The 143,399-nt window shown below is 47.5% G+C and overlaps 1 protein-coding gene and 1 pseudogene across 1 annotated transcript; both read left to right on the top strand.

Annotated features, from left to right (window-relative positions):
• The first annotated feature begins 25,919 nt into the window (after positions 1-25,919).
• On the top strand, positions 25,920-103,452 carry LOC142012815 (uncharacterized). The gene is given in 14 exon segments (XM_074993740.1): positions 25,920-26,026; positions 26,504-26,827; positions 69,752-69,787; positions 77,153-77,479; positions 77,902-77,919; positions 79,356-79,462; positions 82,159-82,181; positions 85,850-85,895; positions 87,743-87,988; positions 91,380-91,413; positions 99,452-99,784; positions 100,214-100,231; positions 101,553-101,659; positions 103,317-103,452. Coding segments are annotated over 14 exon segments (1,677 nt in total). The 5' UTR covers positions 25,920-25,980; the 3' UTR covers positions 103,329-103,452.
• On the top strand, positions 59,249-63,744 carry LOC142003914 (anionic trypsin-like; annotated as a pseudogene).
• Positions 103,453-143,399: the final 39,947 nt, after the last annotated feature.

Genomic DNA, 143,399 nt, shown 5'->3' with positions numbered 1-143,399 from the left:
TACTTCTGATGCCTGGTAAGAACCTAAAAACACTGCCCCAAACTGGGTGTGCTGACAAAGCAAAACTTCCCTTAAGATACTCACAGCCTAGGAGACTAATGAGGATGTTTGCAGAACTCGGAGAACCTGTAGAAAGAGAAATGACAACAAACTGGAGAGTTGAAAGTATATCAGTGGAAGTGTTGGGAGCACACAGGGACTAAATATAGAGGAAGGAGTTAGTGGAATTCAGTCTGTTCAGCTCAGGGGAACTGGTATTGAGATAAGAAGTAGGTACTGTGATACAACTATTATATGTCAAGGAGGAAGAAGAAGTATTTTGGGTGGGAAAAGCTGATGTGATTAGGTGTAAATAGGCTGAGAAGTGGAAAGTGTCAGTCTAAAACCCAGTAAAGCCTTTCTAACATTAAGGCTGTGCCAGACTCTTCCCTAGGGAAGAAGAAGAAGAAAAATAAACATGGATTTGGGACTTAAAAATAGAATTGATGTTTCCATGGAGATGATGCTCTGGGGAGCAATGCTACACTGCCTGAGGGATGCGGAAACATTTAGATCATGACTTATGAATATTTACACACATCTAATTTTAGTGTCTCTTCAACTGCTTCTCTCACACAGGCTCTGGGATGGGAAACTCCATCTCTCAGTTCCCAAGAACAGCAACCCAGAGTCCTGGAGAAACCATGAATATAACCTGTGTCCAGACTAACACCACTCACACTTACATGTACTGGTACTAGCAGCTCAAGGCAGAAGGTCCAATGTTAATAGCCTGGAGTGCATATGAGTCAAAGGCTTCTCATGAGGAGGGGTATAATAACACCAAATTTCCAGTCACTAGACCCAATACCACAACCTCTTCCATGAGTATTGTGGAAGTGAGAACTCAGGATTCAGCCGTCTACTTCTGTGCTGCCAGTGACTACACAGTGCTGTGAGGAGATCAACAACTCATTCAAAAACTTGCCCTGTACATGAGAGAGAGCTGATATTAAGCGGTGGGTATGAGAGAGGGGGAACTGGTATTGAGATGAGAGATGGAGAGAGATGCTGACAGGCTAACGCACTCGTGGTATCAAACACAAAGGCATTGTTTGCAGCCCAGGGAAATTCACATGTTGCAGTTGGGAAAGGCCTGCCAAATGAAAGGTCTCCTGTCGCCTGCATTGTTCAGGGGAATAACTCAGTTTTGTTTTGTACTGAGAGTTTTCTTATTGAATTACTAAACTCTGTCCTGAGGGAAAGATCTGAAAGAGATTCAGATGTTAGCCCCCTACTAGATTTCCAGGCCAACAATTCTACACATCAGTAGAAAACTGCTGAGTGATTCTAGGGGTAAACCACTGGAGGCTGAGACTGGGGTACAGTTGTCTCCTCTTTCTTTGTGTGTGTGTGTGTGTGTGTGTGTGTGCAATTAGTTTTCACTTTTGCCATGTTCACGTGACTGTATATATATCAGTTTATGTTAACAATAGATTAGTTGAAAGAGTTGTTGCTCAAGATGTTGAAAATTCTTCTCCACCTGATGACGGGTTAGAGCCCAGAACTAGCTGACTATAATGAGAGAACAGCAGCATGGCCAGGCACAGACAGGGATGGTGCTGTGCAGAGGCCCCTTAGCTGCCTGGCCAATGTTATTTCCCTCTTGCTTACACAGGGTGCCTTGGCTGGCAAAGACATCTCACAGAGTCAAGAGCAGCAATCCAGAAACCTGCTATGACCATGAGCTCTTACCAGAATGAAACTTCCCACACAAACATGCTCTGCTACCAGCAACCCCATGGAGAAGTCCTGAAAGTAATAGCCACCGCTTACATTGACAGCAACATCCTCATCATCAGGAGCTGCCTGCCATGACTGTGAAGATTGTGACAGCCAAGGATGCAGCCACCTATTTCTGTGCTACCAGCGGGCACACACTGCTGTGAGTGGGTGAGCAACTCAAGCAAAAACTGGCCTGTCCCTTAATGAGAGGGTCCATGGAGATGGGGTGAAGAGAGGAACCCACACCTGCCAGCATAGGTTCTTGGCCTCCAAAACTACAAGCAACGTGAGTGCAAAACTCTCCACAGATTTGAATCAGAGCACTCAGATTTCAGTCAGAATGTCTAGACAGAGAGTAAGCAGTACCGGGATATCAGTCTTTCTGCTTGATGGCATAAACTGTTCAGGACGTGGACACAAAAAAAGTGTTGTTTTTTAACAAATGGTTGACCCTCCACACACATGCATGTCACCTTCATGTACTGTCTGGTGCAAAGAGGTTAGTCATGTGGAACTTTCCTTCCTTTAACCACTGGCCACTCTCACAGACAGTCCAGCTTGTCTGTGCTCGTGCTGCTGGAATTTAACATTGCTACAGTCCTTTAGATCCCAGAGAAGGAGAAAAAAGTAGCTAGATCATGGAATCCCAACCTATGAGTTGAGACCCAAACATCGGTCTCCGTTAGATTTTCTAATAGTCACCTGCTGGGCAGCTCCAAGCTGCATGTGGCTCTTTGAGGAGCCATTTGCAAATCCCGCCACTGCCGCCTCTCACTCCTTCGGCTCACAGTCCTTTCCCTACTGTTCTGAAATGGAACTCAATTTAATTGTTTTAGTGGCCAGCAGGAGGGATCCAATTCTTAAACCAATTCAACTGAGTCCCATTTCGGCATTGCAGAATAGGGAAGTGCCTGTGCTGTAGGTGTGGAACAGGAGAAGGAGGGCTGCAGAGAGCTGTGTGGAGGAGGCAGAAGGAGCCTGGTGAAGAAGCAGGGGAGAGTGGCACCGGCACTCGTGTTAAGTAGGTAGAGGGGTGTGATGGGGCTGCAAGCGGTTTAAGCCTGAAGGCAGCGTGGAGAAGCAAGATTTACAAAAAAATTTCCCAAGGGAGAACCTCCGGCACCTCCGGTTTTGAATTGCCTCGTGTCACAAAGTCTTACTGAACTGAGTTGGTAAAATGGGTCACCACCTCAAAAGGGTTTGCAACTGCTGAGCTAGATTATTGGAACGGTCTAAAATGAGCCTGTCCTGCTATGGCCACTGGAGGGCATTGCGGTGCTAAAAAAACAAAGTCGGGAAGACCTAAACCAGAAAAAGAGTCAACAGGCTTCCTGGCCCATGTCTGTATCTTCACCCCTGTAATGTACTGTTCCCAGGTGTGGAAGAGAATATGTGGATCCAGGAAAGATGGGAAGAGTCAGAGATTAAGTCCTTGTCTTCCTGGAAACCCAGGGAGTTTTCAGATGGAGATTATTAAAAGCACCTCAGGGATCAGTCCTGGGGCCAGTTTCCTTAAACATCCTCATTCATGATGTGGAAGAAGAGATGGACTGAAGCCTCTGGAAGTTCATGGGTGTCTGTGAACTGAGGGGAGAGATAGCTATACTAGTGGAGAGGGACAGAGTTCAGAGTGACCGAGATAAATTGCAGGATTGGGGCAAAAGAAATCTGATGATGTTCAACAAGGACAAGTGCAGAGTCCTGCACCTCGGATGGAAGAATCTCAAGCATTGTCACATGCTGAGGAGAGACTGGCAAAGTGGCAATTCTCCAAAAAAACAAAGACTTGGGTTTTACAGTAAATAAGAAGCTACATATGAATCAACAGTGTGGTCTGGTACCCAAGAAGGCTGATGGCATGTTGTGCTGCATTAGTAGGAGCATTGGTAGCAGACAGAGGAGAGTGATTATGCCTCTATATTTGCCACTGGTGCTGCTACATCTAGAGTATTACATGCATGTACCCCCGCCTGCCTCCACAACAGAAAGAATAAGGTCAAACTGAAGAGAGTCCAGTGGAGGGCGAGAGAAATAATGGTTTGGGGGTGGGGGAAGGCAGATGACTTATGAAGTGAAGCTAAGGGAAAAGAGTTCTTATTTAGTCTGTGGAAGACAAGAGTTAGCAGGGATTCAATGGCAGCCTGCAACGATCTGAAGGGAGACTGAAAGAGGACGGAGCCAGGCTGTTCTAGCTTTGTTAGATGACAGAACAATGATCTCACGTTGTAGTGGGGAGATGAAGGTTTGGATATTTGAGAAAAAAGTATTTCAGCGACCCATTCCAGTGCTTCACTGGAATGGGTCACCTAGGAGGATGGTCATGTGAGAAGCAGAAAGAAATCAAGACTTGGCTGGGGCAATGAGTGAGCAGAAAACTGACATGACCTCAAATGCTCACTATCAGGACCCCACAACCCAAATATCACAGTATGAAACCTGATCACCATGAAACAGTGGCAGGTTTGTGTGGAGGAAAACTGGCCCAAGACACACACTTTGCATCAGAATGTGCAACCACCACAGTGCTGGGTGTGTGACTCCTTTTTTTTTCACTTTTATCCATAAACTAATAAGCAGCAGCACATTTCAGATCAGCATCTAGACTGAGCTTCTGTAACTGCAACATTTGGTCTGTCTCGTGATCACCTGTTCTGCTCCCTTTTGTGGTTTTGGAGGGCTCCACCTGCTAAGGAAATGCAGAACTTTCTTGATTGAAATGATCACTCAGACTTGTATTTGCTGAAGACACCATGAGGATGGCATTGAGTGTGTCCCTTGGCTTCCAGCTTCTGGCAGGTATGAAAGTGCGTCTGAGAAATGTTTGGACTCCAGGATGGTAGAGCTTTACTTTAGCCTCTGAGATGAGAAGTGGAACATGGGAAAGAGGGTGTTTGCTGCGGATGATGGAAGCCTCACAGATGAAGGCTCCCGCAGCAAACTGACATGAAGGTGTAAAAGGGACAAAGAGAGGAAACCTTTGCTAGTTGAGTGGAAGAAGCAGGGAGGGACAGAGAGTAGCTGTTTCCCGAGGGCAGAAAGCACACAGGAGTCGGCACAGGTACTATCATGGTAAGGCTGTGTGGGGAAACATAGTCATTGACAGAAGTGAGGAGGGAGAGTCAGTCAGGTGATTAGACCAGGCAATACTGGGGATTAAAATCAAGGAAGGAGTTTTGGAACTGGATCCTGAAATGCACACAGGACAGGTGAGTTGTGTTCCATCCTACACGGCTGTCACTCACCCGCACCTTCACTCTCCTTTGCAGGTCTTTGCAGTGCGGTGATGGTGACACAGAAGGAGAAGTTTATGACCATCCAGAATGGGAGCAAAGCAACAATCCCATGTGAACATGTTAAAAAAAAATTCTATACAATGCTGTGGTATCAGCAGCAGAAGGGTGCAGGGGGGCAGCTGAAGTTAGTCGCATATTCTGCAGATGTGAACTCAACAGATGAGGAAGGGCAGTTCAAACTCAGATATAAAATGTCACGTCCGACAATACTGACCAGCTCCCTGACCATCGACCCGGGGAAGGCTGAAGACTCGGCTGTGTATTTCTGTGCAGCCAGCGAAGCACAGTGAGAGCTTTGTGTCTCACAGCTGTGCAGTAACCCACCAGCACTGCTCACCCCATGTCCTTTGCCACACACATATAGAAATAGTGTAAGAGGGGAAATGAGGTCACTTAGCAGCTCACAGCGGTGAAGGGTCCCTGATTCCTGCCCTGTCAGCCAGGCCCTTTTCCTAGCCTGAGGCAGAGGCAGAGCAGTGGCAGCCCCTTTCCCCATGAACATACCTTCCTATGGATGTGCTGCTCAGGCAGTGCCCGCAGGGCAGCACAGCTCCAAAGGAGTGTGTCACTTGCCAGGGTCTCAGTGTAGCCCAATGGACTACCCGGGCTTCACACCCAAATCTGTCACTGACCTGCCCTGTTACCTTGGGCAGTTCACTTATCCCCCTGTGCCTCAGATGCTCCTTGTAAAACAGAACAAATAATGCTCAGCTACCTTTGGAAAGTGCTTGGAGATGAAATCTGATGTTCATTCAGTGACAGTCTCGGCCATGGCATCACACAGTCTGACAGAGTATAACGGTTGGTGACAGCTGATAAGAGTACAAGTGGAAATTAGTGGGCTAGAGGTTCTGTTAAGAATTCCCAGCCTGGGTGTCTGCAAAGATCTTTGCCCCACTACGGTTCTGCCTTGCATAGCAGTCACTGATAGATCCTCCTCGTGGAAACAGCAGCTGAAGAACCCAAGTCAGTTCTAAAAAATAAAAAACACTATCACTTGCCCCTGGGCTGGAGAGCCGGGAGCTTAGCAACTGTGGCTACTGAATCATCCACTCTTGAGATGAAGTGTGCAGTGAGGTGCTGTGGCCTTCCCCTCACTCAGAGGCAGAGGAGGCGACTCCGAGACCACTTGAGATGAGGTGATTTCCCTGTGAAGAGCAGCAGGACACTGAAGGGACCTGAGTTGCTCCCAGGGCACCATGACAAAACTGAGGAAAGACTCCTGCAGGGGAGACTCTGAGATTCAAGGGAGCTGCCACACGTAGGAGGGCTGGGAGTAGCCTGTTGTGACTGGAGGAAAACTCTGACATCTGAGCCATTTGGAGAATTTTACCATTCCCAGCCTGGCTACACCTCGAACAATTTGGTGTTCTCTCAGGTCTCAGGGGGCAAGGCTGGGGACTCTCTACAAAGCAGTGATTGAAAAGGGGTTTGGGCCTTAAGGGGACAAAATAAATTGGACCCCCAGGAGAGGAATGTTTTAACTTACCTTAGTTTTTTAAAGTAGGGGAGCCAGAGCCAGTCTGCCCTTTTCTGTTCTTGTGCTCTCTGCTCATACGATCATTTAGTCCTTTTACTAGCAACTCATCCCCATATTTATGTTATATAGACCCACTGACTTGTAAGAGAACTTTCTCTCTGAAGGGAATCCAGATCCTGGCTGCCCAGAGTACATTGGAACATACCTAGGCTGCTTTAAGACAGCTGCTGTGTGTATGAGTGTAAGAGCCTGGAGACAAACCACAAAGTGATCCTGTCACTTGCAGGAGGAACAACACCTACGGAGCAGAGCTGCACAGAACCCAATGCACGTGGATGTCTTGGCTCAGTGAGGCAGAAATGGGAACATGGATATGCTGGTACCTGGCCATTTCTTTCATTGCAGCAGGTGAGCCAGTGTGCGTGATACGAATGCCCATCCCCGTGTTTGCAGACTATGGCGCTGGACAGTTCTCACGGGCCCATGTGTTTCACTCTCTGTATCATGTGTTTTATCTCTTTCTTCCTCAGGATGCTCAGGTGCTCGGATCAACCAAACCCAGAGTCTGGTGCTGGAGAAGGGGCACCAAGCCCAGCTCACATGTCACCAAACTTATCAGCACAACAGCATGTACTGGTACCGGCAGGATCCAGGGCAGGCCCTGCAGTGGCTCTTTTCATTTTATAACAAAGAACTAACAGACGCAGGCAAGGTCAGTGATCGATTCCGAGCTGAAAACCCAGATACTGGGCTCCTTCACTTGACCATCTCGTCTGTGGAGCTAGAGGACTCAGCTGTGTATTTCTGTGCAAGCAGTTTAGACACAGTGCTGCACAGTCACCTCCTTCCCCTGCAAAAACTACCTTCATCTGCTACTGCATGTCCCTTCCCAGAGAGGAGCTTCCCCCTGCATCTCTCCTCACAACTAGTGCAGGAAGAGAGAGGAGAGGAGCAGGAAATCACAGTCTGTGTTAGTGTTGAATTATACCTCTCGGAATAGAGAAAATTGAGGCCCACACCTCTGCGTAGGAGGAAATGGGGTAGGAGTGATCCTGTGTGAGAGCCACAGAGGAAACACAAACTCCCAGTAGTGGCAAACCCAGACTTTCAAACATCTGTCAGAACCCAAAAGATAATGAATTCGTAATATGTATTTTATTTTTATCGGTTTGAATATCGGTCTTTCTCTACTCCTTCTTTTAAGCTTCCCCACTGACTCTCTGCCCCCATATTGTTCCAAATGTTCCTCAGTTCTTTTCTCCCTGGCTGCAGCAGCTCACACCCCCACCTGCCTCTTCCTTGAGGACAAACCAAGCTCAGAAGCCACACTACATAGCTTATCACAAGCAGGCTCTGGGGCCGAGATGGGCGGTTTGTTCCAGCTCAGACATCCCCTCTTCATTGCTTCCTAGTTTAAGCACTGAAACAGGCCAAACAATGGGCTGTTAGTGGCTACTGCTCAGATCCTGGTGGATCATAGATCCTGCCAAAGCCAGTCTCAAAGTGTTGTCCCATGGGAAACCAGCCTATGCCTCAAGTGGTGATGCAAAGGAGAGCCCCATAGTTCTATCATGGGAGGTTCTTGCATCACCCCTTCCTTCAGTCTGGAGTGGTAGAGATCCAGCTGAGCCTTGGGGAATTCTTTCACCAGGTTAGTGGCACGGATGTGTGAGACAGATTTCCACATGTGCTCTTTGGGGATGCAGTCTTCCCTGGCCAGCAGATGATACAGGCAACCACAGGTCAATGGGAATCGAAGATGGCATGTTCTTCGTATTTCTCAATGACCCTGAATGTTGGCTGGTGGGGCTTGGTCAGGAAAGCTGTTAATGAAGTGCAACTGCTTCAGTGGGTGTAACTGAGGGATCTCCACAACAGAATACCCCTAAACCACAGTGTTTAGATCACAGGTGGGCAACAAGAAGCTTTTATACACTGGATGTTGTTCACCAGGGTTACCTTCTGGTGGGCCACCAGATGCTTTATGAGCTGTCAACTATACTGAGTTAGCATCTAACTACCATGGGAAGCTAGCAGGTGGTTCTTGGCTCAGAATAATTCCAGGTTGTTATTGCATCAGGATAATCCCCATAGAAATGATGGTATAGGCAGCAATCCTACACTGCCCGAGGGAGAGGGAAGCATTTTGAGTGTGATTTAAAAGTGGTTTTACATGTAATTTCTATGGCTTTTATGTCTTCTCTCACAGAGGCTTTGGGCTGGGAGATCTTCTCTCTTAGTTCCAAAGAACAGCAGTACAGAGACCGGGAAGTACCATGAAGATGATGTGTCCACAATGTACTGATACGAGTAATTGGAGGCAGAAGCTCCAAGGTTAATAGCCCTGAGCGTGGATGGGTCAGACCCCATTAGACCAAAAACAGTAAGCAAGGAGGACAAATCAGAAAAAGATAATCAAGGTGAGCAAATCAGAGAGTGGAGGGGTGGGGGGGAAGGTTCAAATTCGGCACATTAACACATGGTTTAAATCGTGATGGGAACTTTCTGAGTCACTATAGGGGCTCGTCTGCATACTTGGCTCAATCTAATTCTTGACCTTCCCCCCCTCCAACACTCTCTGATTTGCTCACTTTGATGATCTTTTTCTGATTTGTCCTCCTTGCTTATCGTTTTTGGTTCTCTGTGTCTTAAATATTGAGTCTGTTCTGGTCTGGCTATGGTCTGAAGGAGTGGTCTGTCCCACGAAAGCTCACCTAATAAAATAATAAACTATTTTGCTAGTCTTTCAAGTGCTACTTGACTGCTTTTTGTTTTAATAATTGAAGATGCAATACTGAGAAGAAGCACTAGAGGTCAATTGTTCACTTCACTGAGCTCTTCTCCTGCTCTATATCTCACTCTGTGAGCACATAACGGACTTAATTTCTTAACACAGCTGAGACACAATCCTAGCGAACATTAATGACACACAGTGAGTGTCAATAGTACCTGCTGATATTCACATTTGTAGCAGAATTTTGACAAATACCCCGATTTAGCCACCAGTACTAACATGACCTCCGCAGTGGGTAAGAGTTCTCCTAGTAAACCCACCTACTTCCATCCTTGCCTTGCTGTGGTTTATTTCTCAACAGCTCTCAAGAAGGTTCTCTCCTGGAGAGCTCCCCTCAGCTACAGGACCCTTATCAGACAATGCAGAGGCCTATAAACACTGAAATTCCCACAGAGCATCCCAACCTTGAGCATGACACACCTGGTTGTTGTTTGTTTATCTGGCAATCTCCAAATGCAGTTACACACAGGATTTGGATTTCCTCAGGATTGCACGTTGTGAAGTGAAGGAAGATCATTCCCACAGGGAAATGGGGAGATGTGAGGAATTCAGTGGTCTAGGCAAGGAGTTCTGAAGGAATGGAAAGCAAGATCTCTCAGTGGGCAGAGAGTATTTGTTCAAATGTACCCAAAGAGCAGCATGAGTGAAAATGAATCAATATATGAATATGACTATACGATTTAAAACTAATTTACTAAATAACTGGGTTTTACTATTTGAGTCTGACTGAGTTTGTTTTAAAAATATGTCTGATTTTCCAACATAGTCCATGGATTGTGAGGAAAAATTTGGGCAAAAAGTGAAGAATTGTTATCTATGATTCTTGAAAAGTAAAACATCAGTACGCTCAGCACATGGCTCAGTCATTCAGGAACGAAAGGAAAGAATAAATTCAGTTACACTGTTCAGAGCTGAATACAACAACAAGAGTTAGTGTTTGCCCAGGAGCAACTGTTAACATCTTTGATCTCTTGTATATAGCGCCAAAAGGATGTTTGTTCCCTGAGTGCTCAGAAGGCCAGTTTTGCATATTATCTGGAGGAACATCATTCCAATTTCTTTCCTCCCCTGATTTTGAGAGGAGAAGTCAGAGGAGGAGGAGGAGCTTGGTCACATCATCACTTCCTGTCACCTTCTTAAAAACCAAGAGGTAAACAGGAGAGAAGAATCAATTTTACTGGCAAAAATGTTGAGCTTCCTGCTACTTCTGATGCCTGGTAAGAACCTAGAAATCCTGCCCATAGCTGGGTGCACTGACAGGGCAAAATTTCTCTCATGATACCCGCAGCGTAGGAGACTAATCAGTATGTTTGCAGAATTCCGGGAACTTGTAGGGGGAGGGACGTCAACAAACTGAAGAGTCTAAAGAATATCAGTGGAAGTGTTGGGAGTACATGGGGACTAAATACTGAGGGAGGGGTTAGTGCAATTCAATCTGTTCAGCTCAGCCAAACTGGTATTGAGATGAGAACTAGGTACTGATACAACTATTTAAATGTCGAGGAGGAAGAAGAATTGTTTTGAGTGGGAAAAGATGATGCAATCAGGGGTAAATGGGCTGAGAAGAGGAAAATGTCAATCTAAAACCCAGGAAAGCCTTTCTAGCATCTGATGAAGTGGGTCTTTGCCCATGAAAGCTTATGCCCCTAAATATCTCTTAGTCTGTAAGGTGCCACAGGACTTCTTGTTGTTCTCGAAGATACAGACTAATACGGTTACGTCTCTGATACTTTCTAACACTGAGTCTGTGCCAGACTCTTCCCTGGAGCAGAAGAAGAAAAATAAACATGGATTTGGGGCTTAGAAACAAAATTGATGTTTCCATACAGATGATGCTGTGGGGAGCAATCCTACACTGGCTGAGGGATGGGGAGACATTTAGATCATGACTTAAAAGTATTTACACACATCTAATCTTAGTGTCTCTTCAACTACTTCTCTCACACAGGTTCTGGGCTGGGAGTCCACATCTCGCAGTTCCCAAGAACAGCAATCCAGAGATCCGGAGAAAGCCTGAATATGACATGTGTGCAGACTGAGAGCACGTACACTTTCATGTACTGGTACAAACAGCTCGAGGCAGAAGGTCTAAGGCTAATAGCCAGGAGTACAGACGGTATAGAGGCTGATCATGAGAACGAGTTTAGTAAAGTGAAATTTCCAGTCACTAGAACTAATACGACCACCTCTTCTATGAGTATTGTGGATGCGGAAACCCAGGATTCAGCCATCTACTTCTGTGCTGCCAGTGATTACACAGTGCTGTGAGCATATCAGCAACTCATTCAAAAACTTGCTCTATACATCAGACAGAGCTGAGAATAATGGCAGTGTGAGAGAGGCGAGAGGGAGAGATATTCTGACAGGCCAAGACACATGCGGTTTCAAACACAAAGGCATTGTTTGCAGACCAGGAAAATTCACATTTTACAGCTGGCAAAGGCCTGCCAAATGAAAGGTCTCTTGTCGCCTGCATTGTTCAGGGGCATAGCTCAGTTTTTTTTGGTTTTGAGAGTTTTGTTATCAAATTACTAAACTCTGTGCTCAGGGAAAGACGTGAAAAAGTTTCAGGTGTTAGATCCCCACAAGATTTTCAGGCCATCATTTCTACACATCAGTAAAATACTGCAGAGGGTGGTGCTAGGGGTCAATCACTGGGGGCTGAGACTGGGGGACAGCTGGCTCCTCCTTCTTTGTGTATGTATATGTGCATGTGTGTGTGTGTGTGTCTGTGTGTGTGGAATTTGTTTTCACTTTTGTCATATTCAGGTGACTGTCCGTATATCACTTTATGGTAACTATGGATTAGTTGAAAGAGTTGTTGCTCAAGATGTTGAAAATTCTTCTCCATGTGATGACAGGTTAGAGCCCAGAACTAGCTGGCTCTGGTGAGGGTGGAGCAGAACGGCCGGGCACAGACAGGGATGGTTCTGTGCAAGGCCACTTTGCTGCCCAGCCAATCTTTCTTTCCCTCTTGCTTACAAAGCTGCTGGTGTTGGCGACGCTATCTTACAGAGCCAAGAGCAGCAATCCAGAAACCTGCTGTGACCATGAGCTCTTATCTCAATTAAACTGCCCCCACAAACATGCTCTGCTACCAGCAACCCCATGGGGAAGGCCTGAATGTAATAGCCGCCGCTTACACTGGATCACGTCCCTCCTGTGAGAAGGGCTTCAATGACAGCAAGGTTCTCCTCATCAGAGGCTGCCTGCCATAACTGTGAAGATTGTGACAGTCCAGGATGCAGCCACCTATTTCTGCACTACCATGGAGTACACACTGGTGTGAGGGGTCAGGAACTCAATCAAAAACAGGCCTTCCCCTTAGTGAGAGGGACCTCGGAGGTGGGGTGAAGAGAGGAACCTGCACCTGCCAGCATAGGTTCTTAGCCTCGAAAACTATAGGGAACATGAACAGTGACACTCACAATAGATTTGAATCAGGGCACTCAGACTGCAGTCGGAACGTCTAGACAGAGAGTAAGCAGTACCGGGATATCTGTCTTTCTGCTTGATGGCATAAACTGTTTTGGAGCTGGAGACAGAAAAAGTGTTGTTATTTAACAAATAGTTGGCCCTCCACATACGTGCATGTCACCTTCAGGTACTGTCTGGTGCAAAGAGGTTAGTTGGGTGGGACTTTTATTCCTTTAATCATTGGCTACTCTCACAGACAATCCAGTTTGTCTGTGCTCGTGCTGGTGGAATTTAACATTGCTACAGTCCTTTACATCCCAGAGAAGGAGAAACAAATTAGCTAGATCACGGATTCCCAACCTATGAGTTCGGACCCAAATGTTGGTCGCCATTAGATTTTCTAATGGTCACCTGCTGGGCAGTTCCAAGCCTTATGTGGCTCTTTAAGGAGCCATTTCCAATTCCTACCACTGTTGGCGCTCACTCCTCCCGTTCCCAGTCCCTTCCCTACTGCTCTGAAATGGAACTCATTTTAATTGTTTTAATGACTAGCAGGGGGGATCCAGCTCTTAAACCAATTCAACTGAGTCCCATTTCAGCATGGCAGAACAGGGAAGTGCCCATGCTTGAGGTGTGGGACAGGAGAAGGAGGGCTGCAAAGAGCTGTGTGGAGGAGGCAGAAGTAGCCTGGTGAAGAAGCCGCGGGGAGCAGCAGTGGCACTCATGTCAAGTAGGGAGAGGGGTGTGATGGGGCTACAAGGGGTTTAAGCCTGAAGGCAGCGTGGAGAAGCAAGATTTACAAAATCATTTCCCAAGGGAGAACCTCCGGCACCCCCAGTTTTGAATTGTCTCGTGTCACAAAGTCTTACTGAATTGAATTGGTAAAACCGGTCACCATCTCAAAAAGGTTTGCAACCGCTGAGCTAGATGATTGGAACTGTCTAAAATCAGCTTTTCCTGCTATGGCCACCGGAGGGCATTGCGGTGCTAAAAAGACAAAGTCCGGAAGACCTAAACCAGAAAGAGAATCAACAGCCTTCCTGGCCCATGTCTGTATCTTCACCCCTGTAATGTACTGTTTCTAGGTGTTGAAGAGAATATATGGATCCAGGCAAGGTGGGAAGAGTCAGAGATTAGGGTGTCCTTATCTTATTGGAAACTCAGGGAGTTTTCAGATGGAGATGATGAAATGCACCTTGGGGATCAGTCCTGGAGCCATGTTCTTTAAACGCCCTCATTCATGATGTGGAAGAAGAGATAGACTGCAGCCCCTGGAAATTCGTGGGTGGCGGTAAACTGAGGGGAGCAAAGCTATACTAGTGGAGAGCAATAGAGTTCAGAGTGACCTAGATATATTGCAGGGTTGTGGCAAAAGAAATGTGATGATTTTTAAGAAGAAGAAGTGCAGACTCCCTGCACCTATGATGGAAGAATCTCAAGCACTGTTACAGATTTCTGACTTGGAACGCCTGCCCCCCACCTTCTTATTTTCCTGGGGCTTCAGCATTTGCACGTCAGTCTTAATATGTCCCTTTTAGCTCATGGTGATCCTCTCATTTGGGACAAGTTAAGCAGAGGTGTGTTGTCTTTACTTTTAAAAGAAAGATAACTGCATTTCACTGCTCATGCACGTGGTTGTAGCCCAACATAGCCAAAGTTGATCATTTTCAGCAACACAGCAGGTGGCTCATGTACATACAGTTTGCTCACACAGAGAGTCTTCAGTTTACCCATTCAGTTGGCTGTTGTGGGAGGGAGAACTTACTCAGACACTGCTTAAAATACTGTAACAATAACTGACGATGCAAAACTGAGAAGAAGCACTAGAGGTCAAGTGTTCTCTTCACTGAGCTCTTCTCCTGCTCTCTCTCTCACTCTGAGAATGAAACTGGCTTAATTTCTTGACACAGGCAAGTCTCTCAATGCAAGTGAACGTTGTGGACATTCCCTGGGTGTCAATAGTACCTGCTGATATTCACATTTGTGGCAGAATTTTGACAAATACCCCTATTTAGCCACCAGTACTAACATGACCTCTGCAGCAAGGAAGCGTTCTCCTCGCACTACCAGCTACTTCCATCCTTGCCTTGCTGTGGTTTATTTCTCAACAGCTCTCAAGAAGGTTCTCTCCTGGAGAGCTCCCCTCAGCTACAGGACCCTTATCAGAAAATGAAGAGGCCTATAAACACTGAAATTCCCACAGAGCAATCCAACCTTGAGCATGACACTCCTCACTGTTGTTTGTTTATCTGGCAATCTCCAAATGCAGTTACACACAGGATTTGGATTTCCTCAGCATTGTAGTCTGTGAAGTGAAGGAGAATCATTTCCACAGGGAAATGGGGAGATGTGAGGAATTCAGTGGTCTAGGCAAGGAGTTTTGAAGGAATGGAAAGCAAGATCTCTCAGTGGGCAGAGAGTATTTGTTCAAACGCACCCAAAGAGCAGCATGAGTGGAAATGAATCAATATATGAATATGACTATACGATTTAAAACTAATTCACTAAATAACTGGGTTTTACTATTTGAGTCTGACTGAGTTTGTTTTAAAAGTATCTCTGATTTTCCAACATAGTCCATGGATTCTGACAAAAAAATTTGGGCAAAAAATGAAGAATTATCTATGATTCTTGAAAAGTAAAACATCAGTACGCTCAGCACATGACTCAGTCATTCAGGAATTAAAGGAGAGAATAAATTCAGTTACACTGCTCGGAGCTGCACACAACAAAAGGAGTTAGTGTTTGCCCAGGAGTAACTGTTAACATCTACGATCTCTTGTACATAGCGCTGAAAGGATGTTTGTTCCCTGAGTGCTCAGAAGGCCAGTTTTGCATATTGTCTGGAGGAACATCATTCCAATTTCTTTCCTCCCCTGATTTTCAGAGGAGAAGTCAGAGGAGGAGGAGGAGCTTGGTCACATCATCACTTCCTGTCACCTTCTTAAAAACCAAGAGGTAAACAAGAGAGAAGAATCAATTTTACTGGCAAAAATGTTGAGCTTCCTGCTACTTCTGATGCCTGGTAAGAACCTAGAAATCCTGCCCATAGCTGGGTGCACTGACAGAGCAAAACTTCTCTCATGATACCCGCAGCGTAGGAGACTAATGAGGATGTTTGCAGAATTCCGGGAACTTGTAGGGGGAGGGACGTCAACAAACTGAAGAGTTTAAAGAATGTCAGTGGAAGTGTTGGGAGTACATGGGGACTAAATACTGAGGAAGGGGTTAATGACATTCAGTATGTTCAGCTCAGCGAAATTGGTATTGAGATGAGAACTAGGTACTGATACAACTATTTAAATGTCGAGGTGGAAGAAGAATTGTTTTGAGTGGGAAAAGATGATGCAATCAGGGGTAAATGGGCTGAGAAGAGGAAAAAGTCAATCTAAAACCCAGGAAAGCCTTTCTAGCATCTGATGAAGTGGGTCTTTGCCCATGAAAGCTTATGCCCCAAAATATCTCTTAGTCTGTAAGGTGCCACAGGACTTCTTGTTGTTCTCGAAGATACAGACTAATACGGTTACCTCTCTGATACTTTCTAACAATGAAGCTGTGCCAGACTCTTCCCTGGTGCAGAAGAAGAAAAATAAACATGGATTTGGGGCTTAGAAACAAAATTGATGTTTCCATACAGATGATGCTGTGGGGAGCAATCCTACACTGGCTGAGGGATGGGGAGACATTTAGACCATGACTTAAAAGTATTTACACACATCTAATCTTAGTGTCTCTTCAACTACTTCTCTCACACAGGTTCTGGGCTGGGAGTCCACATCTCGCAGTTCCCAAGAACAGCAATCCAGAGATCCGGAGAAAGCCTGAATATGACATGTGTGCAGACTGAGAGCACGTACACTTTCATGTACTGGTACAAACAGCTTGAGGCAGAAGGTCTAAAGCTAATAGCCTGCAGTACAGATGGGTCAGAGGCTAATCATGAGAAAGAGTTTAGTAAATTGAAATTTCCAGTCACTAGAACTAATAAGACCACCTCTTCTACGAGTATTGTGGATGCGGAAACCCAGGATTCAGCCGTCTACTTCTGTGCTGCCAGTGATTACACAGTGCTGTGAGCATATCAGCAACTCATTCAAAAACTTGCTCTGTACATGAGACAGAGCTGAGAATAATGGCAGTGTGAGAGAGGCGAGAGGGAGAGATATTCTGACAGGCCAAGACACATGGGGTTTCAAACACAAAGACATTGTTTGCAGACCAGGATAATTCACATTTTACAGCTGGCAAAGGCCTGCCAAATGAAAGGTCTCTTGTCGCCTGCATTGTTCAGGGGCATAGCTCAGTTTTTTTTGGTTTTGAGAGTTTTGTTATCAAATTACTAAACTCTGTGCTCAGGGAAAGACGTGAAAAAGTTTCAGGTGTTAGATCCGTACTAGATTTCCAGGCCATCATTTCTACACATCAGTAAAATACTGCGGAGGGTGGTGCTAGGGGTCAATCACTGGGGGCTGAGACTGGGGGACAGCTGGCTCCTCCTTCTTTGTGTATGTATATGTGCATGTGTGTCTGTGTGTGTGTGTGTGTGTGTGTGTAATTTGTTTTCACTTTTGTCATATTCAAGTGACTGTCCGTATATCACTTTATGGTAACTATGGATTAGTTGAAAGAGTTGTTGCTCAAGATGTTGAAAATTCTTCTCCATGTGATGACAGGTTAGAGCCCAGAACTAGCTGGTTCTGGTGAGGGTGGAGCAGCACGGCCGGGCACAGACAGGGATGGTTCTGTGCAAGGCCACTTTGCTGCCCGGCCAATCTTTCTTTCCCTCTTGCTTACAAAGCTGCTGGTGTTGGCGACGCTATCTTACAGAGCCAAGAGCAGCAATCCAGAAACCTGCTGTGACCATGAGCTCTTACCTGAATTAAACTGCCCCCACAAACATGCTCTGCTACCAGCAACCCCATGGGGAAGGCCTGAATGTAATAGCCGCCGCTTACACTGGATCACGTCCCTCCTGTGAGAAGGGCTTCAATGACAGCAAGGTCCTCCTCATCAGAGGCTGCCTGCCATAACTATGAAGATTGTGACTGTCCAGGATGCAGCCACCTATTTCTGCACTACCATGGAGCACACACTGGTGTGAGGGGTCAGGAATTCAATCAAAAACAGGCCTTCCCCTTAGTGAGAGGGACCTCGGAGGTGGGGTGAAGAGAGGAACCCGCACCTGCCAGCACAGGTTCTTAGCCTCAAAAACTATAAGGAACATGAACAATGACACTCACAATAGATTTGAATCAGGGCACTCAGACTGCAGTCGGAACGTCTAGACAGAGAGTAAGCAGTACCGGGATATCTGTCTTTCTGCTTGATGGCATAAACTGTTTTGGAGCTGGAGACAGAAAAAGTGTTGTTATTTAACAAATAGTTGGCCCTCCACATACGTGCATGTCACCTTCAGGTACTGTCTGGTGCAAAGAGGTTAGTTGGGTGGGACTTTTATTCCTTTAATCATTGGCTACTCTCACAGACAATCCAGTTTGTCTGTGCTCGTGCTGGTGGAATTTAACATTGCTACAGTCCTTTACATCCCAGAGAAGGAGAAACAAATTAGCTAGATCACGGATTCCCAACCTATGAGTTCGGACCCAAACATTGGTCGCCATTAGATTTTCTAATGGTCACCTGCTGGGCAGTTCCAAGCCTTATGTGGCTCTTTAAGGAGCCATTTCCAATTCCTACCACTGTTGGCGCTCACTCCTCCCGTTCCCAGTCCCTTCCCTACTGCTCTGAAATGGAACTCATTTTAATTGTTTTAATGACTAGCAGGGGGGATCCAGCTCTTAAACCAATTCAACTGAGTCCCATTTCAGCATGGCAGAACAGGGAAGTGCCCATGCTTGAGGTGTGGGACAGGAGAAGGAGGGCTGCAAAGAGCTGTGTGGAGGAGGCAGAAGTAGCCTGGTGAAGAAGCCGCGGGGAGCAGCAGTGGCACTCATGTCAAGTAGGTAGAGGGGTGTGATGGGGCTGCAAGGGGTTTAAGCCTGAAGGCAGCGTGGAGAAGCAAGATTTACAAAATCATTTCCCAAGGGAGAACCTCCGGCACCTCCAGTTTCGAATTGTTTCGTGTCACAAAGTCTTACTGAATTGAATAGGTAAAAGGGGTCACCATCTGAAAAAGGTTTGCAACCGCTGAGCTAGATTATTGGAACTTTCTAAAATGAGCTTGTCCTGCTATGGCCACCGGAGGGCATTGCGGTGCAAAAAAACAAAGTCCGGAAGACCTAAACCAGAAAAAGAATCAACAGCCTTCCTGGCCCATGTCTGTATCTTCACCCCTGTAATGTACTGTTTCTAGGTGTTGAAGAGAATATATGGATCCAGGCAAGGTGGGAAGAGTCAGAGATTAGGGTGTCCTTATCTTATTGGAAACTCAGGGAGTTTTCAGATGGAGATGATGAAATGCACCTTGGGGATCAGTTCTGGGGCCATGTTCTTTAAACACCCTCATTCATGATGTGGAAGAAGAGATAGACTGCAGCCCCTGGAAGTTCGTGGGTGGCGGTAAACTGAGGGGAGCAAAGCTATACTAGTGGAGAGCAATAGAGTTCAGAGTGACCTAGATATATTGCAGGGTTGTGGCAAAAGAAATCTGATGATGTTTAACAAGAAGAAGTGCAGACTCCTGCACCTATGATGGAAGAATCTCAAGCACTGTTACAGATTTCCTACCTGGAATGCCTGTCCCCCACCTTGTTATTTTCCTGGGGCTTCAGCATTTGCACGTCAGTCTTAATATGTCCCTTTTAGCTCATGGTGATCCTCATTTGGGACAAGTTAAGCAGAGGTGTGTTGTCTTTACTTTTAAAAGAAAGATAACTGCATTTCACTGCTCCTGCACGTGGTTGTAGCCCAACATAGCCAAAGTTGATCATTTTCAGCAGCACAGCAGGTGGCTCATGTACATACAGTTTGCTCACACAGAGAGTCTTCAGTTTTCCCATTCAGTTGGCTGTTATGGGAGGGAGAACTTATATAAACACTGCTTAAAATACTGCAACAATAATTGACGATGCAAAACTGAGAAGAAGCACTAGAGGTCAAGTGTTCTCTTCACTGAACTCTTCTCCTGCTCTCTCTCTCACTCTGAGCATGAAACTGGCTTAATTTCTTAACACAGCCTAGTCTCTCAATCCTAGTGAGCGCTTTGCACATACCCTGGGTGTCAATAGTACCTGCTGATATTCACATTTGTGGCAGAATTTTGACATATACCCCTATTTAGCCACCAGTACTAACATGACCTCTGAAGTGGGTAAGCATTCTCCTAGCACACACACCTCCTTCCATCCTTGCCTTGCTCTGGTTTATTTCTCAACAGCTCTCAAGAATGTTCCTTCCCTGAAAGTTTCCCTCAGCTACACGATCCTTTTTAGGCAATGTCAGAGGTCAATAAACGCTGAAATTCCCACAGAGTGTCCCAGCCTTCAGAATGCCACACCTGGCTTTTGTTTGTTCACCTGCACTCTCTAAATGTGGTTACACACTGGATTTGGATTTCCTAAGGATTGCACATAAGGAAGTGAAGGAAGATCATTTCCACAGGGAAATGGGGAGACGTGAGGAATTCAGTGGTCTAGCCAAGGAGTTTTGAAGGAATGGAAAGCAAGATCTCTCAGTGGGAAGAGAGTATTTGTTCAAATGCACTCAAAGAGCAGCATGAGTGCACATGAATCAATATATGAATATGACTATAAGATTCAAAACTAATTTACTAAGTAACTGGGTTTTACTATTTGTGTCTGACTGAGTTTGTTTTAAAAATATCTCTGATTTTCCAACATAGTCCACGGATTCTGACAAAAAATTCAGGCAAAAAATGAAGAATTGTTATCTATGATTCTTGAAAAGTAAAACATCAGTATGCTCAGCACATGGCTAAGTAATTCAGGAATGAAAGGATACATAACTTCAGTTACACTGCTCAGAGCTGAATACAACAACGAGAGTTAGTGTTTGCCCAGGAGCAACTGTTAACATCTTTGATCTCTCGTACATAAGGCTGAAAGGATGTTTGTTCCCTGTGTGCTCAGAAGGCCAGTTTTGCATATTATCTGGAGGAACATCATTCCAATTTCTTTCCTCCCCAGATTTCCACGGAAGTCAGAGGAGGAGGAGGAGCTTGGTCACATCATCACTTCCTGTCACCTTCTTAAAAACCAAGAGGTAAACAGGAGAGAAGAATCAATTTTACTGGCAAAAATGTTGAGCTTCCTGCTACTTCTGATGCCTGGTAAGAACCTAGGAATCCTGCCCATAGCTAGGTACACTGACAGAGCAAAACTTCCCTAAAGATACCCACAGCCTAGGAGACTAAAGAGGGTGTTTGCAGAAGCCGGGGAACTTGTAGGGTGGAGGGAGGTCAACAAACCGAAGAGTTCAAATAATATCTTTGGAGGTGTTGGGAGCATATCGGGGCTATCTCCTTTTTAGCATGAGAATGCTAACGCAATTCAATCTGTTCAGTTCAGGGGAACTGGTAATGAGATGAGAAGTAGGTACTGTGAAACAGCTATTTAAATGTGGAGGAGGAAGAAGAATTGTTTTGGGTGGGAAAAACTGATGTGATTCGGTGTAAATGGGCTGAGAAGTGGAAAATGTCAATCTAAAACCCAGGAAAGCTGTTCTAACTATGAGGACGTGCCTGACTGGTCCCTCTGGAAGAAGAAGAAGAAAAATTAACATGGATTTGGGACTTAGAAAGAGAATTGATGTTTGCATGCAGATGATGCTCTGGGAAGCAATGCTACACTAGCTGAGGGATGGGGAGACAGATTATGACTTACAAGGATTTACACACATCTAATTTTAGTGTCTCTTCAACTGCTTCTCTCACACAGGATCTGGGCTGGGAGTCCACATCTCTCAGTTCCCAAGAGCAGCAACCCACAGACCCGGAGAAACCATGAATATCACCTGTGTCCTGAATGAAACCAATTACGATTACATGTATTGATACAAGCAGCTCAAGGCAGAAGGTCTGAGGTTAATAGCCACGAGTGTGATTGGGTCAAGTGCTTCTCATGAGGAGGGGTATAGTAAATCCAAATTTCCAGTTACAAGACCCAATAGTGCCACCTCTTCTATGAGTATTGTGGGTGTCGGAACCCAGGATTCAGCCATCTACTTCTGTGCTGCCAGTGAGCACACAGTGCTGTGAGCATATCAGCAACTCATTCAAAAACTCGCTCTGTACTTGAGACACAGCTGACAATACTCGAAATTTGAGGGAGGTGTAAGAGAGAGAGAGATGCTGACAGGCCAACGCACACGTGGTTTCGAACACAAAGGCATTGTTCGCATCCCAGGGAAATTCACATTTTACAGGTGGCAAAAGCCTGCCAAATGAAAGGTCTCCTGTCGCCTGAATCATTCAGGGGAATAGCTCAGTTTTGTTTTGTTTTGAGAGTTTTCTTATTGAGTTACAAAACTCTGTCCTGAGGGAAAAACATAAAAGACATTCAGGTGTTAGACGCCCCCACTAGATTTCCAGGCCAACATTTCTACACATCAATGAAATACTGCAGAAGGTGGTGCTAGGGGTAAATCACTGGGGTCTGAGGCTGGGGTTCAGTTGGCTCCTCTTTCTCTGTGTGTGTGTGTGTGAGTGTGCATGCTTCTGTGCGCTATTGGTTTTCACTTTTGTTGTATTCAGGTGACTGCATGAATCGCAGTTTATGTTAACTAGTGATTAGGTGCCAGTCAGACTTTGTGCTAAAGCTTTGGCAGAGAAACACAGTTGTTGACACCAACACCCAAGATGGCTCTTTGCCCTAAAATTATTTTTTTTGATAATAGAAGTGAAACGCCAAAAAACCCAGCTTGTCAGCAGAAGTGATTGAACCTGTGGCCCCAGGGGCAGAAGACCTGGGCTCTAGCGGGTGAGCTAAAGTCCAGCTGGCTCTTGCCTGAGCCTATAGAGCAGAGATTTGACATTCTCCTTAGTACATGGTCTCAGTGCCTCTGGGATTACAGAAGCACAAAAACAAGAAGTCCTCTGGCACCTTATAGACTATCACACGTCTGATGAAGCAGGTCTTTGTCCATGAAAGCTTGTGCTCGAAATATCTGTTAGTCTATAAGGTGCCACAGGACTTCTTGTTGTTCTCGAAGATACAGACTAATACGGCTCCGTCTCTGATAGAAGCACAAAAAGACATCATTGTCAACACCTCCCTGTGCCACACTCTGTACAAACTCCTAGGAAGAGACTGGTACCTGTGCTGACAAGCTCAAAACCCGGACAAAGGGTGAGGGAAGAAAGAGGCATAGAGAGGGGACTGGTTTGCATGGCTTCCTCCTCAACACAACTTCCTCCATACCCCTTGCCTGTCTTGCAGAGCTGGTAGAAAGAATACCAGCAGCGGGAACAGGCATCTAGTACCTTCTCTGTCCTGGGGAGGGAGACTCTGCATGGTACAGCCTGGTGTGTTAGTCTGGGACTGGCATCCAGTAGCCTTGTTGGCTAGGGGAAAGCAAATGGGGCAGTTGCTCCTGGATCCCCCCAGCTGCTGAATACAGTATGATCCAGCTTCCATCCAAGACACACAAGTCCTGAGGTCACCACACAAATGGAGAAAAATTCCCATGAGAAAAAAAACAATCAATTAAAGCATTTGGACACTTCATAAGAGGTTTGGATTAATTCTCACGTCTGTGGTCTAACTATAGAGGCCTACTGGAGCACAGACCTGTCTGTCCAAGTCATGTGGTGCAGGCCCCATTACTTGAGGCTTTGAACAAAGAGGGGACTGCCCTGCATGGCTGTCTTATCCTGGCTCTGGATTCTCTGATTTGTTTATTTTTTTTCAACAGCCTGATCAGATGTGTGATTTCACCAGGCAGTTATTCACAGGAAATAAGTCCTGGCTTCAGCTCTAGGCCGCTGCTAGAAGAAACTAGGCCTGAGGGAGGAAGGTGCACTTAGATCTCAACAAGTGATGTCCCTAATGAGGTGCAGGTGGGTGACTCCACATAGGGCTATGCTAAATGCATCTCCAAGTAGAAAAGCTGAGGTGTTCTTTAGCTGTCCATTTCATTTTGTCTTGTGTGAGTCAAAGGTTCAAAATTTAAGATCTTAAGGATGAATTTGAAAAGAAAAGGTCAGAACAGCGACGGGGAAGAGGAGTTACTTTGGATGAGTACAAAGAGGCCGTAAATCAGAGGGAAGGAGGTTAAGCTGGATAGAAGGAAAAATGTGAGGCTGGAGAATCAGGACAAGACAAATGCGAAAAGTACCAGATTTAAAAGAGTTGTTGCTCAAGATGTTGAAAGTTCTTCTCCTTCTCCTTCTGATGTTGGGTGAGAGCCCAGAACTAGCTGTCTTTGGTGAGAGTACAGCAGCATGGCCGGGCACAGACAGGGATGGTCCCTTTCCTGCCCGGCCAATCTTTCTTTCCCTCTTGCTTACATGGGTGCTGGGGTTGGCGATGCCATGTCACAGAGCCACGGACAGCAATCCAGAAACCTGCTGTGACCATGAGCTCTTACCAGAATGAAACTGCCCACACAAACATGCTCTGTTACCAGCAACCCCATGGAGCAGGCCTGAAGGTAACAGCCACCCCTTGCACTGGGTCATGTCCCTCCTGTGAGAAGGGCTTCAATGACAGCAAGGTCCTCATCATCAGAGGCTGCCTCCCATGACTGTGGAGATTGTGACAGCCCTGGATGCAGCCACCTATTTCTGTGTGGCACAATCTCTCACGATAATCTGTGTAGTATATTGATTTCAGTGGATTTTTCACCTTCAGATTATTGGAACTCTCTATGGCCATCTGAGGACACTGCAGTGCCAATTAAACAAAGCCTGGAGCAGATAGACCAGAAAAAGAGTCAAGAGTCTTCCTGGCCCATGTCAGTGGTTTCACCCCATTCCTAAGTGTGGAGGAGAATACGTGGATCCAGGCAAGATAGGAAGAGTCAGAGATTAAGGTGTCCTTGTCTTACTGGAAACCCAGGGAATTTTCAGATGGAGTTTATTAAAAGTGCCTCTGGGATCAGTCCTGGGGCCAGTTTCTGTCAACATCTACATTCATGTAGAAGAAGAGATGGAATGCACCCTCTGGAGGTTCACGGATGGCTCTAAGCTGAGGGGAGAGAGAGATCCGTTAGTGAAGAGGGATAGAGTTCAGAGTGACCTAGACAAATTGGAGGATGGGGGCAAAAGAAATCTGATGATGTTCAACAACGATGACTGCAGAGTCCTCCACGAATGATGGAAGAATCTCAAGCCTTGTTATAGGCTGAGAACTGACTGGCTAAATGGCAGTTCTGCAAAAAGAACTTTGGGATGACAGTAGATAAGAATCTAGATATGAGTCAACAGTGTGCTCTGGTAGTCAAGAAGGCTAATAGCATATTGTGCTGAATTAGTACGAGCACTGGCAGCAGACTGAGGAAAGTGATTATTCCTGCCTATGAGGCACAGGGGCAATTATATCTGGAGTACGGCTTCCAGTTCCCGCAGCCTGCTTCCACCAGAAAAAGAATAAGGTCAAATTGGAGAGAGTCCAGTGGAGGAAAACAGAAAAGATTGCAGGAAGGGAAGGCATATGACTTATGAAGTGAGGCTGAGGGAAAAGAGTTCTTATTCGGTCTGCAGAAGACAAGAATTAGAACGCATTCGATGGCAGCCTGCAACTATCTGAAGGGAGACTGAAAAAGGATGGAGCCAGGAAGTTCTAGTTTTGTTAGATGACAGAACAATGATCTCAAGTTGTAGTGGGGAGATGTATCTTTGGATGTTAGAAAAAAAGTATTTCAACTAAGACAGTGGGAAGCAGTGGAATGGGTCACCTGGGGGGTAGTCATGAAAGAAGCCAGGACACTGAGTGAGCAGAAAACTGACATCCGAAAATGCTGACTATCAGAACCCCACAACCCATGTATCAGCATATTAACCCTGATCACCATGAAACAGTGAAAGGTTTGCATGGAGGGAAAGTGGCCCAAGCCACATACTTTGCATCAGAATGTGTAACCCCCACAATGCTGGATGTGTGACTCTTTTTTTTTCACTTTTATCCATAAACTAATAAGCAGCAGCACATTTCAGATGCACATCTGAACTTAGCTTCTCTAACTGCAACATTTGCTCTGTCTTTTGATCACCTGTTCTACTCCCTTTTGTGGTTTTGAAGGGCTCCACCTGCTAAAGGCACGCAGAACTTTGTTGAATGAATTGATCACTCTGGCTTGTCTTTGCTGCAGACACCATGAGGACGGCATTGGGTGTGTCCCTTGTCTTCCAGCTGTTGGCAGGTATGGAAGTGTCTCTGAGAAATGTTTGGACTCCAGGATGGTAGAGCTTTACTTTAGCCTCTGAGATGAGAAGCGGACCGTGGGAAAGAGGGGTTAGCTGCGGATGATGGAAGCCTCACAGACAAAGGCTCCAGCAGCAAACTGACAAAAATGTGTGAAGGGGCAAAGAGAGGAAAGTTTTGCTCGACGAGTGGAGGAAAAAGGGAGGGACAGAGGGGAGCTGCTTCCAGAAGGCAGAAAGTGCACAGGAGTCGGCACAGGTATCAGCAGAGGTAAGGCTGTGTGGGAAGACATAGCCATTGACAGAAGGGAGGAGGGAGAGTCAGTGAGGTGATCTGACCAGTCTGTAGACAGGTTTCAAATCAAGGAAGGAGTGTTTGGAATTTGATCCTGTAGGGCAATGTACACAGGCCAGGTGAGTTGTGTTCCATCCTCCATGGCTCTCACTCCCTCTCTCACCTTCACTCTCCTTTGTAGGTCTTTGCAGTGCGGTGACGGTGACACAGAAGGAGAAGTTTATGACCATCCAGGATGGGAGCAAAGCAACAATCCCATGTGAACATGATGATAATTCTCTCTTTAGAATGCTGTGGTATCAGCAGCACAAGGGTGCAGGGGGGCAGCTGAAGTTAGTCGCATATTCTGCAGATGTGAACTCAACAGAAGAGGAAAAAGAGTTTAAACCCAGATACAAAATGTCACGTCCCACAAGACTGACCAGCTCCCTGACCATCGACCCGGGGAAGGCTGAAGACTCGGCTGTGTATTTCTGTGCAGCCAGCAAAGCACAGTGAGAACTTTGTGTCTCACAGCTGTGCAATAACCCACCAGCACTGCTCACCCCATGTCCTTTGCCACACACATATAGAAATAGTGTAAGAGGAGAAATGAGGTCACTTAGCAGCTCACAGTGGTGAAGGGTCCCTGATTCCTGCCGTGTCAGCCAGGCCCTTTTCTTAGCCTGAGGCAGAGGTAGAGCAGTGGCAGTCCCTTTCCCCATGAACATACCTCCCTATGGACGTGCTGCTCAGGCACTGCCCACAGGGTACCACAGCTACAAGGGAGTGTATCATTTGCCAGGGTCTCAGTGTAGCCCAATGGACTACCTGATCTTTGTGCCCAAATGTATCATTGACTGGCCTTATGAGGTTGGGCAAGTCACTAAGCCTCCTGTGCCTCAGATGGCCCTTGTAAAACAGAAGGAATAATGTTCACTTACTTTTGGAAAGTGCTTGGAGATGAAATCTGATGTTCATGAACAGTGACAGGAGGAGTACATTCAGTCTCTGGGACATTCCGTCTTGGCCAGCTGGGGAAGGGGGCTCTGCTGCATTGCATTGCTTCAGACAGTCTGACAGAGCATAACGGTTGGTGACAGCTGATAAATATGCAGCTGGAAATTAGTGGGGTAGAGGTTCTGTAAAACATTCCCAGCTTCTGTACCTGCAAGGACCTTTGCAAACCCGACCCTTTGATCTGCATGGTGCTTCAGCCACGTTCCAGCCCCAATGGACTGGATTCTAAATCCACATAGCCAATACACCATGGCATATTTGGACGATATAGCGATCTACAGCCGTGATTGGCAGACACACCTATGACATGTGGCTGCCATATTTCAGTCCCTCCAGGAAGCAGGCCTGAAGCGGACCCGGCAAAATGCCGCCTCAGAAGGGATGAGACCACCTACCTAGGTTACACCTTGGGGAAGAGCATGGTACGCCCCCTAGTGGGGAAGGTTCAAGCTCTCCAGTGACACGCCCCTGCATCCTCAGAAGGACAGGTACAGCAGTTCCTGGAGTTAGCAGGGTACTAGCGCTGCTTCATCCTGGGCTTCTCCTCCATCGTTGCCCCTCTTACCCACCTGCTCAAGAAAGAGAGTCCAAACTGCATGCAGTGGACTCTGGCTTGTGAGAACGCTTTCCAAGCCCTAAAGCCCAGCTCTGCTGAGAACCAGTCCCATGCAGCCCTGACTTCTCAAAGGAGTTCTTGTTACAGACAGAAGCCTCAGATTTCGGAGTGGGAGCGGTGCTATCCCAAGTTGTAGGAGGTGATGAACACATAATTCTTTACATCAGTAGGAAGCTCCTCCCAAGGGAGAAGGCCTACTTGGTAATAGAGAAGGAGACAGTAGCAGTAAAATGGGCTGTGGACTCAGTCTGATATTACCTCCTGGGCAGACACTTCACTCTCATCACTGACCACATCCCTCTGCACTGGCTACAGGTGATGAAAGGGAAAAACCCCAGAATCATGAGGTAGTAACTCTCCTTCCAGCCCGTCTCCTTCCAGATCCAGCATTGTGTGGGGAAGCATCATGTGAATGCAGGACCTTTTCTCCAGGGGAGAACAAACACACTTGGGGGAGGGGCAGACCTATGGGGGTAATGAGGAGGGGATGTGTAAGGGTGTGAGAGGAAGGCCAGGCAGAGCAGAGGTTAAACAGAGCTTGTTGGCCCAATCAGCCCACCCCGGTTCACCTGCAGCCAGTGTCAGGCCTGGAAGAGCATAAAAGGAGAGAAGACAGCCTAGTTCAGGGCTGACCAGCCAAGAGGCAGGAGCTGGCTCTGAAGCAAGCAGGGCCTGAGCCAGAGCTGCCACTGGGTTGGCCACCAGAGGACAGAGCTTCAGAACTCTCTCCCAGACACAGCAGGGGAGCCCCCTCCCCAGGGACCCTCTCTCCTGCCAGAGGGGAAACTAGATTCTTAGGGCCATGTCCCAAACTTATCCTTCAGCCTCTAGCGTGGGGGCTGAAGACCCACACCCCAGGCCTCTAGGCCCCGGCAAGGGGAGCCTAGCCACTAGGCCACCCTGCCATCAGTGGGAACCACTCACAGTGCCCAATGAATCTGCTTCGGGGTGTGTTGGTATGTTTATAGACCTCACAGGAGTCCATATAAGCTTGTACTTCTACCTGTGTGTAGGCTCATGGAAAAAAATGTGACAAAGAAGGAAGTTTTGCCTTGGGAAGGCAGGAATTCTTTCAAGGTGAAACAGAGGAGGGACAGAAGGCTTGAGGAGGTTGGAAAACTCAGAAGCTGGTTCTTTCACTTCCTCAGTAGCATACCCTCCTCTGAGAGGGAGGGAGGGGATCTTTTGTAACCACAAATACTCAAGAGATCAGCATTACTTCTCATCTAGAAGAGCTTTATACATTATTCATTATATAGGTTTCAACACTCCCCGAGTTTTCCTAGGGAAGCCAGAGGTGGGGGAAGAGCTCAGGTCACCTTACAATTTTCTGTCACCCTCATAAAAAACAAGAGGTTAAAAAAGGGGAGAATAAAATTGACTGACAAAAATGTAGCATTTCCTGCTGCTTCTAATACTTGGTAAGGACCCAGGAATTCTACACTGTAGCTACGTACACACGGGGATGCTACATCGAAATCGCTTATTTCGATGTAGCGAAATCGAAATAAGCTATTTCGATGAATAGCATCTACATGTCCTCCAGGGCTGGTGCCGTCGACGTTCAATGTCAACGTCGGGCAGCACTACATCGAAGTAGGTGCTGCAGGGGGGTGTCTACACACCAAAGTGGCCCACATCGAAATAAGGGTGCCAGGAACAGCTGCAGACAGGGTCACAGGGCGGACTAGCACTTCCGGGGCAACAGCTAGCCGCTCCCTTAAAGGGCCCCTCCCAGACACACTCAGCCTGCACAGCACGCGGTCTGCAGGGCCACAGGCATGCACACCCCATCGAAGCAGTATGGACCCCCAGCAGCAGCAGCAGCAGCAGCAGCAGCCAGAGGTCCACACACCCGCCCCTGCAGGAGCAGTGCTTGCCCTGCTCAGTGCTATGCAGGAGGCAGCTGACCACCTTTTATTCATGGAAGAGGAGCTGCCCCCAGGGGATGAGGAAGCAGCCGCAGACCCTGCTGCCCTCTGACCCCGCCCCCCGCCACACACGCCGCCGGCTGTGGAGCTACCCCACGAGCACAGACTGGTGGGAGCGGTTGGTGCTCGGCGAGTGGGACAACGACCGCTGGCTCCAGAATTTCCTCATGAGCAGGCAGACATTCCTGGAGCTCTGCCAGTGGCTGACCCCTGCCTTATGGCACCTGGACACCTCCATGCGATGTGCCCTCACGGTCGAGAAACGGGTCGGCACCGCTGTCTGGAAGCTGGCCACTCCAGACAGCTACCGATCCGTAGGGCAGCAGTTTGGCGTGGACAAGGCCACCGTTGGGGCCGTCCTCATGGAGGTAAAAAGACCTGGGGGGGGAGCCCAGGGGGGCACAGGGGGAGCCCTGGGGGGGAGAACCCTGGGGGAGCCCTTAGGGGGGGAGCCCTGGGGTGGAGGGCCAGACACACCCTGCACACCCCTCACTGGTGATCTCTCATGTCCTTCCCCTGCAGGTTGTCCACGCAATCAATGCCCTGCTCCTCCACAGGCTCGTGCGGCTTGGGGACCTGGATGCGGCCATCGCGGGGTTTGCCAGCCTGGGCTTCCCAAATTGCTTTGGGGCTCTGGATGGGACCCATATCCCCATCCATGCCCCAGAGCACAGCGGAGGACGCTTCCTCAACAGGAAGGGCTACCATTCGGTGGTCCTCCAGGCCTTGGTGGGCAGCCGGGGCCGCTTCCTGGACATTTATGTTGGCTGGCCTGGCGGCACCCACGACACCCGGGTGTTCAGAAATTCGGGCCTGTGCCGCCAGCTGGAGGTGGGGACCTACATCCCCCAGCAGGAGATCCCTGTGGGGGACACCACCATGCCCCTCTGCATTGTCGCAGACACGACATACCCCCTCCGGCCCTGGCTCATGCACCCCTACACAGGCCATGTCACAGCCAGCCAGGAGCGGTTCAACACGCGGTTGAACCGTGCGCGCCAGGTGGTCGAGCGCACTTTTGGCCACCTCAAAGGGCGCTGGAGGTGTCTCCTCACCTGCCTTGATGCAGGCCCCACCAACATCCCCCAGGTTGTGGGCACGTGCAGCGCACTCCACAACCTGGTGGAGAGCAAGGGAGAGGCCTTCTTCCAGGGCTGGGCTGTGGAGGCCGGCAGGGCCGACATGCAGCCACCCACTGCCCTCAGTCGCCAGGTGGACCCTGAGGGGATCTGGGTCCGGGAGGCCCTGCGGGCCCATTTTGACCAGGCCGTGGGGTGAACGCTGGCAGGCCACCCACTGCACCCCACCATCCTCCACAACACTCCCTGCCCCCACACCTACACCACAGAGCACCCAAAAGCACCCCCCCACACTTTTCTTGCAAATAAATGGACCTGTTTTTTGAAACCAAACAGTGAAATGTGTTATTAATACAATATATATATATATAGAAAAAAAAGGGGGGGACTATTTACATGGGGGGGCAGGTACCATAACAGAACAGGGGTCCAACACAACCTATATACAAATAATGGGGGATATGTACAAAGGGGGGGCCACATCTTCGGCCCTGCACCCCTACTGTCCGGTGCCCGGGGTTGGAGGGCGCGACCCTCGCCTCGGCCGGAGCCCTGGCCAAGGCTGGGTGGGGGCCGGGCTAACCGGCAGATACAGCCGGCGGGTGTCTGCAGGCCCCAGGTCCCCCTCGGTGGCAGGCCCCAGGGTGGCGGACGGCGGTGGGACGGCGGTCGGAGTGGTGGTCAAAGCGGTGAATGGAGCAGCGGGCAGAGTGGTGGGCAGTGTGGCATGGGGGGCCAGTTGTTCCGCTATGTGCTCGAATGTGTGCATGAAGGCCCCCCATGCCTCCTGGCACCAGGCCAGCGCTTGCTCTTGGAGCTCCAGCTGCCGCTCCGACACCTCCAGCTGACGCCGGAGGGTCGCGAGCAGCTGGGGCTCCGTGGCCGTCCTCTGGTGGCTCTGCTGTCGGCGCCTTCCTGGGGCTGGTCGGTGCTCCGCTGAGGGGCTGGCCTGCTGGGATGGCCCCGGTGGGCTCTCCGGGACCACGGACACCTCGCCGGTGCTCTCCGGGCCCTGCGATGGTGCAGCTGCAGAACACACAGGGGAAGAAGAGTGGAGACAGCCATTAGTGTGGGCCCGGACCTGTGGCCCTTGTCTCCCCACCCCTCTGCTGCTGGTTCCCCATCCCTGTCCCCGGGAGATGCTGCTGCTGATGATGGGTGTCCCACCCGCCACCGGGGACCCTAGGTTCTGCTCCCCCCATCCCCAGGGATGGGGCATGGCGCTGTCCTGCTGGGGGGCAGGGGCTGATGCACTCTTCTGAGGGACATGCCACTGCTGTCCTTGGGGCCGTGGTCATCTGGGCATGTGGAGGGCCCTGGTCATGTCTGTTGTCCCTACCTCTTAACCCCGGGGGTGTGCACCGGGCGGGGGTACATACCTGACGGTCCGCTCCCACGGTCGGGGGACACTCTCTGGACAGACGCCCTGCTGGAGCTCCGGGACGGGATGGCAATCCGGAGCCCCCCCGTTGCTGGAGGAGTCCCCCTCCTCCTCCTCCGGCATCCCAGGGGTGGGCTCCTGGGGGGGCCCCTGGGGTGCAGGGCTTGCCTCCAGGGCGGACTCCGTCTCCGGGGCCTGCTGGGGCTCATCAGCCAAGGTGCCAAGAGTGGCCGGTGGGGAGGAGGTGTACCGGGGGCCCAGGATGGACCTGAGCTCCCTGTAAAAGGGGCAAGTGGCGGGGGCAGCCCCAGATCGTCTGGCATCCCGGGCCCAGGAGTAACCCTGCCGCAGCTCCTTAACCTTACTCCTGACATGGTCAGGAGTGCGGGCAGGGTGACCCCAGGCAGCCAGGCCCACGGCCAGCCGAGCAAACACATCCGCTTTCCGCCTCTTGTTTCCCATTACCTGGAGCACCTCCTCCACACCCCAGAGCCCCAGCAGGTCCCGGATCTCAGCCTCCGTCCAGGAGGGGCCCTGCTGCCTCTTCCCTGGCTGGCTGGCTGGCTGGGAGCCCTGGATCCCCTCAGGGGGTGCCCTGGGGGCGCTTGGGGGGCTGGCGAGCGGCCATCAGTGCAGGGTGGTGGATTGGGGCTGCTGCGGGCGTGCAGGCAGGCCGCGTGTCAGTGCTTCTGCCTGCATGCGCTCTCAGCTTCCTGCGCAGGAACGCAGGGGGCGGGGAGCTTTAAGGGGCTGCTGCACGCGGCGACCATAGAGCTCAGGGGCTGGAGAGAGCGTCTCTCAACCCTTCAGATGATGGCCACCATGGCAGACCCCGCTATTTCGATGTTGCGGAATGCGGATCGTCTACATGTGCCATACGTCGACATTCAACGTCGAAGTGGGGCGCTATTCCCATCTCCTGATGGGGACAGCGACTTCGACATCTCGCCACCTTACATCGATTTCAACTTCACAATAGCGCTCGCCACGTGTAGACGTGGCGGGTGCTATTTCGAAGTTGGTGCGGCTACTTCGAAGTAGCCGGCACGTGTAGACGCGGCTTGTCTGCTCCAAAAGAATGGAATCCATCTGGGTGCGCAAGAAAGGCACAGCTTCTCTACTAATATGCACAGGCCAGGAGATCAATGCAGATATTTCCAGAGTTCTGGGAATTGTATGCAGAACAGATGTCTACAAACTAGAGTGAATTCTGAGAATATCTGTTAAAGTGTTGGATGGCCCTTAGGGACTATATATTGAGGAAGGGGTAATGGAATTAAACATGTTCTATCAGCCAAACCACTGGTGAGAAGACAACTAGGTACTGTGACACAAATATTTGGAGTGTTATATCAAGAAGGAAGAATTTTTAGGTGGTACAAGATTATGTAAATAAGAGTAAATGGGTGAGATTGTATGAAAGAGGGAAATGTTAGAAACTAGGAAAACCTTCCTGACAATGAGGGATGGGCTAGTTTATTCAGTAGCCTCCTAAGGGAAGAGGTAGAAACACTACAGCTGTAGTGGGGGAAAGTCAATGGCAGCCTTGGATTCCTCTCCCAGGGATGTTTCTGAAAGCAGAAGGCTGCCATTCCCGCACCTGTGATAGTAAGATGACCTTGCTTTCCCACCCCTGAATCCTCTGCCATGAACTCCTTTAGTGTCCCCTGAATGAAAATGATTAAACTCACAAAATCAGAGTCGTCGTTGTTTGTGTTGTACAGGGGAGTGGGGTTTACAGGCATTATAGGCAAGCACACATCATTCAGGGTGCACCTCCTTAAGAGCAACAGGCATGTCACAGTCTGGTCATACATAAAGTTGTTTTTCAGAGCCTCTCTAATTAGCAATGTCCCTCGCTGTACTCTCCTTATTGACCTAGTGTCTGGCTGCTCATAATTACTGGCTAGGTGCTCTGCCTCAGCCCTCCAGCCTGGCAAGAAATTTTCACCCTTGCTGTCGCATACATTATGAAACACACAGCAGGCTGCCACCACAAGGGGAATGTTGTCTTTGCTGAGGTCTAACTGAATCAAGAGGCTCCTGCACCTGGATTTTAAATGGTCAAATGCACATTTTCTTACCATTCTGCACTTGCTCAGCCTGTAGTTGAATTGTTCCTTTCTGCAGTCCAGGCTGCTTCATATGAGCCTAAGGGACCAAGAGGTAAGCTGGAATACCCAGAATAACTATTGGCATCTCTACATTTCCAGTGGTGATTTTCTGGTCTGGTAAGCAAGTTCCATTCTGCAACTTTCTGAACAGATCAAAATTCCTAAAGATGTGCACATCCTCCTCCTTTCCTTGACTATCCCACACTGATGTTTATGCATTAACCCTTGTGATCTACCAATGCCTGCAACACCCTGGAGAAGTATCCCTTGCCGTTTCTGTTCTCTGTGGCAAGGTGGTCTGGTGCCAAGATAGGGATGTGTGTTCCATCAATCACTCCACCACAATTAGGGAACCAAGTTGTGGCAAAGCCATCCAATATGTCCTGCACAGCTGTCTTTTGTAGCAGAAGGATATCGATTGCCTTGACCTGTTGAGTCACAGCAGCTCACTGGCTGTTCCACAAAGCTATTGCCACACCTCTGAAATGTCAGAGCAGGTCTCATTTTGGTATTGCAGTGCTTCAGTGCAGGGCAAAGCACTTCACAAAGTTCTATGAAAGTGGCCTCACACATCCAGAAGTTTTGTAGCCACAGCTGATGATCCTGTATCTTTAGAACAATTTGGTCCCACCAATCTGGTCTTGCTTTATAGCACAAGAACTAGCACTCCACTGTGTACAAAGCATCAAATTCAGCCAACATCTCCCTGTTCTTCCTCTCCAATGTCTCACATTGATATATGTCCATGTCCTCCTGGGAGTCTTCATCACTCTGAAGGCTGCTTAGGGTCTGCACATAACACAGCACAATGCATGAGGTGCTCATAATACTTGACACAACAGTGTGAAGCTGGATGGATCCGTGATAGTCTTGCAATAGCACCTACACAGGTAAGAACAATTTTACTAATAGTAAGGTCATTGAAAGGTGGAATTTTCTATTTGGAATATCCTGTTTAATAACTGTCCCATTTGCCCACAAAATTTACTTAATTTGGAAACTGACGAAGCATATAAACTTGGTCCATAAGAGTAAGGTTATATGGGCAATTTGTAAAAAGTGTGGTAAATTCTCTCCATTCCATAATATAGCTTGCCACTACCCCAAATGTGTCACTCCTGAAATGGGCCATGCTTGTTTGATATGTGGGCTAATTTTCCACACAAAATCAGGATTGAGTCAGCATGCTTGACAAAGACACCCTGCAGTGAGAAGGGAAAGTCAGAGGTTTGGAATAGGGAATAAAGAGTCTAATGGGACCTGTATTGGGACAAAACAGGAAGTTGACTTGCTTATAAAGTTAGAAGATAAATATGTAGGCAAAAGGAAGATAAATAAGTGTAATGAAAGCAAATTAAGCAGGAAGACCAGCAAACAGATTTCAGAGTGACAGTGTAGATGGGGGCAGCTTCGAAATAAGCACCCTACTTCAACATTCCCTTACTCCTGCAAAACTAGATGGGAGTAAGGGAATGTGGAAGCGGGGTGCTTATTTCGAAGCTGCCCCCATTTGCACTGTCAAACTGCAATTCAAAGTCTGCACTTTGAAATTCATGGGGTGGCCATTATGCTAATGAGGTATTGAATATGCATGCTAGTGCCTCATTAGCCTGCTTTGAATTGCCTCATTACCATGGCACCTCCAACAGGAGGGGACAAGTGTAAAAGCTGCCTAAGAGATACAAATTGGCTAGGAAGAGGATGAGGAAAGGGAATATTGCTGATGGTGAGACGACAGGTGGGGGAGGGGTGAGACTATAGGTGCGAAGCACATTTCAGAGATTCCCCTTCCTTGTGAGCATATTAAACCCTAAAAAGGCATCCATTTGTTGATGAGGTTGAAGTAGTTTTTGGAGGAGGAGGTAAGCGGAGTAAAAGAGCTGGGCAAATTTTAAATGGTCTGGATGAGATGGCTCTCAATCACCTTGCCCCCTTCATCCTCCTTTGTAGGTCATTGCAGTGAAGGTGATGTAGAAGGAGAAATTTATAGCTACCCAGATTGGGAGCCAGGGAAGTATCACATGTAAAAACATGATCCCAAATCCTACAGTGCTGTCCTGTGGTATTAGCAGAAAGGTGAAGAAAGGCAGCTGCAGTTAGTCACCATCTCTGTAGACGAGTGCCCAGCAGTAATGGAAGAACAGTTTAAAACAGATATGATACGATGCAGCCAACAATACTAACCACCTCCCTGACCATCAGCCTGGGAATGGCTGAAGACACCACTATATATTCCCATGCAGCTGGTAAAGCCTGGTGAAAGCTTCATGGCTCACAGCTGTGCAATGACCCACCTGTACTGCTCACCCCATGTCCCTTCCGACACACATACAGAAATAGTTTGATGGGGGCAGAGGTGTCACTTAGGGTATGTCACCAGAGCAAAAAATCATCCTGGGAGCTAACAGTTTAGTCATTAGGGTCTGAATCTCCACAAAGCAGTAGCTTCCCAAAGCCCAGTCTCCATTCCGACACCCAGCATCACCAGGCTACTTTTAGTCACGCAGCATGACGATAGGAAGCCACCCGAGGTGTAAGGGCATACAGAGAGTCTAGGGAGAGTGACTTGGCTGCAATGGCAGGTCCCTGGGAGGCAAGTGCGATGTGCCCAGGCTGCTGACAGGAAGGTGCCCAAACAAGATGAGTAATGCAGGAGAACCTCGTGGCACATCTCAAGGCAGCCAGGCTCATTGGGGAGGAGCTGGTTCTAGCTATATGCAGAAGTGTCCCCGACCTAAAGCAGAGCTCTGTGTAGCTTGGAAGCTTGTTTCTCTCACTAACCAAAGTTGGTCCAGGAGATTTCCCCACATGGCTTCTCTCTCTAACACCCTGGGGCAGACACAACTACAGCAACACTGCAAAAGAGAGCATCATTTGCTGTGAAGTCTGTGAAGTCCAATGGAAAGGGCACTAGGCTGGGAGACCAGAAACCTGGAACCTGTTTCCAGCTCTATCACTGACTTCCTCTATGACCTCTGGCAGATCACGTAGCCTCCCTTTGTCTCAGACGCCCCGCGTAAAACAAAATGAATGATGCTCACCTACCATTGGAAAGAGCTTGGAGATGAAATCTGGTAAGTTCATGAGCAGTGACAGTACGAGTCCATTCAGTCTATGGGACATTCAGTCTTGGCCAACTACTGACGGAGGTTTTATTTCATAGACACCTGTTCTTCTAGGAACTGCACTGAGAGACTTAACTTATTTTAAACTATGCTGAGAAAATTCAGTGACTTAAATCACTCCTGACCTGGCTGCAGGCTATTCACTGTAATTCTCAACCTCTCTGCCCACAAGAATCTTTGCACCTTGACAGGCCTGCCTTGTGTAGTGGCCATTGGCAGCTGGGTCAAAGCTACCACAGGGACACAGCAATGGAATGAGTTTGATAGATGTCAGGTAATAAATAACAACAAGAACAACAACAGGCACGTAACAAACTAATAGCAAATAAACTGTGAAGAGTTTGGTTTGGAGACAGACCCAGTGCTTGCACAAAGCAGGTATAACTGGAAATTCACACTCGCTGAAACACACACACATGCTATGGCACATAAGCACCCTGGAATGGGTTAATCTTTGAATGTCACAGCAGAGACCTACGGCAGCTGGGCTCCATTTGCAAGGGTAAGAACATAGCTACGGCAGAGGGCATGGTTATTTGACCACTACAGCTATTCCTCTGTATTATTTTCAGTTCCTGTGCAGAATGTAAGATGACTACAGAATACAGGCCAGGAACAGGAATGTGGAAGAGACCAATAGTATAAAATTCCACTCTGCACGACACATCCACCCATCACCTCCTTATTAATGTATCTCACCTGACAGGGTAGAGTCAGGGCTCATTCTTAAAACCCCTTTCAGTGCTAAGTCTCCTGCTGAGATAATCATTTAGGGATGCTGTTGTGAGTCACCACTGTATTTAGGCCACACAAGCTCATCATCTCACAGATCTGTCTTTGGGCTGGAAAGACAGATCCTCAGTCCCAAAAGCATGAAGGACTGTGAGCAAGTCCTTCTCGCACAACTGTGCAACCTGTGGGCATCAGATCTTATAGCCAAGCCACAAGCACATCCCCTCTGTTCCTCGGGGGGGAACCAGATCTACATAGCAGAGCTGGGGGAACATCCCTGTCCCTATGTTTGCAGGGCACAGTCCTGAACATTTTCATCTGTGACACTTCTTTTGTTGTCATCTCATCTGTCTTGTCTCTTTCCCCCACAGAATGCTCAGCTGCTGAGCTCACCCAAACCCAGAGCCTGGGCCTGGAGACGGGACACTGAGCCAAGCCCACATGTGAACAAACCTCTGGGCACAACAGCATGTTCTGCGGCCAGCATGACCTAGTACTGGGCCTGCAGCTGCTTTCCATCTTTGTTAATGAGGCACTAACAGGCTACGTCTACACATGAAGCCTACATCGAAGTAGCTTATTTTGATGTAGCAACATCGAAATAGGCTATTTCGATGACTAACGTCTACACGTCCTCCAGGGCTGGCAAAGTCGATGTTCAACTTCGACGTTGCGCAGCACCACATCGAAATAAGCGCTGCGAGGGAACGTCTACATGCCAAAGTAGCACACATCAAAACAAGGGTGCCAGGCACAGCTGCAGACAGGGTCACAGGGCGGACTCAACAGCAAGCCGCTCCCTTAAAGGGCCCCTCCCAGACACAGTTGCACTAAACAACACAAGATACACAGAGCCAACAACTGGTTGCAGACCCTGTGCCTGCAGCATGGATCCCATGGAGAGAGAGCGTCTCTCAACCCCTCAGCTGATGGCCGCCAGGCGGACCCTGCTATTTTGAAGTTGCGGGACGCGCAATGACTACACGGTCCCTACTTCAACGTTGAACGTCGAAGTAGGGCGCTATCCCTATCTCCTGAGCCGTGCCTACACGTGCACGCTACTTCGAAGTAGCGGCACTAACTTCGAAATAGCGCCCGTCACGGCTACACGCGTCGGGCGCTATTTCGAAGTTAACTTCGACGTTAGGCGGTGAGACGTCGAAGTCGCTAACCCCATGAAGGGATAGGAATAGCGCCCTACTTCGACGTTCAACGTCGAAGTAGGGACCGTGTAGTCGTTGCGCATCCCGCAACTTCGAAATAGCAGGGTCCGCCATGGCGGCCATCAGCTGAGGGGTTGAGAGACGCTCTCTCTCCAGCCCCTGCGGGGCTCTATGGTCACCGTGGGCAGCAGCCCTTAGCCCAGGGCTTCTGGCTGCTGCTGCTGCAGCTGGGGATCCATGCTGCAGGCACAGGGTCTGCAACCAGTTGTAGGCTCTGTGTATCTTGTGTTGTTTAGTGCAACTGTGTCTGGGAGGGGCCCTTTAAGGGAGCGGCTTGCTGTTGAGTCCGCCCTGTGACCCTGTCTGCAGCTGTGCCTGGCACCCTTATTTCGATGTGTGCTACTTTGGTGTGTAGACGCTCCCTCGCAGCGCCTATTTCGATGTGTTGCTGCGCAACGTCTAAGTTGAACATCGACGTTGCCAGCCCTGGAGGACGTGTAGACGTTATTCATCGAAATAGCCTATTTCGATGTTGCTACATCGAAATAAGCTACTTCGATGTAGGCTTCACGTGTAGACGTAGCCCTGATGAGGATAGCGACTTCGACGTCTCGCCGCCTAACGTCGAAGTTAACTTCGAAATAGCGCCTGACGCGTGTAGCCGTGACGGGCGCTATTTCGAAGTCAGTGCCGCTACTTCGAAGTAGCGTGCACGTGTAGACACGGCTCCAGACAGTAGCAACTCTACTGATCAGTTCCAAGCTGAAAAGGAACAGACTGAGCTCCTTTGCTTGGACACCTCACCTGTGGAGCCAAAGTGCTTCTGTGCCAATAGCTTAGACACAGAGCTTCCCAGTCACTTCCCCCCTCCGCATAAACCTCCTCCCTCTGCCACTGCAGCTCCCTTCCCAGACGGGAGCTCCTTCCCTTATCGTCACCATGAGCAGCCCAGGAAGTGGGAAGAGAACAGGAAGTCACCACAATGGGGTGCTTACAGATATGGGGTGGATTATGGTGGGTAAGAGAATATGGCAGAGGCCACTTGGGAAGGACCTAGAGACCCAGCACCAGGACCACCACAAGGCATGGCAGGCAGGGGGTGGGGGGAGGGACAAAGGGGGCAGTTGTGACAGCAGCTGAAGTGCTGGACCCGTTTGGATTCCCACGTCTGTCAGAGAAGGGGCAGCAGGTCTGCAGTTAAGGCAGTGCTGAGGGCTGAATGCCCTAGCCCCCATCCCTTCCCCCTTGGTCCCTTCCCTTCCAGGCCACGGAGCTGGGCCCCCCTCCCACCTTACCCCAGCAGCTTGCAGTGCTGCTGATCACCACTAACATAATCTGCTGCTGTGTCATGGCCCTAAGTCCACAGATACCTCTGTCCCCACATCCTTAACTGACCAACAGAATGCAGTACCTGGGCCCAGAACCCACACTCTTCCCCTCCACAAGAACAGGCACCAGTCTGCTGAGCGAGCAGAGTAGAACCTCTTGCTCAGCCCTGAGTGGGAGCTGATACAGCAGAAGGTTTGGCATGGTCCATACAGGAGGGAGCATGCAGATAAAAAACGCCCCCTGGGGCATGCAGTCCTCTGCGTAGTCCTTAGTGTCCTAAAAGACAGACTCATGGCAGAGCAGCAATGGGAATAGACAAGCTGCGGCATGGTTTTGCTAGGGAGCCTTCTGCACTGGCCTTTCTATCAGTGCTGCATGCACAATATCATGGGTCTCTGGAGGGAGTAACATGTTTCCATCCCCTGTCTTTACTCCATGTCTGTCAGCACCTTTTCATCCTCGTCTGTTCTCACGCTGCCCCCCACCACCTTGAGAGCTGTCATCTACTTTCCTTGCCACCCCTTACAAATGAAAAGCTACAAATGTATCTTAGTTTGTGAGTTGCAAGTAACAGTTTAATTATCAAACATTTCAGTTGAAAGCTCCTTGGGACAGCCTGTAAAGCACCTCACATATTTTTCGACCCAATGGCTAAGGAGAGCTCTGCATTGTATTTTCACCACCAAAGCTTTTGTTGCTCAGGAGTTCACAGCGCTTTCTTGCCAACACAGTTGTGCCATGCAGCCTTAGCTTGTGCGTTTGTGTGCCTCCATTTCTCTGTATCCACCAAAGAGGAAAGGACTGATTTTCAAAGGGAAGGTACTTAAGGCTTTGTGAAAATCAAATCAATTTACAAACCTTGAGGTAGCCAACATCACTGGATGTTTTGGAAAAACAATTTTATTGTAATAATTATATTAATAATGCACTCTATCCAGCAAATAGATGATTAGCTGCATTTAAGTATCAGAGGTAGCCATGTTAGTCTGTATCTTGGACAACAACAAGAAGTCCTGTGGTACCTTATAAACTAACAGATATTTTGTAGCATAAGCTTTCATGGGCAAAGACCGGCTTCATCAGATGCATGAGTCAAAAGCTCATGCTCCAAAATATCTGTTCGTCTATAAGGTGCCACAGGACTTCTTGTTGTTCTAGCTGCATTAAGTTACTGGGGTGCTTGAGGAAAAGGAAAGATGCATTGTTAAAAATCTTGTCTGGTCAGCAGGCACATTAACCTAAGCTCCCTTTCTGTATCTCTGATGGATTGTTAGGACAGATGTTAAAATTCCACAGATCTTTTCTTAAGGAGCTGGAAGATAACCCCATTCCTTCAGGCTTTGTCTATATTTCAGAGCCCATGCTGACCGAGCCATATCAGTCTAGCAGGACTGACAGAGCCCCCTAGTGTAGACACAGCAAACTGACAATAGGAGCTTCCCTGCCAGTCTAGAAACACCCTGTCCCTGAATGACATTATCCATGCTAATGAAAGCAACTCATTAGCCTTGTCTACACGTGCATGCTACTTCGAAGTAGCGGCACTAACTTCGAAATGGCGCCCGTCACGGCTACACGCGCCGGGCGCTATTTCGAAGTTAACTTCGACGTTAGGCGGCGAGACATCTAAGTCGCTAACCTCATGAGGGGATAGGAATAGCGCCCTATTTCGACGTTGAACGTCGAAGTAGGGACCGTGTAGTCGTTGCGTGTCCCGCAACTTCGAAATAGCGGGGTCCACCATGGCGACCATCAGCTGAGGGGTTGAGAGACGCTCTCTCTCCAGCCCCTGCGGGGCTCTATGGTCACCGTGGGCAGCAGCCCTTAGCCCAGGGCTTCTGGCTGCTGCTGCGGCAGCTGGTGATCCATGCTGCAGGCACAGGGTCTGCAACCAGTTGTTGGCTCTGTGTATCTTGTGTTGTTTAGTGCAACTGTGTCTGGGAGGGGCCCTTTAAGGGAGCGGCTTGCTGTTGAGTCCGCCCTGTGACCCTGTCTACAGCTGTGCCTGGCACCCTTATTTCGATGTGTGCTACTTTGGCATGTAGACTTTCCCTCACAGCGCCTATTTCGATGTGGTGCCGCGCAACGTCGAAGTTGAACATCGACGTTGCCAGCCCTGAAGGACATGTAGACGTTACTCATCAAAATAGCGTTGCTACATTGAAATAAGCTATTTCGATGTTGGCTTCAAGTGTAGATGTAGCCATTGTCTGCCGAGATGCATCTCCCTAGGGTTTTGTCAGCATAGCTTTGCCACCACGGTCTGGTTTTCTCTCACTCCTGACTGACATAGCTACGCCAGAATAAAATATTAGATGTAGACCAACCCTCCTTAAAATAGGTTATAAGACTGATGTTGTGAGCTGATGCTCAGATGAATGGCCTGCGCAACTCCTACGCAGTGTCTGTACTAGAATGTGCATTGAGCTGATCAGCTCGTCTGAACAGTAGTTTCCAACTCACAGCTGGAAGTCAAGATCACCTCTCAAGAGGGCCAGCAGAATGAGCCCAAACCACCTCAGATGTCTCCCTTGCAGCACAGAAGCCAATGATGGTGACACTGACAACAGGTCCCGCCTATTGGTGATGATAGCAGAGCCATATAAAAGTCAGTGCCTCCAAAGCTGGAATGCCTCCAAAGATGGAAATGCAGATGGTTTGGTGCATGGCCATTTGTTTCTTAGGAGCCAGTAAGTTTTTGGCAAAGTCCTTGTTCTGGAGCTAGTAGGGTGCAGCTCTGGAGGTTTCTGCATGAGACATTGCTTTCACTGCGATTTTTTTTCCTCTTCTCATAGGAAGCAGAGTTGTCTACCTCAATCAGTCCCTGAGTGTGGTAGAGGAGAAAGGAAAAACAGCACAGCTACAATGTGAACAAAATGCTGGTCATGACTACATGTACTGGTATCAGCAGCATCAGGGCAAAGGACTGCGTCTGATATTTTACTCCTACGATGCACAGCAAGCAGAGAAAGAAAATATTTCTGAGAGATTCACAGCAAGCCGGCCGCAAACTCATCTCTTTCACTTAAAAATCTCAGCTCTGGAATCTAAGGACTCGGCTGTGTATTTCTGCGCCAGCAGCTTCGACACAGTGCTTCAGAGTCACCACCTCCCTCTACAAAAAAGCACCTCCGCTTCCTAAACACCACTTCAGAGAGAGGAATGCCATCCCCGCAACCCCGGAGGGGGGAGGTATGGTGCTGCACAGAGGAAAACAGCTCATGGTCTATATTAGAGCTCCAGAGAGGAGTAAACTTCTGAGTATTGCATAAAAGGGCACATTTGCCAGAGATCTTCAGCTGCCATTCTGATACCCCTCTACTTTCCCAAGCACCACAAACTCCTCTGCAAACTGCCAAACCCTGTGAAGAGCCCCTGGTCCCACTGTGAGCCTGATCCCCTCTGCTCATTCCTAGTTAAAATCTCTCACTATTTCCCCTCACAACAGCCAGTCAGGGCATGTCACAACTGAAATCACAGGGTGTAATAGCAGCGCAAGCCAACACAGGCGAGCGAGCATTAACCCAGCTCAGTTAGGTCCTGTGGCAGTGAAGCTTTAGTGTGGGCTACCTGTATCAGTGGTTGCCCAGGATACCTGGTGCGTTTGTACTGAAACTTCATTAACCAAATGACAGAGAGATAGCCGTGTTAGTCTGTATTCTATCAAGACAAAAAAGCAGTCAAGTAGCACTTTGAAGACTAACAAAATAATTTATTAGGTGATGAGCTTTCGTGGGACAGACCCACTCCTTCAGAACATTAACCTAGTAGTAGTAGTAGTAGGCATCCTTCAGTCTGCATAGACCATGAATCGCGCCCTTTATAGTTTCAATTGAGGACTTCATTTACAGCGTCTGGTTGTGACTATGAAGACCCACACGAGAGTGACAGTCCTTGCTGCATCTCTTGCAGATGTGGTGGGTGTCTGGCAAGTCCTTAGTGTGCTTTCTGTGCGCTCGCTTCTCCTCTGCTAGCTGTCTGATCCTTATCTCGCCCTTCTGAAGGCCCTTGTGTAACTCCTGCCTGCATCTGCTGCGGTCATCTGCCAGCTCCTCCCAGTTGTCCAGCTCGATGTCTACCTCTCTGAGGTCTCTCTTGCAGACATCTTTGTAGTGCAACTGGGGGCGTTCGGGAGGTCTTTTGCCAGAGGCTAGCTCACTATACAGGATGTCTTTTGGAATCCTTCCATCATTCATTCTGTGGACGTGGCCAAGCCAGCGGAGCCGATGCTGCCTGAGGAGGGTGTGCATGGTTGGGATTCCAGCTTGCTCGAGGACGGCGGTGTTGGTCACTCTGTCCTTCCATGGTATTCCAAGGATGCGCCTGAGGCAGCGCAAGTGGAAGACGTTCAGCCTCTTTTCCTGACGGGCATACAGGGTCCAAGTCTCGCTGCCATAAAGGAGGGTGCTGAGGATGCAGGCTCTGTAGACTTGCATTTTGGTGTGTACAGCTCGTTGTTATTTCACACGCAGCCCTCGATGCCATTGAGCTCCTACCAGTAATGGACGAACTGGATCAAGAACCGACTGTGGATGAACTGAAGAGAGCCATCGACAGCATTGAAGCAGGAAAGACCCCTGGCCAGGATGGTATACCACCAGGGGTAATCAAGTGTGCCGCAGACACACTCCTGGAACCCCTACATGAGCTACTGTGCCTGTGCTGGAAAGAGGGTGAGGTTCCACAGGACACGCGCGATGCTAACATTGTAACGTTGTGTAAGAACAAAGGAGACAGAAGCGACTGCAACAACTACCGTGGAAACTCCCTCCTAAGCGTCACTGGTAAACTGTTTGCTCACATCGTCCTTGGCAGAACATCCAGAACATTAACCAAGCTAGTGAAATTAAAGCCTGGCCATTTGTCCCATCAGCTGATATATCAAATCTTATCCTCCTTGCAACTCTGTGGTCCTGAGTCAATTGCTTGACTGGGTCCATCTTTTGTACTTTGTCTCTTTCGCTCCTCAGGACACATGTAAGGAGTCTGACGATGGAAAGAGAGCAGTAAGGCCAGCTCTCTTGGAAACCGAAGGATAGGGGCTCTGGCAGTCTCTCTGAAAACTCCTGCAACTGATCTTCTGCTCTGGTACCACAGAATATGTAGAGAAATGTGGTCTTCCAGAGGGATTTGCCACTGGTTATGGGGCTACCCTGTTCTTTCTGTTAAATCCCTCTCTGAGAAAGTGAATGACTCAGCTGTGTAGTAACATTTCTAAAGCGGCTCTACGTTGCCAATCACATCGGCCAGGCAGATGACTCTGCCTAGCAGGATGCTGTTGAAGTCCCTGACCACCGTTGGAGTGGGACTCATGGGGGTGCCTGCACTCATGTTCATCCCTGGTCAGGCTTCGCAGTGAAGGGGGGTGGAATGGAGAGAATCCTGCCAGGGGTGCTCACCCCACCCCTTCATTCACCAGGGATATCCGCCCCTTCCTTCCCCCATGTTGAGGACCATGGGCCAACGAGCATCCTACCTGCATGAGCAGAACCCAACAATCAGCGTCTCTATGCTGAACTGTTTCCCCATGGCTCAGTAGCTGTTCAGTGTGGCAACTTTCCAGAGGGCAATGACATGGCAGTCGGCCTGGAGGAAGTGCTCTATGGCCAGACACAGGAGCAGCAGGAGGTGGAGACCAGCAGGGGTCAGCTCTGGCTCCATGACAGGAAGTGCTGTGGTGGCCGGCGGCAGGGCAACCAGAGAGCACCGTGACACTGCTTTGTCGTCTCTCGAAGGGCTAGCAAGCAAGCAGGAAACCTGGGAAATGGCTGTCCGGGGTAGATCTTTTAAGCACAAGCCTCAGAAAGCCCAAGCAGCAGTCACAGAAAGAAACTGCTGACCTGGTGCTCTGCCTGAACAGCTTCCAGATAGAGCTGAATGCAAATTAGTGTCCAACAGGTGCGGATGCTCCAGTTCGAAACAGCAAAACGCAATTTCAAAATAGTTCTTAGGGGCAGGTGTATTATTTAGAAATAAGATATTTCAATATAGCAATTTTGAACAGTTTTGTTTTTATCTTGTCGACTTTCAGTATAGAAATATCCCCCTTAGATATGGATGTTATAGTGGCTGTTCCATGTATGTACAAAATTGCCCAGTATTAACACCCAGTCAAAACCCACGTCACCTTCTGCCCCCAACCTTACCCATCCCTAACCCTTATTTCCTCCTGTTTTCGCCCAGCCCTCCGAAATGTGGGGCTAAATGCTCACTATCTTCAGGATTCTGAGGTTTCTCACAGGCTTACGACAGCGAGTGCATTGGAAACAGAAATCTTCCCTGAATTGGACAGAGTGGGATGCAGGCATGACTAAAGGTTGCAATCTCTCAAGGTCTCCCATAACAGACAGGCATTGTTATGAGATACGGCATGTTAATTTTTTTTCCCCTCTGCTTCTAACATCTGTCTCTGTGGTCAACCCAGCTAGCTGCCTCAGTAACCTGAGGCGACATCTGAAGAGGTCCAGAGATGAGGTATTCAAGGAAATTATGAAAACCTGTGACCCGGAAATGGCAGTGCTATGGAAGAACACGATCAAAGAGTTTTCTTTACGCATGTTGGGCTCTGTTTCGTTACCTGGCGATGGTGCATACTATTAGGCCAGGAGAACCTTCCTAACACCCTGATATTGCAGCATTTTGATTAAATTTAAATTGAACATGAGCATGTGTCTGTCTGTGACTTATCTCATGGGGGTTGTTTTTATTTTGGCTGCCGCTTTTATTTCAGAAAAGGGCCTCAAACCTTTCAAGGCAAGTCCTCTATGTTAGCTGGGGCTGCTTAGCAGAAAGAGACATAGCTGAGGGAGTGCAGTCACCCAAGCAGTCAGAGCAAAAGCCCAAAGATAGGAGCTAGAGAAGAAGACACTGGCTGTGCCGCTGAGGAGACAGGAGAGACCTAAAGGGGACACTGCAGGACTAGAACCCCCCACAGTGGAAAGGCTTCTATATCACAAATAAATGGAGAGTGAGTGAAGTAGATGCCTAGGCAGAGATGGAGTGAAGACAGTTTGGATCACAGAGATCCCCTTGATACTGTCGCCCAATGGGCTAATCATATCATTGAACCCACCAACTTGCCCTCTATGACACCCCACCACCCAGTCAGGCAAGAAGCTCTGATCTCCTTCAGCAAAGGCACAGATCTGGGGCAATAGAGTAACACTGACACTGAGAACAGCTCAGCCCTCCATTACAGGGACTTGTGAGCACCCAGGAGCACAGCCCCAAATAGGAACAAAACATGCAATACATTTGTCTTACTCTGTATAAAAATTTTATGCAGAGAAAGATCATAAAGTTCATTCTCTTCATCAATTAAAGAGGAACATGCACAGCTGTTGCCCACCCCCCACACATGTAACATGATATTTGATATTTGCAAGAACAACACACATCCCATTTAAATTATTTGCTTCATCTACTGGTCCTACTAGTGACAGGTGAGAGCTAACCCTTCCCCTCCCGTCCCCCACTATAAACCCTGGATCATAACTGCCTACTCCAATGAACTGAGGGAGTGGGTCTTACCCATGAAAGCTCATTACCTAATAAATGTGTTATCCTTTAAGATGCTACAGAGATGCTTGTTATTAGTTATTCATCTCTGCTTGACAACGCCTCTGTGAGCTGTGTAACTATTGTGACAAATGCATGGCCTGAGATGTAATGGCTACCACTGTGCTGAAACCCAAGATTGTTCAAAACTACTTAGTGACATAGTAACAGAGAGAAAGCTGTGCTTTTTTACTTAGTGTCAGTGTAACTTGAACTCAGTTTTTATGGTCAATAACCCTTGGCTACTTAATTTACATGATAATCTCCCCTACTTGTTCATAGCATAGAGCCTGTGACAAAATCAAACACTTCTGATTCCTTCAAGTATGGGATCTGTGGTGCGCCTGCATAATAGCTGGTTAATCACCGTATAGTAATTAAACATGGAAGGGCTGTTAGTGTCTTTCCCACAGGCTTTATGAAAAGTGGCATATGAATATGAATATGTATAACTCAAAGATGCTTTAGCCAAAATGTGACATGTTTAAGTTATGGTTGCTGAATGTGAATATGTGCATGTGTTGTTCTTGTATGTGTAACCCCTGTAGCTGAATTTCCCATCCGATGTTGTAATACCTGCATCTATTACTAGCTCTTTGCCCAAATGTTTATGTGACCTCTGAGTACATGCAATATTCCTAAAATAGGAAAAAAAATTACTCCGAGAACGGACCTTGGGAGGTCATTGAGTCTACTCCCTAGCTCTCTTGACAGGGCCAAACTTCATCCTCTCCTTTTCCCCCACCTTTAAGTCTATTTGCCCTAGCACCCTAAATGGCCCCCTTGAGGGTTGAGCTCACAACACTGGAGTTAAGAAGCCAGTGTGCAAGCCACTGTGCTACCCCTCTCCCAAGTCACAAGTGATCCCTCTCTATATAAAGTGCTAATGTGGTTCTACTGGGAACACAACACTTGCTTTTGGGATTTGTGGTGTGGTTGTCCTGACATGAATTCCGTACACCTCCACTCACTTCAGGCTTATCTGGAGCAAAAGGCGTCACATGACTATCGTCATCTCTATAATACTGGCTGGGAAACTGAGGCAATGAACTGTTATAGCCACTTGAACAAAGTAATAATGAGCCAGTTTCAGAGCTGGGAGCAGAACTGTAGAGTCGTGACTATCTGGTGCTCTGCTTTGCCTTTTGAACAACATTCCCTCTACTAGCACCATGATGAGACAGCTCAGTCAAATAAGGTCCATCTACTCTCTCCAGATCATCATGGGAACTTTCTAGAGAGTGTTTTTCTGTCTCTAGGTGTGAGAGCCAGTGCTAACAATAACACGAGAACCAGTCTATCTGTGTCACAGGTGAGAGCACAGCTACAGAGCAGAGCTATATAAGCCCAGTGCTGAGGAAACACCTCCTGCTCAGTGGGACAGACATGGAGCTGCAACTAGTTTGGTATGTGGCTGTTGGTCTCATAACAGCAAGTAAGTCAATCGCTAAACACGAATCCCTGTATTGGAATTTGCAGGGCACAGCTCCATATGTTTCCACTGGAGCCATTCGCTCAATTATATCTGTCTCACACGCTGTTTCTTTTCCCCCCACAGGAGACACAGATGCTGGATTAACACAGACACCAAATCTAATACTGTCAACGGGACAAACCGCTCACCTGAGCTGTGAGCAAACTGATGACCATTACATTATGTATTGGTACTGGCTGCAACCGGGGAAGGACCTGCAGTTGCTCTATTCCTCTGTAATAAACTCTGTGCACGCAGAGGGTGATGATAGCACAAAAGGATTCACAGCCTCCCGCCCTGAGATTGCACTCTTTCATCTGACGATCTCTCCCGTAACAGTGAATCACTCTGCTGTGTATTTCTGCACTAATAGCAGACCTCTGGACCAGCTACACAGTGCTCCAGAATCCCTTCCTCTCTGTACAAATTCCTCCATTGCCCAGGAGAGAGGGCCATGTTCCCAGCACAAGAAATGGATGTTCCTCAGCACAGACAAGTACAGGTTACCTCAGTACTGACAACAGAGAGGTGAATAAAAGAGGGAAGAAGAATGTTTAATATGTCAGAATTTTCTAGCGTGGCTGCTGCTGCTGTGTGCTTCCAGTTTTGCACACAAACTCCACGGCCACTTTGGGCTGTGTCTACCTTTAAAATGCTGAAGTGGCACCACTGCGGCTGTGTTGCTGTATCATGGCTTCAGTGCACACACTACAGTGCCAGGAAACATTCTCCTGCTCTAGTCAATCCACCACCCCAAAAAGAAAGCGGGGGTGGGGGACGTTCAGTTTGCTTAACTTTCATGGGTGTGGATTTTTCACACCCTCTGAGAGATGTAGCTTTGCGAATGTAAGTTTTCAGCATATAGCTGTCCTTGGAAAACACTGACCTTAGCACCACCGGGCTACGTCTACACTGAGAGTTATTTCAAAATTAGCTGAACCGTGTCCAAATGACATGCGCTATTTTGAAATTAATTTGAAACAGCAAAACAAAAAAGCAGTCAAGTAGCACTTTAAAGACTAACAAACTAATTTATTAGGTGAGCTTTTGTGGGACAGACCCACTTCTTCAGACCATAGCCATGAGTCTGTTCTGGTCTGGCTATGGTCTGAAGAAGTGGGTCTGTCCCATGAAAGCTCCCCTAATAAATTATTTTGTTAGTCTTTAAGTGCCACTTGACTGCTTTTTTGCTTTGATAGTATATAGACTAGCACGGCTCCCTCTCTGTTATAATTTGAAATAGTGGGTGCGTTATTTCAATCCCGACAAACCTCACTCTTTCAGGATTAATGCTTATTTTAAAATAAGTGACATTTAGACCGGGGCAAAGGACTATTTGTCAATCACTAGCCTCCTGCCCCTCCCCAGCATGGCCAAATGACCACTCTGGCCCAGAGCAGGAAGACTCTGTGGTCTCTCCTCAACCTAGAGCTCACAAAGCAGATGTAGCACTTCCAGGCTGGCAGTAAGGCATGTGCTGCTGGCTCCTCACACCCAGCACCATGAGCTATGCTGCTTCTGGGCAGGAGGTCCCAGGAGGCTGCTGAGGGTACCTCTTGGCTATTGGACACAGGGTGGCTGGGGAGACCCGCCATGCTTCCACCCTGGTGTGGGATACATTCCCTCCATGGACCCCCATGGGAAAGGGACTGGGGACAGCGCAACACACATGCTCCCAGCAGTCCCTCATATGCTCATCCCCTCTCCCTGGAACAGCAGGGGCCAGCAACCACAGCACACAGGCCTCGATCCCGGCACAACAAATGTGGCAAAACCAAGAACTGGCACTCTTGGTTCATGGGTAGAGGCTGAGCATCATGCACTGTGTCCCCACAGATGACTGACTCACTGTCCTTGTTCTCCACAGCCATACCAGTGGCCAGAGGAGGGACAGCACCATTCCTGGCCCTGGACCCCTGCTCCCAGGGCCACTCCAGGTGCAAGAAGTTAAGCCATGTGGCACCTCATAACCCACTGGGTCAAGGAGGACCTGTAGCTCGACTGGGAGCACTTGTGGCTGCAGCTGGCACAGGGGCAGGCACTGGCTGAGGTTGCCCAAGTCGTTGTGTGGGGCTTGCTGGCCCCTGTCACTCAGGGCCTTGCCCCGTTGCTTGCAATTGCTCTACCCCCCACCCCTTTTTCATGTGTGCCTTCCTGAATGCACACAGCCCCCCAGTGGGCCTGCCAGATGGCAGCTATGTGTGGCTGATCTCAGGTCTGTCCCATGAGTTCAGACTCTGCCCTCACCATGGGTAGGAAGACCTCCCCTTTTCTTTCACACAGGTTATGCAATACACAGCATGCTGCCATCACGTGTGTTATGTTGTTGTACCCAAGGTCTAGGAAGGTGAGGAGGCAACGGAAACCTCCCTTGAGGCAGCCAAAGGAGCTCTTGTCCCCGATGTGGGCCAATGTCAGTCAGTCATTGAATGTCTCTTGGGAGAGGTTAAGGTGGCCAGTGTAGTGCTTCATTAGCCAGGGCATGAAGGGATAGACTGCATCCTTCACCAGGGACACTGGCATGTCCATGTCCCTAACACTGATGGTGCAGCTGGGGAAGAGGGTCCCAATGTGCAGCCTCTAGAACAGGCTAGAGTTCCTGAAAATACAAGTCGTGTGACTTCCCTGACCACCCAACGAAGATGTCCATGCCTGCAGGACCACAACCTGCAAGACCACTGAGAAGTATCCCTTGCAATTTATGTAGCTGGATGCCCAGTGTTCCAGGGCATGGGAAAGGATGTGTGTCCTGTTGATAGCTGCCCCCCACTCTGCAGTTGGGGAAGTCCAGGATCCCTCAATGACAGCATCCACATCTGCCAGGTGGATGACTGCACAGCAGGATGAAGTTGATGGCCCTGACCACCTGCAAGGGGAGAGACAGGGTGGGATGAAGAATGACTCACTGGGGTACCAGGGCATCTACTGGGTCATCCCTTCCCGGTTCCTCCTCAGTCCTCTCTTCACTGACAGTGACCCCCTACACTCATGTCCACCCCTGGATGGGCTTGGTGAGGGTAGGACAAAAAGAAACCTCCTGGGGGTGGCTGATAACACCCCATCCCCATTCCCTAGGGATGCCTCTACTCCCCATATGTTCCTGCATAAGGAGGACCCCAACAGTCAACCTCCTCATGCCAAACTGGTGTCTGAGGGATTGGTAGATGTTCAGCATGGTAAGTTTCCACAGACTGATAGCAACATGCACCTGAAGTGGGGGTTGTGGGGGAAGGATGTCCCACCCTGGCATCCAGGGCATGGCAAGCTTCTCCAGCAACTCCTTGCCCAATAGCCCAGGGGCCCCTGTGGCAGCCTCCCAGGGCTGTGTGCCTGAGAGCAGCATGGCTGATGGCCCCACATGCACTGGTTACTGAGTACTCCGTGGCCAGCCAGGATCATGGCCAGCCCCTTCACCTGTATGGGAGACAGTGATAGTACTCACCGGATGGTTCCTCACCAGCGTCAGATGATGACGGCGCTGGGATTTGCCTTCAGGTCTTCTGTCCCTTTTTCACCTGGCCTGGCCTCATCAGCCTCCTGGTCATCGTCCTCAGTCCCCACCTCCGCTCCATTGTCACTGGCTGTCTCCATCTCAGCCATGGGGGTGGGGTCAAGGCCAGGGTCAACCACCAGCAGCAGGTTTGGGATGCTTTATCAGCCAGAAGGGGTACTGCTCAGTGGTGCTGCGGGTCCTGGTGGACGCAAAAGGATGCTCCATGGACATCTGCATGGGCTGTGCCCATGATGCCTGGATGTTCAGGAACTCTTGGCTTGGGGAGAGGATGGAGGAGGGGACCTACTTCTCCCTCATGGGAGCTCCCGGTCAGGGATGTCACCATGCCCCTCTGCAGAGTGGCTGAAGCCACCAACCCCCTGCACCCATGGCTTGTGCGGCCCTACACCAGCCACCTGGACCTGACACAGGACCCTTTTAATACCTGGATGAACCAGGCCCACAACCCTATGGTGTGTGCATTTGAGAACGTGAAGGGCCATTTTAGATACCTCCTGACATGGCTGGAGGTCAGCCTCCACAATGTGCCCACCATCGTGGGTGCCTGCTGTGTGCTCCACAACATTGTGGAGAGAAAGCAGAAGCTGTTTATGCAGGGGTGGGCTGCCCAGGCTGGCCTCGGCTATGAGCAGCCAACCGCTGCCCCATATTACCAGGCTCATGGAATGGGGTGCAGGTCAGGGAGGCCCTCTACAAGCCTTTCACTCGGGGGCCCCAAAAACCCTCCCCCAAGTACCCCTCACCAGGACTCCCTCGTATATGCACCATACACTGCTTCCCCACCACAACCCCTTCCATACATCTACCCCACACCCTGTCCCCCCAATAATGAGGGACACAGGGCTGTGGAACAAATAAACAACTTAATCAAAGAAACTAAAACTAGTGGAAAATGACAAAAACAAACTTGCAATTATTTACAGGGGGAACGACAGACATTGTGGGATCCTGGGAAGGGGATGGAGGCACCCCAACTTTGAGAGAGGTCCTGGGAAGTTGGGGAACCTTAGTCCTCTGCAGGAGAGGGTGGCTGTTGGCCTCAGAGGCTGCGGGAGCCCGTACTACCTCAGGGCTGGGGTCCCCATTGGAGCTGGGATGGGGCCAGGACCATGGGGAGGTAGCAGTGTGGGAGGGTGCAGCAGCCTTGGGCTTGGCAGGGAGCGTGACGGAGGATGGAGAGGCGGAGAAGGCTCAACAGGGCCCACCCTGGACATGAGCCAGTCCATGAGTTCCCTCATGGTGGTTGGGTGGGAGCAGGGGCAGTGAGGGTAGGAGCAGTGGAGGGGCAGGAGAGGAAGTGGGCAGTGGCAGGCTGGGGCAGCCAGTCAGGGATGGCTCAAGTGAGGCTGACTAGGGCCACTGACACCTCACCCCAGGCCTCCCGCCACCCAACCATGCTGGCCCACTCCCACGCTAGCCATTCCCTCAGACTTTTGTTTTGCTGGTGGAAGGTGACCGTGTAGGCAGCAGCCTCCTCATCCTGCCAGCAGTCATGTGGCCTCCAGGCATGGGTCACCCAAGCACCAGTGGTGGGGGTGCCCTGGCCTCCTCCGCAGCCACTGCAGAATTCCCTGGCCCAAGGACGGGGCTCACCTAGCCCTCGGATGGCAGAGCTGTAGGGACATAAGGGGAGAGAGAGATGACCCATCAGTCCAGCAGCCCTGCCCTGAGATCCATGCGCCCCACACCTGTGGGCAGCACCCCCACACCCCATCCAATGGCCTGGTGGCCCTTGGGGTTCCCAGGCACTGTGTGGTACCCACATGGGTGAGGCACATGCTGGGTGTGGTCTGGCCCCTCCACCCCTTCCCTGGGCATGCAGCTGGCGGTGCTGTCCATGGGAGTGGGTGCTGAGTGTTACACACATACGTCTCCATGGGCCAAGAGATGCAGCCATCCAGGATGTGTCCAGACTGTGGCTGGCATCTGCGTGGCCAGCCTGCTGCTGGCTGTGGCCGTGATGCCCCCTCCCCACGCCCAGAGGTGTGCGATGTGCCGGGTACCTACCAGAGGATCTCTTGAGGATCTCAGGGGAGCGCCTGGTTGAAGGAGCCAGGCTGGACAGCCTTGATGGAATGGCAATGATCAGGGTTCAGTCTGTGGATCCCTCCTTGCTAGATGTCCACTCCAGCTCTGGCTCCATGGGGTGGTCTGGCCGGAGGGTCAGGGCAGCTCCTATGCCTCCAGTGGGGGCTCCAGCTCAGGTCCCAGTGTTTCAGCACCTTGACTGGGGAAGACTGTGTCCTTGGTGGTCTGGATTGTGGGAGCAGGGTGCCCCTGGGCGGTCAGGTTGGTGGCCAGCCAGGAGAAAGGCTGGGGGATTCCAGCACCTGCCAGTGGTCTCAAGCAGGACCTCCTCATCCCCCCCAGAGGCCAATGTGGCCCCAGAGCTCTGTCTTGGACCACGACGGGGCCTGCTTTTTGGTGCCCTGGGTGGGCTCCTGTAAGCCCTCGGCTGGCTCAGTGGGAGTCCCCAGGGTGGGGTGGGGGGCATGGGACTCCTGGCTGCTGGCCATAGGAGTGGTGGGGTGGCGCTTTCCAGAGTGGATTTGACCCTATGGCATGCTGCTGCATGCTCATGCCTTTGCAGCTGCCAGCACATTCTCAGCTTCCTGCCACAGGATTTCTGGGCCCCTGCGGCTTTAAACGGGGCCAGACGCAGGGAGCACAGAGGTCTGGTAGTGCTGGCCAGGGCGTTTGTGTGTGTCAGCAGGACGGTGCCGTGGAGGACTGCTCTTTAAAAGGGCAGCCCGCGGCGTGTCTGAACATGTTTTCTTCTAAAAGAATCTTCCTAAAGGAGGCGCTCTTCCTGATCTGGAAGGGGGAGAGTGCGTTTGGAACAAGTGCTGTGTTCCGCTGATTTACTTTTGAAAGGGCACATTTTGTGTGCAGACGCGCCGCTGGATACTTCGAAGGAGCCCCTTCTTTCTAAAAATCCTTAGTGCTAGTGTAGATGCGGCCTCAGTAACAAGACCTGGCTACTATCAAGCACATTACACTGGCAGATTTTGGAGCGCTTGACAAAGGTGGTCAGCGCCATTATCCCCAAAACCCTTGAAGAGGAGCTCAGTGTTGCCTGAAAGCTCAGCTCTAGCTACTGCCCGACTCACCTGGTTTCTCGGTTACCCCAAATGATAAATGGGGAATCTGAGACACAGGAAAGTGAAGGGTTTTGCCCAGTCTCCCAACAGGCAGATCCAGCAGTAGACTCCAAATCTGCCGAGTCCCAACAATGCACAGCCTGTGCTCTGTGCAATCCCTTATAGTTGTGTTACATGTGCCATGCAGGTCCATTCTGTGTTGCTGATTTGGATACTGCAGATTAACTCTCCCAAGGGTCTGTCAAAGAGCAACTCCAGCTGCAGGTCAACAGTGACTAGAGTAGGACATTTCCCATTTGGAAAATTTTTCCATACAAAATACAATTTTGTCAAAAATTTGCATTTTTAATGAGAAAATGACCATTCAAATGAAAACTTTCTACTTATTCAGAGGTTATGTCAAAAGTAAAAAGTTCTTTTTTGTTTTGAGTAAACCTGTAGTTTCATTTTCACTTTTGGGATAAAGGAAGAGATAAAATAAAAAGAAAATCTTGGGCTGAAAAAAGAACTATGATTTCTCTCCAACTTAAAATATCACACTGTTTTGTGTTTAAATTGGGTGACAAATTACATCTTAAAGAAAAATGAAATGAAGATTGAAATTTTATATCAGTGGAGAGATATTGTAATTTTATATTGATACCAAAATAGGAACAAAAAGTATTGTTTTTGAAGAAGAACTCTGTTTTGCCATCCAGCTGTAATAGTGACACTAAGACAACAGATTATTACCTAAATGTGCAAAGGCCTTTCATTTAACCTAACAGCATCTCCTTCTCTCCGGCTTTTGACCACCACTTTGGATCTATTCCAGAAATGCAAGGGATGTTACATGCATGAATGGTGAGAACACTACTGATTTGGGCACAATGGGAAGATCAAAAGAAGAATACAGGAAGTTTGCGCCAGCTCATTAGCACATCCAGAGCTTTAAGAATCTTTAACAGCTGGTTGATGGCACCCATCAATGGTTTCCAATCTCATCTCATCTGTGCTCACCCTCCAACAGACTAACATTTTGACACCCCAAATGACTTCCTACCAAAGAGCGGACGGGGGAGAGAAATAGAATGGGGGCATGCAAAGAAGCAGGGGCATGCACACACCCTCTGGCTTGGGCTGGGGAATATGGGACCCTTGTGAGGGGGCACAGGAGAACAGGGCAAACAGAAATATTGCAGAGTTAGACTGGGGGATACTAGTTGTGTTGCTGACTTTCATGAATGAACAGTCTGGACACCATGGGCAGGAATGGTGCCTGTTTCATCCCATCAGAAGAGCTGGGGACCCTAGATATGCACGTGGAGGTAGGGGAGACACGTGAGGTGGAAGAGGGTCCATAGAAAGAGGAGAAAGAAGGAACTGGGGTCAGACAGAGCTCTTCATTCAGGAAGAGGGGAAAGTGGTTCGACACAGAGACTCTGCCAAGGGGAGGAAAGGGGGACCCTTCTATGGGATCAGGTGGGATGGGAGACATATAGAACCCCCCTCCACGGGGACAAGAATGGAGGACCCTAGCATGGTAGAATGGGGACGTGGGGGAAGGGAGAATACATTCGCACACAAGCCCTCTGCCGTGCACAGGGGGAGAGAACGTGGGACATGGGAATGGAGAAAGGGAGACCACACGGAGACTCTGGCACGGACGGCAGAATGGTAATGGAGGGGGAGGGAAGTGGGGGGAACCGCTGGCAACGGAGGAGACTGGGAAAATAAGGGGCATGGCAGGGGGCGAGGGGCGTGTGTACAGAATTAGTGGCACAAGAGGGGGAGAACCGGGGACCCTGCCATGGGGGAGGGGAAGTGGGGTTCACACAACTCTCAGACAATGACAGCAGGAGGGGGAACTGCAGGGGTTCCTAGCCATGGGGAGGAATGGCAGGGGGCAGGCTGAGAAGTGGGGGTGGTGATGGCAAGGAGCTCCTGGCGTGTGCAGTGAGCTGAGCTTGCCTACAGCAGCTCTGAGGAGTTTGCCCCCTGGTGTCGTATCACCGCGGAAGAAGCTCTGCAGAGCAGATCCCTATAAAGCCCTGTGCTGGGGAAATGCTCACTGATCACTGCCCCAAAGATGGGGATGTGGTTAGTCTGCTGCACAGCAGCCCTGTGCTTCTGGGGAGCAAGTAAGTTACTGGTGGAGCCATAAAATCCCGGTTCTGGTGTCTGCAGGATACAGCACCGCTGCTTTACCGAGGTTCTTTCTTTTGGTTTTTCTTCCTAACAGGATACACAGATGCTGTAATCACCCAAATACCAAGCCTGGTACTGGAGAGAGGAGAGACAGCCCAGCTGACATGCACACAAAATGACAGTCATACCTATATGTACTGGTATCAGCAGCAGCAGGGAAAGGGGCTGCAGCTGATATATTACTCTGTGGGTATAGGTAAGCCAGAAGTCGGTGACATTGAAATTGGATTCTCAGCCTCCCGGCCAGAGATCAGCAAATTTAATCTGAACAACTCCTCTGTGAAGCCGGAGCACTCGGCGGTGTATTTCTGCGCGAGCAGTTTAGACACAGCAGTTTAGAATCACTTCCTCCCTCTACAAAAACTTTCCCCCTCCCACCTTTAGAAGGTGGCATGCATGAAACGTGGAAAATTTGAGGAGGACAGAGCTTCAGAGATGTGGAGAAAGTTCCTGTAAATCAAAGCTTTTAATGATACGGTTAAATAATTTGCTGCCCATTTGATGATGATTCAAGTTATTCGATTCCAAATTATTTTTAACACTTGATTTCCCTCAGCTTGTGTCCCTGCCAATTATAATGATGACAAGATTGTGGGAGTTTAGACCTGCACTGTCTCTTACTACATGTCCCTGAATGCTTGGTAACACTTCTGTGGTGCTATCTCATCAACAACCAGGGGGTTGTGTTAGCTGCTCTCTGCTACAAATCCTGACTGAAGGTTAATATATTATGTATTACCTATGACTGTAAGACCTGTGGCTGAGATCTTGTCAGATCTAATCAGACCTTCCCACTACACAGATGGCAGATCTATAAAGGAAAATCTGTGTGGAGGATGTGAAGAGGGTGACTAAGTAGGAGGCACTGCACTAGAAATAATTACACCTCCAAGCACCCAAGCACTGTGCCACCATTAACATTCCCACAGCCCTTTTCTCTGTGGAAGGTGTCACAGTCCATCTGTTCAGGCCAACTTCTACTTTAATTCCCCCAAAATTGTCAGTATGATCTATTCTTCTTTATTTCCTGACCTAAACTCTTGCGTGGCCACATTGCCAGGTACTGCTAGACAGCTGTTCCATGCTTCCCTGGAGGTGGTTGAGTATCTTTGGAGGGGCTGGAGTGATCCCTATATATACTTTCGGTATTGGGCCTACTTCTTCCTTTCAGTATCTTGATGCAATTGCCACTTAAGTTCCTATTGGCTGAGGAAAGAACTGGATCTTCCTTCAGGGAGGCAATGAGCCTCAGTCGAAAGTTTGCCAGCAAAATGTCATATGATATTGCCACTCCCAAAATGCTACAGAAACAAACCCAGTCACCATTCTTGGGTTCAGAAAAGATATGGGGAGCTTAGCTGGTTGCAAATTAGAAGAAACACCCTGAGGTAACTCCAGGGGCTGGTCTAGAGCAGTGGTTCTCCAGCATATTCATTCTGCAAAGCATTTTACAAGAGAAGGATTTTCTCTTGTATGCCCCCATCGATGGTTTCTCAGAACCTTTCCACCTTTTGACTGCGGGCCACAGCTTGAGATCTACCAGATGGGTAGGGATGTCCCACTTCCATCTTTTATTATAACAGACACAGGTGGTGAACACAACTGAAACTGTATCATGTTGATAAATATTCAGCCAGGGCAAGAATCAATCCTTCTTCTGGACATGTGCCACTCACTATTTGGAATCAGGCATCAAAATTCCCCTTCCTTGTATATTCTTACTCAGCTAGGCTCACCTGGGAAGATAACCCTAACGTTACAATGAGCTTGTGCCCCTGTTGCAGATCGGATTCCAACCTAGATGGCACATAGCCTGGATTTCGGTATGAAGACTGCTATTAAAGCCAGTCACAATTATTTCACTTGTGATCTATGACAGAATTTGAACACCATCGCTACACAGTGCACTAAACTGTGTATTGACACCTTGTGGTCACACCTTGTCTTGCTATTTGTGGTTAACTGCCCTCCACGTTGTCTGCTTAAGTTTGCAGCTGCAACCAGGTGAGGCTTGGGGAGTGCAACACTGATGTGCTGAAAGGGCATGAGCAGTTCATCAACTCCCTTAAAGTCATTCACCACCCCAGGTACAATTCGTGGCTCCTGGAAAATGGCATTATGCTGATCACGCTGGCAGCCCCTGCAGCCTGGAACTCCTGTGTTGCATCCATCTCTCTGCCCTCTTCCTGTGTGGCTGCCAGGATTCAGTGCCTGATCTCTGGCTGGGGAAACACCCAAAGCAGTGGCTGTGAGTATGAGTGCACCTCACACGTGACACACAACTTTATCCTATCATTAAGTTTTGGAATCAGTCCTGAACTGCAGCTCTCTTTGCTTATGCAATCTTTGGGTCAGTGTGCTCAATGCTGCCAATTACCCTCACTCCTTACTAACCATCCACCTGCTATCCCTGTCCTACCCTCCCCACAGAGCTCAGCCAGTGACCCTCAGTTCTGCCCTGCAGCCCCTCTGCTATTCCAGCCCTGGGCTCCCCTCACAGCTCTGCCAGTGCCCCTCAGCCCTGCCCTGCAGCCCCTCTGCTATTCCAGCCCTGGGCTCCCCTCACAGCCCTGCCAGTGCCCCTCAGCCCTGCCCTGCAGCCCCTCTGCTATTCCAGCCCTGGGCTCCCCACACAGCTCTGCCCCTGCCCCTCAGCCCTGCCCTGCAGCCCCTCTGCTATTCCAGCCCTGGGCTCCCCTCACAGCCCTGCCAGTGCCCCTCAGCCCTGCCCTGCAGCCCCTCTGCTATTCCAGCCCTGGGCTCCCCTCACAGCCCTGCCAGTGCCTCTCAGCCCTGCCCTGCAGCCCCTCTGCTATTCCAGCCCTGGGCTCCCCTCACAGCTCTGCCAGTGCCCCTCAGCCCTGCCCTGCAGCCCCTCTGCTATTCCAGCCCTGGGCTCCCCACACAGCTCTGCCAGTGCCCATCAGTCCTGCCCTGAAACAACCACTCTTACTCTACTATTCTAATCATTAAGGTCCTCCTAACAGACATCTGCTAATTCTTGTTAGTAGTTCTTTCTATCTCTTCTTCATTGGATTCTCTAGCCCAGAAAATACCAGTGTTTACATTAAGTGGCCTGTCTGCTTTCATAGTGTTCTCGCCTCTCTGTTGGCAGCTCACTACCCTGAGCTTTTCCAGTGTGTGGATGCTCCAGTCTTGACTGATGCTGAGCACAGTGAAGCTTACCCAGGATGAATTCCTACAAAAATGATTTGCATAGGATTCCTCGAGGGTGGCAAAGACTCCTGCCAAAAGAGCTGCCTTTCATTTTCTCTTGTTCTGCAGAAAAGGGCTCAGCTGGCTCTGTCCTTCTGGTTTGTTCCATCCTTAGTGCCAGAACTCTGAGAACCAGCAAAGAATTAACCACAAAATGTGAAACAGAAGAGAACATACTCAGGCATTTGGAGGGCACGTTTGGGGGTATAGACTGGGGCCATGTCTAAACTAGCAAGTTCTTCTGAAAATTTTTCAGAAGAAGGGTCTCCTTCGAAATATCCAGCAGAGTGTCCGCACACAAAAAGCATTCTTTCAAATTTAAATTGAAAAAACATCGTGCTCCTTTTGAAAGTGCTCTTCCACTCCCAGTTCAGGAAGAGTGACCCCTTTCAAAAGCTTCATTCAAAATAAAACATGTAGATGCTTCCTGGGTCCTTTTTTCAAAAGAGCAGGTCCTCACAGCACCTGCTTCTTTGATCCCTGCCCCGTTCTTTTGAAAGAACAGGACAGTCTGGACTCTCTCTTTTGAAAGGGCAGATCATGCTTTTGATCCGCCCTTTTGTGTGTGGATGCTCTCCTTCTGAAGAGCTCTTCTGGAAGAACTTCTTTCAAAAGATCTCTGTAACATAGACGTTGCATGGATGTTTCAAGGGATCAAGCCGTGTACTGCAGGGCATTTCACCTTTGGCTACGTCTACACGTGCAGCCAACATCGAAATAGCTTATTTCGATGTAGAAACATCGAAATAGGCTATTTCGATGAATAACGTCTACACGTCCTCCAGGGCTGGCAACGTCGATGTTCAACTTCGATGTTGCGTGGCACCACATCGAAATAGGCGCTGCGAGGGTACGTCTACACGCCAAAGTAGCACACATCGAAATAAGGGTGCCAGGCACAGCTGCAGACAGGGTCACAGGGCGGACTCAACAGCAAGCCGCTCCCTTAAAGGGCCCCTCCCAGACACAGTTGCACTAAACAACACAAGATACACAGAGCCGACAACTGGTTGCAGACCCTGTGCCTGCAGCATGGATCCCCAGCTGCCGCAGCAGCAGCCAGAAGCCCTGGGCTAAGGGCTGCTGCCCACGGTGACCATAGAGCCCCGCAGGGGCTGGACAAAGAGCATCTCTCAACCCCCCAGCTGATGGCCGCCTTGGAGGACCCGGCAATTTCGACGTTGCAGGACGTGGATCGTCTACACGTTCCCTACTTCGACGTTGAACGTCAAAGTAGGGCACTATTCCGATCCCCTCATGAGGTTAGTGACTTCGACGTCTCGCCGCCTAACGTCGAAGTTAACTTCGAAATAGCGCCCGACGCGTGTAGCCGCGACGGGCGCTATTTCGAAGTTAGTGCCGCTACTTCGAAGTAGCGTGCACGTGTAGACACAGCTTTTGGGTTATAAATGCATCTCTTACAGGAGGGGTGGGGATGAACAGGAAGGACAAAACCAGGACAGAGGTAGGTGTCTGATGCCAGTCCAGTCTCAGATTAGCAGATTTGGACACATGAAGCCTTTGACCATAGTTAGCACAGTAGTTCCAGGCACTGCTGATGGGTGCCAGGTGAGGAAACTGGACATTTTAAACTATCTGTGCTCTCTTTTCCCTGATTATCAGATATAGCATCACATATGGACTCTACTTTCCCTTCCTAGTGTTTTTAAGACTCTCCTGCAGTTAGCTGACAACCTGTCCAGATTAGCAGAATCAATTTCTCTGTCTTATTGACCCAATTCTTTCCCTCACAGGGTGATTCTGGTATCCCCATTGTGCGCAACAGTGAACTCCAAGGAATTATGCCTTGGGGGATTAGGTGTGCGCTGCAGGGTTACCCTGGAGGCTACAGCAATGTCTGCAACTATATTGACTGGATCAAGGAAACCATTGCTGCCAAATAAGACATCCATATTCTACTGGTTTCCTGGAGACACTTCCTTCCCTCCTTCTTTAATTCGTCTTCAAAAAGAACATCACACAAACAAAAACTGTGTTAGATCTAGAAAGTGGTTTACACCTTACCCTAGCACCATTCTTTCCTAAAGTGCCATATAAATGGTGCATAAAGGGATCCATGTTCCAGCACTGAAGTGAGCCGTCTCTGAGTGAAACTCAACATACAGAAGTACTCTGAATAGCAAACAAACTCAGGAGGTGATGCAGGATACTGGATCCAGTGCTGCCTTTTGGGGGAAATTTTAGGTGTGCTGTTTATTCAGGATGGATAATGACAAAGATTTCTCTAAACGTACATGAGTGTTCATGTGTCTTTCAAAAGATCCAGTCATGTTTAAAAACAAGATTTAGAGGCTGTGAAAATTGCTGACTGGTAACTGTAAAGACTGATAAACAAGAGGGACAAAACACAAACAGCAACAGAACAGATCTCTCTCTCTCTCTCTCTCTCTCTCTCACTACACCCCCCAACACAGAATGCGGGATTGTCACATACACTGTGTACTATCCAGTGCTGTTCTAAATGGGTGCTGGGGCAGGCAACCACTTCCCTTGGAGACCATCCACCACCCAACATATCTATTTGGAAGCATTTTCAGAAATGTCCCGGCTTTGCTTGATTTGTCCCATTTATTTGTATATTTGCAGTCCCTTTTCCTCACTGAAAGAGATTTGAGATGTCTTTGGTTTTGTTAGAATACAGACTAACCCAGCTACCTCTCTGTTACTGACCTTCTGCAGTTCCCCTGAAGGTACACAAGCCATGACTGAAACACTCTCTTCATCAGCATCCTTTCCCATTTCTCTCCTTGTTTCCTCTTTGAATTTATGCAGGGTATGCTTGCGCTCCTGTACCTCTGAGGACGGGGTCCTACTCATGAAAGCTCATGACCTAATACATTGGTTAGGCTCTAAAACGCTACATGGTAGTTTGCTAACCTGACACCATGACAATCTCAGTTTGAAAGTGAAGAAAGGCTGCTCTCTGCTGGGAGCTTTGGAGAATTACCTCTCACAGTTAACACCCAAATTGGATGGTCACATCATTCGCAGGTATGATGTCACCAAATTAAATGAAGGGAGGAATGAGATTGGCCCAAAAGTCTCCATCTTGCAGAACAGGCAGCTTGTGGGCTGGAGCTTATTGGTGACATTAAAGAAATCAACAGCCACAAAGTTGCTTCATTGTTCTTCTGTAAATCTCTCCTTACAACTCTCCTTGTCCCTGACAACAAAACTTGACAGTAGATAGGCTGCCGCTGTGCAGAAATCACAGCCTGTCGTGCTGTGCTAAAGAGGATGGAGACAAGCTGTTCTCACTAGTGATGGATGGCAGAACAAGGAGCAATGGTCTCAAGTTACAGATGGGGAGGTGTAGGTTGGATATTAGGAAAAACTATTTCACCAGGAGGGTGGTGAAGCACTGGAATGCGTTACCTAGAGAGGTGGTGGAATCTCCATCTGTAGAGGTTTTTAAGTCCTGGCTTGACAAAGTCCTGAGCGGGATGATTTAGTTGGGGTTGATCTTTCTTTGGTCAGACCTCCTGAGGTCTCTTCCAGCCCTAGGATTCTATGATGCTATTATTCTACGCTGACACATTGTTTTATAGTTTCCTTGTACTTAGTGTAGCCATCAGTTTTCTCTTGGGTTACATTTGGATTGTAAGCTCCCTGGAGCAGCCACTTGCTGTGTTTAAACAGCCCCGCCACAGTACAGTCCTGGTCCATTCCAGGAGCTCTAGTAATGCAGATACCTCTTCATAAAATAATAATTATTATTTTTAATTCTAAAGAGGCATTAGGCCAGAAAATGTAAAAACAAAGCATAATTTTATAAAGACTTTAGCTATTGAGATAATGGGCCTTCTAGTATTAACCAGAGAGACAGAAAGGCAAAGACAGATAAATTACACACTGTCAAGTGGTAAGACAAATGGGCATTTAGCTAATGTCCGAAAATAATGCTTTGTGTAGGCAATCCACTTTGAAAAGGCAAATACACACACACATGGTAGTTCCCACAGGCTAGCGGTCCCCATGTGTGCAGAAAAACATAACTTTGCTTGTGCAAAACATTTGCCAGTGCCAGGCCTGCTGAAAAGGTGGGGGTAAAGGGGACAGCCAATTAAAAAGGGCCTGGGGCTGTCACTAGGCACTGTTTCACTGGCACTGTTACCACAGGAACAGCAGTGGCCACTGCCCCAGCTCCTTTAAATCGCTACTGGAGCACAGCGTAGCATGGTCCGGGCAGCTCTGAGGTCTGCCTGGCAGGTGGGGTGATCAGAATAGCACACGTAAAATCATAGAATCCTAGGACTGGAAGGGACCTCAAGAGGTCATCTAGTCCAGCCTCCTGCTTCAAGCAGGGTCAATCTCAACTAAGTCATCTCGGCCAGGGCCTTGTCAAGCCAGGACTTAAAAAACCTCTAGGGATGGAGGTAACGCATTCCAGTGCTTCACCACCCGCCTGGTGAAGCAGTTTTTCCTAATATGCAACCTCCGGCACTGTAACTTGAGACCCTTGCTCTTTGTTGTGCCATCCATCACTACTGAGAACAGCCTCTCTCCATCCTCTTTAGAGCCCCACATGAAGAAGTTGAAGGCTGCTATCATATCTTCCCCTTCACTCTTCTCTTCTGAAAACTAAGAATAAATCATTCAGCCTCTCCTCATAGGTCATGTGCTCCAGCCCCCTAATCATTTTCATTGCTCTCTGCTGGACCCTCTACAATGCATTCACATCCCTCCTGTAGTGCGGACCCAGAAGTGGACACAGTACTGGAGATGTGGCCTCACCAGTGCTGAACAGTGGGGAATAGTAACTTCTCTAGATCACTGGAAATGCTCCTTATGCATCCCAATATGCCATTAGCCTTCTTGGCTACAAGGGCACGCTGTTGACTCACATCCAGCCTCTCATCCACTGTAATCCCCAGGTCCTTTCTACTGCGCTGCTACTTAGCCAGTCAGTTGGCACTGTAACAGTGCTTGTGCTTCTTCTATCCAAGTGCAGGACTCACTCTGCATTTTTCCTTGTTGAACCTCATCAAATTTCTTTTGGCCCAACTCTTCAATTTGTTGTGGACCTTATCCCTGCCCCCCAACTCATCTACCTCTCTCCCTAGCCTAGTGGCACTTAGGACTGGCTGTGGCCAGCCCTGCCCTTTCTGCCCAATGTCCTGACCCTTCCAGGAGCATGGAGCTGCCCTCCCGCACACCTGTCCCAGGGGTCCAGCAAGTCTGTTGTCCCCTTGGCCACTGCAGAGGTGCGTATATTTCACTTGTGCTGAAAACCCTTCGTTACTACAGAGACACACCCGCATCTGTCACCCAGCCAGTGCTTAAAGTCATCTGAAGAACACGCGTGTGTGTGTGTGTGTGTGTGTGTGTAGGCAATTGTAGCACAGTAGGAGACTAGCAGGTTTGTTAAGCCAGTTAGGTGTGCCTGTTAGCAGCCCCATTCTATTTATTTGGGGGGGCACGTCTGTGACCCCTTGTGACACCTCCCTGCACACACACACACACACACACACACACACACACACTTTGAGTATTTAAAGTATTTTACCAGGATCCCAAATGCACAACTGGTCCCCTCCACCACACACACAATCTGATTCTAAGTACTGCTGCCAGGCCCTCTCTTCTCTGCAAACCTGCAGAGGCCTTGCCTTCTGCTCCTTTCCGGATAGACTATGGCAGGGTCTCTTGTGCATGTAGCGTTTCCTACTGCTTGCCTGCCTGAGAAGAGTTAGTCTTAAGAGGGCAGAACTGGCTTTGGATGCATGTACGCCCCCTACTGGATAGTTCTCTCATAGCTTTTCCATGTGTCTTTTGTGGTTTCATGTCCTTTCCCTTGTCAGGCTCAGTGTATACAGGTTTTGCATTCAGCTGACATGACTTCTCTCTTCCTGCAGTGCACCACAACTGACCTGTAAACAAGCCTCTGGGGGAGGGCTCACTTCTAAAGGACATTTTATGTGTGGTGTAGGGAAGGCAAACAGGATGTCACGTGACCTGATCTCACGCCCACCCAGAATATCTATGTAAGGGTGGTGCTTTGCAGAACAAACCATCATCTTTCTTGCTTGACCCCTTTACAAACAGTCGCAGCAAGGAGGTGCAGAATTCAATGGGCCACGGAGGCTCAGCTCTCTTCTTGTTGCCAGATGAGACCTCTTCATGGCAGGGATGGCAACTCACGGGGCACGCAAGAAACCTGCATTGCTACTGCCTATGGTATGCCACTCATAAGTTTGCCATTCAGAGGACAGATAGAGGCCTCAGGCTCTGGGGACTGTCAATCTAGCTCATCTCACCAGCACTGTGCTCTCGTGCCAGGCATAAATGAGTATAATATAACATAGATTTTCAGCAAAAACATCAATGCTCAGGAATTTGAAAACAACAAAGGTTCCAATCTGGCAGGAGCACACGGGGCCTCACGGCTCTATGTTGATGGATCCACGGTGGATTTGAACCTGGGCAGCATAGCTCAGAGGAAATGAGAGCAACGGAGGGAAGAGAAGGGTGAAAGAAACATGCAGTTTGTTATGGAGGTAAAAGATAAGTTGTCTCTGAAAACAACTCACAGTGAAAAGGGTTACCACTGGCTTTCTCTAGCCATGGAATATGTCTTCTGCTATGAGTATATGTTATGAGGCGATAGCTATAGTTAGAAATGATCCCTCTCTCTCTCTCTCTCTCTCTCTCTCTCTCTCTCTGACACACACACACACACACACACCCATTTCCTCCACAAAGGGCAGCAAGAGAGCAGCTGAGGAAACAGACTGAGGTTTCAGAGAAGCTCTCTGGTGGTGATTGGGTGAAGTCACAGAGGGGTGGAGCCAGGGAAGGATTGTTTTTGTATGAGCTTGTAACGTTGTGGGGACAGGGGGTCCACGGTGATACATTCTTTAGGGAGGCCTTTACAAAAACCTTCCCTGGGGCTATCCCATTTGAGAGAGAGCCAGGGCTGACACAGTGCAGTCGGCAGCCCAGCAGACACATTCTACCTGGGCGGTGCTGAGCTGTGCAGTACCAAGGCATGTGGATTGCCTCTTGGACTGACACAGGCCATTCTACAGTATAGCTCTTTCCATCTCCTTTGAACATACCTAGAAGACTCCACAGCATGGTGCATGTTCTACTTGGATGTCCCTGAAGCATTTGGCTCCGTTCCATCTGGAATATACAAGAAAGCTCAGCAGCTCTGCCCGCATATTTTTACCATGGAAGTATTTTTGTTTGGTAGGACAGTCAATCCTAGATTGGAGTGAAAACACCTGTGAGCATGACAGAGTCAGCAGGGGAAACATAAAACGCATGTCAGTGCAAGAGGCAGAGACTTTGTATGTTTAACAGAGGAGGACGCCGAGGTGAAAGCATCAGGAACAGAACCTGTTGGTGCCTTGATATTCCAGATTCCCAACCAGACATTCCCTGTAGGTGGACGTTCTCTTTGTACAATGGTCAATGAAGTTGTTACTTAATTGGAATAATTATAAACAGATATTTACAAAGAGTGCGGTGTCTGCACTTTTTATCTCCAAATTGAAGCAAAGAGCCTTCTGATTACATTTTCTAGAATATCAAGGCACCAAGAAGTTCTTTCACCTCAGCTTCCTCCTCTATTAAATGGCGGCAATATATGTTGCTCTCACAAAGGCAGGTAAGGACTGTTTAGATAACATCTCCAAAGCAATTAGCTAGTAAAAAATAAGAAGAGGATCAATAAATAACAGTTCTCTTTTAGTGAATGCTAAGTATTGCACAGAAACAATGCAGACCGTATTTATGCCAACAATTTCTAGAGTGAAGTGGAGTGCACCTCACATCTCTGAGATTTTAGATAGACTAAACACCTCATGTGCCTCTCCTCATATCGGGGATCACGTCCCTTTCTTCTGCTTATTATGCAGCCCCTTGTCACTGTGACCAACGACGTAGTCTATTTTGGCAGAGGCACAAAACTCACTGTGTTAGGTAAGAAAACTCCATTTTTTTTCTTTTCATTCCCTTGAAATCCCAGATCTTCCCATTTGGAAACAGTCCCCTTCCTGCCATGCACATTCCCTTTTGGTTATTGAGTTGGGTTGTTCCCAGTGTGCCAATTACGAAGCCTACTTTGGAGAAGGGACTAAGCTCACTGTTCTAGGTAAGGACATAAAATTGTGGAATGATTGTCATTTATGCGGGTAAGGGGGCTGTCCTAGAAAAGAATTAGGATGGGTGAGGGGCTGCGATATATTTAGGTATGCTAAATCTGCATTAACAACCTCTGCAAAATCTATGTGAGCCACAAAAGTGTAAATATTCCCCTACACCCCAAGTAATTCTCGGGCTACAATGCATTAAACATTACACACTTACATCAGCACATCTGTCCAGCGGAGACTTACTTACAATCATATTTGAGACAGCACAAGCAATAGTATATAGGGATCAAACCAGAATCTACTAATTTCAATAATTCTGTTGCCTTTGGGTTTGAACTTTGAAGTTTTCTGGTCAATACAGGGAAGCAAAACTAGTGGAGCAAAGAGAAATCCGTGCTAGTCTATATACTATCAAAACAAAAAAGCTGATGACAACAGTCCCCCCTTTGTCAGCTGGTTTGATTATAATGTCTGGGTTATTTTTGAGACTCTGGACAGCATAGCATTTTTGGTTTTTTGTTTTAATAGTGGAGCAAAGAGACTCTCCCCTTAGTGCTTGCTGAAGAGCCTTTATCCTTTGTGTATTCAGGAAACTTTGAACTCCCTGTGGGATGGATCAAGTTACTAAGGAATGATGTGGAATCACTACCTCTAGAGATCGAGGTAGAAACTCGAAGGGCCATCCATCAGAAATGATTTAGGGGCAGTGAACTCAGTCCTGCTGCAATGGAAAGGAATGGACTGGAATGCCCTAACCACCTTAGATGAGTCAATATTTAGTTTTTAAATGAGGGTAAGCATCAAGTGGGGAAAAGGCTTAGCTGGTGGGGGGAGGTAAGAGATGACAATGAGCAAAGGGAAGGATTATACATAGATATCAGAAAATACTTCCCCGGGTGAGTCTGAATGAGTCTGTCTGTAGGAACTGTTGGAAGCCAGTCATCTGAATCATTTAAACCTGGAGTTGATAGAGCTCTGAAGAAGAAGAAACTGCAAAGACCAGTCCTACATTGGCTCCCAGAAGGGTCAGCCTTGGTGTGACCCAACACATGGTTTACATCTGTTATTTCAATGGCAATATAACTTGCTGTCTCTTTGGTATCCCCTTCTGTTGGTGTATAGTGTGAGGGGAGGGACAGATTGCAGGGTGGATTCTGCAGAGTGAGGTTTTCCTGCAGCTGCAAAACGTTGTGAACTCTGAGAGGCAATACTTTGGCAATGGCACCAAACTCTCTGTCCTAGGTAAGAGAGAAGCCCGCGTGATGTGTTGTTTGTGATACTGCTGAGTAATTGCTGTACAAGATCTGACCAATGCTCCACCTGGTCCTCTGTCCCACTTGCTGGAACAGGCCTGTGGTCCATCTGGTTTGGTGACCCACAGCTAATAGCAGATGCTTCAGAGGCATGTGTGACCCCTACCCCATCCATAAAGTAGTGCCATCTGGTACCAAGGTGGCAGGATTTCTGCCTGACACCAAGCAATGTCCAACACAAGCTTTGAAGCCTGTGGATTGATAGAGTTCTTTTCTCTTTACTTTTTAAGAGGTTCTCTTTACCTCTTCTTTTTACTTTATCTGTTGCTATTGCACATTGTATTCTGAGCCATATGTTTGTTCTAATTTATTTTGGATTCAGTCAGAGGAGTGTTTAGCACAGAATCGCCTCCCTTACAGAGAGATGACATAGGGGTAAAAGGGATAAAATGAACTTGGGGCAAGGGTTTTCTAGTCGCTGAGATATATTATAATGTGAACATTCACCAGGGTATGTCTACACTACAGTTTTTCTGGAATAGCTTATTCTGGAGTTATTATTCCAAACTACACTATTCCAGAATAACATGTCTACACTACAAGGAAGCTCCAAAATCCGCAAAACTTATTCTGAAATAGAATATCCACATACAAAAGAGCCGATTTCAGATGAGAGCCCCGGAAACATTGTTTCCAGGGGCTCTAATCTAAAATACTATGTCTACACAGCACCTTGATTTCAAAATAAACTATTCCAGAATAGTTTATTTCAGATTAGTTCCTATCCCTGTCTACACAGCCCCTATTATGAAATAAGTGCTATTCCTCATGGAATGAGGTTTACTGATTTTAAAATAAGCATTGTGTAATGCTCACAAAATTATTTTGAAATAACCTTGCTGTGTAGACATATTTCAGGAGTCCTATTGCAGGAGAAGAAAAGAAACAGCAACTTTCTCCAGCTGTTCCTGAAGGGAATAAGGGTGGGTGTGAGGGATCTGTGCCACTCCTTGTGGGTTTTGCAACTCTCCTGCCTCATTGTGTAACAACCGAGAGCAGCACTTCGGAGACGGGACCAGGCTCACCGTGTTGGGTAAGGAACAGGCTACTTGCTCCCACCCTTGGGGCTGAGGACAGGGGAGCAGGTTAGGGACTGCATAGCCTGCATGGCCCTTTGTCCCTCTCTGAAGATTGTCCTTACCTCTGAGGCTGCTACACTCCATAACAGCTGGTAAAATTTCTGACCGCCTGTCACTCTTTCCTCCATTCTTCTCCCCACCATAACGTTTAGTTCCTCTATGTCCCTCACACACAGTTCCTCTCTCTTCGCCCTCTCTTTTCCACTCTCTGCGTGCTGTTTGGAGATAATTTAAGAACATTATAGATTCATGCACTCCTCTTTGCCTCCGACATCTTCCATCGAATGTCAGCGCCTAGGCCGGTTGCAATCTCCTATGATGCAATCTGGCCATGCTTGCTTCAAAGTTTCCTGAGTTGCCATGCAGGGGAGGCTGGAGTAGGTTTGGGCACTTGTGGGTTTTAGTCTGAGGTCTTGCAGCTGTGCTCTAATACTTCTCCCCTTATCTTTGGAGCTGGCACCGTGCTGACAGTTACAGGTAAGGGTTCATGAGTTATTGTCCTGCTCCCCTGAAGGACACTTAGAAGGTTTCCTTGTGCTAGTGACATGTTGCATTCACACAAGCGGTGGTGAGGGAAAGCTGGCAAGAAAATGATTCATGGCACAAACTCTAACAAACTGGCCTTGCCATTATGCTAAGGGGGAAAAAATGATAGTGTACTCGCCCGTCAAGAAAACAATGATCTTGGCACGTCTGCGTCTGCCTGTTTGTCTCAGTCTCTCTCTCTTTTATTCTTAGTCTGCTCATTTCCCTGACCTTCTTTCTTCCCTGTGGCTTTTGCAATGTTAGTGCAGCTGTGCTGGTCCCAGAGGATAGAGTGGAAGGTGGAAGAGGGAATATTTTTTATTGAAGCAACTTCTGTGGGTGAAAGAGGTTTGCCCCAGACCCGAAGAAGAGCTCTGTGTATATTGAAAGTTTGTCTCGCTCACAAACAGAGATTGTTCTGATACATATTACCTCCCCCACTTTGTCCTGTTGTGTTTTGTCCTTCTTTACTCTGTCTTCTCCTTTGCCCTTTCCCTTTCATCCCCCTACCTCCACATCCTCCTTTTCCTTCTCCGTCTTTGTCTCTCTGTTTCCACGTTTCTCTCAAGGGTAGGATGTGCTGAGCATGCTGAGCCAAGAGGCGCTGAAGAGGACAGAAATAACTCGTAAAACAAAATGCTGTGGTGATTGGAAGCAGGCAAAGGATCACAGTATTGCTTATGTGGAGAGGGAGGCAGCTGCTCAGTTTCCGGCAAGACCCCCTGCTGCTGGCAGCACACTGAATTGTGTGATGGGGAGCCCTAGCACATGTGGTTTATATTAGTCACTGAACAAAAGCACCAGGATTTGGAATCCACAGTCAAAATGCCAAACATTTGAATTAGTTTTCATATCAGATAAGAACCTACACTGACTTCCAGGTACCCTAGAAATGGTTCCTGTGTGGAAGCCAGTCAAACCTGGCCAGCAGCGCAGTCTAATGACTCTCTGAAACAGGCAGTGAAAATCTCCCCTGCAGGATCTTAGGGCCTTTCTTTTCTATGGTGTTTCCAGGGACCTTGTGTAAAGCATCTACAATGGAGTGCTTTATAGTACTGCTGCAAAGACATAAGTGATTTGTTTGACTACGCAACTCATCATCACAAGGGCTCCAGCAGGGAGGAACCTAGTAGTATGGTAGTGTGTGCTTTACAATGGCTCACTGCTGACAGCTGTCACTTATACAACATTTTCAAAATAATACACACATCTTAACTAAGGGCAAAGTGGTGATAACAAATTGTGCATAGGCGTGCTTGTGCAAAGGTGAGTCTGCGTGCTTCTGCCTGATGGAGAGGTCTTCCTCTGATGCTGGACTTGGCCAATGTTGGAGACCAGCCTGTGCAGATCATTGATATGGTAACCCATATGACCCAGATAAAATACATAAAGTCCCAGCAGACATTTTATCCAATAGACTAAATGTTATTGAGCAGGTGTAAACCTGGGGCAGTGGTGTGTTCTCATCACATATGTCCCCAAACCTACAGGAAGAATATTCTTATTTCAGAGTGGGTAAAAAGTAGAAGATAATTTGAGGTGAAGAATTTAAGAAAGTAGGCAGTCAAATCACATCTAAGTCATGTTTTATCCTTCTTTTATCCGCTGACTTGTTTCTCCTATATGTTGGCTAATGCAGAACTGTGTCTTTGGGGTTTGTCCAATCCCAGTTTTAAACGATTTAAGGAATGATGTTTCCAGAACTTCATTCCCTGGTGTGGACTGTTTCATGCAATATCAGAACTTTGGTGTCAGGTCATGTCTCCTACTATACACGCACTGTTTCATGTTGTTCATTTTCATCTTGGTGCTCCAAGATATTCATACCAGGTGTCCTTGAACAATTCCTATTCCTGCTTGGCCAGTGTGGAATTTCTCATTTTATGGGTGCTCTCATATGGCAGTTGTGTCAGTTAAGGCCAAAGGAATGATCAGGAGTTGTTCACTTCAGCGAGGGTCCATCTCTCAACTCAGCTCTAACCCTCTTCCAGGAAAAACTTCCTCAGCCATAGCAGAATATTCTCAGTGCCTGAATGGGGCAAGAATGAATCTCACTGTAGTATAATTTGAATAGTACATTATTGTGTCTTTATTACACCTCCCCAGAGATTCTGTGATTGATATAAACATTTTGCTTAGAATCATAGAAGATTAGGTTTGGAAGAGACCTCAGGTGGACACCAAGTGCAAACCCCTGTTCAAAGCAGGACCAACCCCAACTAAATCATCCCAGCTAGGGCTTTGTCATGCCTGGCCTTAAAATTCACTAAGTGCAGAGATTCCATTAACTGCCTGGGTAACCCATTCCCATACTTCACCACCACCCTCTTAGTAAGATAGTTTTTTCTTAATATCTAATCTAGATCTTCTCCACTGCAAAATAATAGTACAGAGTTGTGTGTAGCAGAAAGGGGGAGATAGTGGAAAGCCTGAGGCCTGAACCAGTCAGCAAAAGTCTTGCTATGAACAGCTCTTGGGCCCTCTCAAAAGGAAATGCTTGCCTGCAAGCCAGTGTTCAGTATACCAACTTAGTACTAGAACTGTTGACATACCAGACCAGTACAAGAACCCACTAGCCTAGTACACAGTAAAATGGTTTGACAAAAGTGATGAATGGTTTCTGATACATCAGGAGTAGAAGTGCAAAGATAAGTTGTGAAAAGGAATGTTTTGTCTGAAGCATATTGGGGAAAATAGGTAACAAGTTTATCACAGAATCACAGAAGGGTAAGACTGGGAGACAACTCAGCAGGTCATCTAGTCCAACCCACTGCCAAAGCAGGACTGACCTCAGCTAAATCATTCCACATAGGGTTTTCTCAAGCCTAGTCACAAAAACCTCTAAGGAGGGAGATTACACCACCTCCTTAGGCAACCCATTCCAGTGCTACACCCACTCTCCTAGTGAAATAGTTTTTCCTAATATCCAACCTAGACCTCCCACACTTGTAACCTGAGAATATTACTTCTTGCTCTGTCATCTGCCATCAGAGAGAATAGTCTGGTTCCATCCTCTTTGGAACCCACCCCCTTTAAGTAGTCGAAGATTACAATCAATTTCTCCTTTATTCTTCACTTCGGTAGATTAAATAAGCTCAATTTCCTCAGCCTCGCCTTATAAGTCATGTGCCCCAGCCTTCTAGTCATTTTCATTGGCCTTTGCTGGACTATCACCAATTTGGGCTCATGATTTCTGAAGTGGGAGCCCCAAAATCTGGATTCGGTCCTCCAGATGTGGCCTTATCAAAGCTAAATAGAGGTATCAGTACATGGGATCCTTCCATCCAAAGTGCAGAACTCTGTATTTGTCCTTGTTGAACTTCATCAGATTTCTTTTGGCTCAATCATCTAGGTTACTCTGGACCTTATCCCTACCATCTGGTGTGTATACTCCCCCACCCAACTCAGTATCATCCATGAACTTGCTGATGGAGCAAGCCATCCCATCTTCCAAATCATTAATGAAGATATTGAGCAAAACCAGTCTCAGAACTGACACCTGGGGCTAGTCCAGCTGATGCAAGCTGCCAACTCGATATCGACCCATTGATCACTATCCATTGAGCCCACCATATAGCCAGCTTTCTATCCACCTTAGAGTCCATTCATCCAAGCCATGCTTCTTTAACTTGTTGGCAAGAATACTGTTGGAGACTATTGAAAGCTTTGCTGAAGTCAAGGTATATCACATCCACAACTTTCCTCATGTCCACAGAGCCAGTTATGTCATCATAAAAGGCAATTAGGTTGGTCAGGAATGACTTGCCAGTGGTGAATACATGTTGACTATTCCTGATCACTTTCCTCTCCTTCAAGTGTTTCAAAATGGATTCATTAAGGACCTTCTCCATAACTTTTCCAGGAACTGAGGTGAGGCTGACCAGTCTGTAGTTACCTGGATCTGCCTCCTTCCCTTTTTTAAAAGATGGGCACTACATTTGCCTTTTTCTAATTGTCTGGGACCTCCCACAACTGCCACAAGTTTTCAGATAATAGCTGATGGTCCTGCTGTCACGTCAGTCAACTCTTTCAGCGTCCTCAGCTGCATTAGATCCATCCCTATGGACTTGTGCATGTCCAGATTTTCTAAACATAACACAGATTGATACTTTTCCCTGTCAGTACAGAAGCCTGGGTTTGAAGGTATTCCTTTGACTAATTTGGGAATTGAGAGCCCCCTAGCCCTCCTACTCTTCTATTGGAGAAGGGTTTATTGGCATGAGGAAAGAGAGGGCTTGTGCAGGGCTGTCTGTGTCATCTTGATTTCTATTCCAGAGCCCGGGGACAAACTCACCTCTCCCAAGGTGACCCTCTTTCCCCCATCGAAGCAGGAGATCAAAGAGAAGGGGAAGGCCACCCTGGTGTGCTTGGCCACAGATTTCTACCCTGACCACATCAAGCTGGTTTGGCGGGTGAATGGTATTGAGAGGGAAGATGGAGTGAGAACAGAATCTCCCAGGATCGAAGGCCCAAAAAGTTACTCGCTGACCAGCCGCCTGAGGCTCTCACGCCAGGAATGGTTCAACTCTAAGAACCTTTTCCAGTGTGCTGTGACGTTCCACCTAGAAGAGATTGAGCCCAAAACAATCAGAGGCACAGATGGTGAGTTATCATCATATGTCCATTACCACATGAATCAGAAAAGAGGGAAAAAACCTCAAAAGGATACTAGAAAGCAAGAAACTAATCTCCACAGAAATATAAGAACAGTATCCATCTATAAATGTGTAGGTTCATGAACACACAGATATATGTGTACAGTACATGTATGTTATGCGGCAGGTGTATGTTCACTTGGATGCATTATATTCATGTGCTTAATCTTTTTAAACATGTACAGAGTGAAGCACATTTTTATAGCTTTCTATAGGATTCAGCTATGAAACCCTCTGAAGTGTCTACAGTTGAAATAATGAAAGTATTGCGTATTGTCATCAGTATGTAAGAGCCCAGAAACTCTGAAGCCTGTATGTAACCAGTTCTAAGGAAAGCTGTGACTTAACAATCCTTTCTTTGTCTTTCAGGATGCGGCATCAGTGCAGGTAAGTATTTCCTTTCAATAACTCTATCTCTCCAGGCCTTTAAACTCCATTTTTACTAGCAGACACTATGGACACAATGTTTGAGACCCTGAGAGACCACCAAATGATCTATATGTGAATATCACAGCCATGAACATCACCCAGCACCCACACACTAAATCCAACAACCAAAATTAGACCAAAGTACTACAGCCCAGAGGAGACAACTGCTCTGTGGGGGAAATGTACTATGTTTCTCTGCACTTCCAGCCTACATTATATTATATGAAGAAAAGATAAGTACAAAGAGCAAAAGAAAAGCCTGCATGTGAGAAACAGTGCCCTGTGAGTACCTCCTCCATGGCTGCCCCGTGTAAACCACACGAAATGGACCATGGGACCTTCCTTAGCCCATCAGATTTGTTCCATTGCTTTTCTCTCTTCTCTTCAGTATCAGGCTCATGGACAGGGGGAGCAAGGACAGGGCAGTTGCACTGAGGCCTGAAATTTCAAAGGGGTCTGGAGCTTCTGGCCACTGCTATGGTTACTGTGGTAGTGGCGGTAGCTGGAGATCTGGGCCCCTTTGAATTGCCACCACAACACCACTCCTCATGACTCTGAGGACTGGGGGTGAAGGGGGTGCCCCAGTGCTGGTCTGACCAACACTGAGGTCTGAGTGCCCTGAGCCCCATCCCTTCCACAGTAGCCCCACCCTTTCTGGGGGCACAGAGCTGTCTCCCCTACACACTTTGTCCTGGGGCCATAGTGGCTATGAGCCCTGCTGCTCAGGGTAATTATAAACAGCAGATGTCTTCAAATTGGAAAGTTACCAGCTTTGTCATTACTCATAGATGGCTCATCTGTGAAGGTCAAGTATTCTCCAAACGGCTCCCTGCGTCATTGAAAGCTTTAACGTGCCAATGAATAGAAGAATATACACACACACACACACACACACACCATACTATTCAGCTTGATTTGTGTGCCTGGTATAAGCATAGGGCAAATCCAGGTTTTTAACAACATATAGCAGGGGTCAGCAACCTCCAGCATGGGTGCCAAGAGTAGCATACGAGCTGATTTTCAATGGCATCTGAGCCCAGAGCTCAGCCCCACCCCATGCAGCTGGGAGCTTGCTCAAAGCCATGCTGCCTGTGGATTAACAAAAGACCAGCTAATGCCACCAACCACCACCTAAAGGGTAACGCTCCGCATCTGAATTTATTTATTAATGAAGCTGTTGTAAGTATGACCACTAGTGACTTTAAAAAGTATCACCAGCGCTCAGATCAGGCAGAGAGGTCAAAAGGTCAAATGTCAGCACTCCTCCTTGGAAAGGTTGCTGACCCCAATATATAGTTAAAACCTTCTCTTCTCACTGTGGATTTCTTAATTGGCTGCTGAGACTCTACATGGATATTCCACAATTCCATTAATAATCACAGTTTGATTTACAGAGTCCTACATGCGAGCTGGCAACTCTACAAAGCTCACCTACCTAGTGCTCTTGTGGAAAGCTGTACTGTATGCGGTACTGGTGAGTGCTCTGGTGAGCAGAATTAAGGTAGGCTGGCCTCTTGTTTTTTTGTTTACATTGACTCAGTCAGAAATTGAAGGATGCAACAGGGTGCAGAGGATGCTAGCAATAGGCAAAGACCTTGAATCCTGTCCTTCTTTCTCTCAGCCATTGCAAGCATTTACTCCATATATTCTGTACAGTTTCGTCCAGTGTAATAACATAACATTCCAATGAGGCTCCCACCACTTTGCTTTCTCTCTCTAATAGAAACGTGCTCTATACTGATACTGAACACAAATATTCCTTTTCAGGGCACTTGCTAGCACATGAGGAAAGTTCACAAGAATTAACTATAGCTTCTCCAAAGAAAGACTTAGGTGGTTCTATTCATGTTCTGTGTGTATTGGAAAGAATGCATATGTCACGGAGGGAGAGGAATAATTTAGAGGTTTCTGGGAAGATCCTGCAGCTAATGGGATGACTTTGAATGGAAGGGGAATTTTTGACGTTTGGTTAAATGATCTCCCTGATGGGTGTGGAGGAAGCACCATTATGTGACTCATTTAACCCTCAGATTGGAGAAAGCTGTAGAACATAGACCTTAGGACTGATCCAAGGAGTTATGGGCATAATGCTGCCTCTTGCGCTAAAGCTTTCCCACCTCTATTTTCCAGGATTCCAAGGGCTTCATCTCATTGAGTCATATTGTTCCATGTTTGTACAGTGCTAAGTACAGTGGGATCCTGGTCTATGACTGGGACACTTAGGTATAAGGAAAATAGAATGATAAATGATAGTAGTATTACACTTTTTCTCAATGGCTGTGTCTACGCTTACCAAAAACTTCAAAATGGCTGTGCTAACGGCCAGACTGAAGAATACCAATGAGGTGCTGAAATGCATATTCAGTGCCTCATTAGCATGCCGCTGGCCGCAGCACTTCAAAATTGCCGCATTTTGCTGCCCTACAGCTCGTCTACATGGGGGTCCTTTTTGAAAGGACCCCACAAACATCAAAATCCTCTTAATCATATGAGCTCATAGGAATAAGGGGATTTTGATGTTAGTGGGGCCCTTTCGATAAGGACCCCCATCTGGATGAGCCACGCAGGAGCAAAACGTGGCAATTTCGAAGTGCTGTAGCCAGCAGCGTTCTAATAAGGCGCTGAATATGCATTTCAGCACCTCATTGGTGTTCTTTGATCTGGCTGTTAGCATGGCCGTTTTGAAGTCTTTGGGAAGTGTAGACGTAGCCAATATGTTGGAAAACTAAACCACGTGCCCCACTTTCCCAACATGTCGTATATTTAACTAGGTTTGGGAAAGGGTGTTTCTTTGCTGCAGAGACCCATTGATGTAGTTGTGAGTGGATGTCTAGATGCCTGGAGCCTAGGGCTCCATGCCCATTGAGAGTCTTAAGAACATAAGAACGGCCATATTGATTCAGACCAAAGGGGGAAGGGATAGCTCAGTGGTTTGAGCATTGGTCGCTAAACCCAGGGTTGTGAGCTGAGCCCTTGAGGGGGCCATTTAGAGATCTAGGGTAAATAGAGAAAAGGAAGGAAAAAAGAGGACTGGTGTTTAGTCCTGCCACGAGGGCAGGGGACTGAACTCAATGACTTCCCAAGGTCCCTTCCAGCTCTGTGTGATGCATATCTCCATCTAGCCCAGTAGCCTGTTGGCCAAGAGTGATCAATGCCAGGTGCCCCAGAGGGAATGAACAGAAGAGGTAATCATCAAGTGACCCCTCTCCTACCATCCATTTCCAGCAGCTGACAAACAGAGGCTAGGGACACCATTCCTACCCATCCTGACTAACAGCCACTGATGGACCTTATCTCCAACAAATTTATCTAGTTCTTTTTTGAACCTCATTAAAGTCCTGGCCTTCACATCTTCTGGCAAGGAGTTCCACAGGCCTACTATGTGCTGCATGAATTAAAACTTGCTTTTGTTAGTTTTAAGCATGCTACCCAGCAGACACTGGACACTGTAAGTGCCCATACATTTGGCACTTCTTAATAAATGCCCATAGTTGGCCCACCCTCCTTAGGAAGCCAGCTAGGTATAACCATCTAGAGAACAACGGACTGGAGAGAGACCAGGGGATGGAGGGAGGGTTGTATAATGTGGGCTGCTGAAAGCAGAGGGAACCTTCTGGTCTGTGTCTAAAAAGGGGTCAGAGAGCTCTGGGCTCTGGACTGACTCAGATGCACTTTACTGTAACTTTCCATTCTCTGTGTTAACTAGGGACTTTCTAGGCTGTGCTTCAGACAGTTATCAAAACTTTCTGCTTTTACAATGCTGGTGGAGGGCCACTGCAGAGTCAGGAAGTAGAGGGGTACATTTCTCCCTCTGGGTGTATAAGTCTCCCACAGGTGTCCAGCTCAGGTGGACTTGCTGAAGGGAGTTAATGGCATGAAGCAGGGGTACCTCGGCTTACCACCAGTTATACAGTGTGACAACTAAGAGGGTTGACAGACTGAAAGTGGTCCTCCTAGGGACTCTTCTAGGGAGCACTGGACCTGTGGATCCATCACAACTTCTGAAAAGATGGGTGTAAAATTCAACCAAATCTGATTGTTGCTGACACCTGATATAAGGCAGTGGGCACTCCTGGCAACAAAGGTGCACTGGACCAGATGCACTTTTGCATTGCTCTGCTGATGTACAGCAACTTGTGAATCTGGAGCATTGTTCCTATGAGGTGGTGACTTCGTGTTTTTCTTTCTTCTGTATAGGCTGGTGACAAGCTGGGCAGAGGGTAAAATTGGGACTTATCTCCAACATCTCAGGAGGAGCACAGCAAATTTATCTACTGCCCTGAATCCTCCATCCAGAAGGATTTTGGATTTGCACGCAACCCGCCTGAGTTCTGCTCCTTGAGGGGGTTTTATAGGTTGAGTAGTACCCCTCTATCCCTCTCACTGATGGTGCCTCCCACCCCCAGAGCTTTAAAAGCTCACGTGAGGTAATGAGGGGGCTGGCCCCTGAAGCCACAATAAAGTTTTGATTGATTTGCATTTGAAAAAAAAATAGTTTGTGTCTTTTCTCTGATAGTTACGGGCTGGAGACTGCACACTGCAGCCCAGAATGACATGCATCATCATGGGGAGCCCCTATTAATCTGCACTTGTTGGCCGGGATTAGAAACATATCTACTCTCCAGTCAGGATAATACCAGGTTCTTTGAGTTCTGATGCATAAGGATACACACTGAAATTCTCCCCTCACCTCCTTGATAATCTCCTTCCCGCACTCTCCGGGTATTATATGTCAAGACCTTTCAGCTTTAGATTGGGTTTTTAATTTCCAGGGAATGTGATGATGTTTATTCAATTTTTTTAAATGAGAAAACTATTAAAACCTGAAAATGATGGGCAATAGGTGGGCAGGGGAAGTGCACTCTGTACGCACAGGGGCTGTAGGGTTGTGTGCCTGATATTTCTAGGCTGCTAAGTCACTCACACACTTCCTTGCAGCTCTGCTTTCCTTCGCACCATGCAGGAACCTTTAGGTCAATGCTAACTTACAGGTGAAAAAGCCCCCTACTGAGCCATCCCAACCACTGCCTACACCAATTGCTTGGAAGTGTTCCACCTAAGTGTGGACCCTACCTGGATCAAGAAGACTGAAACAGTTCGAGTCAGTTAGCCTGAGGACAGGGGAAGGGAGCCAAGAAGATGTATGATGGGGAGGATGTGGTGAGGGCACAGAGCATAGCGGATGTGGGGAGGAGGTGTCAGTGCAGAACTGAAAAGGCCTCAGAAGAAGTTTCAAAAACAAGGCCCTTGGGGGTTGGTCTCTGCTGCGGTTAAACGCTCAGAGTCACAAGTGATGGGCGAATCACCATTCCATTCCACCTGTGAGCCAATGCAGGCCTCATTTTCAAAGCCACGTGAAGCACTGAGCAGACAGTGCCACAAAGCATTTCCAAGAGGTCACAGCACAGGTGGCACTGTACTGCGGGTCACACTTCCCAGCATTGTTCTCTCTCGTGCTTACAGATAATAAACAGGGTGTCACATGACCCAGAACCGTTGCCACTCATGACAGGCAAAACCCTGCTATCAATAAACCAGGGAGGTACAACAAACTTCACACCCTGCAGGTGATGTTATTTGGCCTCCTTGCTGCTTCTCCCAGCAGAGACACCAGGGAATAAATGGGCCATGCAGGTCAAGGATGGGGCATGCTGACAGAGCAGTGTGCTCATGCTGTCCCTATTGAATGGACTTCCTGGTGAAGGAGAGATGGGAGATTAGGGAAACTGAGTCTTTGGATGATAGCAAAGAGGGGGAAGACAACTTCTTCACTCCCACGCACTGCCTCCTTCCCTTCCCACGTATCTCTAGAGAGGACTTTGCTGACAGGGGTGTCAGGCTGTGTTCTGCAAATGTACTGTACTTTGGAGACAGAACACACCTCACCATTCTGGATAAGACATATCAACAATAGCTGGAGCCAACAGGTCACGGGCTGGCAAATACACCAAGAAAAGGTCTTGGGGAAAGACAGAGAGTCAGAGGAAGAGGAAGGGAGTTGATGATGGGCAGTAGGTGGGCAGAAGAAGGGTGCTCTGTACTCACATGAGACATAAGGATGTGTGCCTGATACTCATAGGGTGCAGTGGTCAGGTGGTCTCAACTCTGAGGGCCCAGTTCTCTCTCCTACTGTGCAAAGGAAGCAACTGGGGCTGATAGGACCCAGAGAAGAGCAGAAGGCTGAGCTCCCCTGAGTATAGATCCCGCTATTGGACAGAGCCCCCTCCTGACTCCAACCTTTCAGCACAGCCCCGTCTGATTCCCCGTCTCACTCTTGAAAGGGAGACTGCGGAACTGTCTTTTATATTCAAATTCGGCACATTAACATGTGGTTTGAACTGGGATGGAAATTTTCTGAGTCACTATAGGGGCTTATTTGCATACTTGGCTTAATCTAATTCTTGACCTACCCCCGACTTCTACCCCTCGCCTCTCTGATTTGCTCACCTTGATCATTTTTTTCTGATTTGTCCACCTTGATTACTGTTTTTGGTTCCCTGTGCCTTAAATTTTGAGTCTGTTCTGGTCCGGCTATGGTCTGAGGAAGTGGGTCTGTCCCACGAAAGCTCACCACCTAACAAATTATTTTGTTAGTCTTTGAAGTGCTACTTGACTGCTTTTTTGTTTTGTCCATCAAGTCACTCATGAAAGTGTTTGGCTACATGCAGTGTTTTGGACTGTTACTTTGGGATAAGTCTCTGCCTTTGTCTAGGGGTCTGGGGGCACAGGGCTCTCCATTTCCAGTGTTAGCAAGCAGGAAGTCCATGGCTGTCCCTGTTGGTATGTACACGTCTAAAGGTGGAGAGGAAGGATAACTAAGCAAGGAGAGAGTGGGGACAGAAGTGCACCTGTACCATGGCCTGTGAGTGCCACAAAAGCATTCATGAGATGGGGAGTGACACTGTCTGGCGTGTGACTGTGACATGGGACCCCATAAGTACATTGGCCAATGAAACTGAACATGTTACATAATTCTAATAGTGCCACAGCAGCTTCAGCAATTAGTAATAATTAGGATCTTGGCTTCACTACTCAGCTCTAGCCATGCTGCTTCACTCAGCTCTATAATGGGGCACTGGGGTCAATACTGACTTAGATGGGAAAAAGTCTCCCCCTGAGTCACGTGCACATTTCCTTGAAGCTCTGCCTTTCTTAGCTGCATGCAGGAACCTTTGGGTCAATGCTGACTTACAGGTGAAATGGCCCCCTACTGAGTCATCCCAACCACCGCCTGTACCAACTGCTTGAAAATCTTCTACCTAAGTGTGGATCCTACCTGGATCAAGAAGACTGAAACAGTTCGAGTCAGTTAGCCTGAGGACAGGGGAAGGGAGCCAAGAAGATGTATGATGGGGAGGATGTGGTGAGGGCACAGAGCATAGCGGATGTGGGGAGGAGGTGTCAGTGCAGAACTGAAAAGGCATCAGAAGAAGTTTCAAAAACAAGGCCCTTGGGGGTTGGTCTCTGCTGCGGTTAAACACTCAGAGTCACAAGTGATGGGCGAATCACCACTCCGTTCCACCTGTGAGCAAATGCAGGCCTCATTCTCAAAGCCACGTGAAGCACTGAGAAGACAGTGCCACAAAGCATTTCCAAGAGGTCACAGCACAGGTGGCACTGTACTGCGGGTCACACTTCCCAGCATTGTTCTCTCTCATGCTTACAGATAATAAACAGGGTGTCACATGACCCAGAATCATTGCCACTCATGACAGGCAAAACCCCGCTATCAATAAACCAGGGAGGTACGACAAACTTCACACCCTGCAGGTGATGTTATTTGGCCTCCTTGCTGCCTCTCCCAGCAGAGACACCAGGGAATAAATGGGCCGTGCAGGTCAAGGATGGGGCATGCTGACAGAGCAGTGTGCTCATTCTGTCCCTGTAGGACGGCCTTCAGAACCAAAGACTTTAAGTCCAGCAACAAATTCACGGTAACCTTAAATCTAGTTAGTGGACTCTCTAAACCACTTCATCATCACCTGTGATTGGAAAGAAGGAACTGATGTTTTGTTCCTAGTTAACTAGGGAATAAAGTCTCAGGTCTGCTGTGCCTGGGACTGCTATGAATTGAGGGGAAGGGTCATAGAAAGTCCCAAAATTTGACCACTGGCCCCTTTTGAGAGAGACTGGAAGGAAATGAAAGGGTGAACTTGATCTGGAATAACTGACTAAGAGCACAGAAGATGTTATAGGCTTTGGAGAGAGAAGTTTCCAGGTAACAGATACCATTAAGGAAAGTTAAGAAAGCAAGGACCAGATACAGGCCCCCCACTCATACCCCCAAAGAGCAGAGAAGTGTCAAGAGGCCCAGTTAACTCCTATGCCTTGACAGCTTAATACTGTACCAGCATAAATGGACTGCCACAAAATATCTGGCCCTGCACAGAATTGCTCAGTGTATGAGTGATGCCAGCGGCATTCTTGAGCACCACAGAGCCCTGTGTACTCTGGCTATTCCCCGCTGCTTCAAAGGTGCCTTAAGCGTCTGTTCGTGCCATGGGTGCAGAATAGCACAGCCCTGTGGGTTCTAAAGCAGGCCCTGCCCTGCCCAGCCCAGAATATGTAAGGTCCAGCGCTGACAGAAAGCTTTCTTTGACTCCCTCCCCAAAACCAAACATAGTCTGGTGGAATCATGAACTGGGCCAAAAACGTCCATTTGGACGGGTAATCTGTGTGCTGACTCAGTGTGCCAGCAGAGGGTAGCAAAGAGTATGACAGTGCACGTAGGAAACCCAATTCACAAAGCCATTATCTGCACGGTTGAGATGATGTTACTCAGAAACGAAGATGTCAAAATCAGGCTTGGATTTTTCTGGAGTACTGATTACTGGCTGTCATTCTGATACTGACCCCTTCCAACCACAGCCTCTCAGCCCTGCCCTGCAGCCCCCTGCCATTCCAGTTTGGGGCTCCCCACACAGTTCTGTCAATACCCTTCTTTCATCCACTTCAGGCCCAAGCTATTCCCATGCTGGGGTCCCCCCATAGCTCTGCCATTTACAGCTGGGATTCACTAATGTAACTTCACTTGGTGAGACATTGTCCACCTAGTCCCATGGAAGGGAAAGACGCCCAGCTCTCTTATTAGACCGTTCTATGCTGAAGTCTCCTTTTTGTGTTGTTCAATTCCACCTCGGCCTACATACCCCTCCCATCTTGCAGGAGAAGAGTTAGGACCTGGTACAAGATTGGTGAGTTTTCCAGGTCACCCTGAGGTCACTTCCTGTCTCTAGGCTACAAGTAGCACCTTCCTCTGTTGGTTCAAGTTGAGTACGGTATGCAAAAAGAAGTATGCCTCAGTTCTACCCACTTCTTCTGTGGCTCCTCATCTCGCCTTGTAAGTATTTATAGAGCCTAATTCAGAGAGGGAGCAAAGAAAGGAGAGAGGGACAGGGGGAAGGAGGGAGGGAGAGAGCGAGATAGAAAGAGAAGGGACAATATTAGAGAGAGAGAGAGAGAGAGAGGGAGACAGCACAAACACAAGAAAGCAATAGCAGTGATGGAATAAGAGAGTCAGCAGGCAGGCACAGGATGTCCTGGATGAGGGTCCCCCTAATGAAGACCACACCTTCTTGAGTCTTTAATCCTTCCCTTGCCCTAGTTATCTTGCTGTCTGACTGAAGTGGTTAGAATGGGTATTTTGTATGATCCCTAACCCTTTGCTGTTACTGTCTCTCCATTAGCTCTCTGTGAAGAGAGGGAGCAGGTGATACTTTCCCAGGTACCGAAGTGGGTGACACAGACGACTGAGACTACGGTCAAATTGGACTGCTACCAGAACAACACAGATCATAACTGGATGTACTGGTACCAACAACCAGCAGTGCAGATGGGGCTGGAGCTCATAGGAACATTTATTAAAGGGAACCGAGATCCTACTTTAGAGGACCCCTTCAAAGACAGATTCAGAATGGCACGTGAAAATGACAGACACTGTTCACTGCAGATAGATACACTGAAGCCCACAGACTCTGCTCTTTATTTTTGTGCCTCCAGTGACACACTGTTGCAAAACACTGAAGCTGCCAGACAAAAAATATTGACTTGGGACTCACAGTTATGCCCCCTTGAGTGGCTGTGATTTACTCAGAACTCACATACTAACCTGGATTAGCTCTGATCAGGGTATGAATGTGTAACCCCAGAAATATTGAGACCACTGACAAGGAACAGTGAAGTCTCTGCTCTACAGCCTTGGCAGAAAGCCACCTGGTTTTTAGCTTTAGCCCCTAAGGTTGCAGGTTCAATCCCTCCCACCAATGTGTGTTAGCCTTACAAAAAGAAGCCTTCCAAAAATATCCAAGGCAATTCAGGGAGTGATTTCAGTGACTTCTTTCCCTTTAGGCTACAGCTACACTGGCCACGGAAGATCGACCGCTTAGGTTTGCTCTTCCAGGACACTGTTTTCTGCACGTGCAAAAGGGCACGTTCCAGGGTCAACATTGACCCCAGAACTCCTCACGAGCCATGAGGATTAAGGAAAGTTGACTGGAGGAACGCTCCCATCAACCTTCTGCCTTGAAGACAGCGGCAGAAGTTGAGGGCTGCAAAGTTGATTTTTGGTATGCTATTGGTGTACCAAAAATTGCATAGCACCAATTGACTTTCCAGGTAAGTGTAGATGTAGCCTTAGTCAGTACAGCTCCCAATGCCCAAGTGTGATGCTAAAGGGTGCTCTGCTGCTGAAGGTGCCATTATCTGGAACCAAGATAAAAGGTAAGCCCAGGGCCAGTCATGGTGCTTCGAGGCCCAAAAGAAATTTTTGCTAAAGTAAAGGTTTTATAGTTCAGTGTTTTTGGGAAAGATAAAAAAAATGCCACTGTATTCCTCTAACGTCACATGTCCCTTTCAACAGCAGGAGACAGGGCACTAACTCTTCTCCCTCTGTTAATGCTGTGCAGTGTCCTTCCAGGTGCTGAGGCTCTGTGTTCCTGCTCAAAGAATAACAAGACTGAAGTGTTTGCTCAGTATTCTCATCTGATCTCGTGGATCCTGGTCTGCTGGGATTGAGAGCATCAGTCCATAGGCTTCTGGAGGGGAATGCATACGTCTCTATGTGGGCTGAATTTCTAGAGCTAGTCAAAACACCGGGAACGTTTTTATTCAAAATGTTGTCAGATAAAATCTCCCATGAACTTTGTCTGTCCAGCTCAGTTGATTTTTCTGTGGGTGAGTCTAGCCAGGTTTGGGTGGGAGCGTGTGAGTCTGTCTGAGCATTGACACATCTGACTGGTGGGGGGCCACTCACCTGACTCTCCATACCTGCCTCTGAGTGTGCACGACAGCACACAGGCTTCTGCAGGGCGTTGGTTCCTTTGTGCCTGTGCTCTCCTCTGCATGTTCTTGAGCATGTGGCCGCCTATGCCTCTCCTTGTAGGTATGTGTTATCGCCACTCATTGCGGTGTGCCATTGGTATCACGGGTTTGGACTTCTATCCATGTCTCTGCCTATGTCTGAGAAAGAAGCTGACTGAGGTGGTAGCTTGTAGTGGGCCCACTTCAGTGAGCGGGTGAGTGAGTGAGACAGGGTTTCCACCTATGCAGGCCATACTAAGACTGCCGCATCTCCACACAACGTCATGGGACTGACACAGCCACAGCACCACTGCCTGCAGTCTGTGTCTGTCTGTGCAGCTGTCTGTACACAAGTGTCTGGGCGGGGTATCTCGGTGTGGTTTCCCATCTCTCATAAGCTATTCTTACCACTTTGGTTAGTGAGGGGCTGTGGGGAGGGAGCAGAGAGAGCACAGCAAGTTCCTGCACAGAGAAACCCAGGGCACCCCTCTATCCAGCCAGGTGTCTAAGTGGTCTGATGGCCCCCAGCAGCACCACCTGTTTCCCTTCTGCATGCGTTATAAGCACAGAGCTTGCCATTCCCTCAGACCCTGCCCTGAAGGGTGTCTCGGGGGTGGGGCTGAAGGAGGAGCTCTTTTTGTATGAGGGTGAAACATTGTGGGGACAACAGCGCCACTGTGATACATTCCCTCAGGAGGCCTTTACAAAAACCTCCCTCACACAGTGGGTAGGGTGCTAGGCCCCTGAGGCACACGTCTAGCAAGGACTGCTGCACCAGAGCACAGGAAAGCACTTCTTGATGCCAAGGCTCCACTGGGAACTGCCTGCACAGTTTCAAGGTTTTGTTTATCCCAACCCTGACATGTTGCTGGGCCAGATCCACAAAGGACAACTCCTAGCCAAGACTAAACAGCAGACCCCAGTGGGAGGAGAAGCCTCCTGGCCCACCGAATAGCTCCTCTGTCTGTGAGACCCCTCAGGACAGGACAGGCTGCACCAGACAGGTATCTTCTGTGGAGGAATAAATGGTGTTTGTCTTTGAAAGTCAAGCTATCACATTCCTCTACACGCCATCTTTCTGCACCTCCCATTGGCCTCCCAAAGTATATTTTCCAGAGAGGCCAGTGTTGCGGAAATCCCACACCAACGTGGCTGAGTCATCCTCAGGGGTAAACTGTGGTTGATTTTGCCAGGCTTAGCAGCACTGTGTTCTGGCAGCACCATCTACTTTGGCGAGGGGACCAGACTCACTGTCTTGGGTAAGTGAATTAGGGACTTGAAAAATCCTATCATCTCCCATCTTCTCCATCCTCCCACTCCTGTCTCTCCCAGGTGGGAGTATGCCCTGCTGTAGAGTCCTCAGGATGCTGTGCGGAAGAATTTTCAATGTCTTACATGAGGGGCTTCCACCACTTCCCATTAGAAGACAGTTCCACAGATTATCAAGATGGTTATCATAGTTCCCCCTCCCCATCTTTGCTCTGGGGAGAGGTGTACTTTGAGATGGTCTCTGTAGCATTGTGTTTCATCTCCACCGCAGTTTGGCTCTGGGACACAAGTGACCGTATTAGGTAAGAGAAAGAAGCTCAGGCATTAATTAATTGGTAACAATTAAATACCTTTTTCTAGAGCAAATGAAAGAGACATGTGTGCAAATTTGTCTGGAACAAAGTTGGAAGGAATAGAGCATAGCATGGGGCGGGTGATACCTAGAAGCTCTCTTCCCTTCTCCATACATACCACTACCACTGGCCTTTGATGGTGGGTGGGGGTCATTGCTTCTACATTATGCAAGCAGGAGTCTCTACGTGGATCTGGTGGGCTGAGTGGGGGGTGAGATTGTGGAACGGTTTAGAGACACAGAGAGAGATGCACATATTACAAGTAAACATGGAGCTATTATGGCATATCCTTCCTCCACAAAAAAACAGTATTTTCTGAAGGAGAGTAATGCATGGATCATATTACATAAGATTAACTAAATCTGTCGGGTCTTCTTAGATAATACACCCATGTGTGCACACACATCAATTGGTAATTTCCCTGAAGCTGCCTTATTCATGTAGCTATGGGCAGGTGATTCATGTAGCCCTTCATAACGCTGTGCAAACACACAGCAGCACTTTGGTCCGGGGACCAGGCTGACAGTGTTGGGTAAGTTTCTTCACAGCCATTTTGTCTTCTAGCCCAAGCAAGGTCCGTTAGCGAAGGGGTATCAGACAACACCAATAGGCAGAAGTAAGGGGTCACTTTACTAGACAGAAATGAATGACCGCAACAGCTTGGCTAAAGGAGATTAACTGAAGGTATGAGAACCAGTTACAAGGGTGCAAAGAGGGAAAGGAATCCCTAACACCAGCATCATATAAAGTGACAAAGCCCTGGACACTGAGCCATCAGGGGTAATCCTGCCCTGGCTGTGGAGTGTGGGGAGGATGGTAAATTTTTGTAATCTCTAACTTCTGCGCTGTGATTCAAACCCCCAGATTCCCAGAGGTTTGCAAATAGGCACAGGGCTGACATTTCCCAAGGGAGATCCAGGATTTGAGGAAGGGTGAAAGGAGCACAGGGCAGAGGACAGCTGAGAAACAGCTGCCCCTGGGTGGTGTTTCTAGGTGGTGGGTCTATCACTGTGTAACTATGGTGAAGCTACCTTCGGTGAGGGCACCAGACTCACAGTACTAGGTAAGTGAAATCCAAGCATATTAAAAGTCACCAATGTAAAGGCACATTCTGGAAGATATCAGATAGAGGAAGGCCAGAGGTGTCCAGGAGTATCTACTCTAGAGCCCGTATAACCTGAAACGTTCAGTGTCAGGAGGCAAGTGGGCAAAGGGTTCATGGGAAGATTTAAGGAAGGATTTTTTTTTTTAATTTTGCCTCAGAGTTTGTCACTTTCCTTGTCTCCTCAAAGCACTTTAAGTGCAGCACATTGAATATTTGTGCAAGCAAATGTAGCTGTTGCTCTGAGCTCAGCTATCACTGGCAGTGTGTTTTAGCTGAAAGAGAAGAAATCTTGCCTGGGCAGAGGCTCTTTTCAAAAGGTGACCTCTGGGTCTCAAATCTTCAGCTGGAACAGATCACGAGCACTGAGCAGAAGAGAGCTCAGTTTAATATCTCCTCCAAAGCACTTGAAGTGCCTTCCAAAGAGGCAGCACCCCCTCTTCCCGGTACTCATACTATGCCAGTACTGAGTGCTTCAACAGACAGAAAGATGTCTGGGTCCTATGTCTAAGTTACCTTCACCTTAACAGATTTTGCACAGCAACAGTCACTGTCATTTGGGTTGCCCCCTAAAGGTTTTAGCAGTGAGTAAACTGGCTGTGCAAACTACCAGCCACTGCATTTTGGAGATGGGACCAGGCTCACTGTTCTAGGTAAGAAAATACAGCTGCCCGAATATCTCTGAACTAATGAAAATGAAGCAAAATGTACAATTCCTGCCTGGGGGAATTTGCCTCCAGATGATTATTTTGTTTTTAGTTAGACACATGGCAGGGAGAGTGGGCTTTCTCTCATGTTACCTGGCTAAAAGCGGTGTCTAAAATGTAACCATGGACAGTTTACCTCATCATTTCAATTTTATCTTAGTAGCTAACTTTTCCCACAGTTGCACTGATTTCAGTGCATGGCAGGATAGAAAGTGGTCCTTGGTTATTTAAGTAAACAAAGAAATGGAAAGAATAGAAAACACCCATACAGGGACAAAGTCAAAGAGCCCTGGGGAGGGAAGGGAAAAGTAGAAGCCATTTGGAGAAGGGATGGCCTTAAGGATGAGAATTCCATGAGACATCTCACTGCCTGAACTAAAAATAATAAAGCTGGAGAGAACATACAAAATGAGGCAATAAATTGTCATGCAATGAGCTGAAGTTTCAGTAAGAGAGTGAGGGAGCTCAGCTTGTGTCACCCAGGGGAGAGCTTGGTCAGAGTCTCCATATGAACAGATCAGCAGAACAGGAGCAACTGCCTGAAAGAAAGTGTGGGAAAGTTTAGGGCAGGGAACAATTGCCTCCTGCACAAGCCAGTGAGCAGTTTACGCCCCGAGTGAGAACTCGAAACGTACACCTCCCCCCACCACTGCCCAGCCACTGGGATGCTCCTGTAACTATTCTTTACCGGCCCCCTGCAACTATGTAGGGCGGGGAGGGGTAGATCAAGGCTCCCTTGGGCTTTACATTTAGGGCTGCCTCTGGCTTTGAAGACGTCCACTTTGGTTATAACAGTTTCACACTGTGCTCTTACAATTCGCCACTGAACTTTGGCCAAGGGACCCAAGTGACTGTCCTAGGTAAGTAGATGCAGCCAGCTAAACGGCAGGAATCTAGCAATCGTTTGCCATATGCCTGGGGAGAGGCTTCTGTGCTGGCACATCTTCCATACCCATAGACAGAGGCAAGGAGTTATCATTCAATGTGGGTCAGGCCTCACTGATAATATGTACGGTATACATCCCTCTTCACTACAGCACCACTGAGACCCCACCTCGAAAACTGCATTCCGATCCAGGTCCCTCCCTGCCAGAAAGATACTGACAGAGCAGAAAGGGGCTGAAGGATGCGAAAAGATTAAGAGAAAACATTTCACTTGGCTAAGTGCCAGCTCAGCAGGGATGTGATAACATTCTCTGTGCATGGGAAGGATTGGCAGAGTGAAGAATTATTAAGTGTGGTCCAACAGAATAAGGATAGTGCCAACAGGACAAAACAAAGGGAAGACAGGGAAATGCCAGGCTACAAAGGGGTGGATACACCTTAACAGGCAGATCTGTTAGGCCGTGGAATGGTAGGGGATGTGATGGGGAGTTGCCCAAGGGAAGTGTGACATGTTTAGGACAATGCAGGTGAGGACTGCACGAAACCTGATACACATATAACTCTTACTTGGAGTAACTCCTACCCTGTACAAGGAGCAACCATTCTGTGTGGGCTTGGAGGTGGAAGGCAGGTGGAAGGCTGGAAAGAGTTAAATTTAAGCAGAGAGTGGTCTGATGCTAGGCCACAATGCTGTATTTGGCATTCCCATATGGGCAGATTCCCTCATCATCCAGAGGCCAAGAATTGCTTTCCTGGTGGAGGAGAGATCAGAGATGAGGGAAACAAAATGTTTCGACGACAGCAAAAAGGGGGAAGACAACTACTCCTTCACGGCCACCCACTGCCTCCTTCCCTTCCCACCTGCCTGTAGAAAGGACTTTGCTGACAGGGGCGTCAGGCTGTGTTCTGCAAACGTACTGTTCTTTGGAGAAGGAACACGGCTCACCATCCTGGGTAAGAATACCAACAATAGCTGGAGCCAGCAGTCACAGGCTGGCAAATACACCAAGTAATGGGCTTGGGGAAAGACAGAGAGAGTCAGAGGAAGAGGGAGGGAGTTGGTGGTGGGAGAAGAGAACAAAGTAATCAGCTCCATTATTGATATTAAATCCTGGGCACAGACAATTGCATGAAAGGAAAGGAGGCATTATAGGATTCTAATCTCATGTTGTTAATGGCTGGGGCATTTCATTCAAGCCTGGGATGGGTGGAAATAGACGTCTAGAGTGATGAAGTTCTGTATCTAGATAGCAATACAGGAACAAGACTTAGAAATTAAGCCAAGAGAAAGTGAGGAAATGTCAGGTTACAAAGCACCCCCCCCGACAAGTAGACTACACCTATTCAAGGCAGTGCATCTGTCTCAAACCACACTGCAGGATAATACAATCCTTGCAATGACTCTGTCTTCCCATTGCAATACACGAGGGAGCATCTGTCCCCGGAAAAATAGTGACGGGAAGAAGCCTGAGGTCAGGGTGCAGATATTGATTCGCAATAAGACTATCCTGCAGAGACTGGGAGAACAAACAGATAGGGACATAAAAGTGAGGGAAGGTGGAAGAAGAATCCTGGAGGACAAACGCTGCCCCCCCCCCCAGCAGTGTGTGGCAATGCCGAAGCTGGGGTACAGAAGCCGGGGATAAGGCACTTTACTGTGGAAGTGAGGGATCTTTCAGTAGATGAAACCTGATCCAAATCATTGTTGGAGAGAACATGCAGGATATTGGTCTTCTAAATGCTGCTGCAATAGCTGCATGGTTAGATGCATATTCTTCCTCCTGAGTTTTGGCTTCTCTTTGGGAAGAGTCCAGAATTTTAAGGGTTAACCATGGCATCCTCTGGAGAGCAATCCAGGGCTGGGGAGTGAGTAGTTTTGGTGTTGCAATGCAAAGCTGTGCTCCACAGACATCCAGTATTTTGGAGCAGGAACTCAACTGACAGTGCTGGGTGAGTGAAAATGCTTACAAAATAACATACACCCTCCTTCTGGGAGAGGCCTGGGTTTGGGAATGCGAAAGGGGTGGCATTCTTAAAGCAGGAAGGGGTGAAACAGAATGATGAGGGAAGCCTGTGGGGTGAATAGCAGAATTCAGACTAGTCTCCCCAGAGGAACGATAGGATCTCTCATTGACTGGCTATGCCTACATACACTGCAGGGCTTCTCAGAAACCACCTCTTTCAACCTTCTAACCTGAAAATTAGTTACTTCTGAAAAGAGCGCTCAGGCTGTAAGAGCATTTTGAAATTGAAAGGTGGGGATTGGCAAAAGTTGTTCATTTGCTGTAGTTACTATTTCCAGTTAAAGGCCCTGTTATTCCAGAACGACAACCTTTGCGGTGTGGATGCAAGGTTTGTTTCTTTTTTCCAGAAATAGTGTAGACAATCCCTGAATTATTTAAAGCTAAGGAAGGACAAAACCCAGGAAAAGATATAGGAAACAATTCTGCACTGGCTAGGGGAAAACAGACTAAATATAATAAAGGCACTTTAGGGAGATAGTATTATTTCCTAGCCCCAGCAAAGCAATCCTGTTTGGATCAGTAACAGAGGTGGGTCTGTCCCACAAAAGCTCACCTAATAAGTTAGTCTTTAAAGTGCTGCTTGACTGCTTTTTTGTTCTGTTTGGATCAGTCCCTGTAGAGTAGTTTTGGAAGAGTTTGGCTGGTAACGAGGTGGCAGTTTTGGTGTTGCTCTAAGAGGCTGTGAACTGGAGCAAACATACAGTATTTTGGAGCTGGAACACGGCTGACAGTTCTGGGTGAGTGGAAAGGAAGCAAGAAAGTGAGCAAGAAAGAAAACAGCAGGCAAAGAGACTAGAAAAAAAGCAGTTTTAGAAGAGTTTCTGGTGGCAGCTTACTTGATGAACTTGTCTTGAATGGGGTTAATCTAGAGGGGGAAAGGGACAGAAAAACAGATAGACGGTGAGGGACAAAGCAGAGAAATGTAAAATAATGAAAAGCAGGGGAGATGAAACGAGTCCTGGTTTCAAGGCATTTGTAACATGGGGAAGGAATGGTGTGCTCTGGTTCAAAATCAATAGAGTATTTTGGAGGCAGAACCCAACTCACAATTTCAGGTGAAAAAAAAATGATTTATTATCTCATGATCTGTCTCTGAAAGCCAAGTGGGATTGGTACATTTGTTAAGAAACCCAATGCTAATACAAAGGATTTTCATTTTGGTAAGATTGGACCCACAAAAAGAAGATGAAAACATTTGGGTGAAATCCTGTCCTACTTTGCTTCAATGGCAAAATTTCCACTGTCCTTAGTAATACCAACATTTCCTCCCCAGAGGTTTATTCTGGCAGGCTTGTGATTGCATTAATCTATGGCAGAAAGAAGATAATTCTATGCCCGAACATTATGTGATCTGCCCAGGAAGTGTCTAACCATGCATATTTAAGGAGAGTATTCTGGATTTGTAATAAAAAGATGATGGGGGAAAAAAGGGAATAAGAAAGGAAACAAAAGAAGACAGGGAAGGATGAAATACTAAGGAGAAAGATTTTTTTTAAATGCAGTCCATGAAGGAATAACTGGGGATAAAGGGTCTGGAACTGAATTAAAGGGGGAAAAAACCTTCACATCCTGTATTGTGAATCATTTCTAGTGATGAGAGATCTTGCTGAAATAGCCTCCAGAGGGAAAAGGAGTGTACTTGAGAGTGCACTATAAGGAAATGTTTCTCATCCCAGGGTACATGTACCCATGAGGTTAGGTAGAGATCTTTCAGGGGGTTCATCAAGCTATCTGGCTATGTGCCTAGCTTTACAACGGGCTACATGAAAGGCACTCTCAGAGTCAGTATGAACAATTCCATACAGACGACCTGTTTATAATGTACACTGGAGGGGCGGGTGTTGTGATTTAGTGCATGGTAAATATGAGAAAGTCAAGGAATTTTTCAGTGCTAATGGGCTTGGCAACTTTTGTATTTTTCGGTCTGGCTTCGTAAGCTAGAAGTTTTTAAGTGAAGCGAAACTTGAAAGGTTGAGAACCATTGTTGTAAGGAATAGCCTTGCTCTGCTTGAGAAAAGGAGCATGATTCTGCACACACACACGTACTTATTTGCAGACCCAGATTAATAGGCCCTGCCTATAAGGAAGTGTTGTGGGGTAGTCAGACTTATCTTTCCCATGTACTCCGGGTTATACAATAAATTAGAGCAGCCCATATGATCCCTCTGAGCTTCTGAGGCAGTGTAGAAGAGATACTGTGAGGGCTGAGTGAATATGAGCTCTAATTAAAAATTGAAGTTCTCTTCTCAGAAAAATGTTCAAAGGAAACAAATACGTTATTTCTGCTACATTTCTACAGACTCTTTCCATTTTTGATAAAACAATTTGAAGCAAAAAAATTCAACCATATCAAATTAATGGCCTGCTTATACTCATATAGGTCCATAGATAACGTGTTCATTGAATAATATGCACCAGAAATGTGGTAAGAAAACTCTTGGACATTGCAAGCTTCATTTTATAGGTGGGGAAACTGAGGTACCAAATCGTTAAGTGACTTGACCAAGGTCACATAACAAGTGTGGCCTAGTTGGGAACAGACTCCAAGTCTCCTTGCTCATGGCCAGATTTTCAGAAGAACGCCCCACTTTGAAAATCTGGCCTCCTAGCTTGCTGACTAAATGTGAGTTTAGCTCTTTTGAAAACCTGTCTCTCAGAGTCTGGTGCTATGTTCCTTGCAACACATTGGCTCCTCTGTGCAGTAAGGCCCTGTGTGGATATTGTTCTCTTGAAGAAATAATGTATGTGGAGAAAGACTGGATCTCTTTCAGAAGATGACAGGACAAAAATGGGAAACCTCGGGTCCAGGAAGGAAAATCTAGTATTAAACAAAAAGAAAAATTTGTTACAAGGCAGCGGAAGTGGGTCTTGGAAACTACTCCCCTGGGGTGGGTGGAGGAGCCTTTTCTTCTGCCACTGCAGGGTCACGACAGGCTACAGAAAATTGCACTGGAAATGATGGAGCTGACGTGTCCTGTGAAAGTGAGAAGAAGTTCTATAGCAGTGCCCCTACGTGTCTTTCATGGTCATATAAGTTTGCACTCCCGTGCTTTCTTTTTTGTCACTGTATGGAGACACCACAGGCCTAGCCTTTCAGTCCCTGGGTAGGCAAAACTTCTATTGATTTCTAGGAGAGGTCAGCCTGTTTGAGGAGTGTGCTGTAGAATCAAGCCCCAGAGCTGTAAATTGCTAGTTTGCAAAGTCACTCAGTTTTACTACTGCCCTGTGTCTCTGTGCTCTGGATATGAGCAGCATTTTGGTACAGGAACCAAACTGACTGTCCTAGGTAAGGAAAGGTCTGTTTGCTACATAACAAAACATTTGCAGTCTTGGGCTTTTGTCTCAAGTTTCTCTTTGCATATTTGCCAGCTGGACTTTATTTTTGCCAGAGCTTGCTGGTAGATTGGAAAGTTTGGATTAGCAAAAGGAAGGTGCAATCTTCAGCATCTCTTCCTGAGGGGAAACACAGAGAACCCCATGCATTAAGGATTTACAGAGCAGCAGGGCTCAATGAATGACTAGGTATAGATATTTTATATTTGCTCTGTAGTGGTCCCTTTTAAATAGTGGGACCAGATTCTAGAAAGCACTTCCTACTGACTTGAGTGGAAGCGGTACATGGACAGTGGTTGGTGATTCAGACTCAGGTATGGGATAGCCAAATTTTTTTTTTCTTTCATTGTAAAATGATGGGCCTCCTGCACAGAGTTCTAAAGAAGGCACTGAATCTATCTCTGGAAGTCTGTCTCCCATTCACACAACATACACAGTCAGGCAAATGGCTCTGAGAGGGGTTATTGGCAGGAGAGGGCTTGTGCAGGGCTATCTGTGTCATCATGATTTCTATTCCAGAGCCTGGGGAGAATACTTCTGTTCCCAAGGTGACCCTCTTTCCCCCATCGAAGCAGGAGATCAAAGAGAAGGGGAAGGCCACCCTGGTGTGCCTGGCCACAGATTTCTACCCTGACCACATCAAGCTGGTTTGGCAGGTGAATGGTAATGAGAGGAAAGATGGAGTGAGGACAGAATCTCCCAAGAATGGAAGCTCAAAACATTACTCACTGACCAGCCGCCTGAGGATCTCACGCCAGGAATGGCTCAACTCCAAGAACCGTTTCCAGTGTGTTGTGGAGTTCCACGATAATGAAACGAAAGTATTTGAGAAAGCCATCAGTGGTGTAGCTGGTGAGTACCAATCACAAAAGCCCCAGAGTCCTGAGTGGGCCTGGGTTCTGCAGCATTCCCGCTTTGGGAGTTAGAAGTTGGAATGGAAAGCAGGACTCAAGGGCATCCCCACTTTTAAATAAATCACTTCAGTCCCAAGAGAGATTCCTAGAGTGGGAACTGTCACTTCGTAGTTCTGCAAAGCAGAACAATTTGCTAAACCGTGGGGCGCTGGGACCACAGTATGCTGCACTGCAGTCTCTGCCAGCCCCTGGGAGGTAAGATTGGGAATGGAATCCAAATCAACCACCCCACATGCTGTTAAATAGACATGTAATTCTCCCTTCCTCCCTCTCCCTATCAAGTTAGTTGAGGGGAAACCGGGAGTTTCCTGTAAAAGACACAGCTTGCCGGGCACAGGTCCTAACTTCTCTGTGTTTCTCCTTTCAGGTTGCAGTGTCTCAGAAGGTCAGTTAAAGCCTCTGCTGCCTTTTTAAATTCATGCACATACTATACCAGTGTATGCAAGTGCACATGAATGTTTGTGTGTTTACCTATGTACACACTGGTGTATCGTACTGCACTGCTGTGGATGATTGTGCATGTGGGCATGTGTATTCATGCAATCACAAACAGGTGTGCATGTTCTTAGGTGCATCTTTGTATGTGTGGGTACATATGTGTGTACATATGTCTTGGTACATAGAGATGTGGGTTTGCACACAAAATGGGACTCACTCCCTGCATGCAAAGAAGGTTCAGTGGACCCTGTAGTAAGCACCAGTGGCCAGGACCTTGGTTTTAGGTCTCACCCTAAAGACGTCACCTTCAGCAGCCCAGAGCCAGCTGGGTCATTAGGGTCAGTAGTGATCAAGAAGGCAGAATGTCCCCTACAGAATCACCTACCCCCACTCTTTGTCAACCAGTACTCCCCAGCAACAGACTGATGTGTTGGGGTCGGTGTTATCTGGAAGGCAGTGTTTCCCAAACGGGGTTCCGTGGAACCCTGGGGTTCCGCACAGTGAAAGTAAAGGTTCCATGAGAAAATTCCATTACAATAACATTTTATGATTAAAACATAATAATTAATATTTAAGCATTCATGAATGTTATTAAAAACAATTTTCATTTGTGTTTACCACAATAAGCGTCCCTGTGTAACGCCAGCATAGCCAGAGAGTGGGGACCATGATGTCATTACTCAGCGCTGTGTGCGAAGTCAATCAGTGGTGCGATCACCTGTTATATACCACTGTAAATCCCCGTATTCAGTCTATTAAATTAAACGTTTGCTTTTAAACATGGGCAATCAAACTAAATGTTGATCTCATGGCCTTGTTTAGCATTTGTTTATTATTATCCTTACTTATTTGTGATCTGCTTTTTCACCTCCATATATAAGACTGTTATTAGGGGATCTCCAAAATTCTTTTGAGTTCGAAAGGGTTCCATGGCCAAATAAAATTGGGAAACACTGCTCTAAGGGAAGGCTCCCACCAATTCTTCTGAGTTACCACCAATTCTTCAAACACTTAGGGATCCCTTATCAGTCTCCAAATTAATTGCTGGGCAGAGCCAACAATCTTTAGCTTTGAAAGTCCAGCCCTCCTTGGTGGTATGACCAAAGGCAGGCAGCTGGGCAATGAGTGTATTTTACAGACAAGGATTGCACCATCTTCTGCTAATCAGCAGGATTAAGAGAGTCGCCCCTTGGGTTGGGTAAATTCTCTAAAGAGGTTTTTCATTTCTCTATTTGCTTTGATGTATTATTTTATCCTTTGCTTTTCAGAGTCATACCTGAGAAGTGCCATGGCTGGAAAGAGTGTATACGTTCTGCTCATTTTCAAGAGTGCCTTGTATGGGTTCTTTGTGATGGGGCTCATGTTAAGGAACAAGGTGAGAGGAGGTTTCTTACTCTATGCAATCTGGGTGAGGTCCATTGTAACTAGAATAGAAGTGGTGGGTGGAGAGAACAAGCTTGGATGAAATGAGAATGATCTATAAATCTGTGCCTCCCTCAATCCAAAAACTACACAACTTTTAAGATGCAAAAAGGCTCAGTGATATATTTTAGTTTCCACCACCCCAGCCCTATGTCACTGCATTTCCTGGTTTGCAAGAGAATAGATTAGTGTTGGAGAGAGTGTAAGGGGCAAGAGAGAAGGGGGAAGAGAGAATGCAAGAGACAGACAACAGAAGGAAATGGAAGAGTGGAATGTGATGAAAAAGATGGGGAATGAAAATAAATGGAGAAAGGTAAAGAAAGACGAGAGAAAAGCGATGGAGGAAAAGAGGGGAGAACAGATAGAGAATTAGAAAAGAAAGGAGGGAAGGAAAGAAAAGGAGTTAAATGTAGAAAGAAAGAACAAATAACAAAGGAAAGAATGAATTGATAAAGCTTGTTTATCTAGTGCTGTGTTTGCAGTCCTCCGTTCTTTCTCAGCTTTCACAGCACTTACTGGAAATATGTTGCGGCCTTCTGAGCTGACTGTTGTTTTCAACCACACATGAAGACCTCAGCATAGTGAAGCAGAAACTGTGCCATGTCTGTTGTGCAGAAACTTGCACAGCTTTAAAAACAAAAAAGCAGTCCAGGAGCACTTTAAAGACTAACAAAATAATTTATTAGGTGATGAGCTTTCGTGGGACAGACCCTTGGTGACTGAATGGGAAAATATAATGTAAAGTTTCACCCATCAGATGTGCTCCCCTCACTACCACCACTTAACAGGAAGCGCCAAGAATAAAAAAAGCAAAGAATCCAGTCCAGGGACAGCACTAGCTGATGGCAGTGAGAATCTGAGAAATTACAGATAAAAAGACATAGTCAGTCAAAATTTGTTCTTTCCCTATCTCACAATAGTTGTTCTCTGAAGTCTGGTTTTAGAGTCAGTTTGTGTCTATCCTCGTTGTATACTCCATTCAAACACAGTGACCCTGTTTTTACTGTTAGCAAGAGTTTTCCTACATTTAAAGTGTTTCAGTACTTCAACAAAGACACTAGTTACCTTAGAGCAAGCGGTTCTCTTGTCAGAGTAGGCAATCGGCCTCCCCAAGGGGTAGGACTAGGTCCATAGGAGATTTCGCCTGTCAGCCTAGTGCTGTCCACATCCGGAGTTAGTTCATTTTCATAGTGTCCTTAGGTGAACTTTTCACACCTGTGAGCTAGGTAGTTTTACTGATCTAAATTCCTAATTGACAGTTCCACTGGAGTTATCCCTGATTTACACCAGTATCAGTGGAAGGAGAACTAGCTGATCTATCAATCTATCTATCTATAATATTGATCTAATATAATTATGACTGTCATTAACGTACATATTACATATTTAGTTCCTGAAATTTCCCCTCATAAATTAATCTATCTAGATCCTTAATCTGTGAACTAGAACGGAGATGGGTCATTCATGCACAGATGACTGTACAAGAACAAACTGCACTATGGAAAACTTGACTGTTTGCTCCTTTCCCTGAAGTGTCAATCACATGATGATCAGTTCTTGGTTCTCAGTGGTGACCCATGACTAACCCTCTATTCTCTCTCCTCCCACAGCAAGTGTGCTAGAAGAGAGCTGCCCTGAAGGTGATGGGACAGCAGCCTGGAAAAGGGACGAGCTGTAGCTACATTAGCTTTGCAAATCCTGATTTGTTTCAGGAACCAGCACAGCATTTAGGCTTTGGGTGCAATAAATGTACAGAGACAGCAATTTGGGGTTGTCTGGTTGGACTTATTTGTTTGAAACAGCAGGTTTGATAAGCACATATGGAATCTTTTGTGAGGTTTTCTGCACTTTTCTGTTAACCACTCCAGTACAAAAACTAGAAAGGTCGGTAACGTTCACAGGATTCAGAGAATATAATGTGTTGGCCTGGTGTTGTTTGTGAATACATGAGTGAACCATATCACCCTCTAGTCGGTGGGTCACAGAAACGATAAAGGACCTAATGCTAATGCCAGCTAAGCAGGGGAGTGGGTCTGGGTTGTTCCTCATCATGTAAATGGAAGAGGCCTGTTTCTTGAATTAAAGGCCTAAAATTGTAGTGTGATCTCCCCAGAAGTGTATGCTTGTGTCTGTGTGTAAATTATGTGATAATTGTGTTGGCTGCAGCATGAGAGTTCATTACAATAAGGAGACTCCATACAACATCATTCTACTATGCACCAGTCTTGTATTGCACCTTTTGCTTTGTCAAAAGCAACCAACCTCATGCTTTGCTGACAGAAGCTCATGGTTCCATGTAGTCAGGTTTTCTCTTTCCTGTTAGACTGGATCAAATCACTGGGCCATCTAGTCTGGAGTCATCTCCTCTACTAGTTTACCAGGAGAGAACCATACATCCATCTATGCTAGTGTCTGTCTTCTTGCTTTGTCGGATACAAAACAAAATGGAGCACTGCTCTCTCCCTGTTTTTGTTAATGCAGAATGTCTCATGCTGCAGGTGAAAGCTTAAGCCTCCTGGTTAGTATGTAGGTTTGTTTGTGGGACTGAGACAGAAATCTGGGTTTGAGTTTCGATACTCTTATATCCTTATTAATATGTGTGAAGAAAGAAGACATTTTTGCCCACAAGCGGAGTGGGTGAAAGAGACAGAGCTTACATGTTGCAGAGTCTGATGGGAGTGCAATGAGCATACACTGGAAGGCTGCCTGGGTAATGCTGACAGACCCAGGTTGCCAGCACCAGGGATAGAACCTACAAGCATAGGGTCTAAACTTAAGCCCTGCACTCTACCACGAGCTAAAGGGCAGTTGGCTCTCAACTGAGGCTGTAGAGCAGAGGCTTCACTCATCCCAGATGAGGTCTCACTACCTCTGAGTACTACACCAAGATTAAGCAGCCAGTGAGGAGGGGCAATGGAAGCTCTGTGGGGAGGAGTAAGAAACACTAAAAGCCTAGGCCAGAACATAAGCTCAATTCTTACCCCTCCCTTGGGACACAAAAAGTGATGGGATGAAGATCCCAGACTCACCAAAACAGAGCATGACCCCAAGATGTAAGAGGTGTGAGTAGGGGCATGCACAGCGGGTGTATCTGGGCCTGCTAGGAAGAAGCAGATGGGAAGGGGGACATGGGGTAAAGGTTCTGCGGTGTCGAAGTTGGGACTGGAACACTTGGGAACAGACTCGGCTGCCGTATGACACTGTGGATACGTTTGCTTGGAGTTAGCCTCACTAAATGTTTCATTGTCTGCACTTCAAACTGCTTGTCCTCTACTTTCTGCCTGTGTTCAAGAGCCATGGGAGAGGGTGACAGGAAAGCCTCTAACACTCCTTCCTCCATTTTGTCCATCCAAATATCTATGAAACATTTCTACATAAACCCATAGGAGTGCGTGGCACTCTGCAGGAAAAAAGACAAGGGTCCTGATGCAAGGTGCCTACAGTCTCAAGCTTGAGCGATACTTTAAAAGTTATATTGGCACAGCTGCATTACGGGGTGCAAAAACCCTACACCTAAGAGTGACATGTCTATGCAGACAAACTCTTCATTGGTGTTGCAGCTATGCCTATAGAAGGTCATTTCTGTTGACATATCATCAAGGCAGGTGGTGTTCCTACTCTCACAGAAACACTCAGGAGTAGGTTACATCTATACAAGAGGGAGTGGCAGGGTTGGTGTCACTCCTAAGTCCCAGATCTCTTCTCAGTCCACAGTCCTGCTGCATGGACATTAGTCTGTGGGCTCAAAGAGCAGCAGGTAAGAAACAGGCCTCCTGGTTTGATCAAGCTGAGTACCCCATCTCCTCAGCCTTTGGGTGAGCCCTCAGTTTACCCGCAGGAGATGCTCACCTCATCTGCTGTCTCTGGTGCTACTGTTACTTGTTTGCACCACTCTCTGGTTCCCTCCTTGCTTGTTTGAACCTCCTCACTTCACTCCTCTCCACCTCACCTCTACTGGGGGCGGGCGGAAAGCTTTTAAAACACCCATCATAGCCTCAGGTGGCCCTAATTGATTTATAGCAGCCTCTTCCCCTGCTGCTCCCACTCTGCCTGAATGCCAGGGCCCCCTTCTGATTTTGGGAGCTGCTTTTCTCCTTGTAAGTTGCTCCCTTGGCCCCACCCTGTCACAGGGCCTATGCTGGGAACTGTAGACCTAGGTGAATTTGGAAGATAATGTGAAAAATAATGACACCAGGATATATGGTGAGGTTTGTTATGAAGAGGTAGCCACGTTCATTCACTTCTTTCACTGTGTAGCATTTTGAGTTGCACCGTAGGTAAACCAGCACTGTTACCACTAGAAGGGTTTCCTCATTGTCAGGGTACATTTCATTTCAAGCTATTTATCACTGTAGGAAGGAAGAGAGCTAGACAATGGGAGCTATATACTGTTCAAAGTCAGCAGTGCTTCCTGTAAGCTGAGTGCCTGGGTGGCTGCCCAGGAGAAATTCAGGTGTCACCCACTGACAGCCAACAGCATTTGTTTCAAGCGGTGGCGCACATCCACATATGATTCGGGGCACATAGCAAGATGTATTTCACCCATGGATGGAAAAAAACCCGAGCAGAACCACTGGCAGTCAGTGCTGTTTTATGGTTAAAAAAGGCATAATATAATCATAGAAGATCACATTGGAAGAGATTTCCAGAGGCCATCTAGTTCAAACACACACTCAAAGCAGGACCAATCCCAATTAAATCATCCCACCCAGAGTTCTGTCAACTATTACTGCTTAACCCTTGTACTCCAAGTGGAGAATAGGTCTCCTCCACCTCACTTCAAAACTTCTAGCTGACTGCAAGAGTACCCAAGTTGTTGTCCTTCAGATTCAGTAGATCTTCTCCACATTGTTCAAAGTCTTCCTTTTTTTCGTTTTCCTTGCAGGTTCCATGTGAGAGCTTGATGGACTGTGCCAAAAGATGGTTTTCTGAGAGTGTGGCCTGGCCATCCCCACTTTCTTCTCTTGATTTGAACATCAAGTGGTTCTTGTCCTGTTCTGTTCCAAAGCTCCTCGTTTGTGACCAAGTCTCGACATTTGATGCGAAGGATGTACCTCAGGCATCTGTTTATGAATGTCTGTAGCATGTGATTTGAAGCCTTTTTAGTGTGCCAGGTCTTGCATCCATACAAGAGCACACTCTTCACATCTGTGTTGAAGATTTGTAGTTTCGTCTTCACAGATATTATTTGTGAGCTCAATATGGGACGGAAAGTCTTGAATGCAGCTATTGCTTTCCTTATTCTGGCGCTGATATCCTTATCTATTCCATCATCTCTGCCCGTAATACTCCCCAGGTAGGTGAACTGCTCAACACCTGCCAGGTCATCCCCTCCCAGTGTGATGGTGCTGTTGCTGGACTGGTTGATCCTCATTGTCTTGGTCTTTCCCTTGCTGATGCTCAGTCCAGTCATTGCATCAGTTTTGTCTAGTGTTGTGACCTTTTCTTCCATGCTTTCATGTCGGTGTGAAAGGAGGGCAACATCATCAGCAAAATCAATGTCCTTTAGCTGTTTTGTCAACCCTGGCCTTAAAATCCTATAAATATGGTGATTCCACCACATCCCTAGGCAACCCGTTGGAATGCTTCACCATCCTCCTAGTGAAATAGTTTTTCCTAATATGCAACCTACACCTCCTTTACTGCAACTTGAGACCATTGCTTCTCGTTTTGTCATCTGCCACTACTGAGATCAGCCCGGCTCCATCCTCCGTGGTAATTGAAGGCTGCTTTCAAATCCCCTCTCACTCTTCTCTTCTGAAGACTAACAAGACCAGTTCCCTCAGCTTCTCCTCCTAAGACATGTGCCCCAACCCCCTAATAATTTTTGTTGCCCTCCACTAGACCATCTCCAGCATACCTAACATCCTTTCTGCAGTGGGGGTCCCAAAACTGGACACAATGCTCCAGATGGGGCCTCATCAGTGCCAAATGAAGGAGAATAATCACTTCTCTTAGTCTTCTGGCAATGCTCCTGCTAATGCAGCTGAATATTGTTGAGTCATATCCAGCTTTTCATCCACTGTAATCTCCAGGACCTTTTCTGCAGAATTGCCGCTTAGCCACTTGGTCCTCAGCCTGTAGCTGTGCTTGGGATTCCTTTAACCTAAGTCCCAGACTCTGCTCTTGCCCTTGTTGAACCTCATCAGATTTCTTTTGGCCCAATCCTCCAATTTATCTAGATCACACTGGACCCTATCCCTACCCTTAAGTATATCTACCTTTCCCCCACTAACCCCCTTCAGCCTCACCACTTAGTATCCTCTGCAGACTTGCTGAGGGTGCCATCCATCCCCTCATTCAGGTTACTATTGAACAAACACAGCCCCAAGACCAACCCCTTGGGCACTCCACTTGATACCACCTGCCAACTAGACATTGAGCCTTTGAGCACAATCCGCTGGTCCCGACAATCTAGCCAGCTTCTATCCATAGTCTATTCATCCAGATGATACCTCTTTAACTTGCTGGCAAAAATACTGTGGGAGGCCATATCAAAAGCTTTGCTGAAGTCAAGGTATAACATATGCACTGCTTTCCCCATATTCATAGAGCCAGTTATATCAACCGAGAGGGTAATTAGGTTGCCCAGGCATTACTTGCCCTATATGAATCCATGTTGACTGCTCCTGATCATCTATCTCTCCTCCAAGTATTTCAAAATTGATCCCTTGAGGGCCTGCTCCATCATTTTTCCAGGGACTGAGGAGTGACCAGTCTGTACTTCCCTATATCTGCTGTCTTCCCCTTTTTGAAGACGGGCACTACATTTGCTTTTTTTCCAATCATTTAGGACCTTTCCTAATTGCCAAGTGTTTTCAAAGATAATGGCCAGTGGCTCTGCAATCATATCAGCCAACTTTCTCTGTACCATGCAATACATTAGATTCATCTCCATGGACTTGTGTATGTCCAACTTTTCTAGATAGTCCTTAATCCTGTTCTTACACTACTGAGGGCAGCTCACCTCCTTCTCACACTGTACTGCCCAGGGCAGCAGTCTGGGAACTGATATTATGCATAACGATCAAGGCAAAAACTGCATAAGGTACATCAGTTTTTTCTACATCATCTCTCACAAAGTTGCCTTTTCTATTCTGTAAGGGTCCCACACTTTCTCTGATCTTTTTCTTGTTGCTAACCTACCTGTAGAAACATTTCTTGTTACCCTTCAGATCCCTTGATAGCTGTAAATCTGGTTGTGATTTGGCCTTCCTGATTATGCCTCTGCATGCTTGACAAATATTTTTCTACAGATCCATAGTCATCTGTCCAAGTTTACACTTCTTTTAGGCTTCCTTTTTGTGTCTAAACTCACCAAAGATTTCTCTGTTAAGCCAACCAGGTCACATGCCATATTTGCTATTTCTTCTGCACATTGGGATAATTTGTTCCTGTGACTTCAATAAAGCTCCTTTAAAATGCAGCCAGCTCTCCTGGACTTCTTCCCCCTTTATAGTAGCCTCCCAGGGGATCTTGCCTATCAGTTCCCAGAGCATCAAAGTCTGATTTTCTGGAGTCCAGGGTCTGTATACTGCTTCTCTCCTTTCTATCTTTGGTCAGGATCCTGAACTCAATTATCTCATGGTCACTGCTGTCCAGATTGCCACCCCTTCTACTTACCCTAGCAATTCTCCCCTGTTTGTAAGCAGCAGGTCAAGAGGAGGATGACCTCTCATTGGTTCCTCCAACATTGTACCAGGAAGTTGTCCCCGACACTCTATAAAAAGTTCCTGGATAGTCTGTGCGCTGCTACATTGCATTCTCAGCAGATGTCAGCGTTATTAAAGTCCCAGTGAGATTAATTGCTCTTGTCTCTCTTAGTCTGAAACTTGTCAGTTAGCCAGCTTGTAATCCATGTTTTGTGTATCATGTCCATTACGTATCATCGAAGTCTTTCAATCAAAATGCCAAATCAACACCATTACAAATGCATTTGTACTTTACATTAGCCCAATTACCTTTGCCAAAAACTTGTCAGCTCATCAGAAAAGATACCAAGTTGACAGGATCTATTTTCCATTAATTGAACACTTCTGTCTTTTCCTCATTTTTACTTGTAATCCTACATTTTCCAGCTAGCCCCGGACCAGTATCGCCAATGCCATGTTTGTGGTAATGAGTAAGGATTCAGAGGTCAATATTCTCTGTTGGGAAGATAAATTCTTACTTAAAGAGACATCACTTCCCTTTCTTTATTAACAGTTCAGTAATTACTGTTGAGGGGCTTCAGTGCAATAAAGATCTCAGGACAGCAAGAGAAAGCAAAGAGAAAAATGTTAACTAGGGCACACAAATGGAACAGCCAGCTAGACAGGCTTAGTTAATATCATCCTAGTCCCTGTTTGTGTACTTCAGTATTATCAGTAATCTCTCCTAAGGAAGGAAGGCGACTCTCACTGAAGGCTCAAAGTAAGTAATAGAGTGTGCTGTGTGTCAGGACTAAAGTGGGCCCAGGCTTGGAATAATGCAGGGCAGGACTGAGGCTCACTGGCAGAGCTGTGTGGGGAGCCCAAGGCTGGAATAGCAGAGGGGCTGCAGGGCAGGGCTGAGGGGCACTAGCAGAGCAATGGGGAGGCAGGACTGAAATAGTAGGTGGTACTTCCCCTCAAGGATGAGATGGAGGAGAAGAGCTCAGAATGGGATGGCAGATTAGCTTTAAAATTCTTTGTATGCAGATAGGACAGGCAAGAGAGTAGGTCAAACTATGAACCTCACCAGCTTTGCTATTATTCATTTACAAGAACAACAGTTGAGTTTTATACATAACAGGATGTGGTTTAACATTTGCTTGTGAAACCCTTTCTATAACACATCACCACCTCTTTCCACAGCACCACCTGCACCCCATTCCGAGGCGCATGTTAGTCAGAAATAGTGGTACATATATGTCCCATCTAGGCTGGTGGTTTTGCCGCCTTGTGTTATCACATAATCTCTTGCTCAGAAAGCTGCTTTTGCAGAAGCAGCCGTTGCTCCAGATATGTCACACATCAAATTAGAGGTTTGTGGGTATTTGTAGGTCACTGACCTGTTTTCAAAAATGAGGAAAACAAGGTTTTTTGGGGTCTCTTTGTGTGACTCACATTAGGAATGGAAAGAGAATAGCTGATCACATATTCCACAGTACCTCTCTTTCCCCATAGTCACTGCAGGATTGTTCTCTATTTTCTGTTTTCCAGGCCTGCTTCTGATCTTGGTTCAAAGATCTAAGTAACAGGGTTTCCACCTTTGCTCCAGGGAACTAGAGCACAGCATAATAAAGTAAAGTTGTCCAATCTGACATTTTCCCTTGCGGCTCAAAGTCATTATTACTATGCACATATGAAACAGCATCACAGGCTTATGATGTTTTATAGCGTGAGAAGTTTGACAGCTTGATAGACTTAGGATCTTACAACTTGATTAGGCAAATTCAGCAAGGATGACAATAAACAAACAAAATGGAAGTGGTGTACACATGTCTGTAATGTTTAGGATTTTGTTTTCTGGGCATTGCATGTTTATCTTTCCAAAAATCTACAGTTTGCAGAAGACAGGTTCTTATTTGTGTTCAGTTCAGATGCAGCAAGTTCCAGAGATGACTTACTCACACTACGCTCTCTTATGGCAACTTTATATTTGTGCTTTCTCATTTTGTAGCCATTTAGGGCCAGGTTGTGGCTTTCTAACAGTAAAACATACGTTGTATCATGAGTAGCGCCATTACAACCAATGATACTACTTGTGAATCATAGCACTGTGCCAGTGATATAATCCACTGCTTACATTAAAAATGTGCGATAGCTCTTGAGATATGGAAGGCATTTTGGTGGAGAAAAGGGGGAATGAGAGTTCCAGCAATGAGAGATCATGTTCTGCATATAATTATGTATGAATCTTGCTGGTTTCTCACTTTGCTTTTTGTCGTCAGCATTACAGCAGAGGGGAAGTTAAGGTTAAGAGTCACTTGTTAATTAAATGCACCAAACTCCTCATGCCAAGCTGCTCCAATTAATCCCTCTAACATTCATTATGGCCTGGTTTGTCGATAGTGGGGGGAAAGCAGGTAGGTGCCCCAGGACCTGGAGATTTAAAAGGGTCCATGACTCTAGGCACCCACTGCCATTACTCCGGGCCCTGTAAATCACCACTAGAGTCCCATAAAGTGCGGTCCAAGTGGCGCTGAGGGCTGGCTGGGGAAGGTGTGACAAGGTCCGGACAGGACTGAGGGTTGGCTGCCCCTAGCCCCGCACCTTCTGCCCAAAGCCCCACCACTTCTGGGGCCCCAGAATTGAGCCCATCCCCACCCCCTCCACACACACATACATTGCTCAGGGCCTGGCAAAGTCTGCCGCCATCCCTAATGGGAATTACGCCAAACTCAAGGGATGCAACTAGAGCCTATGCAGATCATTCCCGGTGGTTACTGCTAGTTCCAAGCAGGAAGAGTTAAGGTTGTGCTAAGGAGGACCTACACATTCTTTAGTTCTTTTCAGTTCTCCTCCTATAACACCTTTCTTGAAGACAACATAATGAGCTTTGTGGCTGATCTCTGACTACCCTCTTCCTGGCTGGGGTGAGCTTTCAAAGGGCTTTGCCTGTTCAGATTCCTGAGACTGCCTTGACTCCTACCAGTCTGACATGTGTGTGTCCATGGATGGATGACACTGCCCCCTACTGGACAGGCTGCTCTTCTTGTTCTCTTCATTACTCTCTATTGCAGGGGTTCCCACAAACTGCGGTATGCGTATCCCTGGGGGTACGCTTCTGGGGTTACATGGGAGAAATTGTGTAAGGGTGGATTTTCTTTCTCGTATTTATTCCATTTTTATAATAGGCTACTGAAATGGAGCTCTGGGAATTTGTTGTATAAAGCGTGGCAATTAATTTACTTCAAGATCCACCAACGAGAACAAAGATACATAAAGCTGCTGATGTACAATGCCCTCTGCTCCAATCACCATACAGCACAGATTCAGTTACTCCAATCTAGTTTTGTGGAGTAAGGGAATGTGGACGTGGGGCACTTATTTCGAAGCTGGCTCCCATCTAAACTGTCAATCTGCAATTCAAAGTCTGATGGCACAGCCGCCATTATGCTAATGAGGTGCTGAATATGCACGTTAGCACCTCATTAGCCTTCTTTGAATTGCCTCAGTACCATGACACCTCTGACGGGAGGGAGAAAGTATAGCAGCAGCCTTTGATTCCCTTCTCCCTCAACAGCCCTTTGGTGGCATTTCTTTGCTATTTCTCTCTGTATGGCAGCTGCCTGCTCTCCCTCTTATGTGGAGCTGGGAGGAGAAGCTCTTTTGGAGATTGTGGGGTGGGGAAGGTTTTTGTAGAGTGAGGAGGTGCTTCTGAACTGCTGTGTCTAAACTGCTCGCGCAGAAATACACTGCCGAGTGCTCTGGCTTCACAGAGGAGTTCTTCAAATTAAATTGGCTGATCTCTGGCCGGGAGGCTAAGAATCCGATTTTAATGTCACCTTCTTCCACGTTGTTTTCAGCCACAGAGTAATATATCAGCTGCAGCCCCTTCCCCTGCTGCTGCTGATACCAGTACATGTTGTTATGATTGTCATTTTGTGTGCATGTCAACTGGGCCACCTCTCCTGTCTTCAGTACCAGGCTTGGTGATTGGGTAATTACAGCATCTGTGTGTCCTGTGGGAGAAAAGACCATAAGAAAGAACCTCGGTAAAGCAGCGGTGCTGTATCTTGCAGACACCAGAACCGGGATTTTATGACTCCACCAGTAGCTTACTTGCTCCCCAGAAGCACAGGGCTGCTGTGCAGCAGACTAACCACATCCCCATCTTCGGAGCAGTGATCAGTGAGCATTTTCCCAGCACAGGGCTTTATAGGGATCTGCTCTGCAGGGTTCCTTCCGCACTGTTACGACACCAGGGGTCAAACTCCTCAGAGCTGCTGTAGGCAAGCTCGGCTCACTGCACACACCAGGAGCTCCTTGCCATCACCACCCCCACTTCTCAGCCTGCCCCCTGCCATTCCTCCCCATGGCTAGGAACTCCTGCTCTCATTGCCCGAGAGTTGTGTGAACCCCACTTCCCCTCCCCCATGGCAGGGTCCCTGGTTCTCCCCCTCTTGTGCCACTAATTCTGTACACATGCCCCTCGCCCCCTGCCATGCCCCTTATTTACCCAGTCTCCTTCCTTGCCAATGGTTCCCCCCATCCATTACCATTCTGCCCTCCGTGCCAGCGTCTCAGTGTGGTCCCCCTTTCTCCATTTCCATGTCCCCTGTTCTCTCCCCCTGTGCACGGCAGGGGGCTTGTGTGCGAACGTATTCTCCCTTCCCCCATGTCCCCATTCTACCATGCTAGGGTCCTCCATTCTTGACCCCGTGGAAGGGGGTTTTATACGTCTCCCATCCCTCCTGATCCCATAGAAGGGTCCCGCAAGCCTCCCCTTGGCAGAGTGTCTGTGTCTAATCCCATTCCCCTCCCCCCGTGAAGGAGCTCTGTCTGATCCCAGTTCCTTCTTTCTTCTCTTTCTATCGACCCTCCTCCACCCCATGCATCTCTCCTACCTCCATGTGCATATCTAGGGTTCCCAACTCCCCTGACTGGATGAAACAGACACCATTCCTGCCAATGGTGTCCACCCTATCCCTTCATGACCGTTGGCAACACGACAAGTATCCCCCAGTCTAACTCCACAATATTTGTTTGCCCTGTTCTCCTGTGCCCCCTTACAAGGGTCCCCTATTCCCCTGGCACAAGCCAGAGGGTGTGTGCATGACCCTGCTTCTTTGCATGCCCCCATTCTATTTCACTCCCCCGCCCGCTTCTTGCTATGAAGTCATTTGGGGTGTCAAAATGTTAGTCTGTTGGGAGAGTAGGCCCTGGAAATGATGAGACTGGAAACCATTGATGGGTGCCATCAACCAGCTGTTAAAGATTCTTGAAGCTCTGGATGTGCTAATGAGCTCCTTCTGGTCTTCCCATCTTGCCCAAATCAGTAGTGTTTCACCATTCATGCATGTAACATCCCTTGCATTTCTGAAACAGATCCAAAGTGGCAGAGTTCAAAAGCCAGAGAGGAGATGCTGTTAGGTTAAATGAAAGGCCTTTGCAAATTTAGGTAGTAATCTATTGTCTTAGTGTCACTATTATAGCTAGATGGCAAAACAGAGTTCTCCTTCAAAAACAATACTTTTTGTTCCCATTTTTGTATCAATATAAAAGTACAATATTTCTCCACTGATATAAAATTTCAATCTTCACTTTTCTTTAAGATGTAATTTAAGTTACCTGATTTAAACAAAAAACAATGTGATATTTTAAGTAGAAGAGAAATTATAGTTCTTTTTCAGCTCAAGATTTTCATTTTATTTTATCTCTGTCTTTATCCAAAAAGCAAAAATGAAACAACACAAAACAAAAAAGAACATTTTAGTTTTGACATAATCTCTGAAGAAGTAGAAAGTTTTCATTTGAATGGTCATTTTCTCATGTAAAATGCACATTTTTGACAAAATTATATTTTGGGTGGAAAAGTTTTCCAAATGAGAAATGTTGACCTACTCTAGTCACTGTTGACCTGCAGCTGGAGCTGCCCTTTGACAGACCCTTGGGAGAGTTAATCTGTCGTATCCAAATCAAATACACAGAATGGACCTGCGTGGCACATGTAACACAAGTATAAGGGATTGCACAGAGCACAGGCTGTGCATTGTTGGGACTCAGCAGATTTGGAGTCTACTGCTGGATCTGCCTGTTGGGAGACTGGGCAAAACCTTTCACTTCCCTGTGTCTCAGATTCCCCATTTATCGTTTGGGGTAACCAAGAAACCAGGTGAGTTGGGCAGTAGCTAGATATGAGCTTTCAAGCCACATTGAGCTCCTCCTCAAGAGATTTGGGGATAATGGCACCGACCTCCTTTGTCAAGCACTCCAAGATCTACCAGTGCTCAATATCAGCTAGGTCTTGTCATGGAGAGAATAAATAGCAAGGGCTGTAGGGGCAAACACAGCAGCCATTCCATCTGCAGCAATTAGCTCTTTCATGTTCCTGTGAACAGCCCAGAGGATACAGGGAAGTTCGAGCTTCTCTCAGGAACAGCAAGGCCTCTGTGTGTGGGATACTCGGTAATAGTAGTACAGTACCCAGAGGCACTGAGACCTCACCTGGGGTGAGTGAAGTCTCTGTTCTACAGCCTCGGCTGAGAGCTGTAGAGCAGAGACTTCACTCACCCCAGATGAAGTCTCAACCCCGGTATGTTGGTGTTGCAGTAGCATAGAACACCCACCCAAGGCAGAAGAGCACAGGGTTAGATATCAAGGAGAGCCCCTCTAACAAGCCCTTTAGTCTGTTCTGCAAAGCCACTGCTACGTATGAACTCAAGTCCTAATGGAGACTTAACTCCAAAGGCCTATATAAGAGCATTATCCATCAGTGTTCCCTGTAAGCTGAGCACTTGGGCAGCCACCAAGGAGAGACACAAATGTCACCCAGCTGATTAGCAGAACACCCATGGCCAGCACCATGTGTTTCTACTGGCGGTGCACATCCCCATATGCCTGGGTACACAGAGCAAAATTTATTTTGCCCAGAGATGGAAAAAATTAGAAGGATCCCTGCTATGCACTAACCTGCACCTTATGTCCTAGTGGAAACGCACATGGAGCTGAGCTGAAAATTTCCATTTCTGCCTCTGAAATGAGATCCAGTCCCCTGCTTTCTGCAAAAACCAGACACCTGAGCAGTCTGCTCCCCTCAAACTCTCTCTATCGAAAGGGAAAGGGCACCATCTAGTGGTATAGATAGATTTTGCATTGATAGCTAATGCCGACTTTCCCACAGGCTTCCATATAAAGAAATCCCCAGCCAGCCTTGGGTGGATGAGGGCAAAGAGAATTCAAGGGTTAGAGAAAATTATAGTCCTGAATTGAGATCGCCCTGAAAGGATGGACTAAGACTGCTGTCTCAGAAACGCACAAGTGAGCCCTCTGTTTCCACAGGAGTGGACTAGATGACCTTCTGAGGTCCCTTCCAGCTCTATGATTCTACGAAAAGATCATATTTTCCAGCCAGAATGCTGTGACTCTCCTCCATAATGGAACCATTCTCTTCATAAGCTAAACACAGCTAGGAAGCCATCCAGACAGAAAACCCATTTATTTTTTCTTATCAGCAAGTAAAGCTACAGTCATTATGGGTATGGCCCCCACCAGGCTCTTACGAGAGACACCGGTGAGCCGGTCCTCACTGGAGCTAGTTGGAAAATTTTCACCTCAAAGTTTTTCAACAAAATGTGCTGTTCATTCAAAGATGAATTATTGCATAGAAACGTTTTATTTCAAAACACTCTTTATGGGAAAGCATAAGAGGTCCAGTTTGTGATGGACACCCCTGGGGATGTTCCCCCGTGTGTTCATCATGCCACTGACATGCATCTTCTCGCTCTCGGGGGCTCCAACACCACCCTGTCCTGCTGAGCTAGCTACTCTGGTCTCCCGAAGCCAAGGCACAGAGTTGGGGTTACCAACCCTCTGCAGAGCAGTGGAGACACTATTTAACAACAGCTCTGGGTTGATGACGTTCTAGGGCACAACACCCAGGGAAGTAATCCCCAGAAGGGACCAAAATCCCAGATATATTTGTCTCTCTCAGCGCTAAATATTTGCACAAGCAGGGCTCATGAGGTAAGCCTCCTGTGTCAATGAAAGGGGGATATAGACAGTGGTAGTCCTCCCCAAATAAAAACAATTTACACTGGGTTTGATTATAAAGAAATGAGTTTTTATTAAGTGAAATAGTAGGACTTAGTAGTTAGAGGTAAGGACAAACATGTCAAAATGAAAGAGCAGTCCTGTAACACCTTACAGACTAACAATGTTATCTATTAGGTGATGAGCTTTCATGAGACAGACCCACTGTGTCCCATGAAAGCTCACCACCTAATAAATAATGCTAGTCTTAAGGCGCTACAGGACTGCTTTTTTTGTTTGGTGAAGATAAAGACTAAGCTGGCCACCTCTCTGAGACATAGCAAAATGAGTTTCCAACTCAAATAAAAGAGAAAAAGCATAGCTAACTTTATTTTTTTAAGTTCTTGCCCTTAATAGCTGTTTTCATCTCAGCTGAAATCTTCAGGTCAGAAATGATCTTATCCTGACCTGGGTCTCCAGTAAAGTTTTCTGTTTTCCTTAGGGCATGTCACGCAATTTCTATGCTATGCAGAAGACAAAAGATGTAACAGGCTGAAGACAAAATATGGAGGAGCCCCAGGGTTCCTGTACAGTCTTCCCCCGTCTTACGAGGGTAATTCGTTCCAGAAAAACTCCTCTTAGGGTGAATTCTCGTAAATCGAAAATGTAATTACCATTAATTTCAATGGGAAAAAATGTTGTGTGTTCCTGAGCCCCAAAATGTACACCTATTTATGCTAAAACAACACCAAATCCCATTAAATCCGGTGCAAGGGGGCGGGCAGGGCTGAGCAGGGCACAGGGAGGCAGCCCGGACTAAGTGCAGCTTAGGTTAAGCAAAGAGGGGGCGCTGCCAGGGGCTGGCTGCGTGGGAAGCTAGGCAGGCACAGGGAGCCCCTGGCTGGTGAGGGGTGATGCCTCTCTCATGCGGGGCTGCGCTGTGGAGGGGCCCTGCTGGTGGCAACCGAGGCGGCAGCGGCGGGCGAGCCAGGAACTAAATGGGAGGGAGTGCCACAGACGGCGAGCAGTGCCCAAGGCACAGCTGCGCAGGGTGGGCAGCAGTGGCCCCCTAGCCGCCTGGGGGGTGAGCGGCAGCAGCAGGGCTGGGGTGGGCTGCACACCCAGCATCCATGTCTCACAGAGCGGCATGAGGTACTGCCGGGACTTGGGCGAGTCTACCTCCCCTCACCAGACTGCCGCCCTCTCGCAGGGCACCACCGCCCCCCTGCACGGCCTCTTCGTCAAGACCAACGTGGCGGACTTCATCCCCTCGGTGCTTGCCTACCAGAGCCGCCAGCCTGCAAATCGGCCCTCGTAAGTGCGAAGAAATGCCTCGTAAGCTGAAGTAGGGGTATTGAATGAAACTCCTCGTAAAGTCGAATTCTCGTAACTTGAATGAGTGTATCTCGGGGTATGACTGTAGACCTTTCCCCCACAGCGGGAATGCCATTGTTCTCTTTGTGTGACAGCATACTCCAAAATGGAGTAGACACCTGTCCAAGTCCTGTATAGACAATCAGCCATTGCTTGTCCGCTAGAGTGCATGTTCACAGAGAAGTTCCCCACATGTGGCTTGACACACATTAATTGGCCTAGTACCGCTATCCCCTCACAAACCATCCTCTCGCAATAGGGTAGCCACACCTCCTGTGGAGGTCTTCCCAGAGACAACCATTTGGAATACAAATATGCAGCCAACATTATAACTTCAACTACAAAAGTGATACATGCACGAAAGGGGATGTACAGATCCTGCAGGTTTATAGCATTAAGAATGATAGGTCACAGGCCACCTTTTGTTCAGAGCATTTCTGAGTTATGCGTATTCATAACCCATTTTTCACACAGCAGGGTTGGGGCCCACCACAGCTTTGTTTGCCTTGTCCCAGTCCCTGAAAGTCTGCAACTTTCCCTGCCCCACCCCAGCCCTGGCAAATTTGCCACAGAGCCTCCCCCACCCTTCCCCATCAGTGGTCTTCCGCTGCGCTCTCCCTGCCCCACCCTCCTCTTGCTCAGTGTTTGCTCCCTCTCCCTGCCACACCGTGGTTCCCGCCCTGCCCAGCATGCTGCCCCATGAGCCCAGGCCCCCTCCCCAAGCACTCCTGGCTCTTCCCCTCTTTTAATTTTTGTCCCCTGCTCACAGCACCCCTTGATTAGCTGTTACTTGTCCAAGTGTGACTGGGGGAGCTGGCCCCCCACACTGCACCTGTAGCCCTGCCCCGCCTTCCTGCCTCTGTCTCCAGCCTCATTGAGAGTAGGAAGGAATCCCTTTCCTTGGGTTCTTCCCCCCCAACCCCCGTAGTCCCCTCTGGCACCCTCCTGCCCTGCCTACAACCTAGAGGTGAGAAGTGCTTGTCTCTCCTCTTCCCTGGTTCCCCTCACCCCTGCACACTCTGACCCTTCGCACCAGCTCCCACCTTCCCTGAATAGCAGGGAGACACAGTTAACCTTTTCCACTCTCCCCCTCTTGCCTTCCCTGCCCATTGGTCCCCTCCTCCCCTTCCTGTCAGTTGAAGGGGAGGGGCATCTGACTTGTGTCCCCTCCACTGTTAGTGTTTCATAGCCCTCTGCATGATAGAGGAGGTCCCTGCCCATTCCCCCACCCCTGTTGCCCTGGTCCCAGCCATGACCCCCTGACCACAGCTGCCAAGCAGTGTCGGCCCTGCTGTGACAGGATTACATCACAGAAGACCCCTTCAGATTGTCTCCCCTGTATTTTTCATGACATGGACACCCCACTTTCTCTAACCATCACCACCCTGCCCTGCTGAGCTAAATCCTCTGATCTCCCCCAGCCAAGGCACAGAGTTAGGGTTATTAACCCCCTGCAGAGCAGTGCAGAAATTGTCTCACTTCGACTTTGGGGCAATACAGTTCTAAGGCACAGCACCCATGAAATCAACCAGTGTTTCCTGTAAGCTGAGTGCTTGGATACCCACCCACCTGTCACTTCTTTCTGTCAAACAGAAGTTGTATGGGATGATAATCAGTAAATCAATTTTATTTTGCTGAAAATCAGGCTGAACTAGTCAACAAAATACTGGGAGCACTTTAACGCTGTTTTATGTTGGATGGTGACAGGATCCTATTAACAGGATCCTTTGATTCTTTGAGATGACATATTTCATCAAAAGTAATGCACCAGACTGTGTGTTTCTTGCATAGGAAGGGATCATGGTGGTTAAAGCCCAGAACTGGCTATTAGGACACATGATATATATTCCTTCCTCTACAATTGACTTATTTTTTGTCCTTAGGAAAGTCACATAAACCTTTCTGTGCTTTGGTTCCCCACCTGTAAAGCAAAGCTATTAATCAGTCTTCACCACATAGGATGGTGTTTTGGAGCTATATTCCAGTATGCCCAGAAACTCAGGAAGTATTTTGACACGCTCAGTGCTTTGCAATGGCCAGCGATTATTATTTTTGTACCATGAGCTGTGTTTGTGGCAGGAATGAATATTGCATGCATTCCAGATGGCTCCCCCACGGAACGGTGTTACTCTGTTGGTCCTTCTGCTCATTCCCTCTGGTTTCTCAGTGACTGTGCCTAGCCCCGTCTGCGTACTGGGGCAGCAGGGAGATAAAGCACCGCAGAGGTTTTTGTAGAGGGAGTAGGTGACTCTGAAGTGCTGTGTCTGAGCTGCCAGCGCAGAAATACACAGCTGAGTCCCCTGGCTCCACAGATGTGATGTTTAAGAGCAAAAGCTCTGTCTGCGGCTGGCTGGCTGTGAAGCGATCCAAATTACTCTCTTTAGCTATTTGGCTTTTTAAGTTGAAGTAAAAGAGCATCTGCAGTTCCTGGCTTGGATACTGCCGGTACCAGAACATGCTGTTGTACCCATCAGTTTGGTGGCATGTAAGATAGGCAGCGTGTCCTCTCTCCAGTGCCAGACTTGGTGACTGGGTAATTTCAGCATCTGTTTGGCCTGTGGTGGAAAAAGACAAACACACAGCGCTTACACAATAAAGCACGTAGCTCAGAGAGAAACATTTAGAGTCAGGCAAATGCTAGGAGAGGGATTTCTTCTTCCAGCCAATGACTTACTTGCTCCTAAGAGATACATGGCTGCACACCAGACTATGCACATCCCCATTTCTGTCCCAGTGAACAGGGGGCAGTCCCCTGCCTGGGATTTTAAATGAATGTAATTGCTTCTGGTACTGGTGGGTGGAGTCTATTTGTGTTTCCCATAGACATAGGATACCACTTCTTTTGGGGTTGGGTGTCTCTGTCCATGACCCCAGGAAAAGCATGTGGTACTGAGAAATGTAGAGTTACATGAGTGGGTGTCTGAAAGAGACAATCTGGTGGAGGGATGCTGCAGAAGCTCTGTGATGAAAAGTTACTTGAGAAACTGCACCATTGAATAAAGAGCTTCTTTCTGAAGCAACTCTGGCCCAGGCTGATCACTGGTCACCAGACAGTACAAACAGCAAACAGAAATTAAATAAGTAACCTGAGAGAAAGAAGGAAGTACCTAAAAGGTCCCCTCGAGGTGAAACACTCCAGAAATATGGAGGACACAGCACAGCAGGTGTTTACAGCTGGATCTGGAGTACCCAAACTAGATTTAATTTTGCTAGCTTTGGGGCTGGACAAGTGAAGCTGCAGCAGAACAAGCTTCAGCACAGTCTGGCCCTGTGAGTGTTGGACAACGGTTTGAGTGGCTTTGTCCAGTCTCTTCTCAAGTTCGCATAGTCATGGTTTCATTGCTCCAGTAACCACGCTCATAGGCTCCTGGTGCCTGCCGGGGGAGGGAGTACAGGGAGGGCCACCCAGAGAGGGAATGGGGGAGGGCACCCCATCTAGCAATTAACATTTTGGCAGGGGCACAAGAGGGCAATGCACCCCCGCCCCCTCCGGATCTCTCAAGGACTACCAGGAGTACTGTAAGTCCAAGCTAGTGAAAATAAAGCTAGGTCTGGTCGGCTGACTTAAGCTGTAATCACATCCCGTGACTAATACGCACAAGGGGAGAGAGGTGTTACTAGGAAAGAGGCAGGCTTTGTACATTTGAGCTTTGCGTTCGCATTCCAGTGAAGAATAAAATTGAATTTTGAAAGCTCAAAAGTTGTGGCAGAACTGAGTTGGCCTCCTGTAGCCTGACACAAAAGCTGTGATTTCTTAGGGCAGGGGTCGGCAACCTGCAGCTCCGCAGTCACATGCAGCTCCTGAAGGGGTCATTTGCAGCTCCTGACACTGACTCCTCTGCAGCTCCGGATGCTGTAGTGACCAGGCCCTGCTGCTGCTGCTGCTGAAACAGTAGCAGCTATCTGCAGCCTGGCCAGCGCTCAACTCTCCCTCCTCCCTCTCTCATGTCTGGCCAGGAGTCAGCAGGGGGTGGGGAGAGGAGCGCAGCCCTATTGCTGTGCCATGTGAACTGGAGCAAAGCGTGGGGTGGGAGCTGCAGTGAGGGGGTTCCTGCTCTGGACAGATACAGTGCTTTGGGTGTCTCTTCCCCCACCTTCTCAGGTTCCTTTTCCTGCCCCTGAAGCTGGCCTGCTCCTGAATTCCCCTCCCCTTAGCCTCCTGTGAGCAAGGCTAGCAGCGTCTCTGCCGCTCCGCTTTAGCCCTGGGCTCTCTGGGCATGCAGCAGCATCCTGTCCCCACCCGTCTCTGGGCACAGCGCATGCTGGCTCTGCAAAGCCTAGATTGCCCCCTGGGCCTCCTGCTGTGCCTGGCAGGGGGAGGATGCGGAGCAGAGACCGTTGCCCTGGGAGTGCCTGCAGGACATGCACGCAGAGCATCACAGTCAGTGACTATGACAGTGCACTCTGGGTTGTCTTGTTTTATAGGCCAGTGCATCTCAGTGACCAGTCGACGGACCGATATCGATACCACACACAATTTAAGAAGGCAGCAAGCCAGCCCCTGGTGTCAAAAGGGCTGCGAGAGGAGAACGGGCCATATGGTTATGCAGCCATAACCCTGCCACCAAACAGCTCTTAATGATTTGAACCAGCTCCAAGAAAATAAGTTCTGCTAGCTAACTGCATTGTCTACTCTTGGGGAAACATTATTTGCTACCACTTATTACACGAGTAGCAAGCACGGCTACAGACACAATTAAGTGTAGAGCCCTAATTCTACAAATATATTTCAAAGCATGTGGAATAGATGGGACCTAGATGCCCTGTGCAAAAATCTTTTACTTTGGAGGCAGACTTTGCCATAAAATGAGTTTAAAACTTTGACGTTATTTATTGAGGACTGTCTTGTCATCATGTGCACTGCAACTCTTCAAGGTTTGATTTTGTAACTGAATTAGAAAAAATGGCTCTTCTCGCTACTTTTGCTTGCAGGCCTGTCTTGGGGTATAAGAGGAACATCGCCTAGTGGCCGGCTCTTTAGCATCTACAAAGGTTTTCTGAGGAATTACAATTTAAAAAGCAATACTGGAGTTTCCAAACCCCCGGTTGCTGCTTCATGCCTGTCCTTGTTGAGATTTTCTTTGCTGTCAATTCAGCTGTGATCAAATGTGTGCAAAACACTGAAATCAGCCTGTCAGCGAAGAGTCACAGGCAGAGAACCAAACTACAAGGACCTGGAGACACTATGACAGAAGAGGCTGCGGACAAAAGGAGGAGCTGTGGTCCCAGTAGATATACAGTCAGAACCCAAGCAAAACATGGAGAGCTGTAACCAGGAGCCTCCCCCAGCACCTTAAGCAATCAATTTGTCTTCGTGGTGGGTGGCCTCACTTCTGAGAGCCACAGGTAATGCGTGAGATAAGGCAGCTGGCGTTCAGGCCCCCATGCTGTGTGTGTGTGTGTGTTGGGGGGTACGTATGTAGTGTGGGGCGTGTTAATGTGTTTGCCCGCCTGCAGGCAAAGGGTGCTAATGTACTCCCTGGGCACAAGCTGCAGTGATAAGAGGCGAGGCCTCCCCTGAGACTCAGTGCTCAACCTCTTCCTGTCCTTATTCTGACTGTTCTTGAAGGCTCCAACAGCAGCTCCCACACTCCTGACTCTTTTCCTGAAATTGGCTCTGTTAACATAAAAGCAAAAACCCTTCCAGCTTGTTAGGCCCATTAGTATAACATACAATCTGTAAAAGAGACAATAACTGGTGATTAAAAGCATTTAACAGGCTGTGCCAACCCTGAACTTAATGACCAAAAGCTGTCGTGTATTAAAACCTTAGTTTAAAATTTGCTTTAAATATTTCATTAGCTTGTGGCTGAAGATTGTAAAATCACATCTCTAAAAATCCTTGCAGAGATATCTAGATGCACAGTCTTAGTATTCAGGCTTTAGCCTTAAATGCTTGGATCTGCAGATGGTTTTTCAAAATAAATTCTTTGGAAAACAACCCTGATCTAAAATCAGTGGGCAGGTAAGATAACCCCGGCCCCAGGTCATTCCTGCTCCCTCACGCACTGTACCCAACTTTCACTCCCAGCCCCCTGCCCTGCTTCATGCACCCCCCAGCCCAATGCCATACCCTGAGACCCTCATGCCTTGCTCTGGGCCCCTCACCTGTCCCAACTCTTACTCCTGAGCCCCTGACATCATCAGCACCCCATTCTAACTTCTGCATCCCCATGCATTACATTGCCTGTCCTGAGCCCTCCATGTACCCGAACCCTGGTTCCTGCACCTCCATGTCCTCAGCACCCTGCCCTAACTCCTGCAACCCCTACACACTCCAACCCTATACCCTGACCATCTCATATACCCCAGCCCTGACGCTCACACTTCCACATCCCCAGCCCACTGCCCCGAGCCTCCCACACTCCATCCCATAATTTTTGGAGTATTTCTATTGGACACTTAGATTTGTGTAGCACCCTAAAGCTGAGCTCTATGGGGATGATACACCTTTAGGTGCATTCACTAGCTCGAGTTGTTAGAAAGGATGATGACAGGTGCTCCAAGAATAGAGTTCATTTACTTTTTTTTTTAAATTTCATATTAAATGAACATCATGCACATTGCTCCTTGTTAATGATCCCTTATTTGAATTATCTTCTTCCACATCTATGGAGCGTTTACACTATGTATCTATATCTGGGTTCTTCGTTCCCGGGGTGGTGCATGTCCACATGCTACCTTGGTATTGATATTCCATGTAAGAAATGTGAACCCGCCCAAAAGGAGATTCAACCCTTCCAGGGATGGAATATCTTAGAGGGAACACTGCTCCCCTGCCCTGCACGCTGGCAGGGGCTGCATGCACGGCGGCTGGGAGAGCCCTGGCTGTGCAGCAGCCAGGACCCTGGCATTCAGGGCAGGTGGGAGCGGGGACAAGGGTAGAGCAGCAGGAGCCCCTGTGTGCAGAGGTGTGGCTACTGGTAGCAGGGATGGTGGGGGAGAGGGGCAGGGCCAGGCTGGCTGGAGGGGAACTGAGGGGCGCAGGGTCATCTGGAAAGCTGGGGATGGGGAGAGAAGAGCAGGGCCCTTTGAGACGGTGGGAGTGGTCCACATTTACAACAGACGCCCTCCCTCCCCCACCTTCCAGAAATTCCTGAGTATGGGCCTGGGACTGGAGGTGTTCTTGAGATGGACATGGGCTCTGTGCAGAACAGCGTGATGTTCAGTGCAGCAGCCGTACAGCCTACTCCTGCAGGCTCTCTTCAGTCTACTTTTATCCAGAAAGTGCAGCCTCTCCTTTCTGGAGCTGTAGATGGTAGTAATTAGAAAATACAAACTTTGCTATCCTGCCAGTAGTTTCTTGGTTTCATTACATCAGTTATATGCCCTTTCAGCCCGTCCCACTCCTCCCTGTGTTAAAATAATTTCTCTCGGTTCTTGATTCCCAAGGACTTTTTGCGGCAATTCTGTTGCCACAAGATTCTTTGCTCAAAAGTTTGGTGGGATGTATGTGTTGCTCACTGGTCAGTCTGCACATCGTGTTGCTTCAGTTTTCTGTGATTCTATCCGCAGAACTAATCCTCAAAGCTGTCTTCCCACCCCAGCTTTGCAATTTCCTCTATTGCTTTTCAGTAACTTGAGTATTCTACTCAGTGCTTTCTTTGTACCAGTACTTGCCAGTACTCAGGGATTGCCTGTGTGGCGGGGCTGAAAGCCAACTGAGTACAGCTTCTTTTTTTTTTTTTAAACTAAAAAAAATCACTGATTCCACTTAAATAGTAACAGAGAGGGAGCCGTGCTAGTCTATATACTATCAAAACAAAAAGCAGTCAAATAGCACTTTAAAGACTAGCAAAATAATTTATTAGGTACCTAATAAATTATTTTGCAAGTCTTTAAAGTGCTACTTGACTGCTTTTTGTTTTGATTCCACTTAATTTCTGCTTACTGAGTAGGCAAGCATGTGGTTCTGTCCAGCAGTGAGCAGCCTATACCTGCAGAAGTTCACGTCAGATATCCCTTCCAAAGAACACCCTAGGGAAGCCTGGCCGCGTCTACACATGCGCGCTACTTCGAAGTAGCAGAGCCAACTTCGAAATAGAGCCCGTCACGGCTACACGTGTTGGGCACTATTTCGAAGTTGAAATCGATGTTAGGCGGCGAGACATCGAAGTCGCTAACTCCATGAGGGGATGGGAATAGCGCCCTACTTCAAAGTTGAACGTCGAAGTAGGGCACGTGTAGACGATCCGCATCCCGCAACATCGAAATAGCAGGGTCCGCCATGGCGGCCATCAGCTGAGGGGTTGAGAGACGCTCTCTCTCCAGCCCCTGCGGGGCTCTATGGTCACCGTGTGCAGCAGCCCTTAGCCCAGGGCTTCTGGCTGCTGCTGCGGCAGCTGGGGATCCATGCTGCATGCACTGGGTCTGCAACCAGTTGTCGGCTCTGTGGATCTTGTGTTGTTTAGTGCAACTGTGTCTGGGAGGGGCCCTTTAAGGGAGCGGCTTGCTGTTGAGTCCGCCCTGTGACCCTGTCTGCAGCTGTTCCTGGCACCCTTATTTCGATGTGTGCTACTTTGGCGTGTAGACGTTCCCTCGCAGCACCTACTTCGATGTGGTGCTGCCCAACGTCGAAGTTGAACATCGACGTTGCCAGCCCTGGGGGACGTGTAGACGTTATTCATCGAAATAGACTATTTCGATGTCGCTACATCGAAATAAGCTATTTCCATGTAGCGTGCACGTGTAGACGTAGCCCCTGTCTGCTCAGCTGTTTCACCACCGACTGCGGACTCTGGACAATGATTGCAAAACTGTCACCTAAAATCCTACAGGGAAACTAGGAACTCTCAGCACAATAAATTAGAACCCCCTTAGCCCCCTTGCAACTGAAAGGAAGAGAAATTTAATTAACTAGTAATGAAGAGTCTCAGAGGGGTCGTCATGGTAGCCTGCATCTTCACAAAACAAAACAAAGTAGTCCTGTAGTGCCTTAAAGACTAAAAATTTTACAGTAGTCCCTCAAGTTACGCGAGGTTTGTGTGTCCCACACATCCTCGCATGACTCAAATTTTGTGTAAGTCGGGGGGTGGCTTTTTATCCTGGTGGAACACACATTCTGCAGCTGGGGAAGCAGCAGGAGCACCTGGAGCTCCTTTTGAAAGGTAAGTCCTGGGGTTCGGGGGACAGGTGGGGAGGGGTAAGCCTGGTGGTGGGTTGGGGCCATGGGAGGGGGCTAGGGGGGTTAAGTCTGGGGTGAGTTAGGGCTACAGCGGGGCGGAGGGGCAAAGTTGAGCCAGGGCTCCACAGGGGAGATTCAACGGGGCTGGGGAGGGACATTGAGCTGGAGCCGCACGTGGAGGTGGTCAGCCAGGCCATGGGGGGTTGAACCAGGACAGGGGGGTTGAACCAGAATCATGCACAGTGGGTTTGAACTGGGCCTGGGGGGGTTAAGCCAGAACCACATGTTGGGGGTGGTAAGCCAGGCTGTTAGGGGTTTGAACCGGGGCTGGTGTGGTGAGCCAGATCCGTGTGTGGGTGGTGAGCTGGGCTGCCGGGGGTCTGAACTGGTTCCAGGGGGCATTGAACCAGAGCTACGCAGGGCTGGGGGAGTTGAGCCAGGGCTGGGGGGAGATGGATTTTCAGTGGTGCTTAACTCACGTCAATGCGAGTTAAGTGCAACTCGAAATCGCACATTTCAAGGGTTTACTGTATTTATAAGACTCTTTATAAGGTCTTTCCCACAAAAGCTCATCACCTAATAAATAATATTGTTAGTCTGTAAGGTGCTACAGGACTGCTGGTTTGTTTAGTAATGAAGAATGCTTCATGACTGATGGTTAATCGTTATATATTTATTTTTCTAAGGGCCAGTCAAATTTGCATCAAAATAGCTAACTTTTCAGTAACATCTTGTGTTTTTTTGGTGCAAGTCTGTGAGCGGGCACTAATTTGGGAATAGAAGTGTTCTGTGGATTTAGTTTAAACTGATAAAAACAGTGTCATGATTTTGCGATGTAGCACACATTGCCAGCTGCGAATTCCACTTCTGTATAAAGTTAAAAAGAGCACAAATTTCTTAAATGCTTTGTGGGATCAGGGACACAATTCTTCACACCTTCCAGGGCTGAGCCTTGAGTCTCGGTAACTCTTCTGCATTTGTGAAACCTGCAGGAAAAGAAGATGAGATCTTATGTCCATAATTCTTTTATTAATGTACTAGCAGATGTACCTAGCATTGCTGGGGTCCTTGTGGAAAGGGTTTGGGGGGTACAAGAATCAGGGCTGGGGGTTTGGAGGAATGGAGGGGCTCAGGACAGGAGCTGAGGGGTGTAGGGATCAGGGTGGGAAGGCTCAGGGCAGGGGTGGAGGTGTAGGAATCAGTATCAAGAGGTTGGAGGTATGGGGGGTGCTAGGGCAGGTGATCAGGGGTTCAGGGTAGAGGGAGGGTGCAGGAATGGGGGCAAGGGTCTGTGAAGGTTGGGGTAGCTCAGGTTGTGGGGGTCAATGGTGCTAGAGTGAGGGCCCAGGGTGGAAGGCTGAGGGTACAGGGTTCATTTTGTGTGGGGAGTTCAGGACAGGAGTGGGGGTGCAGGGGTGAGGGCCATGCATGGGAAGTGCAGGACTCAGGGCAGGTGGCCCAGGGCTAGGGGCTGGGAGGCCCAGGGAGGAGCTTACCAAGGCAGCAAGGATGGCACTGCTGTGGCGGTAGCTCCTCGTGGCAGAGTGGGGCTGTAGGGGTCATCCCCTACAGTAGCTCCCACCCAATCTGCAGCCTGTGCAGGGGATAAGGCTCTGGGTGCCAGTCCCTGCCTCTAGCTGGTCAGAGGGGCGTTTCCTGTGTGGGGACTGGGCTGTGGTGCCCAGTTCTGGTGTAGTCCTGAAGGATGAGGAGTGGTAGGACCAGTGGGTGGGGGCTCCCCCATCCAATGCTTTTTAGAGCAGAGGGGCCATTAACACCCCTGGGGCAAGCCATGTGGAGCTCCATCCCCAACTGATCACAATCCTGGTGGTGCAGCTGCCTCCAGTGGTCACTCTGCAGTATAGCTGTTCCTGCCACTCTATGCCCCTTATCACTCTGCAGTACATTGCCCCTCCTCTCTTGTGTCCCCTCCATTTCCATATGCTGGAAAACATTCCCGTTCCAGGCACTTCCCATTTTCCTGGCACATTCAAATCCTGACATTATTTTAAGTTAGGATAAGAGGAAGCTGCATGCCACATTTGGTGGTCCAAGCACTTACGCTTTAAGAAGAGTTCTTGAACAAACAGGCTCACAGACGCATGGACAAATGAACTCATAGACAGACAGACACACTCTAATATATATATATATATATATATATTGATTATAGCTTCTAAGGTTTGTAAAGGTCATGGTATGGAAAGGATAAAGTGTCCTGTAAAGTAAAATGACCTAAATTCAGCCCTTACAGACATTTTGGTAGACAATATTTGTATGTTGTGGATTTACATATATATAGTTAGAAGTTTAACTATGTACTCAAATGATTTCTGTGTTATATCTGACAATTCATAGTTGAAAAGGAGATACTAACCTACGTGAACTCAAAACCAAAAAAAGCAGTCCTGTTATCTCCTAAAAGACGAGCAATATTATTAGGTGATGAGCTTTCGTGGGACAGAACCACTTCTTCAGATCTGGAGAATGCTGATAACTGATAACTGAGAGAAAAAGAATAAAATGTAAATACAGTCATGACACTGTCAATTCCCTTTCAAAAATATAGCTAATTACCTGTTATTATATTAAACGAGTAATTGCCTTATGCTAAGCCATATAGCCAAGTACCAATATTTTTTCTGACATTGTCTCCTCAGTCTCATCTCTTGTTCACTTAATACCTCTAAGCTGTCGAGAAAAGCCTAGATTTGTAGAAATATATCTTGGGCCTTATCCTTTTCATCTTATATCTGCTCATATTTCGGATGGGGAAAACTTAAAGTCCCAAGACGGAGACATTCTGTGATATCCTGTTACCCTTAAAATGGATGTTGAATTTTTTACTCTGGACTGATGCTGTAAGAACTGTTTGCAACTATTCATTACTTCTACTATGAAACCGTATCTGTGACTGCTATAAAATTGATCTTCTAACCAATGTTCTTTTTTCTTTCTTTTTTATAAATATTAGTTTACTTATTAAGAATTGGCTATACGCATGTGTTTGGGGTGAGATCTAAAATACTCAATGACCTGGGAGGTACTATGTCCCATCATTCAGGATTGGTAGAACCTTATTTGACGTGAGTGTCTGGGTGGAAGCCTAAGGCTGAATTGCTTTAAAAGTAACACTATAAGGAAGGGTAAGTATAGATGCTCAGCGCAAAGAAGTCCAATAAACCCCAAAATAAAAGAAAATAACCTGATCACATCTCACTAAACATTCTCTGCTCTACTCATGTATCTGTTATTTCAAGGTTTAGTCCTTCCCTAGGCCTGGACATCAGTGGATTATCCATGACCAGTTCCCTAGCTTCTTTCAAGCTGGCCCAGCTCGGCTGTGATCATGCAAAGGTTGCAACAGGAAGATCCTGCTTCCCATTCTGCTGGCTCTCCTGGCCTCTTGCCAAGTCACTTCCAGCTTCCATAGTGTTCCTAGCAACTCGCTAGGTCTCATTTTCTATGGTTTTAACCTTTGCAGGCAAAGCGTTTATGGTCAGGTTAACTGAATAGCTGGAATGTCCAGAAAAGAGTATTATCCCTCCCGCCCAACACATGCTCTTATTGGGCTGACTTGTGTGCTTTTATATTAGCCCATTTGGAGACTGTTCTACTGCCTGCAACATTAAAGTGCTCTAGTGCATAAAGACTGCACTGCCCCAAGAGATACAGTCAGAGATAAGCCAAATTCAGGCATAACATGAGCTGACACAGAAAATCTGTACATGAGTATGCAACTGTTTAAATCAGGGCAAAAATCGCTTTTTATTGGTTTAGATCCAGTTTCAACCTCCAGCACATGGCTGGGGACTGGAACTCAGGACTTCAGGTTCAGTCCCCAACATCTGTCTGAAACTCAATGTATGACCTTGGTCTGTTTAACCCCATCTTCATATGCTCTATATCTGTCACTCTGATGCAACTCACCAAAGGCAAGTGAGGCCTGACCAACCTGATTGCCTTCTACAATGAAGTAATTGGCTCTGTGGGTATGGGGAAGGCAGTGGATACAATATACCTTGATTTTAGCAGAGATTTTGATATGGTCTCCCACAATGTCCTTGCTAGCAAGTTACAGAAGTGTGGGTTGGATAAAGGGACTGTAAGGTGGATAGAAAGCTGACTAGATTGTTGAGTAGTTCTGCTCACATGTTCCCTTCCTCTCCCTCTCAGCCCACAATGTGTGATTCTTTTCCTGGTCCCTTATATTCCTCAATTTCCCCTGCTCTTTGACAGGCCCCACTTTTCTGTTGCCCCCTTTTCCAGCCTCCTCACTTTGTCCTATCTCTATGATTCCTTCTCCCCTCTATTCATGGCACTCACACTTACATCACTTTATTTCTTTGTTTCTGTTACCAAATGTCCCCAACCAAGACTACCAGGTTTGGTCAAGTTATGGAACTTCTCTCTTCAGCTAGTATGAATGAAATTAGTTGGGATTGGTCAGCTAAGGAGCTTCGGAAGAGAGCGGGACCAGAACCACTTGAAGTTCAAATCAAGAGAAGAAAGTGAGGGCGGGCCACACTCTCAGAAAACCATCATCCAGCATAGTCCATCAAGCTCTCAAGTGGAACCCGCAAGGAAAACACAAAGAAGATGACACTGGACAGTGTGAAGAAGATCTACTGAGACTGAAGCACAACCACTGGGGTACTCCTGGAGTCATCTAGAAGTTTTTTTCTGAGACAGAGTGAAGTGGAAGAGACATGTAGATGACCTCTGCTCCACATGGAGTAAAAGGGGGTGGGGGGATGCTACTTTTAGCAGTAGAGGGTGGACGTGATGACTTCCTGCAGGGCAGCAATATTTTCCATCCAAGTGAAGTCAGGGCATTGTAGTGGGATTCCCTGCTGACAAGATGACAACCATTCCCTTAGCCTACAGGGCCCTGGGATGGAACCTGGTGGAGAGGGAGGGCCTGGGTCCCCTAAGTAGCTGCCACCAGCCCCTAAGCGGTGGCCAGTTCCCTGCAATTGACCACTAGCCCACCCAGCCCCGATCCCAATGGCAGTTATATTGACTCTGGCCTCTAAGCCAGGCAGTTTTCATCCAGGGGAGAGTCTGGTAGACTGTAAGCCCCATGGGATTGCACTCCACTTGACACCACCCCGACGAAGGAAAGTGTATGCATACCCAACTACATTTGGTGGAGAACGCAGGCTTGGTGGAAAGCCCCAGTGGGAAAGAGCAATACAAATAACCCGCCTAGTCATTGCTTTGCCCAGGATGGAGACTGAGTGGTACTGAAATGCCTCTTGGAAAAACAGCAGCAAGCAACCAAAGAACAGCAGCAGCAGGCACAGGTGTTGCAACAAATTGCAAGTCAGCAACAGCAGCTGATGTCTGAGGAAATGGCAGCACAACCCCAAACCCATCAGGAGTATTTGATCTAACAACTAGCCATGTTGATGGCTATGCCAGGGACCCATCTGGACCAGCTGCTGAGGCTCTCCTGGCAGGCCTTCCATTGCATCTGTCAAAGATGGGACCCAGTGATGATCCCAAAGTGTTCTTGGTAATATTTGAATGGGTAACCACCAGGGTGAGCTGGCTACCAGCGCAAGGGGCTACCCTTTTAGCTCTTTATATGACTAGGCTAGTGCAGACAGCCTACTGGGGATTGGACTCCCAGGGTACTCTGGAATATAGGGAAGTGAAGGCCACCATTCTTGATCAGAAAGGGTTCATCCCCAACACTTACCTCTTTACCAGGAGAAATACCCACCAGGAACTTGGCCACTTGCAGTAGCACAATGCTTGTGGTGATGGTTGGAGCCAAAGAAACAATGGTGCGGCAGAGGTTGTTGTCTTTGAACAGCTCACCAGTATCCTCTGAGAGGTGGAACGAATGGGCCACTGACCAGCAAAACTGACAGAAGCAGTGGGACTGGTGGAGGACTTCTTGGCTCTGGACCAACTCCAGATACTTGGCCCCCGAACATGAATCATGGAATCATAGCATCATAGAACAATAGAGCTGGAAGAGACCTAAAATAGCCATAAAGTCCAGCCCCCTGCCCTAGGCAGGACCAAACCCATCAGATCAGTCCAGCCAGGGCTTTGTTGAGGCAAGACTTAAACACCTCCAGGGGTGCAGACTCCACTACTTCCCCAGGTAGACCATTCCAATGCTTCACCACCCTCCTAGTGAAAAAGTTTTTACTAATGTTCAACCTGGACCTTCCCAACCGCAACTTGAGACCATTGTTCCGTGTTCTTCCATCTGTGACCACTGTGAACAGCCTCTCTCCAGCCTCTTCACAACCTCCCTTCAGTAAGCTGAAGGCTGTTATCAAGTCCCTGCTCAGTCTTCTCTTCTGCAGACTAAACTGTCCCAGTTCCCTCAACCTCTCTTCATAAGTCATGTGTTCCAGCCCCCTAAGTATTTTGGTTGCCCTCTGCTGGACCCTCTCCAGTGTATCCACATCCTTCCTATAATTGGGGGCCCAGAACTGGACACAGTACTCCAGATGCAGCCTCACCAAAGCTGAATAAAGAGGAATAATCACTTGTTCGGATCTACTGGCAACGCTCCTCTTGATGCAACCTAATATGCCATTAGCTTTCTTGGCTACAATGGCATGCTGTTGACTCACGTCCAGCTTCTTCTCCACTACAACTCCCAGGTCCTTTTCTGCAGAACTACTACTGAGCCAGTCGGACCCCAGCCTGTAACAATGCCAGGGATTCTTCCGGCCCAAGTGCAGGACTCTGCAGTTGTCCTTATTGAACCCCATCAGATTTCTTGCAGCCCAGTCTTCCAATTTGTCTGAGTCACTCTGGAGAATCTATTCTCTAGCTTTTTGGTCCCAGGAGGTTGCATAGGCGTCACCTACATTTTGGCTTAGCAACGTCCCAGGAAGGACACCTGGGGAGAGAGAGGACACTTCAGAGCATGACCCGCAGCTGTTTTTGCTGCTTGTTTAATGTTACTGCATTATAGTTTAAGGATGAGATTGTTCACAAGTGCACAGCATTGGCTTAATTCTGATCCCATGGAAGTCAATGGGACTCAGCATTAGCCTATCTCTGCTTCCACTGAAGTCAACAGGACACTTTTTCAAAGCGTTTCCTAATTTATCAAATGCATTTAAAAGGCTAGTTCCCTTCTTTGATGAGCTACCCCACTGGCCTGGCATACATCAGGAGATAAAGGACTATTGTGCCTTCTATCCTGAATGTCAGTCCAGACCTAAAGGGGTACCCGAGTCCCCATTTATGTCCCTTCCTGTGGTAGGCATATGTTTCATAAGTATCAGACTAGCTCTCATTGGGAGTTAGAGAACAGTAAAACTGAGAATTACTTCTGTTGTCAGATGCTGACAGATGTTTAGCTGCATGGGAGCACTGCAAGTCAACTGGCTCTGGATAAACAGCCCATACAGCAGGCTCCAGTCCGACTGCTGGTGGAAAGGCCCCATGGGAAGGAGCAATACAAATAGCCCTTCTTTGCCCACCTCTTCATTGCTTTGCCCAGGATGGAGACTGAGCAATACTGAAATGCCTCTTGGAAAAACAACAGCAAGCAACTGAACAACAGCAACAGTAGGAACGGGTATTGCAGCAAATTACAAGTCAGCCACAAGACTTGGTTTAATAGTGAAGATGCCTGGCCAGGTTTATTGCCAATGAAGCATGGTCCTAGCACCCCAGATCAAGATCTACGGTTTTGCTGGCACCTGAATGCTCATGAAAATGGATGCAGTGGTGGGACTTTTCACTGTCCCTTTGGCTGGACAAAGACAGCCTCACTGAGATGCATCTTTATGCACCAATACAAACAAGTTAAGTATCACTCCTGAAGTACCAGGGTGCCAACTTCTGAAGTACTGGGGTACCACCCATTGCTGTGTACTTGTAAATTCAATCAAAACACCTTTGTTCTTCATGCTGTCATTCTGCCCTTATCTTTAATGACGTGTCTGTGTGTTCCTGTTCTCTTTGGGGAATGTTCTGGTTTTCAAATGTTCTGTACCACTTTTCTGGAATGTGTTTGCTCATCTATTCCGAGGTTTAGCGCTACTTAACATAGGAGTGTTTCTGACATACAGGCCCCATTTTTGCCAGATTCTGTGAACAAGGGCCTGCCTCTTGCTTGCAGCTCAGCTTTGCCTTATATCAGCAACATTTTGACCATGTTAGCCCAGGCCTCAGACGGCATGGTGACGCTCTGATACACGAGCTTATGTTTCAGGCTGTCTTCCTACTACACCCTTAGAGCGGTCACTTATATGACATGATACCCCAAGACCAGTCCCCTCTGGTCAGCCACAGCACCTAACATAGCAACAGAGTTGGTTCAGATTTTTGCTCACATGAGGCTACCCAAAGAAATTCTAAGTGAGCAAGGCACCAGTGTGTCTTCCAATTAAATACCAGAATTATGCCACCCCCTGAATATTACAAACTCTCAGCGTACCCTCTTCAAATGGCTGGCCTAGCTGAATGTTCTAACAGGACCCTGATGTTCATGATATGTAACTTCGTTGAGGATGACCCACGACATTGAGATGCACTGCTGCTGTTCCCATTCTTCACTATACAGGAGGTCCCTCAAGCCTCAACCAGGGTCACCCCTTTATGAGACATTTTTGGTACTGGGAGACACAAAAAAAATGGGAACTGTAACTACCCAGTATGTGTTACAGCTCCCAGAGTGACTCCAGGCCTTGGGCACCTTTTCTCAGGAAAACCTGTGACAAGCCCAGCAGACCTAAGAGCAACAATATAAAAAAAAAGGATGAAGATATGCAGCTTTGAGTCAAGAGACTGGATTTTACTCTTATTACCCTCCATGGATTCAAAAGTCCTGGCTGAACGGCAAGATCCTTTTGACTTCTCCTGCTGGTTATTTTCCCCTTTTGGGGTTTCTGATTCTTCCCAAAATCAATAAGGTTCTGGCCACTGAGGCCTAGAACATCCCTCAATATTTTGGAATTAATCAGATGTTGCTTTAAAAGACATCATATTGCAGACAGGCAGAGAGTGTTTGAGTTTCAGGCCTTCGTACAGTGGTCAATAATCCTGTATCTCATTTCATTATTATAACTAATTGGAAAACTGTGATTTTTCATTAAAAAAAAAAAAGGGAGTTGGATTGGAAACCCTTTCTTTACATTTTTTCTGTCAATAAATTTCTATTTTCCTGTAGAAAATTTCAAACTGACTAAAAATGAAAAAAAAGGCTTCAAATCAACATTTTGAAGGATGTTTATATTTCACTTTTTTAATTAAAAAAACAGTGACATAAAAATCCCTTTAAGTTCCCATTTTGATCTACAAAGTAAATTCTTTAACCAAAAAGCAGAAATGCAATGACCTTTCCAGTCCAAATGAAATGGACATTTTCCACAGAAAAACAGAAAGCTTTTATTGGTACTGACATTTTCCCATAAAAATGCTGTATTTTGAGTGAAGAAATTTCCCTATTAAAAACATTATCTTATTTTAGTTATTATTGACTCCTGCAGCAGCAGCCCAGACGGCTCCCTTTGAAGAAGTCTAGACTCATTCCCTGGGGCTTTCGGGAGAGTTCATCTGCAATCACCAATATCAAGAGCACTGAAAAGTCTGTGTGGCATGAATACAGTAAGTATGAGGCAGTGTGAACAAGTGGATAGAACACTGGACAGGGACGTCTCAGACGTGGGGTCTGTTGCTGTTTCTGTTCTGTTGGGTGACCTTGGGTCACCTGCCTGGGCCCCAGTTTCCCTATCTGTGTAATGGGGATAATGACATTGACCTCATCTGTCAAGCAGTCCAAGATCTACCAATGAAAAGTGCTAAATAACAGCTAGATATTGTTATTGAGAGAATCGTTACTAGCTGAGCTTGTATAGGTTAGCTGGCTGGGGGCAGAGTGGAGTGTGGTGTAGACAAAGTCTGAGTTGTAGTCCCCTGCCCAACTGCCAAATCAGAAACAGATGGAGTCAGCCTCCATTTCAAAAGGGAACGTGCGCCATCTAGTAGTGTGAATAGATCTTACACTGACACTTAATGGTCATTCCCACATACTCCATATGAGGAACATTGCTTGGATTGAAGGCAAAAGAAATATAGGGATAAAGATAACTGTAGACCTGTGTTGAAGAGGTGACCCTAAAAGCTAGATTGAAACTGCTGGCTCAGAAACACACAAGCCACGTCTCTGTCTCAAGCAAAAGGTCATAGATCAAAGCTTGCCAGGCAGGGGGTTGTGACTCCCCTCCACAATGTCACCATTTTCAACACTAACTGAACGCAATGTAGGGAGCCGGTGGGACAGAGAGCCCAGAGGGCTTTTCTTCCTTCTCAGTAGGGAAAGCTTTCAGCATCATGAGTATGGTCCCCAGGGCTGTTAGGAGAGACAATGCTGAGCGGGCTCTACAAGTTGCACTCAGAATGACATCCAGCCCCAAGTACTACAGAGTCATTATGGGCATCATGCCAGTGTGGGGTCGTATCCTGCAGAGGTGGATATGATACACACACGTGGAGCATCCATAAATTTGCGATCCCCTCCCAGGCAACATTTTTTTTTTGCGGACCACTTGAAAATAGCTCAGACCACTTAACAATCTTTCCAAATGTTGCTTGTGTCATTAGCTAACTATTGGAAAGTGCTCTGGATAAAACCTCTAGATACAAAAAACCTTTCATAATAAGTAATTTTTTGTGCCACAAATAAAAGCACATAACTCATATTTTAATGTCTTCTTCCACAGTAGCCACAGAGCTAAGGCTGGGAAGGAGGCCATCTCTCCCTGGCAGTCACAGCCCTGGACCTGGGGAAAGTCACTCCTTTCTCTGGCCACCACAATCCTGCATATCCCATATTGTTGCCACTCCTCCTTCTGACCCCACTGGCCCCTTTTATATGTCCTCCATATCTCCCAAAGCTATCATCTCACCTTCCAGATGAAGGTCCAGGGTCTAGGCATTTAATGGGCAGAGCACTGCCTGTGAGCCACTCATTATATGGGCAGCCCTTTATTCTTTCATGTGTGGCTCTCCAGTGAACTACCCACAAACCACATGAATGGCACTTGCAGACCTACTACTGGTCCAGTGATCACAGCCCTAGATTTTCTACATCTTTTGATCATCTTTTAGCCCCAGTGGGTCAAGCCCACTCTTATCTGCCCTGTTTCCATTCCACTGAGAGTTCCTCTCTCAAGACAAGAGTCAAAGGTGAGTCTGCACCTATGATGTGTCTCAGTTCTGCCCTCTGAAAGCAGAAGGCAATGATCCTTCTCTGCTTCCCAGACTGGTGTTGTGTGGCTATTTTTATTAACCTCTGCAATACATTCAGCTCCTCAGATGGAAAACCCTGTGAAAGCATGGCCCTCACATGACAGCTGGTGATATTCATTCCAGGTGAGCGCATCCTTGGAAGATGTATCCTCTCTCTACCTTCTCCGACCTCATTCCTGAGCTAATAGAGGCAAGTGTCTTCTTGCCTGCACTGACAGTGTCCCACTGCAGGTGCTGGGGGATGCAGGGAAGAGGAAGTTTTTGTGGAGGGAGAACAGATGACTGTCCTGTGTCTGAACTGTCTGGACAGAAATACACAGATTCACCCTGACTGAAGAGATGCCGAAGCAGAATTGCTGACTCTGCAGCCAGGAGGATGTGATTCCCTCTCTAGTGTCACTGCTCTGAACATCTTTTATAGAAAGTGAGTAAATGGCAGCTGCAATTCTTCCCCATGAACCTCTCAGTACCAGAGTTTCAAGTGTGATGGTAAGTTACTTTGCTGGGCTCCTGGCTCCATCTCTGGCCTCGACTCCACTTGGTTTGGCTGAGACAAGCATCCTGCAGGGGTAAAAGCACAGGAGGCAGAGACCAAAAACAATTGGTTGAGAGGGAAACATTTGCAGCCACATCCTGCAAACAAGTGGGTACAAATTTCAGATCTCAGCTGAATATTTATTTGCTCTTATGGCCACATAGCTGGCTATTCTCATCCCCACCTCCATCTCACTGAGCAGGGGATGTTCCCCTGGGCACACTTGTATACAGCTGCTCGGTAAGCCTGATTCTGTCCTGAAGAGGAGGAAGTGGGTCTCTCAGTTATCTGGTAACCACCACAGGTTTTGGGCTGCAACAGCTCTGGATTGCCTCCCTAGATGCATTTCACAGAGAAATGAGAAGGTGATCAGGAGGCTTTTCTGGGTGCCAGACTGTTGGAACTGGGATGGATTTGCTACAGTCAGGTACAGTGACCATCCATCCTGCATTAGGTGGGATGGTCCCATATTTGGGACTCCAAAAATGGAATCCCTACTTATTTTTGACTTTCTGCTGCAATACACAGACATTGCCAACACGGGTTATGTCAGTGAAATACCGTGCATTGAAATGATAATGCAAACAGGAATCTCCACTAGCTCCTCCCACTCTCCATGTTTCTCGGGGTGTCAAAGCATGAAGACAGATAGCAGATATTAGCAAAAAGATTTTATACCTGAAATATAAAACCAGAAGGTGTCTGCAATGGACAGAAAACTCCCAAAAATGTCTTTGGTGGGGTGTGGGGGGTGGTGCAGTGGTCTCCAGCTGCTGAAGTAACTGCAGTATCCCCCTGAATATCTTAGCCTTTGGGAGAGACATCCGCTCGGCAGCAGCCAGCCCCAGGGAGTCCCATGCTATGGGCATGGGGGTGTTCAGTGAGAGGCCAGTTGAGGTGATCCTCCCTGAGTATCTTAGCCACCAGGGGGAGACTTCCCTACAGAGTCTGCATGGTGCCTGTGGGGGGAGAAGCGGGGTTTGCATACCAATGTAAACTGCTGGGAAGAAGTTTCTCTCCATCTTGTGCAAGCACGACCCCTGCAACAGCCTTGTTGCCACATGGTGCAGCTGGGCAGCAGCTGGCACCAGGCAGACCAGAAAAAAAATAACAAGTGTAGACACAGAACCACAAACTCCCTGCAGGAGCCATTTGTAATGGGTAGATACACTCACAGCGCTAACAGGAAAGAAAGACATTTCAGGATTTCATACAAACCTAAGCCCACAGCCAAAGGCTTGCTGCTTCAGCTTGGAAATTTATGGTCGTCTTGTGTAATTTACTGGAGAGCAGTGGCCAGAGCGGAGCAGTGAGGGGCATTTTGGGGTACATATGGGACATGTCTAGAGGTTAATAAATTCGATTTTAAGATGTGGTGCTTACACAATGCAAAATGGAAATGAATTTTGAAAGCTCATGTTGTGGCAGAACAGAATTGTCCTTCTCTGGCCAGTTCTATTCATTACACAATAGCTCTGATTCTCTGAGGTAGAGGAGGAGCACCATCTAGTGGATGGGAAGGGATTTTTAGAGACACATGTCTCCTTTCAAGCAGTCACTCTTGCTGGTTGTGGCCTAGTCTAAGGCCATTTAGCATCTGTGAATGCTTTTCTAACCAATCATATATTAAAAAAATACAGTGTCCAAAAAACTCTACTGTTGTTGCTTTGAATCATTCCTTCTTTGGAGTTAAACGTTGGTGTTCAGCTTGGACCAAATTTGTGTAACACACAAAGAGCAGTCCATCACTAAAAGGACAATGGGACAGAAACAAAGTACAGGAACCTGGACAGACTGCAGCGCAGGGAGCTGCATGCTATGGGCACTGATGTGTCCAATAAATATAAAATCTCATCACTGATAAAAACTGGAGGGATGTAACTCGGCAACCTTGCCCATCTCCCTAAACCAAAATCGTTTTACACTTCCCTCCTTCATATTTCCCCAATTATTGTACCAGTAACCTATTGCGAGAGTCACCACTGTATGGAAGAGTATTAGTCTGAGAACAGCAGCCACACTCTCCAGTGTAATAATTCTAGAAATGGAGCTTCTAGTCCCACTGTTAGAGTAACAGATAATATCCGAGATTGGTCCTGCTTTGAGCAGGCGGATGGACTCGATGACCTCCTGAGGTCTCTTCCGGCCCGAGAATTCGGTGAAAATACCTTCTTCCTATCTTACCTTTCCTTAGTCCTCTCGGCTTACCATGAACCTCCCACTACTAAAAGAACCCTCTTCCTCCCTGATCTCAGATGCATCTCCTGTAGCGAACCCGTTAAACAAGAGACTTTCTTCTGAAGAGCCTGGAGGATCTATCACTGGCCAAACAACACATGACTGATGTTACTTTCATCTGTGTGATTTTGCTCATGGTCTGTCATCCCAAAATTGTGTTCAGAGCCAGTTTTGCTATCCCCTCGGTTCACATACAGCAGCTGTTTGACTACAGGAGATGGGCACGTAGGCCAACACATGGAGAGGAGGGGGAGTTTTTGTCCAGGTGCTGCATGCACTTGCTTCTGTGTGCGACTCCAAGCACAGTAATACACTCCTGTGTCATTGGCTAAGAGGCCTGTGATGCTCAAGTGGAACTCCTTGTCCGTGAGTCTGCTTGCATTGAAGTGAGCTTTCCCAGCATCATCTACGTGGCCGGTGAATTGGGAGTAGGTAAGAATTTCGATCACTCCACCGGGGACCTTCCTATACCAGTACATGTTGGGATTAGATGTCCCTTCCAGAGAACATTCAATAGAAACCTGTCTGCCCAGCTCTTCCACCACTGAGTTCGGTCTCTGGATGATGGTTGCAGAGCGAACATCTACAATCCAACAGGGAAACCAGGAAACATTAGTAGAATGAATGAAAGGCACTGACTGCAACCTCGCACTCCCATCCTACGCTTCATAATGGTGGGAAATTAAGTGCAGAAAAGTTGATTCCTTATTAGTGATTATTGATGGTTAATTATAATGTATTTGTGGTTATTCAGATCTGTTCTACACCCAAACTTCAACCAAATTAATGATATCAGTTGTATGTCACACCTTCAGTTATTTCAGGTGGGCACTCTTTTTGGGAATAAAAGTGCTCTTCCAACTTGGCTTCATTTGGAAAACAACAAATGCCAGACTTGTAGCATGTAATGGGGGAAGCCAGTTTAGAATTTTCTTTTTATATGTAAAGTACAAATGGTCAAAGGGTTCTCAGTGTCCTACAGGACTGAGCCTTGAGCAAACTTCCCAATGATTTCTTTATCTTTTTCAAGTCTACTTGAAGAAAAGGGAACATCAAAAATTGAAATATATTTTATTAGTATAAACGTATAAAGCTGTATTTCGAGATATAAAATAGAATATATATTTATCTTTTAAAATATGGATACAGAAATGTTATAACCATAGACAATTGTAATCATAATTATATTATAATTAATAAAATAATTCAACCATTTTATAAATATTTAACATAAACTACACAACTATATTATAAAACAACAAATTATATTAGGTAGATAGATAGATAAATAGATAGATAGATAGATTTGCAAATCACACAAAAGATTCTCTTGAAATTTTTCTCCAGAATGTAAAAATGTGAAGAATCCATTCATGTAAAAAGCCAACACACACAAATATTTATATCCTAAATGAAAATACAAAGGCCAAAAATTGTTTTACTTACAGGACACAAGCACCCAGAGCAGTACAGGGACTGAATACATTTTCTCCTTTCAGTCGTCTTCTCCAAAGTTGCTCTAACTGAAGTC

The sequence above is a fragment of the Carettochelys insculpta genome, chromosome 1 (assembly GCF_033958435.1).
Source record: "Carettochelys insculpta isolate YL-2023 chromosome 1, ASM3395843v1, whole genome shotgun sequence".
NCBI classification, from domain to species: Eukaryota; Metazoa; Chordata; order Testudines; family Carettochelyidae; genus Carettochelys; species Carettochelys insculpta.
This window is presented reverse-complemented; position numbering and strand designations above follow the sequence as displayed.